The sequence below is a fragment of the Amphibalanus amphitrite genome, unplaced genomic scaffold (genome assembly GCF_019059575.1).
Source record: "Amphibalanus amphitrite isolate SeventyFive unplaced genomic scaffold, NRLGWU_Aamphi_draft 000058F_arrow, whole genome shotgun sequence".
NCBI lineage: Eukaryota > Metazoa > Arthropoda > Thecostraca > Balanomorpha > Balanidae > Amphibalanus > Amphibalanus amphitrite.
In genome coordinates, this window is record NW_024881554.1 from 103,068 (window position 1) to 224,963 (window position 121,896).

General features: G+C 53.2%; 1 protein-coding gene across 3 annotated transcripts; it reads left to right on the plus strand.

The window, feature by feature from the left end:
- Window positions 1-47,292: 47,292 nt before the first annotated feature.
- On the plus strand, window positions 47,293-121,051 carry LOC122378333 (disco-interacting protein 2-like). Of its 3 annotated transcripts, XR_006256005.1 has the most exons (29): window positions 47,304-47,520; window positions 68,221-68,292; window positions 77,204-77,263; window positions 79,369-79,452; window positions 81,804-81,944; window positions 85,429-85,723; window positions 94,960-95,060; window positions 96,819-96,950; window positions 100,762-100,955; window positions 101,836-102,156; window positions 102,548-102,775; window positions 104,027-104,167; window positions 108,202-108,322; window positions 108,596-108,970; window positions 109,306-109,523; window positions 110,699-110,911; window positions 111,218-111,449; window positions 111,715-111,830; window positions 112,232-112,354; window positions 112,612-112,735; window positions 113,055-113,322; window positions 113,676-113,840; window positions 114,085-114,200; window positions 114,463-114,686; window positions 115,321-115,515; window positions 117,286-117,460; window positions 119,475-119,598; window positions 119,944-120,894; window positions 120,991-121,051. XR_006256005.1 is itself a non-coding variant. In XM_043359287.1 (28 exons), the coding sequence occupies exons 1-28, from the start codon at window positions 47,436-47,438 to the stop codon at window positions 120,194-120,196; spliced, it is 4,896 nt and encodes a 1,631-aa protein (XP_043215222.1). In that variant the 5' UTR covers window positions 47,294-47,435; the 3' UTR covers window positions 120,197-121,051. The 3 variants fall into 3 exon arrangements, 2 of the variants coding, with proteins under 2 accessions (XP_043215224.1, XP_043215222.1); XM_043359287.1 differs by having other exon boundaries at window positions 47,294-47,520; window positions 119,944-121,051; XM_043359289.1 differs by lacking the exon at window positions 77,204-77,263 and having other exon boundaries at window positions 47,293-47,520; window positions 119,944-121,051.
- Window positions 121,052-121,896: the final 845 nt, after the last annotated feature.

Consider the following 121,896-nt stretch of genomic DNA (forward strand, 5'->3'; position numbering starts at 1 on the left):
GTTTTCCGGAGCAACAAGGACAACAACGGAAGCAAACATGACAGAATGAATGATGGCATCGCATTACTCGGCATCGCATTACTCTATATTTTTCAATAACTTCTTTGATCATTACGGCTACTATTGAGGATGTCAAGGTGGACGTGTTTTCGTGTCTGGTATGCATAATTACGGTGTTGCGTCGTGCTGAGAGAGGAAAAGTGTTGTTCCAGCTACTGACCTGTACACTGCACCTATGTTTACACAGAATGGGCGGGTCTCAAGACTGCTACAGCTCGGAAATTCTGCCAGTAGCCAGAATATAACGTTCTCACACTGAAACGGATCTATGCCGACACATGATTCTCTTGTACGGCTTGTTCGGCATCGTTTGGCTTCTGAGCTAAACTGGCTAAACCTTGTCAGTTGTTGGTACATGATAGGCTTCCGGATGGTCCTCCTAAACTACATAATGCGTGATTCTCAAGCTGCAGAAAGATCGTAAAAACTAGTTTTATAATGAACGCTTACGTTTCACATGTATCGGGTTTCGGATGTGCGGAAACCTGCGTAACAGGTCGTCTTGTCTGCGTGGATGTGCAGCAGAGAGAGAGAGAGAGAGCGCTCAGTCGACTCAAATTTCTCACTGTTACCGGAAGAAACTCTCACCGCCTTAGGAACCCTGCTTTTCAAACTCCACTCCAGTTTGAATCCACCCGAATATTTCTACTACTTTACATATAGGTATCTTTCATTTCAGCTATTACAATGGCTGGCATGGTCTGGCCCGAAGTGTTGATGAATTATCACTAGCAATGCCATTCCAACTGTACCAAACCCATCCGTATGCGTTGTTTCTAGCTTGATTTGGGGCTCGAATAGAGGGAGCGGAGGATGGCCAGCACGAGGAGGGAGGGAGGGGCAGAGGGGTGGGAGACGGTTGACGACCCGGGTCCAGGGGGAGGGGACCGGGCTTCGGCCGAGGCGAGATAAGACACGCACAGTACACAGGCCGCAAAACAGGTCGGGCAGTCCAAGGCGCGCGCTCAGAGGCGGCGGACAGTGCGGAAGGGTGGAAACGAAGCGACAGGCTGTGGAAAACGATCGTGCGGTCGCAGAGGTGACGGACAAAGCGAGAGAGTGGGAATCGAGCGTCGAGCTAAGCGCTGTAAAACGAGCGAGCAGGAAAAGTAGAAGGCCGGGAGACAGGTTTGTGGAGCGACAGAGTACCTGGTGCTCAGCAGAGGGGGACCAAGGGAGACGGACATGGCCGGTAAGTCAGGCTAGCGTGATAGCGATACTAGTCATATAAGGAGCCTGCTGCCTGCATGGCTGACTCGCCGAAAAGTCAAGCGAATGGATTATGCTGATGCTGTGAACGAATCAATACCAGTGGGATAGACCGTTGTGCAGAGACGCACATCGCAGATGTGTGTGTCCACAGTCATTGATAGTGAACAACTGATACAATACCACCCGCTCCATCTGGGTATGAATGTATATACCGGCTCGTTGTCCATGTCACAGTAACACAGAGCGGAGAACCAACATGTCTGAACCATGTTGACCCAGTTAAATCCGCTGTTCGTCAGGTACGATAGAACCGTACCGACGCTGCTTGTACACATGGCTGAATCGTGTGGGCTCATTAATGCGCCTGGTATGCCTGACCCATACCGGTGCAGAGCAGCAACAATCAACATGCATGAACCATGTAGACCCAGTTAAATTCACTGTTCGTCGGGTACACGGGCTCATTTGGCGACCGGTTGGCCTGACCCATATCGCAGTAAAACTCGCTGTACATACGTCAGATATGCCTGAACCATATCGACGCACCGCCAAGCCACACATGCCTGAACTATGTGGGCTCATTTATGCGCCGGGTACGCTTGCACCGTATCGGTGCGGCAATGCAACATGCCTGATTCATGTTATTGTTGACAGAGTAAAACTCGCTGTTCGTCAGATATGCCTGAACCATATCGACGCAGCTTCAAGCCACACATGCCTGAACCATGTGGGCTCATTTATGCGCCGGGTACGCCTGCACCGTATCGGTGCGGCAATGCAACATGCATGAATCATGTTGACACAGTAAAACTCGCGGTTCGTCAGATATGCCTGAACCATATCGACGCAGCGCCAAGCCACACATGCCTGAACCATGTGGGCTCATCTATGTGCCGGGTACGCCTGCACCGTATCGGTGCGGCAATTCAACATGCATGAATCATGTTGACACAGTAAACTCGCTGTTCGTCAGGTATGCCTGAACCATATCGACGCAGCGCCAAGCCACACATGCCTGAACCATGTGGGCTCATCTATGCGCCCGGTACGCCTGAACCGTACCGATGCGGCGATTCAACATGCATGAATCATGTTGTCAGTTAAATTCGCTGTTCGTCAGGTATGCCTAAACCATATCGACGCGGCGCCCCGCCTGACTAAGATGGAGCCAATGACGCTATTCGTTGGGTGCCGGGTGACGTCACCAGAACAAATGCACACATCAAAGCATTGTCGCTGTGATGGTCGCTGGGGAGTGCCAGCTGTACTTCCGCGGACGGGGCTCCCCCACCCATTCCGCTGCGCGCGACCACCGGTCGGGCGGCCAACACTCGGCCGTCAGCAGTAATAGAGCCGTTACGTCACGTCGTGACACCGCCGCCGGGCGTCGCGGCGTGTAAAACCACCGCCAGTTCACGAGGGGGAGGGGAAGGCGCGGGAGGGACGCAGGGGTCACCTCTGTCGGGCCAAGTGCTTGACCTTTTGTCCGATAACACTGGGGAGGGACCCACGACTCCAGCAGTCGGTCGGGAGATATTTGCACAGGATAACCCCTCACGCAGTCAGGGCGGACAATGGACGCAGCGCCCATTTAAGCGCCCGGAAGGCCTGACCCATATCGGCGTGAGGAAGCGATTGATCATGCATGAACCATGTTGACCCAGTTCAATCACTGTTCGTCGGATATGACTGAACCTTACCGACACGGCTTACAAGCAACACGCGCCCAAATCACGTGAGCTCATTTGTGCGCCCAGTCTGCCTAACCCATATCGGCGTGAGAAATTGATCTACCAAACATGCATGACCCAGTTTGACCCAGTTAAATTTACTGCTCGTCAGGTATGCCTGAACCGTACCCCGGTATGCCTGAACCTTATCGGCGTGAAGAATCGATTGGCCAAATATGCGTGAATCATGTTCACCCAGTTAGAATTCGCTATCCGTCAGGTATGCCTGAACCGTACCGACGCGGCTACAAGATTTGAATTACGTGGGCTCATTCATGCAACCGGTATGCCTGAAACATATCGGCGTGAGGCCACATCGACGCGGCTCCCAGCCACACATGCCTGAATCATGAGGGCTTATCTATGCGCCCGGTATTCTGACACGTATCGGCGCGGCAATGCAACATGCATGAATCATGTTGACACAGCTAAATTCGTTGTTCGTCAAGTATGCCTGAATTATATCTACACGGCTCCCAGCCACACACGCCCGAATCATGTGGGCTTCCCTACACCGGTTCTCTGATCCGTAGCGGTACGGAAATGCATGCATGATCATGTTGACACAGCTAAATTCGTTGTTCGTCAGGCATGCCTGAACCATATCTACGTGGCTCCCAGCCACACACGCTTGAATCATGTGGGCTCACATACGCCGGTTCTTTGACCCGTATCGATGAGGCGATTCAACATGCATGAATCATGTTAACAGTTAAATCCGTCGTGCGTCAGGTTCGTCTAAACCATATCGACGCAGCTCCCAACCAAACATGCCTGAATCATGCGGGCCCATTTATGCGCCCGGTATTCTAACACGCATCGGTGCGGCGATTCAACATGCATGAATCATGTTGACACAGTTAAATCCGTTGTGCGTCAGGTATGCATGAACCATATCGACGCGGCCCCCAGCCACACATGCCTGAATCACGTGGGCTCATTTAGGCGCTCGGTACGCCTGACCAGTAGCGGTGCGGCAATTCAACATGCATGAATCATGTTGACAGTTAAATGCGTTGTTCGTCGTGATGCCTGAATCATATCTACGCGGCCCTCAGCCAAAAATGCCTGAATCATGTGGGCGGCTGGATTACGCGCCCGGTTCTCTGACCCGTATCGGTGAGGCGATTCAACATGCATGAACCATGTTGACAGTTAAATTAGCTGTTCGTAAAGTATGCATGAACCATATCGACGCGGCTCCAAGCCACACATGCCTGAACCATCTGGGCTCATCTACGCGTCCGGTATTCTGACACGTATTGGTGCGGCAATTCAACATGCCTGAATCATGTTGACACAGTAAAACTCGCTGTTCGCCAGGTATGTCTGAACCATATCGACGTATCGACGCAGCACCAAGCCACACATGCGTGCACCATGTGGGCTCATTTATGCGCCAGTTACGCCTGAACCGTATCGGGGAGGCAATTCAACATGCCTGAACCATGTTGATCCATTAAAAACTCGCTGTTCGTCAGGTATGCGTGAACCATATCGACGCAGCACCAAGCCACACATGCATGAACAATGTGGGCTCATTTATGCGCCCGGTACGCCTGAACCCACCTGAACCGTATCGGTGAGACACTTCAACATGCCTGAACCATGTTGACCCATTACAAAACTCGTTGTTCGTCAGGTATGCGTGAACCATATCGAAGCAGCACCAAGCCACAAATGCGTGAACCATGTGGGCTCATTTATGCGCCAGTTACGCCTGAACCGTATCGGAGAGGCAATTTAACATGCCTGAACCATGTTGATCATTACAAACTCGCTGTTCGTCAGGTATGCGTGAACCATGTCGACGCAGCACCAAGCCACACATGCGTGAACCATGTGGGCTCATTTATGCGCCCGGTACGCCTGAACCGGATCGGTGAGGCATTTCCACATGCCTGAACCATGTTGACCTACAAAAACATTTATGGAACAATGGCAATTATAAGCGGTAGCGAATAAGGAGATGGGCAAGCCATTAACCAATGCTGTGTGCATAGACCTGCGGCCGCTCAGCGCGGCCATCGCCGAACAGGCGCACATAGACGTTTGGCTCCGCGTCGACTTTAGACGCTTGGCTCCGCGCCGACTTGGACTTTGCCGTCGCTGGGGAATAACACAAAGGACACCCGGCGACCCTGTTTTGCACCAGGCACCAGGCCACCGGCAGCATGACGTCCACTGGTCCATGCATATCGACAGCAGCACGGCTTCGGATGGTGTCAAGAAAAAGGACGCAATGGCGGTGCCAGTCAAACATGTCAATTTCAAATATCGCCGTCTAGGGCTCGTCAGACGCGAAAGCGGATATGAGGGTGGTCTGTGGCCACGGTGGTGCTATTGATTCTGAACGGCCGTTGCGGTAATAAAGCTACACCCCCAGGAAACCGACAAACAAGAGAGGAACCGTGGGACGGGCCCGTCCGTCCCGTAGTCGGACGTCGGACGGGGAGGAAAGTGAGGGAGAGAGAGAGGAGAGAGAGGGGGAGGGAGAGGAAAGAGAGAGAGAGAGAGAGAGAGAGAGAGAGAGAGAGAGAGAGAGAGAGAGAGAGAGAGAGAGAGAGAGAGAGAGAGAGAGAGAGAGAGAGAGAGAGAGAGGGAGGGGGGTTCGGCGACATGGGGAAGGGAAGTGTTCGTCAGTGTGTGCGGACGCTAGAAAAGGGGGACCTGGCGTAACTCATAATACTAATCGCCGCGTCGGCGGGCCGATGAGAAGTGCAAATAGCAGACAGACGGACACGGCAGGCTATGGAACTGCGAACAAAACACTGTTCATGCCGAACGGCGTGTGCATTGCCAACAATCAGGATACCTATACATATAACCGCGTACATTCTGCTCCGTTGGCGAGTTTGGCGTCTTGTTATCGATCATGATATGAACGATAACGCGATTTGGGTGCAGACGGCCATTAACAGCCAATACTGGACAACAGATCTGGGGAGCGTACGGTATGAGACACCCTAATCAGTAATAGGGCCCACCTATTAGCTTGATTTGGGGCTCGAATAGAGGGAGCGGAGGATGGCCAGCACGAGGAGGGAGGGAGGGGCAGAGGGGTGGGAGACGGTTGACGACCCGGGTCCAGGGGGAGGGGACCGGGCTTCGGCCGAGGCGAGATAAGACACGCACAGTACACAGGCCGCAAAACAGGTCGGGCAGTCCAAGGCGCGCGCTCAGAGGCGGCGGACAGTGCGGAAGGGTGGAAACGAAGCGACAGGCTGTGGAAAACGATCCCCTCCCACCCTCCCCAATAGCAACTTTCAATCCAAAAATACCGTCCTATAGACACACCCGTCGTCGGCCTAAGTCTTGTTATCGATCATGATATGAACGATAACGCGATTTGGGTGCAGACGGCCATTAACAGCCAATACTGGACAACAGATCTGGGGAGCGTACGGTATGAGACACCCTAATCAGTAATAGGGCCCACCTATAATAAATTTCCAACTGTTTTTTTGTTTGCTCTCGAAGCCCTCTCACCAGCCGGGCATTAGCTCTGAGAGAATGTCTGACGGCTTACCCAGAGTCTCGGATTACGGCCGTTCGTGCCCTCGCAGCCAGTAAACGCCTCTCGTAATCTCGGCTGTTTCCCCGACGAGGCCGACCGACACGAGTTTCCCCGTCTCGATGCCGGGGTCGTGCTGGCCTGGTGTGCGTGTGACGTCATAGGTCGTGCTTGCAGCGGGCAGCTCTGTGGCTGTGACGTCACATATAGCACGCACTGTTTGCATTTTCCACGCTAATGAAAAGTATTGCAATTGCAAGTTCAGGCTGATTATATCCGTATTATTATCATAAGTTTTGCACAGGTTCCCAACAATAAAATAAAGCTTAATTCAAAAACATTGTCAGTCATTCTTAACCTGGACTGGGGCAAAACGCGGGCATGGTGGACGTGCTATTTGCCTAAAGCACTTTTCTGACTCCGCTGGTAATGTCACTTGCCATATCCTAACTTTGACCTAGCTCCGATTTTTTACACGGACTTTTAGTCCGCATTTCAGTTTATTTTAACCCAATGCGGTCAGGTATCCACATTTTTAGTACGTGATCTCAGTCAGCCCCATCGACCGTGTCTGCCTGCACAGTGTTGGTGCCGTTTCCTGTCCCCCAATGTTTACTCTGTGGCTGGTCGGCCGTGACCGCGCCCCCGACTCTGCCATTGATGGTGCGTGGATGTATGTGACTGCGTGTGCAGCGGAGCGTCACACTGTCTCTGATAGTCCGCGGACCGTGACTACCGCTACAGAGGCGCACAAAGGCATTCATGGCACTCTGCCGGGGATGAGTTTTTAGTGCGGTCTGGCTACCGGCCCTGGCATATTTACTGGGCATTATATACCAATCACAGTCGTTTCGTGACCTCTTACCGCAGCCTTTAAACTCCTTTACCTTAAGGGAAATTAGTCAATACGCTTAATTTCTGTAAGCGTTCTCCTAAACCATCCCTGCACCTTATGCGGCTGGACCGTCAAGACCCCATGTGTCGATTGATCGTTGGATACGGCACCGGGTCGGGTGTGAGTGGACGTGTCAGGCCGTCCAATGGCCTCGGCGTGAGGAGTCCAGTGTGACACGGCGACAGGGATGGAGTGGTGGACGCTGCATGACCTGGGGATCTGCCACGATCCTCCAATTATCGCCATTGTTGGTGAGATGTGCCTCCATCTGTGGAGATGGACGCAGGTCGTTGTGATAACGGTCACTACGTGACCTCTGAAATTGTGAGAGTGACGCCCAAGGTTTCTATGTGCAAGATCTCGTAACCTAAGGGTCGCGTACGTTCAACATGCTTTCAACACAGTGCAGTGAATAAGACCCACCTGAGACGTTCTTTCGGTCCTGGCATCTGGAGGCCGCTATTAGCTGAGTAGTTTCTATAGCTCGTTTGCTCGGTGTAGTTTTCTCCGACATCAGCCGGCACTGGCGGGCGTGACCCGGATCTGACCTCCACACACCGCTGCCACGACCCCGAGCCACGAGCTTCGCTGTCACAGCTCGCTCTTCGGGCCGTCTCATTTACACAAATATTCATTTAGGTGTGTGAGCTGGTGCCGCCGGACGCAGGCAGAGCTCTAGAAGCACTTCTGGCGTCTTTCAGGCGGCCAACTTGTCTCGGTGGTGGAATATTCTCAAGTTGCCCACGAGATGAAGACTAAGTTGGCATTTAGCGACAGCGTGGATGGGTTTTAGCCATAGGCGCCCCGTGGATTGAGGCGTCGACTCGCGACCGATTCCATGACAGAATAGGCATTGGAAGGACGAGGGTGCGGAAAATCAGGAAGCAGATCGTGACAGGCTTTTTAGAAATAGTGTGCAATTGAAGGACTCACGTCAAGGCTGAGGAGCGGCCATGGCGCGATCGCATTCAATTGGGTCTACTTTTGAAAATGTGGCTGTATTATCGCTCAAAGATTCACATTCATGCAAAGTAAACCCGAAGCTATTATCCTTTGTTGTGTTGCATGTGTGCAGCAAAGGAGCTTTCTAAAGCATGCATTGCACACCGCAGTTGCCAGTTTTTCGGTTTGTTGTATGGTGAAACTGATCAAGGCAAACACGGGTAGTTGGCGGTGCTATGCCGGCCTTCCCGTGCGGGCCCCGTGTGACAATGTTTGGGGAGTCAGTTTGCAGAGCTGTCTGACCAGTGTGTGTGCCGACTAGCAGTGTGCGACCGCTGACAAGTTTGCTGAGATGTCCGCGGTGACTGGAATCCCTTCTCGCATTCGCTAATCTCCTCATCCTAAAGGGTAGTTGATGGTGTGAACAGTTATGTCTTGAGACTGAGGTTAGGGAGTTAGTTTGCAATAGCTTATCTATAGTGATACACTTACTCCAAGTAGGATGGGTCGTGTGCTGATTTCAGTGGCCCTCATACTTTATATTGAAGTGTGAATGTCAGGTCCACTCAAGAGTATCGTCGAGGGCATCACACCCTGTGGGGGCGTAATGGCGTCGACGGCGACCCGTCTCGTTTACATTACCGCCGATAATGGTCGTATTGTTATGCCGCAAACGCCGTGATCCCGACGTAGATGAATGCAGCGTTCGCGGAACAGCCCCGGCACCCGCCGCTCGGGCAAATGTCAGACAGGAGATGTGCCATAAGAGGTGAGCGACCGTGTCGTTATGAGACGAGCAGGCCATTTTGGGAGTCAAATCAGCGGCATATCGGACTGTGGGATGTCCGTACCGGGTAACGTGGCGTGTGCCGGACTCGTGGTGACAGAGACGGAACACGTCAGCGGCTGTAAAACGGCGAGATCAGGCTTTGGGGACGGGATGGGGAGATGACATGGAGCTCACCGTCTTGGGGCTCTGCCGGGCTTGGCGTGCGGTGAGGACGCGGTCGCGCGTGCTGCGGTCAGTCTTCTCTGTGGAACATGGACCACTGGTCACATTGCTATGGATGACATTGTACCATCCGGATAGATGGGATGTTCATGAAAGCGACATCGTCTACCATCCAGTTTTCATTGCATGCTGAGAAGCCATTCGTTTCACGTATGCATTGCAAGTATCACGGTCTTATGTTAAATCACGATGAGTTTACGGTAGACCATCATCAAAATGCTGGCCTCTGATGTGACTTGGCTGGACGTGCTCCAATTTAGTACCGCATGTGGAATAGAAAGTCCGTGCTCCCCGGGCCACTGAACTGAAACATCGTTAAACTGGGGGACCTATCTGCTTGATCACAACTCGACATTTTCGCGCCTGCTACATTGGCCTTGGTTGGTGTTTACCCTTGGCCCGTGTCGCCCAAATCATGCAGCTGTTGGCGGTGGCCCCCGTCCCAGAATGGCAGATGGTGGTTTCGTGAGGTCAGCCCCCTGCCTCTCCATGGGACACTAGCACCGCGCTTCACGCTGCAATTAGTGAGGTGGAGACAGCTGGCGTGACGTAGAGGCCCTTGCCCTCCACTGTAGGGTAAGACGAGAGCTGTGTGCTCCCAGAGCGATATGAATCTGCGTTCTGCTGACAACATTGTCAAAATATCGTGATCGGCCAAGTCCAATCAAGTCGGCCGTCTGATTGTTTTCTGCGGCTCACCGATCATGCTAGACACGTCATCGATCGGCTGATACGCCGTCGGAAAGCTGTGTTTTGGTTCACATCTGTCTGGTTTAATTAGAAAACTGCGCACTCGACTTCTGGGACAGTGGACAAGTTGGTCATTGCTGCCACTGGGTTACGCGATAATGATCTTCTCCCATGGCATGACGATAGTACCAGTCGTAGATGACAGTAGTACTAGTGGTTACATTTTCTACAATTACCTACTTACTAGCGAATCGCGTGTTTCCGGTCCATGCTGTCAACGACGATCCGTATAGCACGATGGTGCGGTGCCCTTTCTGGAGTGGCCAGTTCATTGCCGCGACTAAAACTGGGTGAACGCTGATGAAGAGCTGATTGAAATCGTGATCTGCCACTCGTCTGCACTGTGTGGACCTGGCCCGGAAATGATGGTGCAACCTGGCGCCGGAAGGGAGCTCGTAGGAGGTGATTTTATCGACTAATTATAGAACATGTACGGAGAGAAGTACGGGCATGCACGCTAACCTAGCTTTGGTTCATTCTGAAGCTGTAACCTAGACAGAACGGATAGGAGGCGTGATTATTTTCGCAAAGTTTTTGTTTTCATTGCATGAACCATTCTTTCCACAGCGCTATTGTTATTTTCGTGATTTTTGATTGCCCTTCATCCTTTTTAGATTCAGATTAACACAAAATTTCCGATTCACACAAGATGTGCTTTGCGTCAGGATCGGTTACTTTCTTCATTAACCGAGCAAGGGCTTTTTTGTGTTTGCGAGAATTCACTGTTGTAATTAACACCACCAACATTTTTTCCATTTCTACATGCCTTGCCGTTTTCGCTTCAGCGTGCAATGTTAGGGGCGTTACCCTCCGCAGCAGCATGACTTTCAGCTCCGCAACGGCCGGGCGATATGCTGTCTGTGTGTGAACGTCTTGTCGAGAGAGGAAGTTTTACCTGCTCTTGCAACGTGAAACTCAAGGGGGCGTTTGGAAACGAGGGCTGTGTTAATAGCCGTAACAAGGCTGGTTAGGGTTTATGTTCGACCTCATTGTCGTAAAATGTTGTAAATGTCTGAGTTAGTAAATTATGAGAGGTTGGGAGTTGATTCATTCAGGGCTTTGTCTTGAAAAGAGACGAGAAATCCACTTGCTGTCACCAAAGGTGGGCATTAGTTTGTTGCGAGAAACAGTGGTGTTTAATTTGCACGACTCTTTGTCTGTAATAATACTGCGAACTCCGCACACGTGAGATTTCACCTGCTGTTCGCCGGCTGCACGCTCCGTTTGCGCTCTAATCCATCGCGTTTCTGTGCAGAGCGAATGATTTGAGAATGTTGGCTCTTTGATGATGCCGTAGGGTGGAGGGAGGGCGAGCCTGTCTGTTCGTCCCACACGGTAGGAGAACCCCAGTCCTTCGCATGCCGTGAGTCTGGGATCTGGAGGCTGTCCGAATCGTCAAAATACGGTCTGAGGAGGAGCTGGGATCGGGGAGCGGCCTCGTGGGGCGCCGCGCCAGAGGGACCGTATTAGGGTGGAGCTGCTGCCGTGCTCATCGGTACCAGCCCGACCCAGCCTGGCCAGGAGGAGCCCGCCCTACTTGGCCCGGTCTGGCACGGGCGATGGTGCGCGACCTTCGCCCAGGAGCTGGCGGAGGCACAGGACGCCTCCCCCAGGAGCCGGCGGAGGGCACAGGACGCCTCCCCCAGCAGCCGGCGGAGGGCACAGGACGGCGGCACGGCGTCAGTTGACGAACCCGTCATCCCCCTAGTAACGACCCGGGATCTCGTGAATGACGTGGTGGGCGGCGCTGACGTCAACGGATGACCATAAGCTAAACGCCAATCGACGTCAGCAGATAACATATCCGCATTGCCTCGGGTGCAACTCGTGCCAAAAACGGCTGAAATATGCACCGTGAGGCTATCATATCTGCGTCAGAGAGCGTTATTGCTTGACTGCAGTCTGCGGATTAAGCCATGGCGTTGGGGTTTTACTGCCACTAACCGCACGATTGTCTTTACCTTAGAGCAAACCCACGGCGGCTGCTGAGTCATCACGGTGAGGGCCTCCGATAACCTAATCTCAAACACCTGCAACCTCCCACCTTGACCTGAAGGAAGTGACCGGCAGGGGGTCGGTAATTCGCGGAGATTGGGAACAGGGCGCGGCGACGTTGGTGGGTAATTCCGTCAACTTAAGCCAACTGTAGTGAGAGCCTGTCCTCGATCAACGGTCGCTCGTCTTCGGAGCGAAGTTAGAGTAGTAAAGAGAAGTTACGAAGATTATATGCAGCTCTTCGCTGCCAGCTCGGTAATTTTCGCAGCTCTTATCTCGCTCCACATCTTTGCGCAGCATCGTCTTCGGACAGCTCGGCAGTCTTTCACGGCTCTTCCCCCGGCAGCTCGACAGTTTTTGCAGCTCTCATCTCGCTCGGCAGAATTGCGCAGCTCTCGGCTGTCGGCATCGTGCAGCTCTCTGTTCTCTCCTGACTAGTTGGCCCTCAGCTCTGCAGCCAAGCTCGGAATCCACGCCTGAGCGGCTTTGAAGCCGAGCGATTGGGAGTGGGAGGGTGGTTCGGTTCCGCCTTGCTTACGGCCACACCCAAACAGATTGGCACCACGCTGTGCGACCTTAAGATGTCTCCATGATGACCCGGACCTGGCGAGTGACTGGAATGACAAACGACACTTTTCACATTTTTTAGAGAGTTAAATTTAGCCGGCCCCAGAATATCATCCTATCGACTGTGTGTGTAGCCATCAACCCGGTTGCATATCCCACCCCGTACCTACATAACTGCCCGGTCCTCGGCCTCCAAAAATCCTGTTACGACCCCGGTACCGCCGCGGCAGAGTGGCCGGATGACTCGGCACTCTGCGGCGCTCCTCCGTGTTCGGTCGTGATCACGGAGTGACGCTGTGCCCGTCACGGTGAGTGGCTGGCTGGAACGCGCTGCCGTCGCCGCCGCTACCGGCTCGGTTCCGTGACAGCGCGCCGAGAGAGACGGTCGCCAAAGTTGTACCGCTTGCCGAGGGACGACGGTCATGTGGAGAAGCTCTATGTAGTTGCAGATTCAGTTACACATTACACACTACTCGTACAGTGTCACAGCTGGTTGCTGAGTAACTGTTGTTGGGGTAGCCTCCCTCGTAGTTTCTGGTTACAAAATCCGAAGGAAGCGTCGAGCTTCATTTTGCTCATTGAGAGCAGATTCCAGTGGACGTAGTCAGCTGATGCCTTAGTGCCTGGTGAAATGTGGCTTCCAGTTCACACGAAAGGGTCGAATCCAAAGTGTGCTTAATTTTAGTCGAATCTACCTTCTGACGTGCCGGGTAATGATGTGGTATGCCTAGTGACGCACAGCTGAATTAGGATGAAGCCAGGTGCGCAGCCTAGCTAACGCTAAGTACCTTAGATGTCCTCTTTTTAATGACACAGACAATACCACAACATGAGATCTTTTGGGACTTGTACTCGTTGCAAGGCATTAGAAACGCATCGAATCCATCAGGTTTTGAGTGGAAGTTTGAGGGATTCGTGAGAATGGGAATCTGGCCCTTGATGATACACATTAATTGTGTGTCATTGGCGCGTCACACATGATTTACTGTAGTGTTGTGCGTGTTCCTGGCAACTGCCGGCCTGCTGAGGCTCAGAAGTTTTATTACTCTGCAGTGGTATTTTGACGGGTAAGGGAGCGCGTTAGTAAAGTGTCACCACTGACCGATATGTTTTACGGCGATATGGCACCAGTGAGCCGTGCAGTGCAGGTGATAAACCCGTTTGTCATCACTTTAATCGGTTTGGCTAGCTGGCTTCTTTGTTTTAAATTGAGTCTCATTTTAGGTAAACTATAACGACTTTATTATATGGAAATTTGATTTGTACTTTTGAGGAACCGTGTTTTTTTCGTTTTTTTTCCGTTCCATTGAAAAATTACGGCCATTTTGTCGCCTCGCGCCATCGAAGTATGTTCATTCAGTCACCCTGCGGCCTGCCGGCGTCGGAATGTGTCGATTTCGTCGCCTTTCCGGCGTATGCTCGGTGCCAGCCGGCGCCGTCTCGGCCGGCGTCACGGCCCGTGACGAGGAGCCGTAACGTTCCGTTACCGTCTCGCCGGCGGGCTTCCCAGCACAGGACGATAACCCTCCCTTCCCTCCATCGCCCGGTCCCCGGCCCGTCTTCGGTGACGTTTCGTGGAGTCTTCATCATAATTGGGGTGCCGCGGTGCGTGGCTAAAACGCAAACGGAACCACCCGTGAAATGGCCTGTCGGGAAAAGGGTATGCGGGCGATGTGAAGTTTTTGTTTTTGTACAGTTATCTGTCGTTAAAGGAGATTACATGGCTATGTGGTTGCAAATATTTGTGTACATTGTTACGTCGGTGAGTAATGGAAGCAATGATGATGGAATTGTAATCGTGGTAACATCTAAACGACTGTTCACACCGCGAGTGGGTTGTCATCGCACTTGTAGCTGCGATTTCTTTTGCACCGTACAATGACAGGTGCTGCAGTATGAACATCGATATAGGAGCGCTCTACAGTGCGACAGGTGCTGCGAACACGGTCGAAAAATAGTAACATACCACTGTGACAGCGTTCTTCTGCGGGTCCTTTGGGTCGATGACTAGCTGTTCTGACGGTTTGATGACTCGCCGTTTCCCTCTCTCGGATTCCGCCGGCTCTCCAACACTGTTACCTGTGTTCGGTATCTGAGACGGATATTAGCGGTGCACAGTGTCAGGAAACAGCAGTCACTGCCGGATGAGAATGGTCGTCCGACACCGACCCGCCCCTCTGGGAATACACAGGAAATACTCAATACCTGTCGGCACCTCCGCGACTACGGCGCGGCAGCGGAACGAATCCGGCTTCAGAAGCTCTCTGAGTTTCCAGATATCTCAACGGAAGACAAGGAAGGTCGTTTGTGACCCGGGTGACCCGAGACGCGCTATTGTGAGACGACGACGAGAGAAAGTCGCGCCGCTGCCGACACGCTCTGACGCGCCGCGCCGCAGACGTCGCGACTGCGCCGTGCTCGCCGCAGGCCGGCCTTTGTGTCCTCCGAGAGGACGTTTGTCAACGATGAGAGCGCCCCTGACAGAGGGAATGGAAGCGACGAAGGTTGAGATGGAATGGGAGGTTGTGACTTAGACAACGCTGACAACAGCGATGGCAGTGGCTGCTGCTGTGATGAGAACACGAGTTTCACTGCTTTGCAACTCTGCCGGGTGCGGTGATGATCACAGAGCAGAGGAGTGCCCCACGGGAGTGCCGGCCCTCCCTCCACCGGAAAACGGGCGCACCCCGGTCACCCAGTCTAACCTCCGCCCTGATATACCGCTGCATTGTGACCTCACAGTGATGTAGCTGTACATTTGATGACGTCATTAGATCCGGGTGCAGTATTCAATATTCATACATACAGTAGGGTCTTCTCTCCTTCGTTGCATATCCCCTTGTAGCTCTGATCGTGCAATTCTCCGCCTTTGTTAACCGTGCTAACCAAACAACATCGGACCGCTACTGCGCACAGCAGCACGCATCCAAACGCAGTGAGTGGCTATATGACGTGCAAGGTCGCACTGGACAGCCGCTGCCTCGGGGGATGCACGCGGCACGCGCCAGGCGTGTACCGCCGCGCGCGGGGTCACCCACCGCGAGGCTCCACTCGCTTAGCATTCAGCGCCCGTACCGAGCTACTGTCTTGTGCAGGGTTGAGGTCCCCCGAGATGGATTGCTGCTGGAGTGGCGTAGCGTGAGCTGGAGAAGCCGGACCAATGCATTAGCTGTGGTGGATCTTACATGGGCGGTGTCTGAATTCTTCACTGAGTCTGTTTGGGGTGAGGGAGGAGGTGAATACTGATGCGCATTGATGTTCTTGTGTGTTTCGTGAGTCATGCTGAGTAGCCGGCTTAGGAAAACACCAAGAGCGCTATGGGAAGGCGTGATAGTTACAACGGCTGATACCGAACTCACGATAGTCCAACTGGATCGAGAACGCTCACTCTCAGGTATCTAACGGCGAAAATGCAGCTGTTGCACCAGTCAACATGACTAAACGGCGCACTAAAATAGCGACGAATGAGATTGGTTCGCGGGAGGATGTGCCTCTATAAGGCACACAATGCAAAACAAAGACGTTAATGCACGATGGGCCTCGTGACTACCCCTCTCGTTCCTTGACTACCTTTACGGCCCTTCACCGAACCGGGAAGTGACCGCTATGGAGCTCTGATAGTCGGCTGGATGACAGTCCGTTTTGCGGAATGATATGCGTTTTGGTCACTCGGCTCACTCCTTTGGGCGTAGCCGGTACCGCACTGTGCTCTGTTCGGGAGACACGGACTGTGACCCTGGCAGAGAGGTCGTACCGCACACCGCCTGCATAATACATCAGCAGGGGGCGAGGCATAGCCAGAGTCGGGGGGACGGCGGCAGAGCTGGCTGGAAGGAGAGCCTCTGCGCGAGACTGGAGACGGAAAGTAAAGATAGATTTTGTTTCAGAGTTTCCTTGGGCCATCGCCCTTTCTGCGTAGCTTGTGGTTGCGGTGCAGATGTTTTCGGTGCGACTTTAAAAAAACTGCTCTGTTGTTATTGGGCTGTTTTACCTATCCGAGCTAGACACCAGAACCCAATAGTATACAATCAAAGATGAGGCGTCCTTCAATCCAAACCACCATCATTAGCAGTCAAAACCAGGTCAGCTCCGTGCCTGCCACCGGCCCCCGGCGGGCGGTGGATCGGGGGCCGGCCCTGCCGGAGCTGTGTTTGGGCAGCGGTGGGTGTCGGGAATCAGCCCGGGCCAGGCACCGGCCGGACCCGGCCGTCGAACGTGGGAGCCCCGGCGCAGTTTGAGTCGGATGATTGACGCTCCGATGACTGCTCAGTGACTGGGTCTGTGAATACCGGGAACTGTTCCAGTCACGTCTGGTAATTTTCTTAGCTGCTTTCAGGCTATAAATAGCACTGCACTTACTGTGGACGTCAAACCGCGTGGGACGCGACTTTTTCGCAATAACTTTTGAATGCGTTGCCTCTCAAGAACGAAACTTCGGCAATGGACGTTTCAGACCACGGCCTAATTTTTATTACTAAGGTTTTTCAATGTCCGATCAATATTTAGGGCACTTCCCGTTCACTCGTAATGTTAAATTTTGCTCCTGAAACTCTCTCGGTGAGCAGAGGCTACTCCACAAGGGGCGGAGCCATAGTGTGACGTTGGAGCTAAGCTCCGCCTCGGCTGGCCGTTGCCTGAGGCGCTACCTGACCCGAGACCGGTCAGTCGCGGTCCGTAGGGGTTGGTACGCGGTGCTTCCTGCCAACACACCCAGCCGCATGGCGTACGTTATTCATGCTTGCCCTAAGGGCTGCAAGAATGTATTTGCAATGACGAGTGTTGACTGTTCGCACTTCTATCAATGAAATATTTTCTTCGACTCGCTGAGAATGTCACCCAGATAGGAAGACTATACGCGTACGCCAAATATTACGATGATTTAAGAATAACAGAAAATACGTAAATGATTATTTAATAAGTTTGTCAACGTAATTACGTAAATGAGATACATAGTAATATAATATATTTACACAGTCAGGTTAATTTTTTAATAAACATTTTAATTTCAGGTTCTTGTAGATATCAAACCGCCATGAACGTTAGTACACTTCGTGTTATCCTGCCAAGCCCCAATATGTCCCAACTTAAATGTTTCCGTAATGCACCGGTACGCATAGCCGGAGGGGAGCCGGATCCGCCGGAGCCGTCATATTTTGCCCTGAGTGGGAGCCGGAGCCGGAGCCGTATTGCCATTTTACTCGGAGCCGGAGCCGGAGCTGGAGCTGACTCAAATGTTCAAGGCTCTGCATCCCTGCTGCTAAGTCAATAATTCGTATAGTTAATTTGGTAAAGGGCCATACTGAACAATCTCGTTTTTTTTTTCTCGGATTAAAAACCTGGTAAAAGGTCATACTGAACAATCTCGGTTTCGAGATGTCCGCCCATCTGAGACCCAACGCACACAGCATGCAGAACCGGTTCTGAGTGAGGATCGACCGACAGATGGCAGTCGTGTCTGAACGGTAGATGGCAGGGAATTCGTAGTTAGTAGGCGGGGCTTCGCGAGCAGCCTGACGATAGCCGCCATCCGGGCTGATATTTCACTTAGCATTACGAGTGAACGGGAAGTACCCTAAATATTTATTTGACATTAAAAAACCTTAATAATAAAAATTAGGCCGGGGTCTGAAATGTCCATTGCCGAAGTTTCGTTCTTGAGAGGCAACGTATTCAAAAGTTATTGCGAAAAAGTCGCGTCCCACGCGGTTTGACGTCCACAGTAGGCGTCTCTTCGATAATGTTAGGATGTTCACTGCGGCGTAACCATATCTTGTTCTACAAGTTGAACGATGGAGACAAATAACTAAGGTAATTGCTAAGACTTGAGCTGCTATTTTATGGTTTCTTTTAAATGTCTCTCAAGTTTCAAATGTACTGCTTCTAACCTGAATCTGAAATATTATGGGTCTCCTGTGGGTATTTGGTTTCCTTTGGCTAAACCGTGGTATTTTCTCCCCTTCTATTTTTCGTCTGCCGCTTTGTTTAGGCTGTTTTTCGCTCACCCTTCATTGTTCGGCCTGCCGTCTCTCTCCCTCTATCGCCTCCCTGCCGGCCCCTGCCGCCGTACCAGGCCCGTGCTCGACACCATCCATTGTGTGAGGTCGCTGGCACCGCGCTGGCTCCGCTGGGAACTCCTGGGCCGCGGCGCATTCCGCTGCCGGGGACATTTGTCAGCGCGCACGGACGGCTGCAGTGGCGTGAGGACCAGCCTGACTCGGCTCGGGTAGGCTCTGCTAGACTCCGCTTCCCTCAACGGCTCGCCCCATGGTAGAGGTTGACATGCCGAATGGAAGAGCCACTAGAGGGAGAGACAGACGCAGCGAAGGGGAGGGGAAGAGCTCGGAAGCTGGAGACACCGACGCAGTGGATGAAGAGCACGGAAGGTGGCGCTGAAGCTCGATGTGCTGAGTGGTGGAGCTCAGTGGGTTGGAACCGGCGAAACGGCGCTGTGACGCCCTGTGGGCGAATGTGTGCGTATTAGGCGGTGAGAGCGTTGGACCAGAGTGCGCACAATGCGCTGGGTGATACCTAAAGTGTCACGACAATGCTCGTTTCTGGGTATTCTTGGTCTATTTTTCGAAATTCTGTCTTCTTTTATCGCTAGTTGGAACGATTTTATTTCATCCATTCGTTGGAATAAAACGCTTTTCCATTGATTCGTTTGGTGATTGGCCTATTTTGTCTATCCGATTGATCCGTTCCTCGTGTTCGGTTTATCACTCTGTGTTGTATCTCGCTGATCGCCGGGTGATCGGCCCTGGTTTTCGTTCTTCAGGCTAGCCCCGCTCGGCTGAGTGGCCGGTCCATGTGAGGCCGACCCGGCGACTTAGCGGTGCTTCTGATGGCCCGCCGCCCGGCCGATTACATCGAACGCTGCATTGTGAGGGCGATTGGCGGGTCCCCTCACTGATTGTATCAGCGCTAGGACCGAGTGAATAGCCGGCTGGACCGATCAGACGCTGCCCAGAGACCAGGACCGGACCAGGACCGGACCGGGACCGTTTCCGGCGCTGGTCCGTGGTCTCCCGGCGGTATTTGGGTCTGCGGTCTCGGTGGCTCTGCCGGAGCTCTGCTCTGTTTTTGAATCAGGTCGATGGTGGACCGAGAAGATTGGATCCCAGGCTGAGGCTGTTAGTTGTCAGTGCGTGAGGTAGTTTGGAGGTGCTCCAGATGCGGCTAGTCGGCTGGTCCCATTGGCGCCTTTGGTGGCTGGATTCTGGACCGGACGTCGTTGGCCAGGTTTATGTGTCGAATATTCTCAGAGAGGACAAAGAAAAACAATTTTTGCCAATTTAAGTGTGATGGTCCTGTGATGGTTCACCTGACAGGTGAAATTTAGGGACATGTTTCGATGATATAGTGTCATTGGTGAGACTTGACTCGGCTTCTTCTTTATTGTAAGAATGGATGGCTGGAAAAAAATCTTCGCACGGCAGGGAAGACCAGTTGTTTCGGCTGCCCTTGCGTGCGGCTCCACACTGACCCAGGATCGATAATGGGTCAATCTGAGGCTGGGTTACTGTTACACAGCTGAGTCCGGTCGTGGCGGCTGCGTGCGATCGTGCCTCTTTTGGTTCACAGCGGGGTCAGCAGGCTGGCGGTGGCCCCAGCCAGTCCATCACGCAGGGTTAGATGGGTCACTAGCGCTGTGCCGTGCTGGGCCACTCGGCAGGCACAGCACAACACAACCAGCATCGCGCTGCGTCTCTCACTACACATCTGACCCGACATTAGCTCCACGGTCGTCGCTGCTGTACAAAGACGTCCGGGGTAAATATGCACCCGACTTTCAGCCAGCTCTCGGCTCGGTGCGTATTCAGCACGTCGGCCTGAAGCGCCGCCCTACGTCACGGCACGTGGGAGCTTCCGAAAAAAATGCCCGTCACGCGCCGCTACGCCACGGGAAAGCTCTGTGGGGCCATGTCGAACACGTTCATTGAGAGTTTTAGACGTGTTTTACGGGTGTGGCGTGTGCCTCCGTGACCCGTAGGTCTGTATCGGGTGGCAGCGGGGTGCCGGTATCCCATTGAGTACACCCAGTGGGACCGGAGCGATCTGGATGGACAATGGTGACCCGTGGCAACCTAGGGCGTCTCGTGGTGACCTGTAGCGACCCGTGATGACCCATGGTGACCTAAGATGACCGGACGTGTCGCGGGGGATCGTCGGGGCGGTGTGCGTCGGTCGTGACCTCAGGTCGGTGTTTCGGGTCGCAGTGCGTTGTCGATCGTGAACAATCGACTGTATCGGTCACGCGATGCCCGACGTCAGTCGGTACGGGTCAGCGTGTCGACACCGGTGGACGCAGCAGGGGTTTGTAGGGTCGTGAGCGGAGCACGGAAGTGGTGTGGCGAGGAAGTGGCTCGTTTTGTATTGTGTGTAGACCAATTGGTCTGCAAAAAAAAACTACTGTCACTCTATACTGTACTGTGCAGTGTGCAGATTGGTTACCAACAGCTGAGAATTAGAGCACAGGAATTCTGCTGAGGAATATGCCACTCTTAATCCCGATGCTGGTTTTATTAGGCATTAAAGTAACGGTAACACATGTTAAATAGGTGTAGGAAGTACGACCGTTATGACTGGTGACTTCATACGATGTTCAACCGATTTCCGGACATTACAGATTTCGAGTTCCAGCCTTGAAGAGTAGGTAATTCGATCCTCCGCTCATGCACGGTCTACCTTTGCAGGGTTTGGGGACAATAGTGCCATTACTGACCAAACCGCTGAGGTAGTGCATCTACTCGGCTTTCACCTTTTCGATGGATATCACTTTAAGTAGTCAAAGTAGGAAAACAAAGTCGCGCTACGCGTTTTTCTTTCGCCTACTTTTGATGTCCAAGTGGCATCAAAGGAACCGCAATATGCTTGAGGCTTTCATCAACTGATTGCAGAAAGTACAACAAAAACTGGGAGAAATCTAACCCGGGTCTCTAATATTAGCACCGCCATCCATGCGTTTCTTCTAAAAGATATTAACGTGACCTAAGATCCTTCCGGGTGCGATTTAGGCCACTGATTTTGTTTAGATGTCCCTCGTCATGTCGTTTTGTGTCGTGTCACTCCGGCACTGTGCCGCGCGTAGCTCTGTGGCTCAGTGATGAACCAAAGCATCCAGACGGTGTGGGGTGCTGGTGTGAGGTGAATGGGGGTGCGGTGGAGAGGTGAGGATAGAAACGCCGCGGAACGGGTACGGCTTCGGTGGGGTGAATACTGTGAATACTGAACCGTTGTGGATGGATTCCAAGGAATTTGATTTGTCCGTTGGTTAAGAAGTGACTGGGATTGGCATTGAGACAGAGCCTGTGCGCAATGGTTGACCTAAAAGTGGGAAGTGACAGGCGCCAGCCGTGTGAAGTGAATGGACCCGTGATTGCGCCAGGTGGCTGTAAAGTTCCGTGACGTTTGCGAACTGTCGTTTGCAGTGACTGGACGCCCGTGTGGCACGTCCCACCCTCCGTTACCGCGCCCCGTGCCGTATCGACGGATCCGTCCGTCACGGGTCCGCAGCCACGCACCGTGTCATGAGACCCCTCCGACCCGGCGAGCGTATCTGGGTCTGGGCCGACCATTCAGCCGCCACACCGCTCTGCCGTGGTTAGTGGTAACCGGGCCACCATTGGCCCCTAACCGGCGACCTTTTTACTAGCGCCGGGTTAGTTCCGTCGACCGTGGACTACTGCCGGGTCGGGGTGGCTCCTGGTCGACTCGCCATAGAAGCGGCCCCATTAGATTCACTCGGTTTTAGTGGTTTGGTGATCAGCCTCTCAGTATGAGGTGATAAAAACACCCGCGCACCAGGAAGGAAGCGGTCTTTTTATTGGCGCCGCTGCGCCATGAATCGCCTTTGGCTACGAGTGGGTGGTGAGGGCTTTTACTCTAATTTATTCATTAGTGCAGGAGGGTATATCCGCTCTGATATATAAATCATTTTCTATATTAAACCAGATGAAATCGGCGCCGTGTGTCGATTTGGAAACTCGGCGCGTGCCGATCGAGACTGATTGTTTCTCTGAGCGCCGAGTGGTGAATTGACCAGTTTCGAAACTCATCGAGTGGTGTATGTGTCTGTGATCGACGCCTTGACGTCAGAACTAATCACAGAAACTCGAGAAACCGGATTAAAATGTGTAAAAATCTCACCAGCTCCTACCATCGTCGCCGCAAAGTATCATCTTACTCTACACCAGCTGCTGTTTTAGCACCACGTCTCAAAGCGCGATGAAGTATGATAGCCCTTTGGCCATCCTCCTAACCCACCAGCCCGCTGACAGTATCATAGTCCCGATCGGAGAGGGCCACTTAGCGCGGCCTACACTCACGGAAGGAGCGGCCTGGCGTGGGGCCAGCCGTGACCTCTGGGCTAGTGTAGGTCGAACTGTGGACCGCCGTATAATGAGGCATAGGTGACGAACCTCCGGCAGTCATGATGGCTCGGCCGGAGTGGTAGCCGGGAATTGTTACCAGATTTCCATTAGGTGGTCGTGTTTCCCGTTAGTTCTCTTGTTGGTAGCTCGCTTCGCTGGTTCTTTTATTCGCTTGCTCGTTTGATTAGTTTGTTCGCACATTCCGTGTTTTTTATTCATTTGTTTGATCGTTCGTTTTATCATTCAGTTATTCGTTAGATCCTGGTGGTCAGACGTCTTTCCGTGACGTCTGACTACGTCCAGCTATCCTCACCGTTGGCTGACCTTCACAAGCGACCCTGCTGCTCCGATCTTCACATACTTGGCTTAAAACCTGACCTGGAATTCCGGACACGTTTTTGTGCCGATGACTTCCATTTAAAGATAAAGACAGATAGTATAATGTTTAAATGAGATTCAGAAGATAACCGGCGTCGTCCCTAAATTAGTTTCCTCTCAAACTACGTTGGTAATCAGCATTTTCGATATCTTTGGATGTCAGGGCCGCCGCGTACGGTGGCATGCACCGTCCGTTACCCTCAGCTCTGATGTTCACCGCTCGTTACATGCACTCACAAACTCGTTACCGGACTGAACTCCAACTACCTACCTGACGGCAGGCTACCGGCCTAACTCGCCGTCTTCACAGCTGGAACGTGATCGGAACCGACACGCGATGAAAATTTCATATCGGCGGCGCTCGATCGAAACCTGCCGGCTCCCGGAGCCCGCTGTGAACCGACGAATGGCCCAGCGGGCTACTGTAGCGCGCCGGCTTGGTGTTCTGGGCAGGACTGGTTCCTCGGTGGGGGAAAGCTGGCTGATCACACAGTGGAAGGGTTGGTAGGGATTCGGGAAATGACCTCGATAAATCGTACTTTTTCGTCTGTGATGACATTGTTACGGTATAATTTTCTATAAAAAGAATCTGTCGTTCTCTTTTTTGTCTCTACTTCAGTCACCTTGACGGTCCTTATAGCTTTGCATATCTTCCATTTCATTCTGAATTCGCATATCCTTTATTCAAGCGGTAAAAGCTCTATGCCATTTTGGGATACCACATTGCATTCTCGACAGCTTTTGATAATCCATAAGCCGTCGCCCGATGTGTGACCTCTGAGTGCCGGATTAAGACGCCGCTGTGAGGCGGTGCAGCCGCAGCCGTCCGTCCGGCCCTCCGCGGCGTCCCTGCCGCCCATAGCGTGTAATTAGTCCGCCTCAATCTGCTGCTGCCGGCGCCGTGCTAAATATGCATCGGCGGCGGCTCTCTGTCATCGAGCCGCCGGGACCGGCGCGCTGCACTGGGGTATGGGTGGGGCGGGGCCCACGGGATGAGCGCTGGGGTATAGGTGGGGTCGACCGGGCCTGGTGTTGACTGATGGAATGTGGGTGGGGAGTATGGATGGTTGAAGCTGTGAGGTATGTGATTTGGAGATGAGGTGAAAAGAGGAACCGGGATGTGAACTGTGACAAAATGTAGGAATATTAGGGACTGTGAAATAGGGAAACTGTGAATGGACTGTGATATCGCGCTGGCTGTGGATGGTGGATGAGGGTTGGGGGAGACGGAAATGTGGACAGTGAATGAAGGGACTGACTGGCTAACGCGATAAACGGTTGCACGAGTTGAGCCTTAGCTTGTGGACCTTAGACCGCATGAAGTAGATAGCAAACCTTTAACTGTAAGTGGTCAACGATAAGACGGGCCAACTCATAGTGGTAGATGTGATAACGGTAATACCAAGAATGAGGAAGCATTGATACCACTTCCCTACCTATACACGCTGACTCAACCACTGCCGTCTCCCCGACCCGCCTCCGCCGCCACAGGCATCGGTGCCCCAACCGCGGCGGCCGCAACCCATTTTGTTATTGCCCGCCCTCATTACGGTTCTGGTGCGGTGCCGTGCGGTGTCCGTCTGCCTCCCGTTACTTACCGTGTTTTGTCTGTGTTTCAGGTAAGTTTGGGTAATCATGCCCGAATGGAGCGGGGACCGCGGTGGTCTGGACCCCGCTGATGACGCCGCCGCCGCCACCGCTGCCGGGTCGGTGAGGCGTGATGACGCCGAGCGGTGACGCGTGATGACTCTGACTGGTAACGTGGTGAGTGGACCACCGGCCGGACCGCCGCCCATCTGGGCCGTTCGGCGTAGTGTGCGTGTGATTGACGACGCGCTCAGCCGAGACGCGCCCGAGTTGCGCTCCTAGTCGGGCACCGAGTCGCGCCTCAAATCACACACGCCCCAAACTGCCCCAAATCGCTCCTCGGCGCGGGCGGCGGCGCAAACCGTCGCGACGACCCAGGCAGCCTCGTTTCGCATCAGTGCCGACACCGCTGTAATGACTCGGCAACGGGACGGGGCGACAGGGAGGACGTGATAGCTTGGGGACCGGTACTGGGACAGTCAAAATGACTCCCAATTTAGCCCAGTCTAAATAATTATATTACGTGTTACGATTTGTGTGTATGCTCCGATATGGGGATATGAAAGCCTGGGGACCGATACCAGGGCGGCTAAAATAGCTCGCATATAGCCCATTCTGAATAATTATATTGCGTGTAACGCTTCATACATGCACCGAGCTTCCCCTAGTTTGTCGGCGCCACACTGCCCACGTGTAGTGGGATTAAAGGAAGGGTGCCACCTTTTGGACACAACGCAGTTTTTACAAGATTAGCCTCACATGAACCTAAAAACCGGCTTCACTTACCTATGCTCGAGACGGTCAGCATTGAATCCGCACGTGAAGTTATCATTTGCGAGTTTTGCTGCCAGCATTCGGGCAGGCAAAAATCTTCAGCACTATTTCCTCGTCGTGTTAAAGGAAGGGTGCCACCTTCCGAAATTTTTGTTCTATGAATCTATTTTACTTATTTGAATTTTTAGACGTGGTTAGCGCGTCCACAATATACAAAAAACCGAAACATTGCATTTAATACATTGGCCAAAAAAAAGATCGTTGTTTACATTTATATCTATGGTTGTTTATATCACCACTACAACTCAAGGTCGTTTGATGTGGCAGCTAGGACGGCTGGCATATCCTGTTGTCATGGCAACATATCATTCTGCCATTTGCATTGATGGCGCAACTGAGACAAAAAGATGAACAAATAAAAAGGAAGAAGATAACATGATTTGAACTAAAGGTTTCATCAAAAGAACATCAGAAAGAACATCAGAAAAGAACATCAAATAAGTCGAGTAAAGGTTTTTCCTTTACAATGCTTAAGAGATCTATGGAACCCTTCACCCTTCATGCAACTTACTAGAAAAACTTCCCAATTAAAATTTTAAAACATAAGTGTATACCATAAAGAAAAAATATACCCTTTCAAAATGATAAAACATGCTTCAAAAGTATAACTTTTATACATACCTTTGCTGATTTCATGTTTTATAAAATACCCTTAACACGACGAGGAAATAGTGCTGAAGATTTTTGCCTGCCCGAATGCTGGCAGCAAAACTCGCAAATGATAACTTCACGTGCGGATTCAATGCTGACCGTCTCGAGCATAGGTAAGTGAAGCCGGTTTTTAGGTTCATGTGAGGCTAATCTTTTAAAAACTGCGTTGTGTCCAAAAGGTGGCACCCTTCCTTTAAGGGTATTTTATAAAACATTAAATCAGCAAAGGTATGTATAAAAGTTATACTTTTGAAGCATGCTTTATCATTTTGAAAGGGTATATTTTTTCTTTATGGTATACACTTAAGTTTTAAAATTTTAATTGGGAAGTTTTTCTAGTAAGTTGCATGAAGGGTGAAGGGTTCCATAGATCTCTTAAGCATTGTAAAGGAAAAACCTTTACTCGACTTATTTGATGTTCTTTAAAGGAAGGGTGCCACCTTTTGGACATAACGCAGTTTTTACAAGATTAGCCTCACATGAACCTAAAAACCGGCTTCACTTACCTATGCTCGAGACGGTCAGCATTGAATCCGCACGTGAAGTTATCATTTGCGAGTTTTGCTGCCAGCATTCGGACAGGCAAAAATCTTCAGCACTATTTCCTCGTCGTGTTAAGGGTATTTTATAAAACATGAAATCAGCAAAGGTATGTATAAAAGTTATACTTTTGAAGCATGTTTTATCATTTTGAAAGGGTATATTTTTTCTTTATGGTATACACTTAAGTTTTAAAATTTTAATTGGGAAGTTTTTCTAGTAAGTTGCATGAAGGGTGAAGGGTTCCATAGATCTCTTAAGCATTGTAAAGGAAAAACCTTTACTCGACTTATTTGATGTTCTTTAACTGTTGGCAAATATGGCCAACAGTTACCTACTTGGTTACCTACAACTTAGTTCAAATCATGTTATCTTATTCCTTTTTATTTGTTCATCTTTTTGTCTCAGTTGCGCCATCAATGCAAATGGCAGAATGATATGTTGCCATGACAACAGGATATGCCAGCCGTCCTAGCTGCCACATCAAACGACCTTGAGTTGTAGTGGTGATATAAACAACGATCTTTTTTTTGGCCAATGTATTAAATGCAATGTTTCGGTTTTTTGTATATTGTGGACGCGCTAACCACGTCTAAAAATTCAAATAAGTAAAATAGATTCATAGAACAAAAATTTCGGAAGGTGGCACCCTTCCTTTAACTGTTGGCAAATATGGCCAACAGTTACCTACTTGGTTACCTACAACTTAGTTCAAATCATGTTATCTTCTTCCTTTTTATTTGTTCATCTTTTTGTCTCAGTTGCGCCATCAATGCAAATGGCAGAATGATATGTTGCCATGACAACAGGATATGCCAGCCGTCCTAGCTGCCACATCAAACGACCTTGAGTTGTAGTGGTGATATAAACAACGATCTTTTTTTTGGCCAATGTATTAAATGCAATGTTTCGGTTTTTTGTATATTGTGGACGCGCTAACCACGTCTAAAAATTCAAATAAGTAAAATAGATTCATAGAACAAAAATTTCGGAAGGTGGCACCCTTCCTTTAAAGCATTACCGTATCGGCGTCTGTTATTGGTCAGTGGGAGGGCTGACGGGCCGCGTTACGGTTGTAATGTATTCCGTTCAGCTCATCTAGCATACCTGCCGCGGTCAGCTAATGAAAGGGTAGATTCAAATGCGATCCACCGGTCTGAGACCGTTCAGTTCCCCACAAAACTGTAACAATACCGTGCAGTTTTCAAATTATATAGTGGGAATGCATTAAGTGTACATCTTTATCTCGCGTTGGTTTGAAATGATACGGTAAATTACCGTCCATTGCCCGTTGAACGATTACATTGAAATCATGAGGCTCGACTTAACTGACAGGATTATTTTGGCCGGCTTCTCAAATCAATGAAATCTCGAATGAATATTATTATTCTAAGTCGCCAGTCGGCTTGTTATTGCGTGACTTCGCTGCTCATTGTTGATAGAGCGTTGATGCTATCGTTAAGCTCGTTTTCATTCCCGCTTGGATTAAATAGGAGCTCAGCTCTCGTTTTTGCGGTATTATGGGAAATGAGAATGGTGGTCAAATTAAGCCAACGTCAGTGAATCGCAGAAGATCCCGTTCGCCACCCACACTCGCACGGCATGGACGAGCAGAAAACCCACTCGTCCTAACCCGCGCACCGACGGGGGGGGGCGGATATCCGCCCCCCCCTGAGGTTTTTCGCGAATAGCGGGAAAACCGCGGCGCGAAATTTGGTATGACTATTCCCTTATCAATTTTACACATGGTGTGCAAGTTTGAACCTCCTACCTTTCAAGGTCAGGTCACCAGGTCACTTTGAATGACCCAACCTCAAGTCACTTTTTTGCAACTTTGTCACCGTGCCAGAGCTACAGTAGATGTCGGAGGCCTTTGAAAGTCGCAGGATGTTATTAGGTCATTAGTAGCTACAATTTGTATATCTCGGAATTTTGATATCGGTGACCTAAGGTCAGGTCAATTTCGCGACCTCCCCATTATAAGTCAATGGGGGAAAAATCAACTCCCTGTTTTTACCACTAAAACGGGTCGGAATGGCCCCATATACCATACATGACTTCATATACGATCAACCTTCAATACCTTGAGGTCTGTTTTGCTGTTGGGCAGCTGTGAGGTCATGTGACGTCATCAAAGGTCACCAAAGGTTTTTGGCCAATAACTCCGTACAGGAACAAGATACAGACGCGTGGATGGTCTCATTGTGTTCAGCTCGTCAAGACGCATCGAATGATATACATGATGACCTCGAGGTCACGTGACCTGAGGTCAACCTTTGACCTTGACCTTTCGAGGTCAACATATATATCATTCGATGCGGATTGACGAGAGGATCACGATGATGCCCTTAGTTTGTTCCTATCTTGACTAATTTGAAAGTTATTCGAGAAAAACTCTCTCCATATTTAGCGCCGCCATTTTGACTTTTTCGACCCCTGTGACGTCATCTTTGACCTGACCTGAAAATGACCTTAGTAAAAATTGTAGATCTTGACCGTGCGTATCCGATGCCGTTTACCGCTTGTCGCTATCTTGCTTCGTTCTCGAGATCTCAGGGGGGGGGGGCGGTCATCCGCCCCCCCCCCCCCGTCGGTACTAAGTTGGCGCAGACCCCCGTCGGTGCGCGGGCTAATACCTACCCTCTGGCTGGTGTTTTTCTGGCAATGTGATGTGTTCTGTCCTCTGTGACACAACCGCAGATCAGGGAATAACGGCTCGGTGGTCAGTGAGCAAGAGAGACGTGAGGCCAACGTGGAGAATGATACAGAGAATCTGTCATTATTTCTCCGGAATTGACGCGCCTCGTGTTTTGTTTGTACACTTCCAGATGACGCAATGAATGAGTGCTAGGAATGACATTAGGGTAACGGGACTGTGATGTGATTAACTTGCTATGCACTCACACGTATGTCAATTTTCTGAAACGTCACATGCTATAATTCACGCCTGATAAGTTTCTGATAAAAATCAGCCTGGGTGGGGCTCTGACGTTGCGGGGAGCCCGACCAAAACCCGTAGAGGACAGTGAGAATTCCTGGCACTCGACATTCCCGACACCATTTGGCGGTGTTCCTGCATCGCTGTCTACACGACCAAGGCCCTGAAAACACGTACACGACCATCGCCACTCCGATCTCGTCGTATAGTGGTGTTAAAAGCTGGGAGTGTCACCCCTTTTGTCGTGGAGATATGCGGGAAATGAGACGGGCGGGTGTTGTGTGGTTAAGTTGTGGGGATTTTAACAGGAGAACTGGGATTCCATGTAATTGGTAGCACTGCTATTGTGCTGCAACTTGTCTACACCACTCATGCATGACAGACCGGGTATTTTGAGCATTCAGTGATAAAATGCGACGTAGTTTTCGTCGATCGTGTCTCGGTAATGTGCGCAGTGCTCCTACTTCTCCGCCGCAGACCCTGCAGATTTGAGGCCAAAGACGGTCAGCTTTGATCCTTAGCTTTACTCTGTTCTCGGGTTTAGCCCGTCCTCCGCCACGGCAGGTGTGGGGTAAACACGGTCAGGTTCGCTCCGCACCGCCCGGGGCAGTGCTGACGTCATTGGCCCGGCTGCGGTGTAATTATTACCACCTCGGCTGTAATTGGCCAGTGGCCAGCGGCGGCCCCGCGGCGGAGGGGCGGCGGCTCTGTACCTGCCCGGAGGAGCCCCCGGCAGAGCCTGGAGGAGCCCGGAGCGGCCTCCGGACGGTGTCGGCTGGGCCGGCCCGCTCCGCGCCCAGAGCGGTGGCCAGCCTGGGCCCGGTGGCGCGGTGGAACCGGGAGGTGTTGTCGAGGCCGAGCCTCCGGGCTCCGGCTAAAAGATTGCCGTCAATCACCGCTGTTGTGTTTTGACTTAAAGATCAGTGCGAGGCGCCGCTGGGCGCCGAGTGGAAGATTGACGGTAATGGATGGGATCCATTCCGTTCGGCGCTGGTGGGTTTGACGATGGGCTGTGTGTGTCTCCGGGATCTAGGTCGGTTGGCTCGGAGTAGTGACCGTCAATTCGCCAGGATTGGTTTGTGGCGGCTGGCAAATATAGTCGAGAGAGCGGCAGTGGACCTAAGGCTTTCTCTCGCCCGGTTAGGTCACGGTTCGTGATCACAGCCTCACCAAGTAGCTCAAATATGTGAATAGCATGTAAATATAGCTTGAAAACTGTGACGGTAACCATTTGGTGGCCGAACTAATGTAATAAGTAGCTAAAAAGGTTCTAAAAATACCAATAGACGCAGCCACGACCCGTCTGACCCGACCGCGCTGGCCTGACCCGTCCCGTTCCTCACTGGAGTCCGGCATTGTCACCTCGCAGTGGCACGCTATGACCAGCGCCGTATGTCCCGGTGACCCAGAGAAGCCGCCGTGACCTCCGTGTGACCCGGCGGCGACCTTGGCGTGACCCGGTGACCGGACGCCAGACGGCACCGGCTTCCGCTGGTGTGAGTGTGACGAATGCCGGCAGGGAGCCGTTAACTGACCCATTGGGACGGCGCGCGGCTGCACTAGGTGTGGGAACGGGATCGGACCCCGAGGTCGGGTCGCGACCCGGTCAGCTGTCCCGATGCCGCCACTGACACGGATTTGGCCGCTGTGCGCGCCGGGTGCCGGCGGGGGTTCCGATGTGGAAGAAGATGACACCAATGTGAGGCGTCACTGGGCGTCGGTTTGCCGGTAAAAGCGATGTAAATCACGGTGTTTGCTGTCAATGCTAACCACTATCGCGGTCAATGTGCACTCAGGCGCCGCCGTCCGCCGTTAGCGGCTTTCATCTCAGCCTGCCCGTCTCGGTACTGCCTGTCGTAGATGACATTGATCTTCATGACCAGCCCAACCCACTTAACGATATATACAGCTGATGAAGTCAGCGCCAATCAAATGTGCCATAAATATCCAGCATATCAAGAAAACTGTCTCTGGGTGACATCATGGCGGCTGAGTCCCCCGGAGACAGTGCGATTTGCATGTGGTAATCTGCGCCTGCCTTCAGTTGAGGATTAGATGGCGCGGTTGATGGATGGATGACATACCATTCCAGGTCCTGGCTATCTTGCCCAGTGTATACAAGAGACTGGCGCACCATCTCGCAGAATCTCTAACCGGGTGCCAGTTCCTGGTATATGAAAAGACTGCGGATGTGGTGTCTCCCGGCTGGGTTCCTCTGGGTGGGCTGTGGAGTGGTTTAGGGCTAACACCAGCGCCAAAACCATCACACGGTGCCGGGTCAACATCAGTGGCGGCCCAGGTCCGGGTCGGCGGACTAGAGGCGACTTATAACCGCAGCGTGTTGCCTCCCGGAGTTACACGAAGTAAATACACAAAACATACGGATTCCGTTTTGGGTTTTGTTTTATAATCTATTTGTAATTAGTGTTTGCCTTTCTCGTGTATCTCCGGTCACTGAAGCTCCACTGTATGAGGAAGCTCCTCGTATCGAGGAGCTTTAGTTACCTCGTATATCTGGGTAGTGGGTTCGCCCGGTTGTAGGCGGGGCAGTCGAGGAGAGGCACTGCAGGAACACACCCGTCTGTTTCGGCTGTCCACACTGGTCAGCTCATCTGCACAGTTGATCGAACTTTATACGGCTCCGCCCCGTCCCGTCAGTCTCAACAGTGCCCGCCCGGCCGAGATATAATCGGATGACGTCGCGGCTGTCCACTCTGTCTTTACCCTTCATCCATCCCCTCCCGGCCCTCCACCCCGTCTCAACCCTCCCTCTCCCCTCCCCGGCCCTCCTCTGGGACCGGCTTCCGTCAACACAGCTCTCTGAACCGCGCTGAACTTGACCGCGCGGCCTCGTCTCTGACCCGCTTTCTACGTGTTGCGTATTCACAGACAACCTCTGCCGTTACCTGGACGCTGTGTTACAATGGCACTGCCGGGGCTCGGGTGGCGACGGAGACTAGATTCATTCAGCGGCACATTTTGACGGCGGGATGAGTAATATGGCGTCTAATGCGGATTTCTCACGCTCTGAGTGACGCCTTGTGGCGGGAAGTTTGCGCGGGAATACCGCCGACACTGACACTCGGAACAGACGAGCGGCATTTTGCCGACATGGAGCCCATACATATGAAATATTCATGTCTGTACGGAGGCGAGGCGCGGAGGTCGGTGGCGGGACGCCCAGATCCGGTAAAATTAGCCAGGAAGCCACAGCGCGCTGTCTGCCAACTCCCGGTGTTTGTTTGGGCGACCTAACTCATCCTGGGTGACCGGGGCCGTTTAAAAATCACCCATCGGGCTCCAATATAAGCACGGATCTGCCAAAGGTAGCCCCCCGGCGTGCTTTGTAGGAGGTTGGGGATCCCAGGAGACTCGGTAGGGGATAGCGTGCCTCACTCCTGGAAGAATCACCCACGGAAGTCGTTGCCATGTGTAATTGTCGGCCCCCAGGACTGTTTGAAGGTCACGGGGACCACGGGCGAGCCCCGGGGCGCCGGACGGTCGGTCCGTCGGATGGCGTGTTGGACGGGACTCGACTGCACCCCCGGGCGGCAGTCTGCGGTAGGGATTGCCGTGGTTTGCAGTAGTTTAAAGTCGGCGGTGAGCCCACGTAACTAGCTGCATATGCATGCGAGACTGTTGCTGTGCCCTTTTCGGGTGCTCATCCGAATCTCATTTCTTGCCGTCTTTTTTATCACTGCTCTGAGCTCTCTCAAGCCCCGCCCATTGCTCTCCCGTTGCCCACCTCTTGCTGCCCGCCCGGGGTCCGCTTCCCTTCTGTTCCCCGTCTCGGCCGGCGGTCAAACCGGCTCAGCTGAGCAGAATTCCCGGCCAGGTTCCCGGCTCGAAAAAGGCACGTGATCCGAGTGCCGATGCACGACCCGATTTGGTGGCCGGACGGACTACCAAAGGACTGGGATCGGTGGCGACACCTCTGTGGGAAGGTTATAAACAGTGGTTCGATGCATAGGATATTCTTGGCAGGTGGCGCTGCCTATACCTTGAGGTACCACTAGCGCCATCTGCAGCTATGAGGGATGCGCCACCACCATCTGGCCCAAAACAGAATTCGTAGTGTACCTCCCCACCACTAGATGGTGGTAGTGGTGGCTCGTAAAGCCTGCTAACGCCTCATGAGCTACGACTCCTACGACTCGTGTTATGCACGCGTCAGGTCACTGGTACCGGACATTATCACCGAATAGGACCATATTCCTTTGTTTGGGGGTTGCCGTCTCGCCGCCGCTCCAATTCACCTCTGCGACCCCAGGGTTCGGTATCTCGAGACCAATACCGGAGGGCTTGGGCTGGTCATTACCCAATTGCCGGCGGAGTCGGACCGACCAACGAAAACAATTTCCTCGAGCGCGGCGCGTACAATTGCTGCCGGGTGTTGTTACGCGTCTGTGGCGGCTGACCGGTCGGCCGGCCGGCGCGAGGAGCCGCTAATTGTCGGGCCTCTGTTTTGGTGCGGGTCACTGCTCGGCTCTCTGCCCCGGGGCGCTGCGGCGGCGCGCCGCGGGCGGGCAGGTAACGGAGGAGCGCCGCCAGCTGGCTGTTCAGCTGAGTGGTCACGTGTGTCAGCTGGCGGGGCCAATTAGTGGGGCGTGAGAACGGAGCGCCGCCGGGACCCAGGGCGGGAGGTGGGGAGGTAGACTAGACGGTACCCAGGGCGGGGAGGAGCGCGGATGGTTTCGGGTGTTGGATGATGTGGTGGGTAGGCACTAGGCAGTGGGGTGGTGGGTTGACAGTAGAGTGATGGATCCCGTGGATGATACTGTAAACAGCGCAATGTTTAGTTGCTGGATCGTTGGAAAAGACTTATATAATTAATTAAGCATAGACATCATGTAAATGTATGGATGCAATGGAAGTTTACAAGCAACTGAGCGCCACGGCTAGCGCAAATGTTGGACCTCGGAAGGCCGATGACCACAGTTCTCCAATATATCGTGGCCACTGGGAGACTCGTGCACAAATGCGCCATAACGGTCAACACAAAGTGGGTGTAACAGGCTATTAAAGTCGGCAGTGCTAGAGCTACTGTACATCACTAATTTATAGGGTGAACGCTCTTTGTCCTTGACGGATGCGGTGTGCTGTGCACTCCCGCTGTTCGCTAACATGTGCACTGAGCAGTCGCCACGAACAAACTCACCGCTCGTGTAGTTCGGATGTTCAGGAGCGCCTCACGACCTGCTGAGCTGTGTCGAACCGATGGGAACGTCCCTGCTTACTGCTGAGTGTCTCCTGAACTGCTGAGTCGTGTTTGAGCTTTGTCTCCTCACGGGACCGGTCAGGTGGGTATATTGTTGTACTGGACTCAGCAGAGTTGTCAGCTGGTTGGGCCGACCGGCTGTCTGTGCCGTCAGCGGGCGACCACGATCAGCGGCCTTCGGGAGGATCCGGCCCGGTCGCGAGTTACCTAAGTGTGGAACTACCCAGCGCCGAGCCGGCCGGATGACGTCACACCACGGCCAGTGCCGGCGCAGCGGCAGACTGGCCGAGATTGGCATGGTCTTAACTTGGCGAAGAGGCATCGGACGCCAAACTTCTGCTGCAGCTATAAATCACATTTCATGTGTTTCTTCCATGTGTACGAGTATGAGCTATCAGACTTGTAAGCGATTCAACTCTGATTGAATCGATTCTCATGAATCGCTTGAAAATGCCGACTCGCTGTGATTGAGTCGGTTGAATCACCTCTTGTCACCATATGAATCCTGATTGAATCGGTCACACATGGCAACTGCAAGCGATTGAATCGGCAACTCATCGATTCAAGTTGATTGAATTAACAAAATGATTCGATCACCACGTACTGGAAATTGAAGTTATGACCATATTTAGTACTATATTATGTAGAAATATATGTGGCATTTGCATCATAGTCACACACAATGTACTGCAAATTTTTTATCACATATGATATCACATCACACAAATGATATCATATCACACAAATTGATATCACATATGTATATATTTTATATAACATCTTGATTGAATCGCGTTGAGTTAAATCATGAGTTGAGTCATTCCCTGAATCACTGATAATGGGATGAGTCGTGATTGAGTTGAATCACAAGGTCCATGAGTCGTGATTGAATCGCTTTGAAAATCAGACTGTTTGATTGAGTTATGATTGAATCGGTCATTCCATCAAGTGAGTCGTGATTGAATTGATTGAATTTTTTTGAATCGTTTACAAGTCTGTGAGCTATTAAGCCCTTCGAATACCTAATGTGTAGGTGAGCGTACCTGCATTTAGCAGTGTGTGCTATTCTATGTGGATTGAAAACTGGGGGCACATCCGACACACTGCGCAATGGATTCCGATATTGCTTGGCTGATTCTGGCTTTGTGTCTTCGCACGAACCATTGAAAGGGAGGACGTCATTTTTAAAGGTTGTCAGGTGCACTCAAACGTTTTAATAAGCAACTGCTGATTGAATTTCTGGCGAGGGGTGGTGGAACGTTCTGTTCACAAATGAGTACCTATCTACCTACCTAGTGCCTACCTGCATTGGCAAATAACTTGGTCGCGGTCAATTAGGCATGATTCACGAAGTCCCTTATCTTTTATTAGACTTATTAAGCCCAATGTGCAACATTTGCGTCTTTTCGCGTTGCATCGGGTAGCAAATGAGAAAATCTGCCTCTTCTCCACAGCCGTCAATTCAAGAAACCGTCCTTTTGCTTATCACACCATTCCATAACATAATTTTCAAACATGGGTATCCTCCCCACAAAAAAAAACTGAAGCAGTTTCCTTCGGCTCCAATGCGCCGCTCGCCCAGGGAGACGGAAGTGTTATATTCTCGGCGGTCCAGTCTGCATTCTGCACTCTGCAGCACAATTAAACTTGGCGGACCCCCAGCGCACGACTGAACGATTCGTATTGTGATGAGTGACTGTGACGACAGCAAATGAATTCACTGGTGGTTTCGGAATAATTAACAGGCGGCGCAGCCCAGTGCCTCTTACACATGGATTACAGTGGCGAATGCACTATTGCAGAGAAGAAATGGATTGAGCAGATGCCCAACCTCGCTGTATTATCAACTAAACATTAGATACGCTTTACATTTTAATCAGGCAATCATGGAAACAAACGACTTGCGAGTTGCGACCCTTCCGCCTTACATAACTCGGCAGAATCCCCTGAGTCGGCTAAACTACACTGCATCTCTTCAAACCTTTAGTATTTTACAATTTACCACTCAGCTATGCAACAGGCTTATAATTCACTGCTAAAGTCTCAACTCCTTTTCCCCTATCATCTTTTTAGCAGCGTCAATCGCCATCTGCGCTGCCCACTGTCCAGCAAATAATCCGGCCGTCTCCAGTCCTCTGGCAGGGGCTTCCAAACTCAAGCGAACTCGCCGAAGTTTCGCCATTCAATGCGCAGGATCTGTACAATTGAGTTTGAGAGCCTCTGGGTTGGCTCGGCGCGCCTGCGCTGCGCCAACGGTCTGGCCAAGTACGCGAGTGACGTCATGCTATAAGCGTCATCCCCCGACCAAAGTCACCAATCACAGCCCTAGAATCGACTTGTAGTTCCACACTTAGGTAACTCGCGGCCCGGTCCCGCCGGACAGGAAATACCAGCGGACTGCTGCGCACCGTGCTGCCTGCATCGGACATCGGACCTGCACCAAAACACCGCGCGGTGGGGCGACCGAAGATGGACTCCGTGAGGTCTGAGACCATGGAACGAGTCAGTGTTGGCGTAGAAAGTTGGGGATATATTCTGAAACAGCGATGTAGATCTCCGTGAACGGTCAGCCGCGTCCGGGCGGGTTTCGTTTGACTTCATTCACCCGATTGATAAGGTTATGTCGAGCGACTCACTCGCCGACTATATGGACGTCCAGGCAGGAGACTAGTATCTTACGCGGTCCGAATTAGATATACCCTGCTCTGACACTGGTGCGTAGCTCGTCTCTAACCTTATCCTAGCATCAGTAGACCGCTGACCGGACCAGGGTGTGTCCAATGTGCATGCAGCTCAGCACTGCGCCGCAGTCGGAACATTGCCCACCATCTCAGATCGACGCCACCCCCTGCGGTCCACCCACAGTTGGGTCATCTCCGCCGCCGCAATCGAGGAGGCATTTCCGGACCGTGCTCATGGCGATCCGTAAGCTGTCTGCACGGGCCTCGCGGACTGACCGGCACTGAGAGTTTTCTACACACGACGTGATGCGGTCGTGATTCTGACTTGTATTTACCCTGGTAGGCCTGAGTCGTGAGTGTGGCTTCCTACTTCCAAGTCTGTTCAGGACCCATACCTGGGACCCCCTGGGACCCCCCTCCCCCTCCTCTGCCTCCGCCGCATTCTCTCCCTCTTCGCCTCCCCACCGCCTCCACCTCCCTTCCTCCCCATCTCTTTTGTCTTCCTCTTATTTCCCGCCTACTCTGCCTCCCCGCCTCCTCTCTCTGCCGTCGCTGTCTCCCCGCCTGCTCAGCGCCAGCCGGCCGATGCCGGTCTGATGGCGCCGTGCCGGACTGTGTGCTGTGTGCTCTGTGTGTGGCGCACGGCTCCTGTCCGGCGCCGGTGTGCCGCGTCAGGCTCCGGCTGTGTCAGGGACCAGGAGCGGCTGAGGACACGGTCGGTCAGGGTGGAGAGACAGGTCGGTTCTGTACGAGGAAAGGAGATCTCGCACGAATTGTGGGAACGCGTCTGCTTGGCGTCCATGACGTGACTGGAGGCTACAGCCAGGTTATGTAAGACTGTTGGAAGAATCATTTTACTATGCTGTCTCAACTTTTCAAATTCTCGAATTCAAAAGAAATCTGAAAGCTCTGCTTGCCGGTTAAATCAAGTGTTTCATCCCCGCGTCCCACATTGCCAGATTTTTCTTGGAATTCATAACGATGTGTGCTATGAGCCACCGTCGCCAGAAGCCGAACATCATACGAACTCCTCTCGGTTGTAGCCTACCGCCCGCGGGCTGGCTGAGAGAAGGGGCTGATTGGTCTCACTCAGACGGCCATCCATCTGTGTTGACGGCGGCGGCGCCGAGCTCTCGTCATCGCTGACGTCACATGTGTGACGCGTCATTGGCAGTATCTGACGTCATCGGTCATGGCCGCCTCGAGACCACCTGGAGTGAATTGAGGGTTAAAATTGTCTCAATGGGAAGTCGGGGGTCGCTGAAAATTTGTGGCATTGTTGGGGCTATGAGAAGCTCCAACTTTTCATCTGATTGCAAGTCCAGTGCCTTCGTTATCATGGAAAGCCTCTGAGCCACCGAACCAAGTTAATACTTTATAGTTTATATGCATTGCATCAGACCCACTATTCCGGAGAGAGCTCTCCCGCGATTCAAGTTGTCCGAAAAGTTCATCATCCCGTTAGGAAATGGTTCGTCACTGAAGATGACATCAAACTATGACCATTGTTGTGGCGTTGGACATTGTGTCGAGAGTGTTTAAAGGTGTCCGATAGAGCCAGACGTCTGTCTGGCTTAGGGCCGCTCTCAACACTGGTTGGCAGACGCGTATGCGGTTTTCGTTATTTGCTTTCAGAGTAGCGTTAGATATCACGCTATTATCACGATATTTCTTTGAATAATAAATGCAAAACTCTAACTCGATTATGTGTTAGTCAAAAACCCAAGCCAAGATAACATGTTACTCGTAGTTTGCTAGATCGTGATATGTTTTTGATCGGGTTTTTATCGCGCGATTGTGGGGCGCCGGTGCGGTTTCACGTGGCCCAAAGTGCGGTGGTTATACCTCGGCCGGTGCATGGGCACGGCACTGCGGACGTTTAATGGTAGTGTTCAGCAGGCAGCTGGTCATTAGGCTGTCAGACAGCGTGTCTGGGCCGAGATGCGGTGGTGCGGTGACCGCGGAGGCAGCTGGCTGGAGAGCTGGACTCTGCTCTGCGCGCTGGGCTGGGATAGGTACGCGACGAGTGGTCATTGGTCGCTGGTTAGTCGGTATTACCGTGAGCTGGCGGCGGTATGACCCATTAAGTTCATGTGCTGGCAGAGGAACGGTTTGTGGAACCCTGCCGTCACGATAAAGTCACGATAGTGGGACCCTCGTGACCCGCGGTCCTGTCCAGAACCGGTACTAGCTGACCACTCTTCCAGTACCACTGCCAGACCGCGCACGATTACACCGTGTCGCGGCAGGGACCGCTTCCGCCGCAGTGACCCGGCCAACTGACACTGGCACCGATTTAATGTGGTGGTTGGTTTATAATGGAGTTACTTCAACTAAACCTGAACTAAGACAGGATGTGGTGTTGTGTCGGTGCTGTGAGCCATTTCTGCGAAACGAGTATCGGAGTTGAAACGTCTGAGTGATTCTCCAGGAAGGTCGATAGGTCAAGCGAGTTCAACCGGCCGCACCAAATGCAGTGGGTGTGTTGGAGGGTGGAACCGAATATCAGTGGGTGGGACGGAAAATACAGACGAAATCACCGGTCCAACTTGCAATTTCTTCCACTCGAACCTTGAACTTTGACTCCCCGACTGGCAGAAAACGGGTGGGTTCTTATACTCTACCGCGTGAATCCAAGCGTGGGCGCCGTCTTCCGGCAGTCCCTGGCGGTCTGGTCCCTGGCGGTCTGGTCTGGCGGTCTGCGGTGGGTCCAGGCCGCAACACGGCGCGGGCCGATGACCCTCGACGGCGGCCCGGGTCGGCCCGGAAATGGTAATGATGTTGGCGCAGAGAGCGGCTGGCAAACAGTGTCCTCGCGGCGGGAGACGGGTCGCGCGTCTCCTCTCTCCCTTGACTGTCTGTCCCCGTCTGCCGCTGTCCCAGTGTCCCGTCCACTGCCGTTGCTCCGTGCCACTGTCACATAACACCGGCGCCAGCTGTTAGACGGACAGGCAGCATACGATTGGTGTAGTAGCGTCTCGGCGTCTCTCTGTTCCACCGGCTGTCTCATTGAAGGACAGTCGCCGCCAGCGGTGGTGGACGTCATTCCCAATGTTGGTCAAAGACACACAGTAGGAGGCGTGAGCCCAAGGACTCTGTGAAGCTACCGACTACTTTCGCTACTTGTTGCTGTAACGGTGATAGCATAGCATTCTGTTTTTCACTTGTTGCAAGAAGTTACAACAGCAATGAAGAGAACACGAAACGTTTTCGATTAGACTCCTCGCAGGCTAACTGTTCACTCCCACGCGTCTTCACGTGTAATTGGAATCAGGATTGAAAGCTCATCTGCAAGAGAGCCGTGACCCTCCTACCGTGCAGTTCCGCGTGGGCTAAAAGATCGTCTGAGCCGGGCTCGTGTGACCCTGCCGGCTCACGTGTCGCTGCCGTAACCCCTCGGTTTCAACCGGGCAGCTGCCGCCGACCTCTCGCTGAGCCTGAGGTCTTCTCCCGGCTCCTTCCGCTGCCCACTGTGCCCTCAGACCTGCCTCCCTGCCGATCCAGCGACGGGGAGCGGGGTGTCTGTGCCGACTCCGGCGCCCGGCTCTCGGCGGGGGTCAGGTCTGGCCGGTCTGCGCCGTCCATGGGCGGCGCCACCGGGGGGGACGGGGGGGACAGGTCCCCCGCTATCGAAAGTTAGGGGGGTACAGTACCCCCCTATCGGCGAGGTCCGTTCAATAGTTGATAAGTGCATTGCAGAGTTATCCGTCGCATTTAATGCATCGTTGGTTAATCAAGCCAGGTTCTGAACAAAGATTGCTGTTGGGATGTATCGCAGGGGGTTATCATTTTGTGCTCACTGTGGTGCGTTTACCTTGACTAGTCTTTGAATTCTGGGGTGAAACAGTCAAGAAACCTGTTCCATAAGGAGAGCCACTAATGCTAAAGAGATGAGGGATGATGCTTCCAGAGATCTGCATTATCTCCCAAAGGGGGTGCCCCGCCATTTGCCAATCCCTTCTGTAGTTGTTACGATTGGAGGGTGAATATGAGGACGATGCGGGTCGTGCCAGCTCGATCATGACGAACACAATGGTGCCTTCATCACAGCTCTAACTGCCATTTTTTGACGAAGTTAATCAACAAGGACCGGAATCCTACCCTGGGGCATTTCACCTGACATCAGAGGTCGCCGGACCTGAGACCCTTTCACTCAAATTTTTAACGGTGCATACGCTCTTTGTTCCCGCGAAGCTCTAAGTACCTAAATAAAATCCATCAAAAAGTGTAATCAAAATAAATTCAAATAACGGCTGGTGACCTTCCATGACCTAGCATGACCTTTTGAGTGACCACCGATGACATGACCACTGACGGCTAGCCATTAGCTGCACCCTGCCCGTTACATATGGATCAGGTGGTGATGTCATGATTCTGAAATTATTACTGCAGCTTTGGCGCGCTTGTCAGAGCAGAAGACATTCCCACTTTTCTTCCATGTCTATTTGATGGTGAAGCCATCAATCTGACCAGACATAAGATCGCAAATTTGAAAATACGAAACATAAGAAAAGTTGGCACTGCTACTCATACCTAAGCAATTCGCAGCTTGTTGGAAACCAGCTTTGAGTTGACAAGTCTGCAAATTTTGATTTAGAGGCAAGGATGCTTGAAAAGGTGATCGATCTTAGGTGTCCTAGGATAAGTTTGGAAACAGGATGCACCGTTCGATGTGTTTTGGGCTTTGCCAAATTTCGCGGCGTTACGTGCCTCGTTTTTTTTTTGCATACACGATATCTACGAGTACTTCTGGGGTTTTCGGTCAGTCAAGCCCCCGTCCCCGTCCCCCCCTATCGAAAATCCGTGGCGCCGCCCCTGGCGCCGTCCCCCGCCCCCGCCCTAGACCAGCCGCCGCCGCCGCCCACACCCACTTGCTGTGCGTGTGTGTTGGAAGCGCACAGCGCGCACCTTCTGGAAATGTAGGCCAGGCGTGGATGACACGTGGTCTGCGCACTCACCGGTGGCTACGCTGGATCAAACCCGGGTCACAGCCGAACCGTCCTGCCGGCGTCAGGTCGCACCAAGGCAGGATGCTTAGGTCAACGCACGCCCAAGTTAGATCAGCGTGGTGGAAGTATGCGTCGCACAGCGCGTCGGAGACATGTAGGCGGCACTGGTATCGTGCCGATCCGGGAAAGGTGACAGGCACAGCACGGTCTCCGTATATCGGAGTGATCTGGGAGCGCGCAGCGCCGCGAGTTTGGTCGGGAGGGTGCGGTGGGTGGGTCGTGGCTGACTGGTGGTTGAGCCTGGGCTTGGTGAGGGTGGTGTTCCATTGGTAGGTGTGGGCGACAGTCATACTGGGACCGTAGTGGATGTAGGATAGTTCAGTTCTGGACTGGGAGAGACTGGGACGCCTAAGACGCGCATGGATGAATTAGAATCCGACATGCACGGTACACGATGTTCTGATGTCGGTGGGTCGCGCGTCGGCTGTCTGTCTGTCTGTCTGTCTGTCTGTCTGTCTGTCTGGCCTGTGCTGCTGCGGCAGGTAGCCTTCCAGAGGCCGAGTTTGGTCGGTATGGAATGCAGAGTAGCCCGAACCGGAAGCAAACGAATGCGGGGCTCCCTAAAAAGTAAAAACCCACTGAGGCTGGTTGAGCTTCAAATGATTCATCTGCGAAAGTATTTCAACCTTTCTGCTTCTGTCGGCGTATTTAAGTTCGTTTAAATTTGCCGGCCGAGCCATTTTGTAGCAACCGACCAGGATATAGTTTAACGGCCTACTCCCCGTGGGCAGGGTCTGGTTGGGTGAACTGTTACACGGCGTCCACTCCGGACTGGTCTGACCACCCCTCCCCCTCCCCCTCCTCTCGCCACCGGTCAGCCGTCAGTCTGCCTACGACGGCGATAATTGACCATCGATTAGGAAATGAGCCGTGAATGGGGCCGGTGGGCACGGACGGGGAGCGGGGAGGGGGACGGGGAACTGGGTCATCGGAGCGCTGTATGTTCTGACAACAGTAGCCAGCCAGAGGGGATGTGCAGTCTCAGTCTGTCTCCGGTGACGGAGATGGCCTTGTCCCCGGTCCGGACCCGCTGATGCCTTCACTCATTGGGTTGGTATGTCATCAGCTCGACCCAGCTCAGCTCGTGGAGTGGTGTGATCCAGCACTAAGATCACGACCGTGTTTTTGTACCCTTCCATCTGCGTCTGAGCGCCTTTGGTGAAATATCATCCATCACTATCTGGTGCTTCCCATTGTATTCCAGTCACGTCGCACCATGAATCGGCTAAATCAGCCCTCCATCGCCAGACCGTAGTCTTTTTATCGTCGTATTTCGTATTCTTTATTGACGTATTTCGTATTTTTACTGGCGACACTTCGCTAGGGGCAACCCGTCGATCGGAGCCGATGCTGAGCCTTCATAGACAGCTCTTACAAGTGATCTGTCAGACACCGTTTGACCCGTGCCGTGAAATGTAACAGACAGGCGTGAAGGAGGCCGGTCGCCAGCGCTCGTTAAGAGTTAATTAACACGGCCAGCTAATAAGTGCGGGAGCTCGCAGGCGCCATTGCGGCCTATTCCGAATTATGATTTAATGTTGTACATTTCAGATGCAGATTGTGACGAGATAACTACCTCGTTCAAACCTGCTCGCTGAACAGCTGTTGTACATCTTCTCTGAACGGATTGCCCCACCACGGCCGGTGTTACACGGGCTCTCACACGCCGGTTGTAATGGCCCTTCTCCCAGCGTGCATGTGACAGGTAGTGTCTGCAGCTGCTGCGGTCGAGCCGGTGGACCGACGGCGGCTTCAATTATGTTCCGGTGGTCCCAGCTGGTGGCCGGGCCTTCCGCGGCGCTGCACGGCTGGGTGTGCGGGGACAGGACGCGGTGCCAGGGCCTTCGGCGGCGTCACTCGCTGGTCGTTACCACGCCGGTTGGTGTTCAGCGTCCGGTGGCCGCGCGGGGTGCGGCTGCGACCTCCACGGCGGATCGACTAGTCACCGACTCTGACTCGCAATCACGGACTGTGACTCGCAGTCCCTGGCTGTGGTTCGCAGTTCCCAGTTTTGGCTGGTAGCCGCTGGGCTTGGCGGTGAAGTTGTGGGTTGTGTGGACCGTGACGGCATATCGACACCTTTTTTTTTAAACCCCACATCTGCTCTCCCGTGAATTTCCGGGAGGCACGAAAGATCTCCTTTTAAAAGTGTCCAATCGTCCGATCCTGATCAAATATGTGTGTTCGTAGGCCTGTTCTGGTATTGCTTTATCTGCCAAGACAGACAAACTTGAGAAAAATCGAGTGATTGTACCTTTTTTGAAGGTCTTTAACCAACTTGTCTGAAATTCACCGGAGAACAAATGTGGGGATTTAAAAAAAGGTGTCGATATGCCCCCGACCAGCCCGTCTGACTACACCAACCCAACGCCTACCTATGTATGTAGTCCTATATAACCTCCCCCGTACTGCCTCCAGCTAGAGGAGTAAGCCTGAACCTGTGGGGCGTGGGCTGTGGCCATCACTGTCAGCCGGCGCCATTAGCCGTCTGTAGTAGACCGGTGGCAGCTCGGCCGACCGTGCCCGGGGGCACTTCGTGACGGTCGGTCGGCCGGACCGGCCCTTGTTTGCCCGTCCGTCAGACGTAATGACTCGTAAGGTCCGCGGGGGGCGTCTCGAGAGTCCGGCAATGAATACCTCCCCTCTGTCCGTCGGACGCTTTATCTTCTAGCTACACTGGGCTCTGACATTGCAATCTCTGTCAGCTCTGGCTTTTGCTGCAGCATCCTCCATGTGACGCTTTCAATTGTCATTCTCTTTCCTTCTCTTTTTCTTATCTGTCTGCGCTTTATTCATTCCCTAGGATCTTCGGACATATCACGAGATTTCTTGGCCGTACTGGAAAGACCTAACATTAGATAGACCCTTCTCTAGTGATCTGACTTCATGTCGTTCACCGTTTCTTCGTATGGCGGCTGCCCTCTGTGGCTCGCGTTCCATCTTCCTCTATATGAGCCTCCGCCTCCTTACCTTGGTCCCATGGTTGTATTTACTTTTCCCGTCCGTTCCACTTGTTCTGGTCATCTACTGCAGTCTTTTTCTGTAGACCATCTGTTTCATGCCACTGTCTTTCAGTTCTCATTTGCCGCTTCATCCACCTTTTACGCTACCCATTTCCCTCTCTTTCCATCTGCCCTCTTCTGCCATTTGTCTCGTTAATATTCTCTTCCTCGTTTCTCCTCACTCTCCCCACTCTTCCCGTCTGTGTCGCTCCACCCGTTCATTCATCAGCTGTCACATATCCTTCCCCTGTGACGCCGTCGTGTCCCCACTGTCTCGTTTTTCACCTCTGCTCCGGCTTCTGACTGCGGTCTCAGCTCCCTCAGTGTGAGCTCTGACAGCTTCATCTCCGGTTCTGTGCCGACTGATGCGGCAGAGGTGTTTGTGACGGAGGAGCGGGAAGCCCTTATTGACGACGACCGGCTGTTTTTCTTCTCCTCCACCGCCGCCACCGCCGCGTTGTCGTGGAGCCAGCGCAGGTTCTTTGTTTCTCCGCGGGCTCGTATGTCTGCCTCTGGGCGCATTGTTTCTTCATCAGAGCTTCCCGCTGTCGACGGCAGCCCCGTCTCGCCGTTCCCCGCATTCTCTCGTCGTCGTTTGAGTCTCTCGAGAGCCCGCAGCGTCGCCCTGGGCTGATCCTCCTCCCAGCTCGCGCACCGACGCTCCGCGCCCACCCATTTGATCTCGAGGTACTTCGCGTTGATCCCTCCCAGACAGACAAGTAACACCCTGGTGGAGGAAAAATGCGCACGCTCTGATACCAACGGCTGTTTCATCATCGCCCCCGGCGGTGTGTGCGTGTGAAGTGCGTAACGCATCCGGGATGTGAGCCACGCATAGCCAGCGGCTGAGTTACTGACGCACTCTGCAGCTGCATTGCAGGCGCTAAATTTGTCTTGGATTCAAGGTTAAACATACCAACATCGGTGGTTGGATCTAACAACATTGATCACTGCGAGAGTGGTTACCACGAAGAGCCGTTTGGTACTGCTTAGCGTCGGGTCTTTTTCATTGCAAGTGCAGCGTAGTTGGTAGCTGTGACATACTCCATTTCCTCCACCGAATTGTTTTCGTCTGGGCGATCAGTTTTCCTTTTCCTTTTTACGGTCAGCAGCAATTGGTGCAGTTTGCAGCGTCGCCAGCGCTCCTGGTGGCAGGGGCGGCGCCGGCCCGTGTGAACTCGTGTAGCCCCGTCCAGGAACACGGTGATGATCCGGCCTGAGTGACGGCCCGTCGACGCCATCACCGCGCCGGCCGTGTGCCCCTGTCGGCGCCGACACGGTCCGCCGGCGCGGCGGCCACGTGCCGCCCCCGCCCCCGCCCCCGCCCCCGCCCGTGCGCCGCCGCCGCCGCCGCCGCCGCCGCCGCCCGGCGAGGGTCCGGCGCGGGCGCTGGGCAGACGCCAGTGGCTCTGCGGCAGCCGAGCGCGCCGCTGCCGCCGCGTCGTCCGCTGTCGGGGATAAGCCGAGGGTGTCTCTCCGCAGATGTGTGGTCGCGAAGGAGTGATCTCCGGTGTGTTGTGGGTGCTAGTGTGAAGCAGGAGAGTGCCAGGATGAGTGCCGGACTGCGTACCGCGCAGGTCATTGACCTGGAGGAGCTGAACCAGTGGCTGGCTCAGCTGGAGGACGAAAATCAAGGTAGGTGTGGAACATCCGACATTTCGAAGGGCTCTGGGCGGTAAGGTTTTCAGGGGTCAGAGGGTTCGAGATTTCCCCAGTCAGGCTCGACGTCTAGACACCATTTCACGTCTGGCGAGCGATCCGGCCTTATTTTCACGCCGCCCTGGCTCGGCGGTCTCCGCCGCTCCTCAGTCGGGTGTGGTTGGCTGGGCTCGACCGACTCCAGCATGACAGGCCGTTTGAGTTGAGGGCCGTGGTAGAGGATTTCACTTGATCTCGACCCAGTCTGCTGCATTTCGACTGTTTGAATACGCGTTAAGCGCCTTAAGCTTTTTTCGTTGCGCAGCAGAATTTGGCCTCCTAAGTTCTGGTTCCTCCATTGCAGCTGGATATACCGAGCTGTGAACTTAAGGCCTGTTTTCATGATTTTGACAAGGGTCTTTTGTTCCATGATTCTATGATTTAATGTCCCTCAAAGTTTGCATCACTTTTAGTGACTTATTTTAAACCTAAGAAGATACGAGACATTTGACAACCTCGCACCCCACACCGCTCCCATCCTGGGTTTCACGTCAGTGGTCTGGTGCCAGCTAGTTAGTCGTGTTGTTCCGATGCTACTGACAGGGGTAACTTTTGGCGGTCGCCGGGGAAGGACTTGGCAGTCCTGCTGATCCCTTCCGTCGAATGAGATCTTCGGGAGCCGGGGTGTCTGCAAATGTTCACATTCGAGGTCGTGTGTAAACCTCTGAAATTCCAGGCGTGTTTGTAAAACTGCTCCAGTTTACACTGCGTCTGTGCGCGTTGGTCGACGGATGTCGGCCTGATGTGGAGGCCAGCTCTGCGGCTCGACGAAGGTCGGCGGTGCCCTGCGACCCACTGGTAGCCGCGAGCTGTCGGCCTTGGTCCATCTGTCCGGCTGCGCTGCCAGTGACGGGTCCACCCCTCCCCTCGGTCCCCTCCTCTCCCCGGCCCTCCCCAGTGGGGCGATGTGTGCTGGTATTGGCAGCCATCGACGCCCTCATTAGACCCAGTGGGTCAGCTGATCGCTGACAGGGATGGCTGATCGAAGGTCGTTTTCGCCTTCTCCAGCTTAGACGGACGTCGCTTGTGACATCTCACAGCTCCTAAGAATTGACATTCCACAGCTTCGAGAGCGGCCCGCGACCGTTTCATCTCTGAAAGTCATGATAGTTGCGCTGGTAGTGCGATAGCGACTCTAGTACCGCAAAAGTCGCGCTTGTACCGCGATAGCCAGCTGGCCGGACGTGATAGCGGTGTAAGACATGAAGCTCTGAGAATCCGGACTGTTTGGAGGCAGGAGAACTCAGGGGTACGATGGGCTTCCTTTGACGGTAGAGCGACATATTGAAGCATGCTTGACAAGGATTCGAACAACGATGACAAGGATATGAGCTGAGAATAGTGCGAGAACATGAACTGGTCAGGAATAGCCCATCGAGGTGAAACTGCGGTGGGAAAGGAAGGAAGACACGAATGTGTTACGGTCTTGTGTGTATTGTGCTGAAGCTAGGCGAAATTATTATCATGCTTCCGTGACATCAAACCTGTGTTCACCCTGCATTGATCGGCGTTTCCTCCAACTCTGTGTTCTGAAGGCGGAAGAAGTCGGCACCGTCTCACACCTTCGGGCGGCGCTGAGTGATCAGCCACCACCACCTCTGGTCCGGCGGGTCCGCCAACCGTTCCGCTCCGTTGACTTCACGGACTGATCCGCCGACCCCAAACTGGGAACGGTGGCCCGGCCCGGCGGCGCCGCCAAACGATTTCACGCGAGATCAGCGCATTCGACACGGTGCTAAATCCGGGAGCCGTCTGGTCGCTCTCCGGTAGCTGTCTGAACGGTTCAACGTCGCCTAGGTGGCGAACAGGCCATGGCTGCCGTCTGAAAGCCTTCAGGAGCTGTGGAAATCCTTTGGTGCCGTCCCAGTGCCGAGTTGGCTTGCCGAGCTCCAACAGACCGTCCGCGGCGCGATCTTCGTTATTCCACTGGGAACCCGGCTCTCAGATTTTGCTGTCAGCTACGCTTTCATGGACCAAGTAGCTGCCTCATCGCGTGGTTTTTAGACGGCACTGCTCTTGTTCTCACTCATCTTTTTGATACTCTGACAGGATCTATTCACAGCAGTCTCACACTTTTCTGATGCTCAGAAAGTATCCATTCACGCTTTACCTTGAACCTCAGCTGGTTAAGGACCTCGGCAGATGTGCCGGCTTCGCGGACAAAGGCTCCATCCGCCGAGGTGTCAGTCCGTTCACGAATCTCCCCTGAACTGGAGCCCTTCTCGATAGCATCTGCACCCGGTCCGCCCATTCAGAGACCCCATTTGGGGCAGCGCTGCCGGCCGCGGGCGGAACAGACCTCGAGACACGACACAGTGTCGGGACTACTGGGGCGTGAAGTTTGTCCCTTGTACCACGAGCCGAGCACAGCTGGCGAGCTGGGTTCAGCTAATGACTTCCTTTCTGAGAGCGCACGTTCCGAGTCAGTCGTGACTCGTGAGTGACTCAGTGAGCCGTCCAGCGTGACTCCGCGTCGCACCGGAACAGCCGTGCTCACCAAGTGTCTCGTGACTCAGTGATGTGCAGACCGTGTCGAACCCGTTGACCGTGCGCACCCCTCTGTACCGCCTGGTCGGGTCAGCGGCTGGCCGGCTGGCGTGGCGTGGCTGGCCAGCTGTGACGGGTCGGGGATTGGTGTCTGACGGTGACGCGTCCGCCGCGCGTCGGACGGACCGCCGGACGTGGTGTCCGGTGACGTGCGGCGGGAGGAATGTCCCTCAGAGTGCCGCAGCGCGCCCTCCCGCACCCCTCCCGTCGAGACGGCGTCTGAGGGTAAACAGCTGATTTGGACAGTGAAGGGTCTGACGCAGGCGCCAGAGAGAATTTGTTGATTTTAGCATGCCTCTCACTTTCCACTGAGTGGCCGTCTCAGTTGCTTCTCAGTGATAGCAATGAGTCACACCACTCAGGGAATGTATGCATTCATATGCTCTGCATTGTTCGGAGGACGGACAGCTAAACAGATGGCTGTTTGAGATGCATGACACGCTGCCTGCGGGGCTGTGACCACCGTCTCGGGCCGCCACTGGCGCCACGGCGCTGGTGTGTCTTGTCGGAACCTCAGCACCACCGACGCTGTCGGCGGCGGGTGGCGGACGTCATCCTCGCTCACCCGATCGACCACAGCCACCTTTTTGCGCCGCCCTCGGCAGCTCGTTTTTGCCGCGCTGCCGCCGGCTGCACCTCAGCGGAGCGGCCTGCCGCGAGGGACAGCGGGTGTTCTCACGACGTTGGCCGCCGCGGGGAGCCGCCGGAAGACACCTAACCCGGCGGTGTCTGCACGCACATGGCGGCGTGTGCCTCCTTGGGAGCGCTCCGGGGTGACCAGACGTCGGCGCAGAACGGGCAACAGGTGTGGGTTGGAGGGGAGTCGAGGCAGAGGGGAGCGCACGGAGGGAGCAGCATGTGTCGGTAGAGAGGGGAGACCGGCCGAGGTGGTCGCGTGGTGCGCGGTGAGGTCCGGCGGTGGCTCGCTCGGTCTGCACAGCCGTGTGTAGAGAGGGAGGGAGGGGCCGGTCGGCCGCACTTGCGTCTGTTTGTTGGCGGCGCCCCTGCTGTGGCCCACATGGGTCCGTGCTCGGCTAATGAGCGGGGCGCCCCAGCTGGGAGCGGCGCGCCGAGGCGGGTCCGGCACGCCGGCTGTCCCTGGGGACCCGGGGCTATATGGGGAATGGCGAAACCCAGAGCATATGGAGCGAGGCTGACCACGGCACTTGATACCCAGGGCTGCTGTGTGAAGTGTAGATGTTTTAGTTGCTGCTCAAAGTTCACGAGTAATGGTATGCGATGAATGTGTTGACAAATTTCATCACGTCTGTGTTATATTTTTATCTGGTGTCGACCCTGCTGAACCCTCGTCAATGCATTGATCTCTCCATAGGACTGCCTTTGCCTAAGGTGGAACCGTAACTTTTAACTGCCCGCTGCCGCCGCTCGGAGAGCACGTTAATTGTCCCGAGACCGGTGTATGTGTCATTCCCAGCGACTGATCGGACCGTTTACAGCAGATAATGATGCCCGGGTAGTTGTCCGTATCGGGGACCGATCGATGTCTTACACGCCGGGTCGCGGCTCCGGGACAGTGCTCTCCGCCTCCAGAGTCACGCATCCATGTCCTGCGCCGCACGCATCCGTGTACCCTGATCTCACTATCAGTTCAGTGTGGTCCCGCGTGCATCTACGTCCCCAGGCCGCGGTTCGTACAGTGATCGGTGCCGTGTAGCCACGCGGGTTGGACTTCCACGGGATGGCTGGATGGCTACTGGGAGGAAAGCTGTCTAACTTGCTGAATGCATCCGACGTGAAGCTTTCAAATATGACAAAGTTTTTAGAAGCGCTTATGCCGGAAAACATTCTTTGTTGCTAGAGAGATTAGTGGAACATCATTTTCCATTGTTGATTCCTGAAAGTGATAGAAGAGCGAACACAGGTCTCCAGAAATTTATTGCCGTAATATTTTGGTTGATTTTCTTGTTTTATGATCCCTTGAATGTGACATGGTCTAGCTATTTTACCCATTTAGCCAGTGACTGAGTCAGATTTCCTTTTCTCCCTGACGTAGAACGGCGTCGTTTGAAGTTTCTGGTGCGAGCCGAGTGGGGCGATCCGTTATCCCGTGGAACAGATTAGACCTTCTGTCGCCACGGCTCGTGTAGAGACGAGACTTGGGTGGAAACTTGGTCCAACTTTAATGGACATTGGACAGTGTGGACGAGTGACTCCATCTTCTGGCCAACTCATTGCGCCGCTGTCAGCGGCTCATCGGGAGACTGGCTTCAGGCTGATAGAGCTGAGAGTACGTCCCAAGTTCGACGCGCTAACTTCTGCTAGTTGCGTTGGCCGTCTCCCGAACCAGCTCACGCCACCCACACTGATTCACCATGACGTCATAGGCATGCCGAACTGTTTGTAAATGTTTCAAACCATTCCGGTGATCCGGTAAAGATTTGGTTGAGATAACCTCCTGACGTGGGCGCGTTTCCACCATCCCTGCCAGGGCTGCGGAGGCGGCCATGGCTGGTCGCCGCAAGGGCGCTCGGAGGCGTGGCTCTGGCAGTGTGGCTGAAGGTGACGGACGAGCTCAGTTATGGTGACTCGACAACAGGCGGCGTGACGCTAGTGTAAGGTCACGTGATGCCGACGTGACGCCCAGGGCTTGCGAGCACCTTCCCCGCCGGCCCGTCGCTATCGCCGCCGCTACCGACGAGTGCACTCTTGACTGGCTGCACCGCGAGTGGCGGCTGGTTGACGGGCCGCTGTTAAACGCAGCGCTTGTCCGTCAAGTGGCGTTAGGGTTCTGGCAGCGGGCCCGAAGTCGGTCGTTTCACCGTCAGCAGACCGTAAGTGCCGGCTCGTCAGAAAGGTTTCGACCAGCGTGCTTCACAGAAGCTGCAAAGGTTGGCTAAAGGTCATGACCACAAAAGGTTGTAAAAGTGCGCCAAGTGCTGAACTTTTTAGAAACAAAGAATCAGCGCTTTAACCCTATTAGTGGCAGGCTCCTGGCTACCCCCTATTAGTGGCAGGGGGGGCTGTTTACGACCCCCCCTTGATATCTCGAGATCTAACGGGCCGATTTTCAAAATTCAAACGGCATTCGATTTCGCTCAACGTGATCTACATTTCTAAAAAATAAAAATTAAAAAATGTCAATAGGGGGGGTAGAGGGGGGTAAAAACGGGCAAATTGCAGATACATTTTAGACTGTTTATCACGGCCAGGTTTCTGAACCAATCTTAACGCAACTTTTGCCGATCGATAGAGAATGAACCAGGAATTCACATGGATCCTAAAAATATGCATTTTCAAAAATCATAGGCGGATACAGATCATTGAGATTGGGGGTACACAAAAAGTATAGTAAATAAGGTTTTTGACAGGGATGCGGAGCCGTGGAAATTTCAGACGGCTCCGGCTCCGGCTCCGGCTCCGGAGAAAAAAATCGGCTCCGGCTCCGGCTCCGGCTCCGGGTGAAATGTTATGGCGGCTCCGGCTCCGGCTCCGGCTCCGAGTAAAATGGTCCGGCTCCGGCGGCTCCGGCTCCGGCGGCTCCGGCTCCGTCTCAGTACATCCCCTCCCAGCCAGCAATTTTGCTCCGGGCCCAAGCAGGCTCAAGTTCGGATTGCCCGAGATTTTTAGTCGGGCTAAAGTCGGCTGGGGCTTGGGCTAAAGTCGGCGTATGACACAAAAACGCCGACTAAAGCCCATGCTCTGCCGGAGGTATGCCCGCTCTGCGAGCTCCGGACAGCCGTAGCTTAGCCCTAGTTGAGCGACGATTGGCGTTAGCCCGATTTAAGCCCGAGCAGTGAATCCATTTATATAATGGAGATTACTCTGGGCCCGAGCGGGCTGAACTCCGGCAAGCCCACTCTGTGTGCCCTGTCTATCCCGACTTAAGCCATAGAAGTGAATGGGGTTTATACATTGCAAACTGCTGTGGCTTTGCTCGGGTTCGGCTCGAGTGACGGCTCCTGTTTTCTCAAGTCTCGACTTGACTTCATCTTGCTTTTGCTTCACACTGGATCAAGTAGCAAGGAGCAGCCAATGCACTTTCAGCAGGTTGTGCGGTTTCAATGCATATTTAACATTGTTACGGTCACTCATATGCTCTGTTAACCGGTCATCGAGGCTCGAGCATTGCAAAAGGAAAGTAGTGGTTGACTTTGATTGAATGTATATTTCAAACGACTACAAACACGTCAAATGAAACACAAATACATGAAACAGTGGACTGCAAACTGCAGCAGTAATATGGCATGAGTCATGAAAAAACGCCATCAAAACTATAAAACAATCACAAGGCCCGCTAGCCTCCCTCCCCGTTCATAATACTTGGTTAAGCACTCAACCGAAAGCATAAAGTAAGGACAGCAAGTAATCGCTCATAAGACATAAAGCAATAAGCAAACAATCGTTTATAAGGAACTTCACTCTGGTGAATGGGAGCTTTGGAGGCGTCTGGCTCCTCCACACACACACATCTGCAGTAGGTGGCCGGCCAGTTTTCGGCGCAGTTTCCGTATAACTATGTACATAGGTATACCTACTTAATTATAAGCAGGCAGTTTCCGCTAAACCACTTGGCGAGGGCGACTGCGGCGTCCACCCGGTCCTGGTTTGTATAACTATTTTATTTTTTGAACCATTTGCTCTAATGGTACGTACCTGAAAAAGAGATTCATTGGTTTAATTTACATTGCATGTTTGCTTGAAAAATAACTTATTGATGCATTAATACTGTAAAAGCACTTCTCATTGATCCGTATAAAATGTTCATTTGATTTTAAATGCGGACAGAGAATGAGCGTGCTCGGTGATAAGTAGATAAATATTTGTGTTTCGTATTTCATTTTCCTGGGTCAGAAGTGCTGGTATTTCACAAAGATATAAAGGCACGGAATGCAGCTTTTCTGAGCGAGGGTATGAGTCGCCAGGCTGAACAGCTATTCAGCTTCATGTTTGATGGTGTGAAACTCAGTCAAAATCATGACGTTTACATACGATCAAGCGCACCATTCAATACACTTACCTACCGTAAAACTCCATGCCAGTCCACTTGATAAGAGCAGTGAGCACTATCCCTTTTTCGCGCTCTCACACGCGCCCAAACATCAACCACCAAATGCCCCAACACCGGTGTGTCGTTTCGTCGCACAGCGCGCAGACTGTCACAAACGCTGCACATGATTGGCGCAGAACTGCGCATGCGCGAACAGCCGAACAAGTATGGCTAAGCTCCGGCTTTACTCCAGTTAGCCAAAGGACACAGCCAGCTTGATCAGCCCGCGCTCCGCCCAAGTTAAGCCTGTTTTGGATGCGCGGGCAGATGTCGGGCTGAGCTACTGCTATCCGCACGTGGGCATAGCTGCGGCATGCCCCCGCTCAGCCCTAGTAAAAAATACATTGGTTTTGATCAAAGTGGGCAAACCCAAGCTAAGCCCAAGCTGCCCGACGCTTGCCACAGTTCAGCCCAAGCGAATTGCTGGCTGGGCTATGCAATCAATTAAATACGGGTGGAAGAAAAATTGGATTGGTACACGTTGCTTCTGTATTTGCATAACAACTAGCCACTAAGGCTATTTTTCTCAACAGGACTAGGAACAAAGGACTAGGAAGCGATAGCATTGGAAACGCAGTCGCCGCGAATCGGAGTTCACTGAACCATCGTAAGCTGACACCCGTCTCAGCTGCATTGGGGGGTGGGGGTGGGGGTGGGAAGAGACGGTGCTGGGAGTCGCAGTCCACTGCACTGGCTTAAAAACAATGGCCGTCACCTGATGACCGTCCGGTCCTCATGTTCTGGGGATGCAGTAGACGTTGGGGGGGGGGGGGGGGGAAGAGCAGACAGGAAGTTCATTGCGTACTGTGGGATACTGGGGATATTCGGCTTTTTTCATTCACTTGATGGCCCATGACGTACTATATCTCAAGATAAGGTCCCAGGCGACCTGTAGTTTTGATGCGGTGAATACCATTGCCCTCGCCACAACTCGGGCCGAGTGCACCCCTCCTCCCAGCCAGCGCCACCCCCACTCGAGTTGTGGCGAGGGTGAGGTATTCACCGCATCAAAACTACAGGTCGCCTGGGCTCTTATCTTGAGACCAATAGTACCATATGTTTTACTGCTTTGTACTGTCAAACCGAACTAGGTCAATTATTTTTTTCCTCTTCAAAAAATAAAAAGGAGCCGGAGTCGCCCCTTTTTTGGCGGCTCCGGCTCCGGCTCCGGCTCCGGGCTATATTGTTTCACGGCTCCGGCTCCGGCTCCGGCTCCGGGCAAAATATGCCGGCTCCGGCGGCTCCGGCTCCGACTCCGGCTCCGGCTCCGCATCCCTGGTTTTTGATGGTACTGTTTCTAAAAAGGGTGGTAATGGTCTTGTTATGTTATAATTTTCTTATGAGAGAACGACTAAAATTGTATTGGTAATGCATAGGCGGTGTCAGGGCACCTATGTTGGGAGGTAAAACATAACCCCCCTTTTTGGACGCCTGGATCCGCCTATTATAGCAAAAACGTGTCAAAAGAGGATGCACAATAACTGTATATGTTATCACATGATACCTTTTATTCACTGTTCGTAAAACTGGTGCAGCATCGTGATCTTCGCCCAAATGACTCGCTTCACGAATAGGACCCCCCAATTCCCAGTGTTCTGGAGCCGCCCCTGGAAAAGTTATGAACTTGAAATTTTCAGGGAATGTGCCCAATTTAGTTTTAGGAAAAGTCAGAAAATTTCAGCATCGTAGCTTCAGCGGTTTCGGAGATATTCCCGAAAAACCTGAGGGGTGGATAAAAACAACCCCCCCTGCCACTAATAGGGTTAAGAGTGTGATTACCTCACTGCGAAATTAGTGTTGATTGAATTGGTTGAATGCGCAGTCGGTCCATTGGTGATCCCAAGGGGAATACTGTGGATCTATGAGCTAATCAATTTAAATTCATTCCCGCTGTTCAAATGCCAAGGGAAAATCACTATCCTTTTAGCAAACGTCAGCTTGAAGGGAATTGCAGAACGTTGATAAGTGACGTGCACCCCGTATAGGTACTTGCTTCCGAGTTCGATTTATCTAATCAAACGTTGCTCGGCGCGCAATCCTAATTCAAACTCACTGCTGTTGCGTTTTCACGGAAAGTCGTGATCGATCAGACAGTGGCTGCTCTAGCCAATCGAACAGTGTCCAGTCAGGTTCTCGCTATGTTTTGAACGATTGAACAGCTTGCAACTTTGACATGATCTTGCTGCTGGCTGTCGCTAGTATTCACACTCGGGGATGCCCCGCTGACCTGTGACGGCACAGTGTGCCATATCGTCCCCAGCGGGCCACCTTTGGTCAGTCTACCCGCTCTACCCTGGTGAAAGCCGGGAGGAAGTGGACCGCCCGAATATGGCCGAACTCGCCTGGCTTGCCGTTGGACCGAACCACGGCTCGCTGTCGGACCGGACCACGGCTCGCCGTCGGACCGGACCACGGCACGATCGGTACGGGTGTGTGTAGGAGGAAAACCGCCACCGCGGCACCCGACTGCCCGCACCAGTCTGCTGCGGGGTGGACCGAGCGCTGGGGAAAGAAAGCCGGGGATTGTCGATGGTGTGTGGTTGGACGGTGTATAACTGGTCTTTGGTTTAAAATGATTACCCAGTTGTTGGGTGGATGGTATTTGCGGAAGCTTACAAGCTGTGGTGTCATGGCTTTTGCGCGTCGGTTGTTGACCCGTCTTCCGGTCTTCGGAGACTCGGGGGATTTTATTAGATAAGGCTGAGGTTAGACGACACATCATGTGTTCCTTGCCCGATGTGATTCATTTCTCCACTTGCTTCACTTTTTCACCGAGACAGCAGTGTCTGCTAGGTACTTTTTGATGTCGGTGCCGATGTTGCCTTCAGTGAAACCACCAGTGACCTCACGTAGTCTGCGCTACTTGCTCTGACTACCAGTTCACCGTGTCTAACCCAGATTACCCCGTCGGGCGCCGCGACCCGACCGGGCCGGCGCCGTGTCGGGGCGCACGGACCGGTTCGCGAGGCGCGTGCTACGGGTACCGAGCGAGCCTGCACGTGCCGCCCGATATCGCTCGGTGACCAGTGCCGGGCTCGGTGAGCAGTGGAGTTTGACGGGTGCTTACCGGGTGAGCGGGCTGGTAAGCTGGTGAGTTTGTTGCTGTGGTTTGACCCGTTGATCAACATCCGGTCGTTAGCACAGCAGAGGAGAAGGCTGACTGGCTGGACCATCACCACGTCGGCTTTTTAGGTTTTATTCCAGAGAAGTGTGGCTGGATGCCAGTCTGACTGGTGTTGGCGCAGTGCTGACCAGAAACCACCGACTTACGAGTGCAATGACCACTGACCATCGGTCGACTACGCGAGGCTGATCGAGTTCTTGATGCGACGAAAGATATCCACCGAACATCGCGCGTCGGTCGTACGCTGTGAGACTGGTTCAGCGTCTAGTCCAGTCCCGGCGGCGGCGACGCTTCCTCGAACCTCAGCCGGCTCGGTGCGCTGTTCGCCCCGCCTGCTTCGGTCCGTGGAAAAACGCTGACTCCGACAGCAGGGTCCTGTCACCGGCTCTGGAAGTTGTCCCGTTTCCAGCCCGGCGTCTGCAGACTGTGCGCGGCTATACCATCGTATTTATAATTAAGGAGCTGTGTTATCTGGAATGTTAGATGACTGGTCGCAGCGGGAATGGTTCGCGGTGATATGAGTGCGTTTTTTTTTCTGAGATAAACGAACCGATGTCATAGAGGACTATGTCGTTTAAAAGAAGTTTTATCCTTGTGTTTAGGCGAAAATAATAAAACATGACCATCCGTAGTGCTTTATTTGTAAGATTGCTTTGGTGTATCGGGACCATATTGCCTAAATTAACTTAGCTTTCTATAAATATCGCTTAGTAACGCAGATATGCCAGATGTGCTATCATTGCACCCATCTCATCTTGTCGCACTCGCAACAGCCAGTGGTGTCTAGTGTCTACATGGGCCATGGCTGGTGACTTCTGTTCGTTCCTATACCGTCCATCCTGTCTGAACAGCTCTGCTCCCTTTCTTTGCTGCCCTGGAGACATCCGTGTGACAACTGACAGTCTGTACATTCCTGTCCTCTATCTCCACCTTCATATCCCATATCCCCACACACACACTGGTCCCACACCCCAAGGGACAAGACGTGACGACTGGGCTTGGAGACCGCGACAGTCACGTGTTGCCGCCTGGAATCTGCTTCACCGCAATGGCCCCAGCAACTACACTGTATAAACAAAACGGAACATTCCATTATTATTACGCTCCAGCATGTGACGCAGCAATAAACACGTCGTCTCGGGTCCGTAATTTAGCTGTAAACCAGATGGCCAGACATTACTTCATGCAGACTTGCTCTTGCTATAATGTTGCCAAATGTTCAATGCCGTAATATCGTAACGATGGTCAATAATCCAAATGCGATGTCTTGATAAAGTTGATGGGCGTCTGGCGATGTTTTGATAAGGTCGGGTTTTGTATTGTTATGTGCCGGCCGATCGCCTGAATTGGCATGTGTTCTGGTATCACGCACGGGCTGGAGCGCATCTCAGAAGCGCCTTATGGGGTAGGTTACGGGGCTCGGAGAGAGGTGACCAAAACAGGCGCTGGTGGGCGCGGGCGTACGGCGAGGTCCTTTGTGCGTGTTTACCTGTATTTGGTGGCTTAATGCTTTTCTAAACACAAGAGGAGAGAGTCTTCCGTCCACCCAGGCTCGGTCGCAGCAGGACCCTGATTTCGTAGACCTACGACTGGTGTCGTGATGAGCAGCAGTGTCAATTTGGCGTTGATCTGACTTGGAAGCATGGTGACCTGGTTGATAAACCGGGCAATCTGTTAGCTGGGAAATGCAGCTTTGTTTAAAGGAATTTAGTACGCCTTTATAATTAAGCTTCAGGACAGTCACCTTTTCTCGATTGTGCAAGATTGCAGGACATTGGTGAGGGCAGTGAACACTGAGGTGGATTCCTCGACAGTCGCGGTGGAATCGCCCTGTGCCTTTGGACATCCGCGATCAGAGCTGATCAGGCCAACCGGGTAAAGCTGTGTCGGCGTTTTTATTGATGCAGGATAAGATATTGAGACAGCTGACATTTAGCCGGTTTGCCTAGCTGTACTTTTCGGATAGTTGGTTTGTGATGTTTATCAGCAACTTGATCCTTTGAGCTTCCAAAACATTGCTCGGTTTTGCCTGCGCTCGCGGCTGTAGCTTTGTGCACTGTTGACGGCGACGTAACCGCTTCGCTTGGTGATCGATTTTATGCGGAGATTAGGTCGTACGGTGACTTTCATTGCGATCTTTCCTCTAAGTTCAGCAGCATCGGCGTCTCTTCACGATAAGGTCTGAGATAATGCTAACCGCTATTTGAAGTGTTATTTCGTGCCTTGTTTGCGTCAACTCTCAGCAAGAGGTCAGATAGTATGAAAGGCCGGATAAAAAACCAGACAGGCTTTAAGGCCGGACGTATCTCCTTATTCTTCGTATTCTCAGTCCTGCCAAGAAAGGCCGGCCGTGGTCCATTGTTAAGACGCCGTCCCGGACGCACCTTTCTGCAGTGGCCCCTGCAGCCCTGCGGTCGGCGCTCGGAACAAAGGGCGGAAGGGCACGTGAAACACCTTCATTGGCAGGGCAGCACAGCCCGTGGAAAGGTCAACACACTTCCCCCGCTCCTCTACGGCTGCGCTGCTAGTAAGGACAGTAAGGACTAAGGACTGTTGCTAAGACAGTAGTGAGGACGGAAATCCATTTGAATTTCAGCATGTCCCGGGCCTCCCATTTCGGGGTGTCCTAAACGGATCCTAACTGCCCACGTATCCGCTCCCATTTTGTGAGACTGCGCCGGTCTGGTGCAAACCGGCGTCTGGTAAAAAGGCGGACATGTAAGCGGCCGGCTGGCCGGCGGGCCGGTGCTACTATCTGCCGGATCGCTAACACGCTAATTGTCAGGGCGCTCACCGGTGACGCAATATCCACAGACACTGCCGCCTGGGCCGGCAATTACAGGTAAAACGTGAGTGTACTTGAACAGGCCACGGAACTCGCTTTAGTGTGTCTGTAATCTCTTTGCTAAGGATGGAGCGACAGCGAGGAGGCAATTTACGTGGGTGGTATTTCGTGATAAAAAGTGAAACTGAGTGGTTGGATGGAGAGAGACCGGCGTGGTTGGCTAAGTGACGCCTTGTGTTCTCACCTTTTGCTCAATCTGGGTCAACGAAGGCCGAATGTTGGTGCTGTTTCCGCTTGTACTCAGGAAAAATGTATGACGGCGTCAGCCAGGGCTAGGTGTGGGCCGTGTGTCGGCGTTTGCTTTGTACGGACCTGCCTTTGTCTCTCTCCGCGTGCTTTTGGTCTGCGGCGCGATAGAGCTCACCGAACCCCGTCCGGCCGCTTCCCCATGTCCTAAATCAGCTCAGTGGCTCGCTCTCCCTTTCCCTCGCGCACACCCACACTGTGCTCCCCCTGTTCGCCATATGGCTCGCCCACCCCTCGTAGCGTGCCGACCACCATTTGGTCCCGGCCAATTGAGAGCCACCTCTCGTACGGGCCGCAGAGCCGGCCTGTCATACAGCGATCTAAATTGATGGTGTGCTTGAACCCTGCCAATGCCACCCGAGCGCTGTGTGGTAAATGTGCGGCCATGGCCGGATGAATTGTTCTGTGCTCGTTCTTAGTGTGGAGGTGAGAGACGATGGTGCAGAATTTCATAACCAACATTTATGAAATGCGAAAACGTGTTGCTGCTAGGAGATCTTATGATCAGATTTTTATACGGGATGTTCAACAGTGTTTGTGAGTTTTCATTGATAAGAGTTATCTGCGAAGCTCATGCGAAATGTATGTTGCCTTACTAGGACTGTGATATGAATTTTTAGATGCATCGCAGGACAGTTTGTCTCGTTTGTTTGCTTTGCTCCAAACGGAAACTTCCCCCGGAAATAGCGAGGCTGTTTTTCAACATCACACATGCCCAGAAAAGGAAGTTTGATTGCGATGTTGCATGCTGATGCTGAGAAGGGACTGCGGTGCTCCATTTGTCTTCCGCTCGTTTGATATGATGTAGCGTGCATAAATAAAAGCCTTAGTACGTGCTAAAAATATGTAATCGTTTTTCATGATCCTCTGTCCTAACGAGACTGAGAGATCATATTCTTGCTTAGAAAGGTGTAGTTTGTCTGATAGTCAAGAGATAGCGCAAGCTTATTTAAAATGTTGAATGTTGTCGGCGCGCCAGGGCCCTCCCTGATGTGTCCGATGTAAAAACAACAAACAACCTGCCGTGAGCTTTACGGGAGCTCCGCCCGTGGAGCTTCACGCGTGAGAGCTGAGCTTCCATGTGAGCTTCACGGGAACTCATTTACGTATCGACGACACCTCAGGCTGTGTCACTCGATCACCGGTGACAGGCGTATGCCGCGCTGCCAACCGGACACACTGTCCGTCGCCTGTCATCCTCTAATTGCTCCGGCCACTTGACCCGGTTGGCACCTGCTCCGAACGCCTGTCTCGAGTGTCGAACGGTGACGGGGCCGTGACGTGGTGAGCGGTTACTCTGGAGGCCTAGCCTAGCGAGGTTGGTAGGAGCGATGATCTGTGAAAAGTGTCTGAATGAAACACAACGCTGTTGTATGATTGCCAAATAATCAGCTGGTTATGAGGCAGCTCATCGTCATATAGCTCATCAAAACCAGATTTATGGATAACCATGGATATATACAGTTTTGTAACATCGCCTACAGCATAAGATTCCATCAGTTGTGCGTGTGTGCACTCTGCGATTGTCATCAGTTTGAACCGTTCTCCAGGGATCTCATACAAACTCCCCAAGTCCGTCTTGGCCGGCTGTCCTCTGAGACCACACGCACAGACCCGCGGCGGTGGTCTGGGCGTTACTGGGTCGCGCGCGGCTGATTTGTGCTTCTGGCACCGACCGCTGACACCCGGCCACGTCCTGAGCCACTGTGGCTCTGCAGATGGCCCCTGGGACTGCCGGGACGTCCGTACGGCTGCGTAAGGGAGAAGGTAGAAGGGAGAGCTGAGAGTGGGTGGGTGGGGTTTCTTTGTGCGTTACTGCGTTCCTGAAGAGGTGGTGGCTCAGTGCGTGCGTCTGATTAAACGATATCGATGTGAATGGAAGAGGAATTATGACTGCTTATGGGTGATGGTAAATGCTCGGGCACAATGATGGCCTTTCCCTTCTTTGAAACTGAACTGCCCATTGACGATCGGCCGGTCGGCTCGCTGTTGGAGGCTTGAATGGACAGCAGGACCCGGTAAGGACCGCTGGTGTCTGGTACCGCTGTAAGGATTGTAAATCTGCATCAGGGCGCCGTTTGGCATTAATCGATCGTTCATTCGCAACCTTTGCTTCTGACAGGCCCTGGACATTATTGGCACTAAGCCGCCATAGCCGGCGGATTACGAGGAGCCTGATGGTCGTACCATTGGTGCCCGTGCAGTGGCCGAGTTCGCGCAGCGGGTGTTTCGGCGTTCAACGGTCCGATCGGGGTCAGACAGCTTCGCGGATGGTTGGGAGGAGAACGTTCAGAGAGGTGCTGAGGCGTATCAATGTCTGACATCGAGCTGAAGCTGGCCGGGATCGAGCCCGAAGTGAGACGCACTGCAGAGGGAGTGTTTGCGCTATTTGACGTGGTGATCATTTGTTCGTCAGCGATACCCGACAGACTTCTGGTAATGCTATCGACTGACAAGGCGCTGGCTACTGCATGTGGGATCGTTAAAGAAGAGACAGGTGTAGGGCGTTGGTCAAATGTCTGTCGAGTTGACCGATAGCTAACTGCCTTGACGACATCATGCGCCGTGATTTGAGCATAGCGCCAGCTTTTTTACAGGAAGTGTGAAGATCTTCACCTGTGCACTAGATACTTTGGAGCGTGGGGGTGGGGAGGCATGCTCGCGAAGAACGCTCGGCGTATGTCAGGCGCGCTTTGCGTACGCGCGGCACGCACTTCGCGCACGTGCGGGCGGTGTGCGCAGCTTCTGCGTGGGCTCAGATGTCATTGATAGCAGGCGGGTCGTGTTGGCTGACCGCTTTCACTGCCCGAGATGGGATGCCTGCCGCCTGACGATGAGGTTTGTCCCCGGGCGACGCGGCTCGTCTTGGTGTTGTCTTACGGTGTTGAAGAATGGACGAAAGCTGCTCGCCTGTGGCGAGTGTCTTTTCTTTTCGTGCTATGAAAGCTTTTCACAAAGTCGCCCATCGCTAGCCCTGAAGTGCCTGTTGAGTATGTTGGGTGTCAAGGATTACCGTGTTTGTTCTTTTCGTTGCACGGATTTAAGAGTTTCTGCAGCCGTCTATGTGTTCGGTAACTGGTGATGTCATCCCATGACATGGCTTCGAATAGATAGCCTTGTACTGTTCATTTCCCGAAGCTTTTCTGTCGGAACTGATGTCCGACCAACTGATAGTGGTTTTGCTTGGCTGAACTGAGCCCCTTTCACCATACCCTGTCCTGCGCTGTGACAGATCACCCTCCCTACCGTTGCCGCTCCGCGTTGCCAACCAAGACAGACGCTTACGCGTACACACATACACACAGCTGGCGTGGCTCACCGCGGGCTGACGCGACTCTACGTCTGCGGTGGGGCTCTGACGCGCTGTCGCCCGCGTGGCACACCGCAGTGCGCCGCGACGCGCCACATCAGACTGTGTTTGTGTTGCTGCGCGACGCTCGCGGAGGTCGGGCGTCCGCTGTCGTCCCGGGACGGACGGAACACCCTCGCCACTCGCTGTAAATATTTGGCAGCTGGCCGGCCTGCCTCCGGCGGGGCATCGCTGACTGGCAGGCCACGCACGCACTACCGGGTCTGTGCATCCCCAGGGAGTTGGCCAGCGCGAGACGAACGGTTTAGTGGACCGGGTCGAACGTTCCACCACCCCCGCCCCCGCCCCCGCCCTCGCCGACGGGAGCGCGGAAGGTGAACGGCGAGCGGAGATACGGCGACGGCCGGAGATTGGTAGTGTTTGGTTCGCCGAAGTTGCGCCGCGTCGGGGTTCCTTTGGGATTTCCAATGCGGAAATGGTGTGGAAGATGGTGGGACGATAGAGGAGTGGCGCGCTGCCGCGTAGTCTGTTGCTGTTGCGATGTGTAACGGAATTCAAGATTCTGTGCGTTGCTGAAAAGAATGCTCGGCTCATAGATAAGATGCAATTATATATATAATATATAATTATATATATAAATTCGCAATAAGATGCGAACTAAGCACTTTCGAGTGCTTTTGCACCAGTTCTTACTTATCTTGATTTTGTGTATTCTTTTGTTTCTTAATAAACGTGATGATGATGATGATGCATGAAAAAATCACAAATAAATCGCGAACGCCTGTACGAATGAAATATTTGCTCGTCCTAGATGTGCCAACATAGATATCATAAATTTGTATTCAGGGGTTTCTGAAGTCCTGAATAATTCATTCACCATGACCGGCAAAACTCCTTTGAAGACCATCATTGGCTCCTACTTCACGAGCAAGTTTGCCAAACGTTCCCAGCATTCGCACTGTTAGCTCAATTCGTCGCGTCCTGACTCAGCAATCTACCTTCGGCCCGCCGTTTACTTTTTGCTCACTGCCCCGTCAGCGTGTCTCCAGACACCGAGTCGTAACGGGCGGTGATCTCTGGCGTGTCCATATGTGGCGGTCAGAGGTCAGCAGGTCAGGTCTCGGGTCAGACGGGGTCGGTCGATGTGCCGTACCAGATGGTCGGATGGCCGACCCGCGGAGCGCAGGAGATGTCCTCTGTGATCCGGGAGAGGCGGAATCGACTGGTGCTGCCTCTCTGGATCAATACAAGTCGTTGGTAGAAGCCTGGTGTGAACATGTCTTTCTGGTGCAGGGACTTGTATTGTATCAGTTACCGACGTCTGTGCTTCAAACTTGCTGGCTGCGTATTTACTTCAAATTTTGCATACCATTAATTCCCTTTTCTTCATTCTAGCCAGTCTCTTATTTACAACATGAAGATCTCGACTTCCCATCCCCGCACTCTCAGCTGTCTTGTCGCACGATCTCGCTGTCTCCTGTCTCGTTGCTCGTCCCCGTTCCCGCTGTGTCGTTGCTCTGCCCAGTGCAGCGGCCCTGGGTACAGCCGATGGAGCTGAACGGGCCGGGACGAGGCGCTCTTCCGCCCCGCTGTGGGCGCTAACAGGGCCAGATTGAGCCAGAGTGGGACCCACTGCGATGGCCCGCCGGGCAGGGCGCGGTTAGTGCTGGTGACGACAACCGTACCCGAGGCTGGGAATTGGTTGGGGGAAGCTGTGCGGGTGGTACTCAGCATGACCGGCTAGACGGTTGACGATGGGCGCCTTTTGCTTGTTGATTTCATTGCATTCAAAAGATGTGCTGATGCTCATGAAATGACCGAATAGATCGACATTTGAAAACACGTGTTGCAAAATGCAAAACTGCGTTGTAACGGACGAAAAGCGTTGCGCTTCGCGGGTATCTTGAGCTAGAGCGTAGACGTGTCAGTGTGGGCGGGGACTGGAAAAGCGTATGACTGACGTGCTTCACCGGATGCCTAGAATCGCGACATGTCCGGGGAAGTGCATTCTGACTGAGCGCTTCCTGTTCATACTAGTTGTTGTTGGTAAGTTCTGCTGAAAGCTACGACTGGGAGTGATATGGCACTTAGACTTCCGGACGCTGTCAAAGAGGTCCATTGTCCACTGGCCAGCTCTACAAGCTGGATAATAGCTGGATTGTTAGTTGTTACTGCTTGAACTCTGGGCAGTACGAGCTATCAGCTTACATAACTTTTACTGCTAAGTAAATTAGGAATCTGGAGCCTCAATACCGCTCTTAAATTCACGGTTTATCTCGTCTTCAGCTACATCATTGCTGGCTCGATTTCTCCTCCCTCAGCCTCACCCGTGTTGAGTTCCGTGCCCTGGGGACTCACACAGTCTGATGGTGTTTGCTAGTATCCCATATGGTTCTGCTGTTTCCTATCCCCGTCTCTACTAGAGTCCTCCCAGGTTCCTTGGGAAGAGCTCAAAGAAGCAAGAGCCTCAGAGTCGTCTCATGAAGAGGTGGTTCTCGATGAGCGTCTCCTGACAGTGATGGAGACGACAATAAGCGGCATGTCTGGCCGTAACAGAGAGGTTCCATTGAGGAGGCGTCCGAGGCGAGTATCTGAAAGGCGCCACTGAGCCAGGTCATGAGGGTGATGCGGTACGCGGGATGGTCTCCAGTGGAGGGCCATCTGTCTGCTGTAGCTGACGCGGCGTGACCCGACACAGGCGAGATGGTGCCGAAGGTGGGTGGGTGGAGGGAGCTCAGGTGTCGGGAAGAGGAGCGGAGGTGTCGGCACAGAGGGAAGGGGAGAGAAAGAGAGGGAGAGAGCAGGGGAGCCGGAAGTGCCAGAGTGAATTGTGACGGAACTGGTTGGTGCTACGGGAGGGGAGTTTGGGTAGAGGACAAGGGCATGACATGAGAGGCTACGGAGGAGGTAAGAAGACAGGACGGATAGATAGAGAAGGATAGAGAACGGGAGCGGTGATTTTGAGAGGACAGAGAATGGGATAAACGTTAGAGAAGGGACAAAGAATAGATAATGGCAGATGAAGGGAGCGGCTGAGGTGAAGGACGCTGACTTCGGTAGAGAGAGCGGGCGTCGTCAGGTCAGGACCGAGGGAGGTTTGCTAGGCCGAGTGCCGGGACCCGACGCGACAGGCCGTGACAGACGAGACCATTGGACGCGGACGACACACGCATGGAAAGCAGCTCGGCGGCGCCACAAGGCAAGGCCGACCGGAATTAGCATACACGCTCGGCCCGAATTAGTAACGGCTCAGTCAAAACGTCCTTGTTTGGTGAGCCGAGCGCGTCATGCGCGCCCTGGCGTATCTCATTCTCGCCGATGCTGTTCGGTCGCAGGTACCACTCGTCGCGTGCAAAAACAGCAGCTCCAGTCGGCTGGTGAGCCCCAATTACAGCTCCAAATCCTGCCTATCTCGTTACGAGCGTCGTGTCGCCAAATGGGGTGATTTGTCTCGTTGTGAGCGCCTCGCCGCTGTCGCCAGCACGGTGACAAATTTAGACACGTGTTCCACGATGGATTTAGACGTGTGTTGCTGACGGCTGTGTTCCTCGTTTCAGGTGATATCACACAGAAGGGCTATGAGAAGAAGCGGAGTAAGCTGCTCGCGCCGTACCTGCCTGGTCAGTCAGGTAAGAACATCTGCCCTCTCCTGCCAGTGCCATCTAGTGGCGTTCGTGGGAAAGCACCTCAGGCTGCCTGACGGCCGTCAGTGCCTCGAGCAAAAACTGGTCCGCCTTTAGAGCTGATGGATCGGGATTCGGCTTGTGCGTTTGTCTGCGCGGGTGACTGTCCCGATCCGTTATGGCTGCAGTGTTAATACGGATGTGACCCAGTGGGTGTGAAGTGTGAACTGAGAGGGGGGGCTGTGACGTAGGGGGCGTTCACCGCAGGATGGTGTCAGCCACCGCGCGCGGTTGTGCGGGCTGGTGGGTGAGTCATTTACGATCCTTTGTTGGTGCTAGTGGGTGGGTGGGCTAGAACCGCTGCACCGGGGCTTTACAGAACTCTCCGTTCGCATGGGGGTTCGTGACGATTGATAAGAACTGTGGGGGAAACCTTGCTTCATCAATGAACTCTATGCAAGTACGCATTATGCTGTTAGCGTGGTGGCATAGTCGCCTCTCCAGTCTGCTGTTGGGTCCGTGCGACCATGGCTCGTCCTTTACCGGTAGTTAGCTGGTGACACGGCCTGATGCGTACCCGCTGTCCGGGTCTGCTCCCACCGCCTGTCCAGTGGCGGTGACCGAGTGGGCGACCGTGACCGACCCGCTGGAGAGTGCCGGTCGTCGGCCGACGGCGAGCGAGAGAGTTGCTGATGCCGGTGGCGGGTGCTGATTAACCCGCGCCCGGCTGGGGGTCCTGGATTTCCACGCCCTGCTGGGGGGGGGGGGTGTTTGAACACCCCCCCTTCTAACTCGGCTCCTGGGCCACGTAGCGATACGCGGAAGGCGGCGTTCGAAAGAGCGTCAAAAATAATGAGGAAATCACTTCGGTCAATTTTTTGGTCAGGTCAAAGGTCAGGTCACCAGAGGTCATTGAAGGCAAATTTTCGCCGATTTCCAGGTCGAATGTCGAAAATTTCCAACAAGCCAACGCATAACTCGGGAACCAATAGAGCTACAGCGCCGCGGAAAAGCGCATTCCATAGCCCTATTAACGCCCTTTCTGGGTAATTTTCTCAGATTTGACCTAACGTCAACGGTATTGCCTGCAGGGGGCAAAAACTGCAAAAATAGCCGATTTTTTCGGAAACAGTTTTTCTGCAATAACTTTTGACCCAAGCATTGTACGAGCTTACTTTTACCGGCATCGTGTTCCTCTCGTCAAGACGCATCGAACGAACTATAATTTGACCTTGAAAGGTCAACTTGAAAATTTGACCTCAGGTCAAGGTCATGACCTGACCGGAAAGGGTCATGTTGCATATCAGTCGATCCGTATCGTCGAGCTGAACACATCTAAGGCGTTTTCATCGCTCTAGCATGCCTCTATCAAAAGTTATTTGCGAAAAACTGTTAGATACCATTCGTGACCTAAGATGACCTCAGGGCATAAACAGGGGTCACAGACACCATTTTCATGTTCAGTGTGTCTAAACCACTTGTAATTCAGTGTTTGGGAGTGTTTATAATGTCTTTCGTCCAAAACAGGCGCATTTCAATTTTCTCCCATTGACTTATAATGGTGAGGTCGCAAAATTGACCTGACCTTAGGTCATCGATATCAAAATTCTGAGATATACATTTTGTACATGCTAATGCTCTTAGCAATCGCTGAAAGTTTCAAAGCGATCGGTCACTCGGTGTAGCTATGACAGACATTGAAACTTTTTATGAGGTGAGGTCACTTCGAGTGACCTGGTGACCTGACCTTGAATGACCTTGGTCTGAAATTTTCACAACATGTGTAGAATTGATGTATGATAAGGTGTACCAAAAACGGCGGCGCTCCGCGCCGCCGTTTTTGAGATATTCGCGAAAAACCACAGGGGGGGGGGTGTTCAAACACCCCCCCCAGCAGGGCGCGGGTTAAGCTGTCATCGAGGAGACTGTGAGGATGGTGCTCGTTCACTATCGTGTCTAGAGGGACTGACGGAGATTGGAGCGGATCGCTAGTGACAAGGACAGTTTCAGTCATTAGCGGCCTTAGAACTCGTGCCAGCCACGAATACGAGCTAGTGGAACAGTTGTTTTGATATTGAATGGATTAGCTCTGGACTTCAAGGTCTGTCGCTGTCCCTTTGTGAGAGATTCTCACTAGCTCTGCTCTCAGCTCTGTCTCAGATATACCATGCCGATTGCCGGGCCCCAAGGATTCCGTAACCCTGGAGCGAGCCCCGATCGGTCCGAAGACCGTGGGCGGACGGCAGCCGGCGTAAACAAAGGCGCGCTCCGCCGCCGCCGCCGGGGGTTGAACGGCCCGCTGCTGACGTCATGGACCGGCGCGCCGCCGCGCCGCCTGTCCGTCCTGACGGGGACGTGCGGTGCGCCACGCGTCCATCCGTCCGCCCGCTCGACCGACCGCTCGTCCGCTGTCGGCCGGTCGTTCGCTGGTTCACAGCTCGTCCGAGCGCCTCCCGCCTGGCAGACCGGCGCGCTGCCAGGTCCAGTTTTTGCGGACGGTGCCTGCGCTGCTGCCGGTCGGGCGAGTGCCGGGTTTGTCTGCAGGGTGGCCGTGTGACGGGCGGGTAGTTACAGTGTCGACTGTCGAGCCGTCCTGTATCCACGCGTGCCGACAGGGAGGAGGCGCGTGTGGTCGCTGAGGACGTAATGACTCATGGGTTTAGATGTGAGATTCGTTAATGTGACAGAGGCTGAGATCTGCACGTGTTGATAGAAATATATTCCCTCACAATCAAGGTTCCTTTTGTTCATGTTTTTTTTTTTTGCCGTTTTCTGTGAAGATAAGGGGATCAAAACAAAGGAGGCCGACAAGGTGAATGGTTACATAACGTGCACTGTACGGACCACACTGATATTTTGAGATTTTGTGGCCGAAAGTAAACAACCAAGTGTTCCCTAAATACCCACTGATGGCTCATGAACCGAGCTAGCTGCCACGGCCTGCGAGCGGAGCTGGGAGCGCCGGCAAGCGGCAGTGATCCGTCCCCGCCCCCGGCCCCTCCGTTTGGCTTGGCTCTCGTCCACGGAGCTCCACGCGCTGACTGATTAATGAGCTGCCCAGCCAGCCGGCTACCGGCTCGGCTACTCGAGATTAGGCCGATGGATTGATCGCTCAACTTTTCCGCTCCCGCATAAACCGGCGCCGATTGAGACTCGACCCGAACTCGAGAAATTAGTGGCGTTGGCTTTGGTGAGCTCTAATGACGATGTTCATTGATGCGCAGCGGTGGTCGTGCAGTCAGTCGTGGCTCGTTTGGCCACGCAGCATTCCCGGGTGATTAGTGCCGGGTTTAGTTGTTGGCCGGTTTTGTCCGCAGTGGAGGAAGACATAGCGGGAGCCTAATCGCACGTCGGCCCGGTGATCAGCGCCGCTGGAGAAACGCTTTGTGAGGCGAATAGGAACCCGTTCTGATGGTGATGCGGTGCGGGAGACCTGGGGAGGGGAGCGGGACCCTCGCAGTGTGAAATGGAAGCCTCCGAAAGTGGTCAGTGTGAGAACCTCAGGCCGGACCCTGTCTGGGTTGAGCTATGTGCCGGTGGTAAAAGGGTGGGTCGCTCTCAAGGTCGGGACGGGCTGAAGCACCTAACCTGCCGACGGGAGGGACCCTGCGCCCCCTGCTGTGAAGGTGCGCGGGCTGCCGAACCACTGCTCCCCAAATCGCCGTTCGGTCAGGGTTTGGGCTTCGTCGGTAATATTTTGTGCTGATACAGTATTTTTTAGTGTAAAAAAATTGGTACAGGACTTGCGGATGTTGGCATTTGCAGCACAGAAGCACAATGTATTGCTTGCATTGCATTTGCAATTCAGGAGAACAATGTATTGCTTCACCGACCGTGTTTTGTCTGGCAACATCAGAGGGCCGGAGATTCCACTTGTCTGCAATAGTCTGGATAGGTCACACTCGATCAACTCAGAACGGCTCTATCGCTCCACAGCTCCTACCCTGTCTTCACCCTCCCATTGACGGATGTATTTCGGGCTCCCTGTTGACAGACCGACTGTATTTTTATCTCCACCTCCCCGACGTTAGCTGGCGTCGCGCCCGACTCACCCCTTTGGGTGCATCGAGCGTGCCTTCTGCCCCAGCCCGGTGATCTCCGGTTCGCTACTAGGGTATCGATGGGGGCGCTGGCAGGGGGCGGACAGGAGACAACTCGTGACATGTCGATGAGCTGCTCCGTGGAGCAAAGGGGAGGATCGGGACGCCTTCATGTCATCGAGGATTTCCCGTTTGGTCCAAGAATAGACGACATGTCATTTCTCCGCAGATATGGTATGGGATGTAGAAAATGTGATTGTGAAGGGTAGGTATGCTAGTTAATGCTAGAATAAGAAAGGTGATACAATTAGAAGCAGAGGTGTAAATGTTGGCAATTTCTAGGATCAAGCCTAGTTACAGCGCTGTCTAGGAGCCCGATTGCCGGCTCCTTAGCTTACGCCCAGCGTTCAGCGCTGGTCCTGACGAGATCTGCTTGCCGACTGTCAGTCCGACTGCCGACATCTCGGCAGGAGTGGGCGGCGACGGTCCGTCCAACCGCTACCAGTCGCTCGCTGCCTCAGATTGTCTGTCGAGATTCGACGCCGAGTGTTTTTATCAGCACTGTTGTTGCACGCGCTCCGTCCGGCCCTGAAGACACGCCCAGGTGGGCCCCGCTCAGACGCCGGCGGCCGGCCAGCGCGTGCGCCCCCGATTGAAAGTGCACGCGCGCACGCAAGACGCCGTCCAGCGGCGGCACAAACAGTCACACGCCTACTCTCCCGCTGTTCCTCTCATGCACGCGACCTGTGGAACTGGCCTAACGCTGCTGATCGACTCAGTCTAACGAGCGTTATGGATTCATGTTATGGAAATTAATTAAACCGACTTTCAAATATGCGGGAGGTGGGGTGTTTTTACGCCAGAACTGTGTTTTGGTGAGCGTCATTTGTATTTTAATGATTTCTGAGTTAATTTGAACGACCTTTCTAAGTGAAACGAACCCTGAATGCATGAGGGGTGGGATAGGGCATATGGGCTGCTGCTAGTGTCGTTACCTGCATTATTTAAAGGGTTTCAGTCACAGCAAGTTATAACTTCCAAGGCAATACTATGTGAGTTTTATGTGGGTGCTGATATCACAAGCTGCAGTTATTGACTGTACTGCCGGCAGCCACAGAAGGCGGTCGTCGTTAGTCTTCTGAAGTCCCCTTAGGTCACAGTTGTGTCATGTGCAGTCGTCACCGGCTTTTCGCGTCCCACTTGCCCGCGGCTTCCTTCGTTCAGCCGGGTGTCGTCAGCTGAGGTCGGATCAGTGCTGACTGCTGGGTCTCACTACTAGGCGATTCGGCGGGCTGGGAACGATCCCACGTCTCTGCCAGAGGCGCCGCCCCCGGCCCGACACTTCTGCAAGCGGGTGGACCACCGATCTACCAAGGAGGGACCGCGGCCGATCCGGGGGCTACGGGAGCCGTGACTGCCTCAGGCGCTGACCCGAGTACCGTGGGTTCGCTGGGGCGAGCCGTGAGAACGCTCTGGGGAAGGTCTGAGGTCTGAGCGTGAGGTGGTATATATCGCTCAAGGCTCTAATATCGCTAATGCTGGCTGTGTACTGTATAGTGTGGCGAGGGTGACGGAAGATAACCGCATCACTGCCATGTATAAGTATGGCAGAGATGTGTGGTGTCACTCTGTCGTTGCGCATTATATGGGTGACAAGCAGTTGGCACGGATGGCGGTGACGGAAGATAAACGTGTGGGCGGTGTCAGAACAGATTTTTGCTGACGTAGGTGGAAGCAGATGCGTCGACGCCTACTTTTCTATGCTGGGTCGAACCGTCTTCAGCTATAAATAACCTCTGTTGGTCCGTATTCGGCTGCTTCCGCCGCCTGGGCCCGCTGGGACGCAGCATCTCGCAGTTAGTTTGTATTGACCGTGGGTGGCTCAGACCCGGCGGCACTGGTCCCGATTGGAGCGTCCCACCCCCGCGGCCCGTATTCTGCCGGCCTCAGCTGATTTGGCCGAGTAGCGTCAGCTGATTGGGCGAGAGTGGCACTAGCCGGCCGACCGTAAACCGAACGCCAACTTTGGCGGCTCTCCCGGGCGCACGGGCGTGGACTGAAGCCAGGATTGAGCGGATGCCCTATTTGGAACTCTGGATTGGGCTCACGCACTAACTGAAGATCGAATGTTCTGACACTGGCATGCTACTCATCAGCTTTTGCATTGAGTTTGGTTAGCTTTGCTAGGATTCTATTGCTACCTGCTGCGAATCGTCCATCACTGGGTACGTTTATTCATTCATTTATCCATTCATTCATTCGCATGGCCATGCATCGCTGATTGTCTTCCCTCATCGGAAGTTGTTATGCTCATTGGCATCCGGAGATCCATGCACAGACCACCTCCGTTTGCCATCGATCCCTGTCCATTTGAGGCAGATCCCCCGTCTGGATCGCAGCGGGATCTCGCGAGATGGATCTCAGCAGGACGTGCGGCCATCGGCCGGATCTGGCTCGTCCCCTGAACGGTCGATTTGTACCGGTGAATGGACGGTCATCACAGACGCACCTGACCTGAAGTCGGCGTGCGGGTGCTCGGACAAATATGGTGCCGCGCCGCCGTGCGGTGAATCGTGGAGCGGTCCTTGGCGTCATGACATGGCCGTCGGTGGGACGTCTGAACGGGACGACTCGGCGGGGAGTCTGTCCGAGATACACGGCTGCTGACTACCCGGCTGTCAGGGAGGAGCCAGTCGAATGGATCTCCCGTCGAACCAATGTCGTTCACTGGAGACTGCCAATCTGGGCTGATATAGGCTCAAAGGACTGAAACCGTGACCCCTTCAATTTCATGAGCAAAATATGAGGAACAGGAACTGTAAAAGCACTCCGTCAACATATGATCACTTTTACTCCGAATTACGATGCGTCTGGTATGCATGCCAGTAGGCATCTGACCTCCTACCATCCATGCCATCACGTCACCGTGACGTGTCATGTCGGAAGTGACCCCGACCGGCGGCACACACCACTGTCTGGCGCTCCCCGACCCACTCCCAGTGGCCAGTCGTGTCGGTCGGGGCATTGTCGTGCACCGACCGCCTGCCATTGTGATGTCAGCCGCCACACCGCTGTGTCAGGGACTGCCAGGAATGCACGGACGGCTGTCCGGACCGATTTGGGTGACGGCCGTGGACGCAGGTTATGTGCATGGTGGAGTGCCGCTGGGAGTCGGTGGTCTCTGCACGGTAACGGTCGCTGTATGACGCCTACAGTATGTAATGTCGGTTGTGTTTCTTCTTTCATATTATCTCGTCAATTTTGTCTCAAGGGCTGTTGGGCAGGCAAGCAAGTTTTACTTGGAGACATGTTATGTAAGATGAGCTTATCCATAACTCATCCTGTGCACCTGCACGGATGAAATGGTTCCAAAGGTCGTCCTGTCGTCGCCGTGCCTAGTTTGGAATGTGCGCTGAGCTGGGTGCTGAGCTGGACTTTGAGCTGCGCACTGGGATGAGTGCTGAGCTGGTTGTTGCCTTTAGCCGCAGCTGCTGAGGTGCTGACGTGACGACCGAGGAATCCGACGACCGGTCATGTCACGTCACGCAGCCCAAACCGTTAGAGAGTGTATGTGCACGTCATTTGCGTATGGACACGACACCATTTGTGCTGATGGATGGATGTAGGGCGGTAGTGCCAGGAGGGGCAGACTGTTTACCTGTCGAACGTCACCAATATGAGGGGAGAAGCTGGCGGGGAATGGGCGTGGTGATAAAGGTGGTCAGTGCGCGAGTTCAAAATGAAGGGAAAGGAGTGGCCGCATTTTCTTACTTTGGAGCAGTTGCCCTGTATCCACGTCAGTTTTTCTGCTGCCTCCCAGGTGTGCAAGCATACGCTGCAGGCTATGACAAATTGTCTAGCCGTCACGTCTCCCGTCACGGTGTATCCATTTGTCACCGCATCTATCGTTATTCTGTCCACTCCCGGGTGACTGATGGAGGCAACATGGACGGTCAATTAGAGGGCGGTGTTTTGAGCTGCCTGCTCCAGCTTGGATCAAGTGGAGGCATGGCACGGAGCCGCGGGCCTGCTACCGACCCTGTGGCCCGAATACTAATCCGACGACTGACGAGGTTGGACGGGGAGATTTGGAGAGGTGGGTCTTGTCCACGCAATGGGTCTGCTTTACAGAAGATACACCGGCAATGTCACCGAAGTAAGACACCTCTGAAGGCACGCAACTCGCCTGAATTGTTGCTAAGCAATAGCCTTATTCACTGAGTGACTGTCTGCGTCACAACCGTAGGGCGTTGACCTCTTGGGCTGGTGACGGCTGCGGATTTGCAGTGGCTTACCTGTCGTACGTCGTGTCAGTGTCACTCGCACTGATACGGGCCATGGTTGTGACGAGGTTTTTGTGGCCGGCCAAAAACCGGCCGTGTCGGCATCGTTATAACTCGCGCTCGATCCGTCTCTATCATACTGGAGAAACATAATTGGTGGGTGAGTTATTGTGGGTTTTTCGGCGGTAGTTTCACCTACCTGTCTGGCTGGTGAGCTGACCTGAACAAGAGACAGGTGATGGGCAGTCCGGGAAGTTGATTGGGGAGGGGCAGAGGCATCAGACATGCTTCACGCTTTGAAAGCGTGATGGCGATGAGCACTGAACACTGGACAGTTTGAGGGCTTTGTGGGGACATAGACATTAGGTATTTTCCATCATTGGAAGTGTGTGGTGATGAGCACTATTCCTTGGGGAGGACTGGCTGCCTCAGGGAATGAGGCACCGGATATATTGAATAATGTAAAAATGTGTCTGTAGTGGGCAGTGGTCACTATACGTGTGGGAACTGTGTACGTTCGTTGGCTAACACAATGCTGCGCTAGGTCCGCCCACTAACCTCTCCCGTGTGTGTTGTGCGTGCCGGCTCCGACAGAGAGCAGTAGTCCTCCGGTGCCGCTGCCGCGTCAGAGCCGCCAACAGAAGACCCCGACAGGTGGGAGGTGTTTGTGTGTCCGTCTGTCGGTCCTAGTGCCGTGCCGCCTCCCCTGCCCGGCTGACGGGACGGCATGCCCCCTCCCCGCTAGCTGGATTGTCCCGCCGGCAGCTGCAGCTGGGCCTGAACTGCAGCCAAAGTCGCTGCGATGAGCTGTGGTTCTGAGCTGGTATGCTGCACCCGTAGTTATGGGTGCACATAACTACGTGGCTGGGAGAGCATCCCTTCCCGCTGCCTGCTACGCTGCCAGAGTTTTATGTGCAGTTTTGTTTTTGTCGACGTTTTTTGCGTTTGTTTTGGATTGAGATCTTGGTTTGTCGTTCTTTATCTTATATTTTGATGGTTGATCGTCTATTCGGTTGTTTTACCTAACATATTTTGCCAGCACAGCAGCTGGTGAATTTGTCCTTATGTCTAGTGAGTTCCCGCATTGTGTCGTCCCATGGACGCGTTTCGTGTCTTCGTTGTGTGCGTTCAACCTTTTGTTTCTGTCTTTGGTTCGGTTTGGTTTTGTTGCCGTTAGCTCGATCTGACAATGTGGCCGCGTTCGCTCCCGTCTGGCCAACGCCCGTCCCCGCTAGCGCTAGCCCGGCTGCCCGGCCCGCGCGCACGCTGCAGTGGCTGCATGCTCTGTTTTGGCTGTCGTCTGAGTGTCATTGTGAGTGTCGTCTCTAATATCAGCCCGAGTGTCACCCCGAGTTTCCCGGCGTCGAGCGCTATCTGCAGACTGCCAGCGCGGTGCGGTGTCCAGCGAACGGGGCGGCGGCGGATGCGTCACAGCGTGGTCAGGACGGACGGGCCAGGCGGCTCTCACGGCTCGGTGGCGGCGTTCCCAGAGCTGCTTCCGCCGCCGTCCGGCGTCCGCGCCGTTCCACTCCCAGCGCCGTACCCCGCCCCCAGCGCCGTACCCCACGCTGTACCTCGTGCTGCAGCGCCCCATATCATCGCCGTACCCTGCATCTTACTTCGCGGCGTACCGCGCTATCTCTCACGCGCCGTGTTACCAACTCCACGCCGTAACCTTGCCGTGCGGAAGCATAATTTCTAACGGAAACTCAATGCCAATTGAAAAGTGCCTTTCAAATATGTGGGTAAATCAAAATGGTTTCTCTTCGACGATGAAGAAGTCGGGGAACAAAGACTAATGAGAGTTAGCCTTTGGATGTCAGTACAGACAGACATGCACACATGTGCAATTTGACGTGCTCACGTGAGCCGTCATTGTCTGGGCACACGTAGCGGCGGCCCGTTCTCGTGTCGGCACCGACGCGTCGATGGTGAGGAACGGCCGCCGGTCACACGGGCCTCATCAGGGTGATGGCGCCGCGCCTGTCCGTCCGGAGCCGGCGCGTCCGTCACACCGGCTGGTCACGACGCCGGCCCCGCCTACCGTCTCTGGGTAGTGAAAAGTGAGGGGCGTGGTCGGGTACTGGGGACCGTAGTGCGCCGGCGTTCGATAGTTGGTGGGCCACCGGTGACTGGCCTGTCTGACTGCCCGCGTGACCGACATGTCTGTCCTCCCGTCTGTCCCTCCGTCCGTCCTGTCTGTACCAGTCTGTCCGTGTTTCCTTCTGATCGTCTTTATGTCTGTCTGTTTGACCGTCCGTCCGTCCATCCGTCCGTCTGTCTGTTAGCCTGTCCTCCCGTCTGTCCGTCTGCCTGTCCATCCGACCGTATTTTCTTTCCGATCTCTCTATCCGCCTGTCCGTTCGCCCGTCTGTCCGTCTGCCCATGTGCCCTACCGTTCGTCCGTCGCCAGACCACCGGCGGCCGGCCTGTCTCGCCCGCCGCCCTCTGACGACAGACAGGCGCTGTCTGATGATGTCATGTGACGCCGCGCTCCGCCGCTGCACAGTGCACAGTGCACGCACGGCCCTGTGCACGCCGTGGCCGGCTCACGTCCGCCGGCGTCGCGCCCGCCCGCCCGCGTGGCCTTGTACCCCAACTGGAAACATTCCGACGGTCGGTGCACGGCTGTGGTCCCCCTCCCGCTCCCTGCCCCCGCCCTGACGCTCCGCCCCGCGCCGTTTTGTGTATGGTGCACTGTCTGACGTTAGCGGCGTGTCTTAGTATGCTAAAGCTGACTGTATTCTGTCGGTCCACAGGCGAGGGAGCCGCCAGTCCCAGCAGCCGAGCACGACGGCGGGCACAGCGACGAGTCACTAGGAATGAATCTCGGTACCACTCAGGTGAGTGAAGTGCATAAAAGGTGCTTCGGACATGGTGTTTGATTGAAGACCGTGTTTGAACATCTTGGGTATGTTTTATTGCAAGGACGTTGCGGTGGGCTCACGCAACTTATCAGGCATCATTTTTAGGTGGAATATTAGCCAGTCAATGAGGAAAATGCCAACCTCTATGTGACCATCATGATATGAGCTTTTTTGGATGATGGGAGGATTCCTGGGTTGCGTGGAACCTTTTCATGGATTTGCAGGACGTGGCACCTGTTAGTCATTAGGATGCCGCACTCAACTCTCCCTCCCCCTAGTTGTCTGTTCGCTTTGTCGCTGTGTCGGCTGGTGCAGACAGAAATATGACAGTGTATATTTTGTCGTTGCTATGTTTGGCCCGTGTTCTGTACGTGCTTTGTCTGTATTTGGTCGCTGTTTGGGTGCGATCCGCCCGTGCTGCACGCGCCCTGTGTCTGCCGGCGGTACGTGTGGTCGGTAGGGTAGGGTGTCTGCAGGGTCCGACACTGTCGCCTTGTCTCTTTGTGTGTGTTGGGTGGGATGTTGTTTTGGCGCTCGGTGTAGCGGCTTGGCTGATGTGTGTTTAACGCCATGTATCGTAGCGCTACAGGCTAGGTATGATGGTGGTTAGTGTTCCCGGTGCCGCATATCGATGTGATGTCAGGTAGAATAGTGTGGGAGGCTATTATCTGAATTATTTTGGATACAAACCAAGCTGCGTGACGTGACAGAAGCCCTATGAGAGTGCGACTTCACGACTGGTGATGCGTGACTCCTGTTTGAGAGCGTGACCCGAGAGTTGATATTGCAGATCACGAACAGAGATAGACATAGATGACTATTCATTCTCCGATCCCGGAACACTTCGAACTAGGCTCCTGAATGGCCATGGTCGTGTTGGCTTGGCTTCACCGTGTTGGCTTCATTGCAACGCACATAGTGCGATTTGCTCTCACGTGTCTGACAAGTGTTCACTGTTCGTTCCATTCTGTCACCGTATTGCTGTAAATAATGTGGTGGCGAGCTGCGTAACACCGTCAGCCGATGCCTGTGGTGTCATTTTCCGGGGTGTAAGCTCCGTCAGCACCGTAATGCTGCCTGATTGATGGCCTATTCTAATGAGGCTTGTGTTCAGTTGTCGCTGACTCATGTTGTGCATACGAGACATCCGGCAGCTCGACGAAAAATGCCACGACTGCCGCGTGAAAAAGTCTCGTTTCGGATTCAGATTCGATGCTGGCACATGTTGCATGTCATCTTGTGTGGTATGACGTTAGCAAGTGGGCCTTATTTGGACTGAGGTAGCCTTATCTAAAGGATGACTGCCGACTCTGAGCCGAGCAAGCTCGATGGCAAGGGCTATGGGCACGACAGGGCGTTGTGTTGTGCTAGTGTTGATGATTTAGCTTGGTCGGGTCCAATTGCTGGCGCTGTCTGTGGTCCCTTTTTGGTGCTCTGGGCCGCGGAAAAGAGCGGACTTAGCCGACATTTGTTTCTACATGTGACATGAAAGCGATAACATTCAGAAAACGGATGTTGATCCATGTAGCGATAGTGCCGGCATTCAGCGGTCAGAGTGTCGCCTGTCATATTGCCAGAAAACGCCTGGGACGGCGGCGCCTTGGATTGATGAATTGTGTTTTTGTTGCCATTTTTGTACGGCGGGGCGTTGTTGGTTCATAGGACGGGATTACACTGGGTTGGCACAAGCGGTGGCAGCTGTTCCCTTGTCTGCTTTTTTCGTTGAAAAGAACCGACGTGATTCTCATGTTCTTTACTCGAGCGTGCAAAAGGAAGGAAGGAACATGTGTAGAGGAGAAAAGACAGCGCGAGACAGTCGAAAGAAGAGAAGGATGGAGAATCAGCGACCATCCATGGCACCTGTTAGTGAAATAATCACGTTTTTTTTTACCTGTCAACTAGCACGCTGTGCACATTCCTGAAGATGTGCTAATCGCCTTCAGTTCGTGTGTGCCACCTTACCTATTTAGGCGTCCGCTGTTTTTTTTTTTTTTTTTGACGCTTTTGTTACCACATGCTATTATTCGTCCAATGAGGCCTATTTGTTGTTTTTGTGTTTCCATGTTGTAAACTGGTGATCTTTTCTCGTTACTGAGCCCCGTTCCGTCGTCGCCTGTCGTGAACATTACCGTTCTACTGAGTCCTGTCCTGTTCTGCTCTGAATAATGTCTACCTCAAGTACCTTGATTGAGTCTTGATTGAGTTATGTATCCTGACATCAGACATGTGCCCCAGTGACGTGTCCTGGCCCTGCGCCCCACTATCCTACCCTGGCGTGCGTCTCTGATGCTGACGGTGATGCTGATGATGTTGTTTCTCCCCCGCAGAGGTGCGTCAGGAAGCCGTGCAGCAGGCCATCGCGGCCATGCAGAGCCGGCCCAAGCAGCTACCGATGCCCTCCAAACGACAGTCGGTGATGGCTCGCAGTCCAGAGGCCGAGCGGCGGCGTCGGAGGGACTCGGACAACGGTGAGCTAGCCTGCCTTTATAACCTACATGAGCTGAAGGGCTCGCCCACAAACCTCAGCAATGCATTGGTTGGTCATTTTGAAGCATTGCTAAGCGTACGATGGCGTTGGATTAACTTTATGACTTGAGCTGGTGAAGACTTTTGGTCCCAGTCAAGGTTGTTTCGTACTTTTGTCCTCAGTGAGGCGTTTTATGCTGCGTGTCGTGCATTCGTTGTTGCGTGCTCGCATTTAATCCTTGTCGGGAAATCTGGGCTGGTGATTGTGAGAGTTGTCTTTGTGGCTCCATTCGGACGTTTTATACGCTTTTTGTGGGTTGTAAGGAGTTTTCTGTCGCGTGTAGTGCAATTACTGCGCGCGCGCATTTAATCTGCTAGAAGTCCGTTCCCACTGGTTGCCTAATTCAGCTGTCGTGACCACGGTCCTCCGTACCGTCACACCAATAATTATGGACAAATCTGGGACCGACTGGACAGAGGCGACGGCCTTGTACTGGAGCGAGTCCTTGACACAATGGACAGGGGACATCGCGTCGCAACGAAGACGAATGGCTATGATGGATGGCCTGCATTTTATGAACTCGGTCCGCGCTCAGCTGTGCGCTGCGCTCGGTCCCAGAACCCAGCACAGTAGGATGTCCCGGAGGCATGGGGTGCTTTGAATTTCAAATGACACACTCAAGTGGTCTGATGGCCTTTTGCTGCGTTCCAGCTGTTTCTTTGTCATTGCTGATGTGTTCGGAGATCCTGCCCCTGACAGTGTGTTGTGAAATCGCTTCCCGCGCTGGCTCCTGGTAATATTTCGTTTATACGACGGTGTTCAGTTTATACGCCACGGTAGCGTTCCATGTAGGCTTATCAGCGACTGTACGCAGCACGCAGCGACCGACGCCTCACGTCCTCCCTGGTGTGTCATGGCTCGCGTAAGTGCGCGACGCCCCGCTGAATGCTGGCATCCGGCGAGGGGAGGGCTGCAGCGCAGAGGGTGACCACTTCCCACGACCCACAGCAGATGTTACACTCCGTGTGACGTTGAATCGAGCTACCTCAGTACCGCTGGTGAGCCGTCGTGTAACCAGTGTGCGATGACGTGACGACAAAACTGATGTGTGAGTCATCCGATGGCAAATCAGCGTCATCGCTCAGACAGCATCATCGGCGCTCCTCCCAACCGGAACGGCCGGCCGGGTGTGCCAGCTGGAGGTCGGCGACCCACGCCACAGCCCTCAGACGAGTCAGACATGATCGCCGTGCCGTCCTTGGAGCCCCCAGTCTGCACTGGACGCGTCTGGCGAGGCGGAGAGAGCGTCTGACGCCAATCCTCCATTTAAAGTTGCTGCGCCAAGTTTGTTAGCGCCGAGTGATCTCTCAGAGTTTCGAGACGAGCCGCGTGGGTGTGCTGGCGTGGTGTTCTTCGCTGAAGGCATGCCGCCGTTTTTCTGTCAGTCCGGATAAATACACAGGGTCTGAGTCAGACGCCGCTCGAGAGACACGAAACCCAAATAAATGCTCCGGTCGCGTCCTGTCTCGTCAGGGACACCAGACGCCCGAGCGTTCTTCGAGAAACGCCACCGGACATGGATGCTTGGGGATTTCCAGGCTTGTATCAGTGAGATGGCAGGCTGGTGCTGGTTTCATTTTATTCGTTGGTAGCTAAAGTCTTGCAGTGCAGTGTTTGAATTGATATTCGTATTGTGGCGTGGACGTGATGTTTCATTCGTAGGCAAGCCTTGGGCACAGTCCAGCCGTCCTATCAATTTATCATTTGGTTTGAAAGTGGTCCACGTTTAGTGATCCTGGCCCTACTCTTTTAGAAAGAAGTTGTCAGCCGTAACTTTTGAAGCAGTGTTTGTGAGATACGAATCCAAGCGGTTGCATAAGCCATTTGGGCCCGAACTTCAAATTAGCATCAAGTTTACGTTGGTCCAAGGCTACTCCTCAGACGGCGCCACGGTTCAGGCCATGACTCACGCGCGCAGCCGACGGAAACCGTGTCGTCAAGGCGCTGTTTTTGTCTCTTCCAACCTCACCCGTCCACCGTCCGCCGTCCAGTGGCCTTTTACAGCCCGATGGACGGCCAGTAAATTAGAGTCCACTGTCCACTACATGAAGTTAGCCATCTATCGACAACTGCCTGTCGTTCATAGTTGTCCGTCCACATTCCAATTATAAATCCGTCCACACAGCCCTCGCGCCCACGCTCAATGATTCACCATATGGAGTCTGTTGCACATTCCACTGTCAATTATCAGCTATGAGCTGCCCCGTCCGCCGCCCACGTTCAATCCACCCCGATTCAAACCTTATTGAGCAGGACATGACCCTGACTGCCTGATCATCCCAATGCAGAAGTCGCTGAAGTGATCTCACACCATCTCCTTGTAGTCCTCTGCAGCCACAGTGGTCCTGATTGGCTGCGTGGATATGCCGTGTCTGGCGCCACGACAGTGGTTCTTATGGCTGGTGACCGGGCTCGGTGCGGACGGCCCAGTGAGGGGACAGTGCCGGACGTTGGTGGGGTCAAGTGCGGAGCCGGTGGGTATGATGGGATCGAGAACGTTCGTCGTACGGTGCCTAGTGTCTTGGAGAGCTGTGAGGGCTTCGGGTGACGTGACTTCAGCATTTCTCCATTGTCTGAGTGGCAGACCTGGTTTAGAGAACCGCCATCTGTGAGTGCGTTCAGATGATTATTTTATTTGTACCGATGAGTACGTTTGTTTTTCGTATCGGTGTGACAAAGCCTTTGTGTATTTGTTTGGCCTATGATATATGATCGGTAGTCTGTAATGTTTTTTTTTTTCTGCGTCATTGTTCTGACGATATGACAGTGATTGTATGCATATGTATGCGTGTTTTTGTGCATTGTGCTGGTTTATTTGTGCGGCTGATGCCCTGTGAAAAATGATCCCATTATCCAAAACGGTCGCGTGGTATGACCGTGACGTTCAGCACGTATTGAATCCAATGCGATCCCATCCAATCTCTCATCTGATCCATCCTGTGTGCTCCATTCTGCAGTGTTTGCGGTGTTTTGTGCCGTGGTTGATCCAGTGTTCCGCGTCCGCCGGCCGGTGCGACCTTGTGAACCGTTTCACGTGCGGTGTTTTGTCGATCAGTTGTTCTCCGTGCTGTGTGCGGTGCGGAGAGGGGGACAGGTGGGCTGGTGGCCAGGATTTACTGTTGAAATCGGCGTATGGTTGTGGTTTCTCTGTAGTGCCTGAGAAATCTAGCATCCCATCGATTGTGTGGAAAGTGAGTCGCAACCGAAAGCATCACCGTTTATATTATACGTATGCTGGCCAATCTGATTACCGGGGTGGGTTCCAGTTCAATCACACTGTATGTATTTCGCTGTTGCTCAGCCCAGCCTCTCCCTGGTGTATTGTGTGTCTGACACCGTCTTCTCCAATGAACTCAAGGTGGGACGGTCGATAAACTTCCGTGTTATACTCGGTATCTAACCCCCCTCTCTCTCCCCTCTGGCAGACTCGAGTTCTGACGAGGACGACAGCTCCGTTCCGGGCGAGCCGGCCACCCCCGAGGTGGACCGATCCCGTCACCACGGCCCGCCCCCGTCCGACACCAGCAGTCTGGGCTCGGCGCGAGACACACCGCCACAGAGCAGGGCACGCACCGGGCCGCTGCCTCCCCTGCCTGGTCAGCAACCGGCCGTACCGCAGCAGCCGCCGCCGCCGCCGATACAGCAGATACAGCAGCAGCAGATACAGCAGATACAACAGATACAGCAGCAGTCGCAGCAGCCCAACACCGTCCAGAACAGGTGGGAGGACAACGCCGCGCACCTAGGGGTTAGCAGGGACTAGAGAGGGATCAAGGAAGGAGTAGTAGGGGATCAGACAGGATATGAGGCAATGCAGGCTGTAGACTGCAGTAGGACTAAGTAATGTCCCAGGATGGATAGGACAGGATTTGCTGACATTAGCATATCCACTGCGTAGCATATGACCAAGGATGTCCTGGGTGTATTAGCCCGCGTGATCTGACCGTATGCGATATGACATCACCTCTCATCGTTATGCGCTGTCAGTCGGCTACCAGCCACCTGACCAGCCGTCCCGTCACCCGTCCGAGGCACCCAATCTGTCCCTCGGGGTCTGCCCCTCGGGCCAGGTGCCGACACCCTGCTGATACATCAATTAATATTCCACACGCCATAGAGCGGCTGAATCGCACCGGCAAACTATTGAGGCGGCCCGGCACTCCACACCCATTGACAGCCACGGAGAGTCATTACGGATCGCTATGTGGTGCCGGCGCTCCACAATCCATTCAGGACGGGTTCCGACTCGAACAGCATACAGCAGCGGCAGGTGATGGAAACGGCGGGAGAGAGGGAGAGAGAGAGAGAGAGAGAGAGAGAGAGAGAGAGAGAGAGAGAGAGAGAGAGAGAGAGAGAGAGAGAGAGAGAGAGAGAGAGAGAGAGAGAGAGAGAGAGAGAGAGAGAGAGAGAGAGAGACCCGCCAGGTGCGGTTGTTTGTCTCCGGCACCCCCGGTGTCTCCGGGCCGATAGAGACGCCTTGCACGCGTCGCGCGGACCGTCGGCGGACCGCTGTGTGATGTAAACAATGCCGCAGGTGGGGTCCCGGCGCCGCTCCGGCGGAAATTCCAGCGCACCGCGGGGTGGAACAAGCCTTTCACTGCGGGGAGCCGACGGGGTAAGGGGTAGTGGTGGCTCGTTATTGGTCAGTGGCGGCGATTGTGGACCGGTATCGGTGGTCTATCGGTTTGTTTTTGGGTGGTCGGTCAGTCGGCGAGTGATGCGTGACGCGCAACATCCGGTCAATGTTGGGTTCCGGCACTGTCGCCCGTGGCTGGCTGTCTATTGTTCTGGGCTGTGACAGGGGCGATAAAAGCCACGCAATGCCAGCGAGACAACGCCGGGACATGACAGCCCAATATATACCATCTTTTTTTGTATTAACCTATTAAGCATCCAAATTCCACCACCGTCTTCTATCCATCGTCGTCGACCGTCCACCTTCATCACCCATCTCTGTCTTTCCGCCCGTCTCTTCTCTGTCTTTCCAACCACCTCCGCCTCGACCTTCCCTCTGCGGAAGAGCGCAGAGTCCGTTATCCACCGGTCAACACTGGTATCTGCGGAGTTAGCTTGGACATCAGAGAAGGAATGCCGGCAATGCCTCTGCTGCGCAGGCAGCATCCCTCGGTGGAGTGCATATGAGTTACAGCCAAGGGGCCTTGGGCAGAGCGGGGCTCAGCATAGCGAGATGCGGCCACTATATTGCCGAGAATTAGTGTTAAAGGGTTAGCAAGGGGTGCTCAGTTTAGCTTGTTACTAGTCTCATGAGTCTTTGTTTGTTGTAAGCTGGAGCTGGACTTCGAGCGGCGAAGTTATGTTTATTAAAATGCATGCATTGACACCGGGTTTGTCTTCAAGCCAGGTTCTGAACCATTCATCCGCAATGACCAAAACAACATTTTGATCGAAGCGTAGTGTCAAAGCTGCCTGTCCGAGACCCCCACTATTTATCGTCCACCACCATGGCGTCAGAAGATCTCGGGTGTTGCTTGGAGAGGAATGCGGACACGGTGGTGGGGTGGGGTGCTGCTCCCTATGGGGGTGCGCCGACCACTAACACACCCTGGCTGACCGCCGGTGCGGCTACAAGCCTCTGCGGTGCGGTGTATGGCGTCCGAGGTGCCGTCGATGTCGGCTTACTTTTCTAGTAGCTGTAGGCTCAACACTTACTCTGCGTTCTCTGGAGTCCCCATTATTATGGTGCCTTTGTGGGCTCTAGGGTTGTCGCAAGCTAATTTAGGAGTTTGAACCTGACGTTACTGTGAATTCTCTAGCGCATGTGGCCATGGTATTGCTGTATTGCCTTATTTATTCATCTACCAGCTGTGCCATGATTCCCTGTCTGTCAATAGCTTGATTTGGGGCTCGAATAGAGGGAGCGGAGGATGGCCAGCACGTGGAGGGAGGGAGGGGCAGAGGGGTGGGAGGAGACCCGAGTCGTGGCGCGGTTGACGACCCGGGTCCAGGGGGAGGGGACCGGGCTTCGGCCGAGGCGAGATAAGACACGCACAGTACACAGGCCGCAAAACAGGTCGGGCAGTCCAAGGCGCGCGCTCAGAGGCGGCGGACAGTGCGGAAGGGTGGAAACGAAGCGACAGGCTGTGGAAAACGATTGTGCGGTCGCAGAGGTGACGGACAAAGCGAGAGAGTGGGAATCGAGCGTCGAGAGCGCTGTAAAACGAGCGAGCAGGAAAAGTAGACAAGGCCGGGAGACAGGTTTGTGGAGCGACAGAGTACCTGGTGCTCAGCAGAGGGGGACCAAGGGAGACGGACATGGCCGGTAAGTCAGGCTAGCGTGCTAGCGATACTAGTCATATAAGGAGCCTGCTGCCTGCATGGCTGACTCGCCGAAGAGTCAAGCGAATGGATTATGCTGATGTTGTGAACGAATCAATGCCAGTGGGATAGACCGTTGTGCAGAGACGCACATGGCAGATGTGTGTGTCCAGAGTCAATGACAGTGAATAACTGATACAATACCACCCGCTCCATCTGGGTATGAATACCGGCTCGTCGTCCATGTCACAGTAACACAGAGCGGAGAACCAACATGTCTGAACCATGTTGACCCAGTTAAATCCGCTGTTCGTCAGGTACACGGGTTCATTTGGCGACCGGTTTGCCTGACCCATATCGCAGTAAAACTCGCTGTACGTCAGATATGTCTGAACCATATCGACGTAGCGCCAAGCCACACACGCCTGAACTATGTGGGCTCAGTTATGCGCCGGGTACGCTTGCACCGTATCGGTGCGGCAATGCAACATGCCTGATTCATGTTGACACAGTAAAACTCGCTGTTCGTCAGATATGCCTGAACCATATCGACGTAGCGCCAAGCCACACACGCCTGAACCATGTGGGCTCATTTATGCGCCGGGTACGACTGCACCGTATCGGTGCGGCAATTCAACATGCATGAATCATGTTGACACAGTAAAACTCGCTGTTCGTCAGATATGCCTCAACGCAGCGCCAAGCCACACATGCCTGAACCATGTGGGCTCATTTATGCGCCGGGTACGCCTGCACCGTATCGGTGCGGCAATGCAACATGCATGAATCATGTTGACACATTAAAACTCGCTGTTCGTCAGATATGCCTGAACCATATCGACGCAGCGCCAATTCACACATGCCTGAACCATGTGGGCTCATTTATGCGTCGGGTACGACTGCACCGTATCGGTGCGGCAATTCAACATGCATGAATCATGTTGACACAGTAAAACTCGCTGTTCGTCAGATATGCCTGAACCATATCGACGCAGCGCCAAGCCACACATGCCTGAACCATGTGGGCTCATTTATGCGCAGGGTACGCCTGCACCGTATCGGTGCGGCAATTCAACATGCATGAATCATATTGACACTGAAAAACTCGTTTTTCGTCAGATATGCCTGAACCATATCGATGCAGCGCCAAGCCACACATGCCTGAACCATGTGGGCTCATTATACACGCCGGGTACGCCTGCACCGTATCGGTGCGGCAATGCAACATGCATGACTCATGTTGACACATTAAAACTCGCTGTTCGTCAGATATGCCTGAACCATATCGACGCAGCGCCAAGCCACACATGCCTGAACCATGTGGGCTCATTCATGCGCCGGGTACGACTGCACCGTATCGGTGCGGCAATGCAACATGCATGAATCATGTTGACACAGTAAAACTCGCTGTTCGTCAGATATGCCTGTACCATATCGACGCAGCGCCAAGCCACACATGCCTGAACCATGTGGGCTCATTTATGCGCCGGGTACGCCTGCACCGTATCGGTGCGGCAATTCAACATGCATGAATCATGTTGACACTGTAAAGCTCGCTGTTCGTCAGATATGCCTGAACCATATCGATGCAGCGCCAAGCCACACATGCCTGAACCATGTGGGCTCATTTATGCGCCGGGTACGCCTGCACCGTATCGGTGCGGCAATGCAACATGCATGAATCATGTTGACACAGTAAAACTCGCTGTTCGTCAGATATGCCTGAACCATATCGACGCAGCGCCAAGCCACACATGCCTAAACCATGTGGGCTCATCTATGCGCCGGGTACGCCTGCACCGTATCGGTGCGGTAATTCAACATGCATGAATCATGTTGACACAGTAAAACTCGCTGTTCGTCAGGTATGCCTGAACCATATCGACGCAGCGCCAAGCCACACATGCCTGAACCATGTGGGCTCATTTATGCGCCGGGTACGCCTGCACCGTATCGGTGCGGCAATGCAACATGCCTGATTCATGTTGACAGAGTAAAAGCCGCTGTTCGTCAGATATGCCTGAACCATATCGACGCAGCGCCAAGTCACAAACGCCTGAACCATGTGGGCTCATCTATGCGCCCGGTACGCCTGAACCGTACCGATGCGGCGATTCAACATGCATGAATCATGTTGTCAGTTAAATTCGCTGTTCGTCAGGTATGTCTAAACCATATCGACGCGGCGCCCCGCCTGACTAAGATGGAGCCAATGACGCTATTCGTTGGGTGCCGGGTGACGTCATCAGAACAAATGCACACATCAAAGCATTGTCGCTGTGATGGCCGCCGGGGAGTGCCAGCTGTACTTCCGCGGACGGGGCTCCCCCACCCATTCCGCTGCGCGCGCCCACCGGTCGGGCGGCCAACACTCGGCCGTCAGCAGTAATAGAGCCGTTACGTCACGTCGTGACACCGCCGCCGGGCGTCGCGGCGTGTAAAACCACCGCCAGTTCACGAGGGGGAGGGGAAGGCGCGGGAGGGACGCAGGGGTCACCTCTGTGGGGACGAGTGGTTGACCGTTTGTCCGATAACACTGGTAAGGGACCCACGACGCAAGCAGTCGGTCGGGAGCTATTTGCACAGGATAACCCCTCACGCAGTCAGGGAGGACAATGGACGCAGCGCCCATTTAAGCGCCCGGAATGCCCGACCCATATCGGCGCGAGGAAGCGATTGATCATGCATGAACCATGTTGACCCAGTTCAATCACTGTTCGTCGGATATGACTGAACCGTACTGACACGGCTTACAAGCCACACGCGCCCGAATCACGTGAGCTCATTTGTGCGCCCAGTCCGCCTGACCCATATCGGCGTGAGAAATTGATCTATCAAACACGCATGACCCAGTTTGACCCAGTTAAATTTGCTGCTCGTCAGGTATGCCTGAACCGTACCCCGTTATGCCTGAACCTTATCGGCGTGAAGAATCGATTGGCCAAATATGCATGAATCATGTTCACCCAGTTAGAATTCGCTATTAGTCAGGTATGCCTGAACCGTACCGACGCGGCTACCAGACACACGCGCTTGAATTACGTGGGATCATTCATGCAACCGGTATGCCGAAACATATCGGCGTGAGGCCACATCGACGCGGCTCCCAGCCACACATGCCTGAATCATGTGGGCTCATCTATGTGCACGGTATTCTGACACGTATCGGCGCGGCAATACAACATGCATGAATCATGTTGACACAGCTAAATTCGTTGTTTGTCAAGTATGCCTGAACTATATCTACGCGGCTCCCAGCCACACACGCCCGAATCATGTGGGCTTCCCCACACCGGTTCTCTGATCCGTATCGGTACGGAAATTCAGCATGCATGATCATGTTGACACAGCTAAATTCGTTGCCCGTCAGGCATGCCTGAACCATATCTACGTGGCTCCCAGCCACACACGCTTGAATCATGTGGGCTCACATACGCCGGTTCTTTGACCCGTATCGATGAGGCGATTCAACATGCATGAATCATGTTGACAGTTAAATCCGTCGTGCGTCAGGTACGTCTAAACCATATCGACGCAGCTTCCAAACAAACATGCCTGAATCATGCGGGCCCATTTATGCGCCCGGTGTTCTAACACGCATCGGTGCGGCGATTCAACATGCATAACTCATGTTGACACAGTTAAATCCGTTGTGCGTCAGGTATGCATGAACCATATCGACGCCGCCCCCAGCCACATGACATGCCTGAATCATGTGGGCTCATTTAGGCGCTCGGACGCCTGACCAGTAGCGGTGCGGCAATTCAACATGCATGAATCATGTTGACAGTTAACTGCGTTGTTCGTCGTGATGTATGAATCATATCTACGCGGCCCTCAGCCAAAAATGCCTGAATCATGTGGGCGGCTGGATTCCGCGCCCGGTTCTCTGACCCGTATCGGTGAGGCGATTCAACATGCATGAACCATGTTGACAGTTAAATTAGCTGTTCGTAAAGTATGCATGAACCATATCGACGCGGCTCCAAGCCACACATGCCTGAACCATCTCGGCTCATCTACGCGTCCGGTATTCTGACACGTATTGGTGCGGCAATTCAACATGCCTGAATCATGTTGACACAGTAAAACTCGCTGTTCGCCAGGTATGTCTGAACCATATCGACGTATCGACGCAGCACCAAGCCACACATGCGTGCACCATGTGGGCTCATTTATGCGCCAGTTACGCCTGAACCGTATCGGGGAGACAATTCAATATGCCTGAACCATGTTGATCCATTAAAAACTCGCTGTTCGTCAGGTATGCGTGAACCATATCGACGCAGCACCAAGCCACACATGCGTGAACCCATGTGGGCTCATTTATGCGCCCGGTACGCCTGAACCCACCTGAACCGTTTCGGTGAGACACTTCAACATGCCTGAACCATGTTGACCCATTACAAAACTCGCTGTTCGTCAGGTATGCGTGAACCATATCGAAGCAGCACCAAGCCACAAATGCGTGAACCATGTGGGCTCATTTATGCGCCAGTTACGCCTGAACCGTATCGGAGAGGCAATTCAACATGCCTGAACCATGTTGCTCATTACAAACTCGCTGTTCGTCAGGTACGCGTGAACCATATCGACGCAGCACCAAGCCACGCATGCGTGAACCATGTGGGCTCATTTATACGCCCGGTACGCCTGAACCGTATCGGTGAGGCACATCCACATGCCTGAACCATGTTGACCCATTAAAAATTTATGGAACAATGGCAATTATAAGCGGTAGTGAATAAGGAGATGGGCAAACCATTAACCAATGCTGTGTGCATAGAACTGCGGCCGCTCAGCGCGGCCATCGCCGAACAGGCGCACATAGACGCTTGGCTCCGCGTCGACTTTAGACGCTTGGCTCCGCGCCGACTTGGACTTTGCCGTCGCTGGGGAATAACACACCCTAAGGACACCTGGCGACCCTGTTTTGCACCAGGCACCAGGCCACCAGCAGCATGACGTCCACTGGTCCATGCATATCGACAGCAGCACGGCTTCGGATGGTGTCAATAAAAAGGACGCAATGGCGGTGCCAGTCAAACACGTCAATTTCAACTATCGCCGTCTTACGCTCGTCAAACGCGAAAGTGGATGTGAGGGTGGTCTGTGGCCACGGTGGTGCTATTGGTTCTGGACGGCCGTTGCGGTAATAAAGCTACAGCCCCAGAAAACCGACAAACAAGAGAGGGACCGTGGGACGGGCCCGTCCGTCCCGTAGTCGGACGTCGGACGGGGAGGAAAGTGAGGGAGAGAGAGAGGAGAGAGAGAGGGAGGGAGAGGAAAGAGAAAGAGAGAGAGAGAGAGAGAGTGGGGAGAGAGAGAGGGGGGGTTAGGCGACATGGGGAAGGGAAGTGTTCGTCAGTGTGTGCGGACGCTAGGAAGGGGGACCTGGCGTAACTCATAACACTAATCGCCGCGTCGGCGGGCCGATGGGAAGTGCAAACAGCAGACAGACGGACACGGCAGGCTATGGAACTGCGAACAAAACACTGTTCATGCCGAACGTCGTGTGCGTTGCTAACACTCAGGATACCTATATAACCGCGTACATTCTGCTCCGTTGGCGATTTTGGCGTCTTGTTATCGATCAGGATATGAACGATAACGCGATTTGGGTGCAGACGGCCATTAACAGCCAATACTGGACAACAGATCTGGGGAGCGTACGGTATGAGACACCCTAATCAGTAATAGGGCCCACCTATTAGCTTGATTTGGGGCTCGAATAGAGGGAGCGGAGGATGGCCAGCACGTGGAGGGAGGGAGGGGCAGAGGGGTGGGAGGAGACCCGAGTCGTGGCGCGGTTGACGACCCGGGTCCAGGGGGAGGGGACCGGGCTTCGGCCGAGGCGAGATAAGACACGCACAGTACACAGGCCGCAAAACAGGTCGGGCAGTCCAAGGCGCGCGCTCAGAGGCGGCGGACAGTGCGGAAGGGTGGAAACGAAGCGACAGGCTGTGGAAAACGATTGTTATAGTTACTGAACCTCTACGCTGCATCGAGTTACCCAGCTGGCGTTATGTTACCCCGCCGTGGGTAACCCGAGGTGCACTATCTACGTCGATATCGAGAGAACCGGGATAATACACTGTGCGGCTCGCTCCCTCCAATGCACGGTTGGTTTGCAGAATAGCGCAGAAGTCGCCCCGACGCCGGCGGATAGGCCGTGCGTCAGGAGACACTAGGAATGTGTGACGTCAGAGCGCTGTGCAGCGCGGCCACCGCATCTGGCGTGTTTTGTGCCGCCGAGAATGGGCGAGTTATGATGTCAGCCTGCTGTTGCTAGCTGTGGTGTGGTGATTTATTGGTCGGTCGCCGTGGACCTCTCCGTTTTCTAAGCGGACTGTAGGCAAAACAAACAAACACAGTCAAACGTATGATATGATCCTGTTCCTGATGTGACCCCAAAATGGCTTATTTTATTTCCACCTCAACCACTTCTTTCAATCCTGTATCATTGCGACTGATGATTCGTGGCTCCCTACCGTGTCAAGTGGTGCTCTGAATATTGATGACTCCTTATTGGCTTTGGTGACCCATACATATCACATACCTTACCAGTGACCAATGACGGTGTCAGTGACCCACCGGTCCCCTCTGATGACCTCTCACTGACCCACCACGTCCCCTTTGATAACCCCTCACTGACCCACCACGTCCCCTCTTTGCCACAGGCTCAGTAGCAGCTCCCAGTCGTCCAACCACGACCGGCAGCGGGCACGGCTCCGGGACGAGATGACACAGCTCTCAGAGGTCATGGACAACCTCGCACCCTGTGAGTAGATCGGCTGGGGTGGGCAGAGGAGCGGCGGAGTGCAAGTGTCCACAAAGGGGATCTCAGATCCTTTAGAGTGGAGGTCATGCTGGCTAAGAGGGCTTGGGGCTGGTCTTAGTAAGCATGTTTGCAACCAGTTGCTTTGTTTTTGATGATGGTACACCTCATCTTTTCGTGAGTATTTTTAGATATGGAGTTGCAGCTAAAAACTAGTTCACAGTTCCGCTGAATCTCATTACGCCTCAGGTGCTGCGTCTGAGTCAGTTTTCTGTAGCACGTGGCGCCACCTGGCTATCATGTGTCCGCCTGTGATCTATAACTGTTAGCGCAAATGGGGTCAGTCGGTGGCCCGTCCACGGCCCACATTCAGAAACTTCCTGCCATGATTGATGCGGCATGTCGACGAGCCTTGACAGTTATCATATATGACGTAGAACTGCTCTGCTTTGTGGTTGTGATCGCCAGTGTGGTGTATTGCGATTCCTTCGCTAGTCACATGGCACCACAAGCCCACATGGTATCTTCATTTAAGGATCGATGGATTTGGCCGAACCTGCTTTGTTTGTCTTTTGCCATCGTTCCTGTCCGTATCTCTCCGTCAACCGTTCACTGTCTCTTATATTTGTTGTCTTCTCTTTCCAGTCTCTACCATCTCCCAACAGTCCCTATCCGTCTCTCGCTCCCTCCACCTTTCCACACCAATCCGTCTCTCTCTCCGTCCTTCTCTCACCGCTCTCCGCCTCTAACCGTGAGCTCCCGTGCCAGCCGACCTGCTGTTGACTACCGCTGTGTGCTAGTTGCCGGAGCAGTTTACTTGGCAGTCGAGAGCAGTAGAGATCTCATTAGATTCCGTCGATTGAAGCCGGCGCCGGGCTCCGTGCTAAACAGGTGCCGCCTGCGAAACTAGCCCGCTGCAACCGATAGCTCTGATAGCTGATACTGTTAGTGAACACAGGCAGGGTGTTTCCGAGCTACAAATCAGGTTAATTGAAGCTTACGGCCGGCGACGTACGCCGGCGGTTGTTAGGTCTTATGAAATCGGGTGGCGAAATGGGGCTGAATTGTGTACGATGGTCATATGCCAGTCTGTTTTCGAGGCTGGAAGGGATGTGGTGCTAGCTAGGGTCGTGGGACAGAGCTGCTTTATGACGGCCCTGAGGCGATGTCGTTTGCTGATGGGCTGGGACATTCCCATGACACGTGGATTGCTCGAATGACTGTCAAGAGTTGAAGAGTGGTGACAGGCGTGGTTAGCGTTACGGGGGGGGCACATGAATGGCAGGGCGGTGTTGTGTTGAACAGAGCAACGTTCATGTGCTTATGGTTGGAACGGGCCGGGTCCTAAAGCTTAGTGTGGCGGTGTGGTGTGGTGTGCGGCTGTTATCAGGCGCCATGAGTTTGTGTACCTATATGAATAGACCTGCTATCCAAGCTCTCGCCGTGTCCGCCGGTAGTCCAGTGGGCTGGGTGATGCTGTTGTACTGAATGATCGCGTGATTCGCTTGGCACCACCACCGTTGTTCAGCTAATGGGTCGTATTGTTTTATCTATCGCTTCACTTAGCCTTTTTTAAGTATTGTCAGACATTTGGTGTCCCGTAATGACACTTTTCATACATCATAATACGTCCGTCTAACCCGTGCTTTGGCCAGTTGCTTTGGTGACAGCAAAAGATTTCAACTCTAGCTCAGTTCCCCTGCTCAAACCGCGCCTTTCCCATATCATACAGCTCGTGACTCATCCCCCTCTCTTCCACAGACTGCGAGCCGCCGGACGTGACCCACAACACGGGCAGCAGTCGCAGCTCGCGTTACCAGCCGCCGCACATGGCCTCTGTGCGCGTCAACAGTAGTACCAGCATCACGGCCGCACTGGACGAGGCGCACGGAGGTATGTGGGATTGTCAGCGGGAAGTCGGGGGTAGATCAGCGTTTGGGTGGTGATGTGGGGCGAGGGAGTCCTCATGTAGTGTAGGTAGGCATTATCGTGGAAGGACCCTTTTTAGCGCCTTATCAGAACTGTATGTGTCTGCGAACCCCCACGCAACCTGTCCTGTAAACCGTCGTCTAAGTGGTACATAGTTAGTGACGTGACAGTCTTAGTCAACTTCCTTGTAATCAAGAAGCTAACCTCGCAAAGGGGGCGCTGCCCCGCCGGTCGCTAAGGCTCCCCGGGTCCCCCGACGATCACACGACAGGCCCTGTGCTGCCAACCTTCTGAACTGGCCTGCCATTTCTGGATACCACCACCGTACCATGTGTCTTGTTCGTCTGTGTGTCTACAGCCGGCCTAGGCCCCGGCTGGTTCGTTTGTTCGCTCGCTTAGTTTGGTTGCTCTCTCAGTTCGTCCGTCTGTCTTGTCTGTCTGTGCGAAAGTCTGTGTGCTCTGTCTTGTGCTGTGACTGATCCAACCACCACCCGCGTTGTGCGTGCTAATGTGTCAGTTCGTACGTCATTTTACGTCACCGCCCGCCACAAAACGTCGCCGTTAGTTTGTCATTAATGGCTCCAAGACGTCGAGTGCAGCTCCGCAAACCAGTTACGTCCGTCCCGCTCTGTGTGTGGTCCGTCTCGGGCCACGCGTTTGCTGCAACCATTAGCGTTGCGGTTGTTCTTGGAGGGGACAGGGTCCGGCTGTCCGTCTATAAGTTGACAGTTTGTGTGACGGGCGATGACACGCTGTCGGGCTGGCTGTCACGCAGTGAAGGGTTCACATTTTCTGGGTCAGAGACTGCGTGTGGTGGCTGAGAAGTTGGGGCGGGGTTAGTTTGACAGACAGGCGTTCGATACTACAAAAAAAAAGATGGAAATTAACTGCACCGCAGAGTCCAAAGTTGAGGGAGAAGCACGGTGTGCTTTTTGTGCTACCGTTAAAGGCTGTGTCTGATAGGTTCAAACTCTAATAGCGGCATGCCAACAGAGAACCGAGAATTGGTGGTAAATAGAAAACTGGTCTACGAATGAAAATAAGAACTTTGCAGCTATCATCCTTGGCGTTTTTACGCCTTTCTGTCTGCGCAACGATGGGCCAGAGCACAAGGTCACAGGCCGGGGAAGGGTGCGTGCTGAGTCCCGCCGTGCGCGCCTCGGAACCTTCACATTGCGTGGGCGCCGTAAGTGGATGGGAGGCGGGCTGTGCGTGCCGCAGGCTAGCAACGCCTTGGTGGCGCACCCAGCTGTGGTATCCGTCGGGCGAACTGAGCCGCATCGTCCGCCGTATTGCGCTTCTAACATGCGCCGCATTAAACCGCACTCGACTGTAGAATACACCGAATCGTACTCGACAGTATACGCAGGACCAACTCGGCCGTGGCTTTCGCCGTAGCGCGCGCTTCCTCCGTGCGCTGTGCGCCGCTCCGAGCGGTCGGGTACGAGTGTCAGCAGTCGCTCGGAGGCGTGAGTCACGCGGACGGCTCCGGGCCGGGCTGGCCGGGCTGCCTGCGCTGGAGGAATTCCACCGACCGACCGCTCACTCAGTATTGCAGGCGAGCCGCGCGACGGAGCAGGTCGTGTGCGAGCGGCTGGACCGGCGGCGGTGTGAGCAGTGCGTGCGCTAAGTGAGAGACACTGTAGCCGTGGTGAGAGGAGTGGTGAGAGTTGGTGAGGTGTGTGAGACGAGCGCCCACAGTGGCTAGAAGAAGGGAGTTTGGTGTCGTGGGCGGAGGAAATCCAGAGTGGTGGCTAGTGAGGGGACAGACCGAAGGACGGACTGGAGAAAGTGGCGGTAAGTTCGGATTGTCACATATGTGACGAGCCTGATCATAGAGCCTGTACTGTCGGCGGCACACCTACGCTCGTTTGATTTTGGTTTTGGAGTTACAAGGCTCGAGTCTCGATTACGGTAATTATCGTCATGATTGGCGAGCATGACCATTTTCACTCTTTCTTCTTGTCTTTCTTTTTATCCATCGGGCCAGTTTTCTTCCGCCATTGCGGCCTAGCCAGTACCTAATCCATGTTGGACGACCTCGAGACCGCACTGGGTACATGTCCAGACAGGTCCATGGACAGGTTTGGCACAGGCTGGCCCGGGCCGGACGTGCACAGGTGTGTGCCGGGGGAGGGGGCGGCGGTGGTCGGGTGAGCGCGAGCTGCGTCGAGACGTTTATAGGAGTGTCAGGTGATCGTTATGGTTTTGAATGGTCCAAACTGCGGTGATGCTCTTTAGATACTGGTCTGACTAAATGCATAACAGGATGTGGCGATCCTTAACAGGTCTTAGCGCTGCCAATTTAGCGAGAAGTCTGACTTTTGACGGCGATAGAACCGGTTTTGTGGACCTTTTGTTCCTTCATAGCAAGTCCGACGGAGTTTTGTGTCGGTTTTTCACAAGAACGCAGCGTGCGTCACTCAGTTGATCGAGCTTCACTGGGTGTTTACCTAGTCGCAACTTGAAATCGGGTAGGTGCTAGTATCAATAAAAGGGTCAGCTATCTTATATCAATAATCGGGGTCAGCGTTTTCCGCGAGAGGGTGCTACGTCCTAAATGCGTCACCGCTTTGAGTAAGCTACTCTTTACCGTGTCTCAGGGCAACGTTTACGCTGACTGGACCCGTCGCCTTAGTTTATCAGTGGCGGAGTTGTCAGTCATTTTCTGGCAACCAGTCAACGTCAGCGAGAGAGGCGCTGAGTCTGGTCCTGACTCACGCGCATGCAGTGACGTATACAGTACGCACGTACCCCCTCCCCGGAACCGGAAGTTCCTACTGATCTGAGGCGGAAGCGTGTTGTCTAGACTCTCGCGTCTTTATACAAACAGTCACAGTCGCTGTGTCCGCCGACTGACGGGCGTTGGAGGCTGGGTCCGACGTGAGAGGGTCGGTGGGCGGGTTAAACGAGCGGTGATGACATGGTCCATTGCCGAGCAGACGAACTTCCTGCTCCGTCTGAGAGTGTTCTGGCTCAGAAGAACGGGCTGGTACACTCTGAAGGCTTGTTCAGATGTGTGAGGATATGACAGAGAACTGGCACTACAACTTGACTTAACGGTGGTTAGATGGCTGTATATTGTAAGCTCGTCACGCTTAGCGACAAAGATGCGGATGGAACTTTGATATAGGACATTCAGGATGTACTAAATGTGACGTGGGATGAGTGGCTCGATCGTTGTGTCTTTGTCTGTGACAGACAGCGGAAGTGGTTGTGTGCAGTGTGCCGACGAGTCTGCACGTGTCTGGTGAGACGGGCGAGCGCCCTCGTGAGTCTGAGAGAGGGAGATGTGCCCCTGACGTGGTCAGTCAGTTCAGACGTCATTCATCGCCCTTGAAACGCCCTGATGTTTTGTGTGGGTGGTAATAGCGTGCTGTTTTAAGGCCGTATCGTGTGTGCTGTGCAGTGTATCCAATGCACGTGCTGTAACATGGGTGGACACCCCTTCCGCTTAATGAATTTACACAAATATCGCGCCATCTGCCGGTTTTAGTATCGCCTGGTACCGCCACAGACACCAGTACAGACTCGGCCACCTCAGAACGCCCCAGCCGACAACCTAGCTGTGTTTCAAACTACAACCGGTTCCTGGACCGTAAATCCCGCAGTCCCGCACATTCCTCTGCGGGATCTGGTGTCTGTTGACCCGTGGCGTGCCCCAAAACACCACCACTGCCACAAAAACCATATCTGCATTCTGAGTACCGGCCACGCGCGCCGGTCACTGCCTAACAATTCGTGTCTGACCTCCCGTGTTTTCCCCGCCCGGCAGCCACCGCCCGCTGGAAGGTCTCCACCAAGATTCAGCAGCTTCTCAACACGCTGAAGCGGCCCAAGCGGCGACCTCTGCCAGAGTTCTATATGGATGATGAGGAGGAGCTAGAGATGGCTGCCAGAGTCCGAGACCCGGCCGCGCCCAAACCCGAGGGAGGACCCATGACGCCCGCCGTCGGCGAGCATTTAGAGGTTGGTGACGCCGCGTGACTTGGTGACCTGTTGCTTGCGATGGGCGATAAGTTTAGACGATGATTAACATACGAGGGTAATGTTTTTCGTAAGTTGGACTGTTGGTTCGCGCACTTCGTGCTAAAGATTCCTAAAACTGTCTTCCGTTCTCCTGCTGACCGTCAATACCAATTCAGCCTAATCTCTCGTTTCCCAGTCACTGTTTGGTCGCTGTTTCACTGTTTTCGCAAGCCGCCCTCGTTCCTCTCCCACCTTATCCATTATTCACTTCCTTCTTCCATTTCGCATACTCGTGCGTGTCTCATTCCGTCCCCCAGTGACCACCGTCACACACTGCTGTCGAAGCTGACCTACTCACATCCGGAGTTTGTCGGGTCGGTTCCCGGAATTTCGCCGGTTTCTCCGGGCTCGTACCAGCTCGTGTCAGTGCAGACTGCGGTGCTGTGTCCGCTAATGCTAACGCTAATGCTGCAGCTGCTAGCGTTGCTGCTGACGAAGCGATGCTTACAGCAGCTACCGCAGTGTAGTGGTGGTGTACCGGTTTACAGCTGACGTACAAGTGTGAAAATCGTGAGCGTTCGCTGCAAAGCTGTTGCAAAGAATGCTGGGGCGTGAGAACTTGTGATGTATTATATGAGGTTTTCTCTTATTTATCAGTCAGCACATTTTGCTCGGCGAAGTGTACAGCTACCGGGCATTTATTCGTTATGCGTTAGTATTATTCCATTCCATATCATATCATGCCTTATCATTACACGTTTTCTGTTTTTCGCCGTGCAGCTCCCTGTTGACTTGCCGCGGGATCGTCCTCTCTTTCGTACCCTACAGATTCCTGCCAGAGTCCACTCTCTGAATCTCCCCTCACTTTGTGCCCCCACAGATCCCCGCTGGCCTGCCTCGGAACCTGGAGGCTGCCGTCCAGCGGTACGGCTCCGCCACCTTCAAGGCGTCGTGCGCCTCCGTGCTAGACGCCACCAACAAACCCTCCGTGCCGCTCACCTACGGCAAACTGCTCAGTCGGGCGCACAAGATCGCCTTCGCACTCCTCAACAAGGCGCGCGGCGAGACCAGCCTGAAGCCGGGTGATAGGGTGGCGCTGGTGTACCCCAACAGTGACCCCGTGAGCTTCATGTGCGCCTTCTACGGGTGTCTGTATGCCGGCATGGTGCCGGTACCCATCGAGGTGCCCATCACAAGGAGGGTGAGTTTGAGTGCCCTTCCTGGGGACAAATGAATGGGAGGGATTGTATTGTATGACACATCGATGTGCCCATCACGGAGTACCTGTCCCGGGACACTGGTGGATGGGAAGGAATGGTGTCTCGGTGGTGGTGTCAAATAGAGGGCCCGGGTTGGTGTTTCCCATTCCTGGTGAATTCCGCTCGCTGACCGTTGGACGTCCGTCCACCGTATAGAGAACGGAACACTGGCTCTTGCGTCTTCCTCGCTAATCATGTGTCTGCCGTGTGCAGATTATTTACTCCGCCCGTGCCCCTTCCCGCTAAATGCTAACTTTCTTCCCACCGTGCACAGGACGCCGGCCCGTGTCCCCCTCCCCGCTGACCGTCTGCCCGTCCGCCCGCCGTGCGCAGGACGCCGGTTCGCTGCAGATTGGGTTCCTGCTGGGCAGCTGCGGCGTCCAGGTGGCCCTCACCACCGAACCCTGTCACAAGGGCCTGCCCAAGACGGCCAGCGGCGAGGTGGCTGTGTTTAAAGGCTGGCCCAAACTGCACTGGTTCATCACAGAACACCTAGCGCGGCCGCCCAAAGAGTGGCAGCCGCCGCCGCGACTCAACGACGACACGCCCGCCTATGTCGAGGTGAGGAGATGACCTGTCTCCGGGGGGAGAGGAAGATTAGATAGGGAGGAAGTAATAAGGAGGATGGGAATTCGAGATGAAATGGGAATAAAAGAGGGATAAGCAGGAAGGAGTTGAGGCACTGCATGGTGCCCAAGAGACAAGAGAAGACCAGTGCAGTTTCGTTCATCGAACTACGCAGCCTGCTTTCACTTTTTTAGATTTCTGGGCGCTGGCTACTCGCTTCTGCGCGGCTAAATTTCGCACGTTTATTAAGACACTGTCCGCTGACATTCCATTTTTCCTTGTACCTAATTCATCATTCCTGTCATGCCGAGTTGAAGCCACAGAAAGACAGCTTATCGCTACGCACATCTACAGGCTTCTATAATGGCTTAGAGCTGTCAAGCATAACGTGCGTAGCTTCCTTCTAATGAGACGCTGATGCGACGTGCACTTATTTCGTGTGTCACGCACTCGATGAAAAGCCTCTTTGCTAAATTTGGGGCGAATGCCAGCTGGCCGATAGGGTTAAACTGAGTGCGGCTGTCTTCGTATGACCTAACGTGTTTACGTGGTGGCACCGAGTAGTTTGTTTGTCTGTCTGGGTCTGATGGGTTAATGCGATCATTGTTAGTTTTGTCGCTGGGTCGTGGCTCGTGCCACTGAGTGTTTGTTATGGGGTTTACATAGACGGTCACCGGGACGTATAACGTCTGGGTCATTCATCGTCTGGGTTCCGTCATTCAGCGCGAAATAAAGTGTTGAGATAGTCATATCGTACGTAAAAGGCGAACCAAACCATAACGCTTGTACATTGTCACAAGATTACGATTTTTGGGTTTGGGTGTGTCCTTAGGCTTCAAACTGTCTATACTCGTATAAGATCCTGGTGGGTCGGTTTTTCAGTGCAAAACACATTGGCTTAATGAGCTTTCGCGGAAACGGCTCGGTGATTGGTGTCGCATTGCACCTATTCTGTGTGTTTCAGTACACCTCCGGCGGTGACGGCTCGGTGATGTGTATGAGTTTGACATTACACCGGTTCTGTGCTTAGCATTACATCTATTCTGTGTGTTTCAGTACACCTCTGGCGGTGACGGCTCGGTGATGGGAGTCACATTACACCTATTCTGTGTGTTTCAGTACACCTCTGGCGGTAACGGCTCGGTGATGGGCGTGATAATACTACTATTATGTGTGTTTCAGTACACCTCTGGCGGTGACGGCTCGGTGATGGGAGTCACATTACACCTATTATGTGTGTTTCAGTACACCTCTGGCGGCGACGGCTCGGTGATGGGTGTCACGGTGAGCCGGGCCGCCATGCTGGCCCAGTGCCGCACCCTCACGTCCGCCTGCGGCTACACGGAGGGAGAAATCTGCGTCTGCGTGGTCGACTTCAAACGCGAGGTGAGCCTCAACGCTGAAAAGACGCTGTTTTAGAGAACAATGTGTTACCGTGTGGATATACGACGGTTTTAGTTGTGTGTGATTGAATGTACAGGAAAAATGTACTTGATGTACTTGATGTTCAGGTAAAGAGGACTAATAAGCCCTGTTGGTCCTGCTCTTGACTTTATAAGTGAACCCAACTGGTCCACTCTCGTGCCATAACTTTACTGGCTACTAGTTGAGTACAGTGAGCTGTTTGTTTGAATTTCGTCAAACCTATTCTTAAATTGGTTTACATTTTGAGAGTCTACCAAGGATTGTGACAGGGCATTCCAACTGTTGACCGTCCTGCTTGAGAAAAAGTGCTGTCTGGTTGCTAGTCTTGCCCTTGGTTTCTTCACTTTATGACTATGGCCGCGGGTTCGTGTATCTGTAGTCATCTGGAAGAAGTGTTCGACTCTCACCCGTTCCATTCCTTTCATAATTTTGAACACCTGTATCATATCCCCCCGGTACCGCCGATGACTCAATGACGGAATATTTAGCGCACGCAGTCTTTCTTCATACGACAGATGTTTCACCTCAGTAACCAGGCGGGTTGCCCTTCTTTGCACTTTCTCTATTTTTGCTTTGTCGGTTTCATATATAGGGCCCCAGATCACATTTCCGTATTCTAGGAGCGGCCGCACCAATGTTTTATATAGTGGCAAAATCATTGTTTTATTTCTGGCTGAAAATGCCTTTTTTATCAACCCCAGAACTTGATTGGCCTTCTTCGCCACTTTTGCAGTGTGAGAGTGAAATTTCAATTCTTTGTCCATTATAACACCCAGATCCTTTTCTTCTTCCGTAACAGCCATGGCTGATTGTCCTAGCGTATAAGGTTGCAACTCCTTTTGCTTACCAAGATGCATGATTTTACATTTTTTCTCATTGAAATGAAGTTGCCACTTCTCGGACCATTCTTTGACCTTGTTTAAGTCAGCCTGCATTGCATCATGATCGGTCTCAGAGTTAACACGTCGGTATATCTTTGTGTCATCTGCGTAGATCTTCACATTTGAATCTAGTTCTTCTGGTAAGTCATTTATAAACAACACAAAAAGTACCGGACCCAGTACCGAGCCTTGGGGAATCCCACTTAAGATAGTACACCAAGATGATTTCTTATCATTCACCACAACTCGTTGCCTGCTATCAGTCAAAAATTCTCAATCCACTTCAGTAAATCTCCCTTGATGCCATAAGCTTTGAGTTTGTTGAGCAGTCTCTTATGAGGGACACAATCAAATGCTTTACGAAAATCCATGTAGGCTACGTCGACTGCTCCTCCTTCATCCAACAATAGTGTCCATTCTTCCAAAGTTTCCATAAGCTGTGTTGTACATGACCTCCCTGGGACAAAGCCATGTTGGTTGTCACAAAACAAATTATTAATCATCATGTGGTCTATGATATTACTTTTCACGAATCCCTCTAGGATCTTGCAGGGGACCGATGTCAGACTAATCGGTCGATAATTACTTGGAGCACTTTTGTCTCCACCTTTATGAATGGCTGTAACATGTCCAATTTTCCAGGCCTTTGGCACTCTACCCGATGCTAGCGACTTGTTATAGATAATGGTAAGGGGTACAGCGATTTCATCAGCAGTTTCTTTTAAGAACCTTGGGTGAAGTCCGTCAGGTCCCGAGGACTTTGTTATATCAAGTTGCTGAAGTTTTATTTTTACTTGTTCCTGAGTCACAGTGAAAGAGCATAGCTCCTCTTGGGTTCTTGTTTCCAGTTCTGGAACAAAAGTACAGTCTTCTGCTGTAAACACAGTACCAAAATAGTTATTGAGTACTTCTGCCTTGTCCTCATCTTCTACTGCTCTTTTGCCATCTGGGGTGAGTATATCTCCAATGGGTATTCTCGCCTTTACCCTCGACTTCACGTATTTCCAGAAAGTTTTCACATCACTCTTTATATTCTTGGCTATACCCTCTTCAAAGCGCCTGCGTAGTTTCCTGGTTTCCTTTCTTAATTTGTTACTGATTCTAGAATATCTAGCACCATCAATGTCATTATTACTTGCCTTCCACTTCAGCCACAAACGAAACTTTTGAGACCTGAGCCTTAGTACTTCATTATTCATGTACAGTTGATTGGGCTTTTCTTTTGTCCTCTGCCTTGGAATGGTGTCTTGGATGATAGCAGTCATCGTGTTGTTGAAGAAGTCACAAGCATGATCTGCTGACATTTCTTCCATTTGCTCTTCCCAAGCAATATTCATGATTTTTTCCCTAGCCATGTCATAACGTCCTTTGTGGAAATTGAGTCTGCATTCTTTGGTTCTCTTTGTAAACAAGTGATTCACTTTAAACTTGATGCAACAATGATCACTTTTCCCCAAACCAGGACAATAATCCAAGCAGCTTACTGTGTCCTCCTCTGTTGTTATTATCAGATCTAATATGCTTGGGTCATTTCCGACTCTATATCGTGTTGGTTCCTTCACATGTTGTATCATGAAATTGTCTTCCATGCAATCAAGAAGCTCTTGTGAAAGACTTGTAGCACCAGGTAAAACTGCAAATGCTTCCCAATCTATTTTTCCGATATTTATATCGCCCATGATCACAACCTGACTGAACGTCGTTGCTGATGCAGCCTCCTTCAGCAACTCAAACAATGCCTGTGAATTTTGGTAGGATGAGTTGGGGCTACGATATACACAGCCCAATAACACATTGCGTTGCTTAGCAGTGCTAATACTGATCCAAAGCTGCTCATCAAAAGCTGTCTTCATTTTCACCTCTGTTATGTGAAGACTTTTAGCAATATACATTAGAATTCCTCTCTTCCCGCTGCTGCCAAGATTATCTGCTTCAAATTCGAAGTTAGAAATCATGAAGTATCCGCTGATATTCAACAAACTTTCAAACATTGGTTGAAATTGAGCCTTCGGGATGGCTTCAGTAATAACAACTATATCAACACTTTCCTGATTGAGCAGTGAACATAACTCGTCTTTTTTGTTAGGGAATTGATCAGCATTTGTATACAATACTTGCAATGCCCTACTCAGCCTCTTAGAACTGCTAGCATCTTGACAGTCAGCCCCATTGTACTCTCTGGTTGCTAGTCAATTTCTGTTTGTTCGCTGTCTGGGGACAACCTTCCCTCTGTGAATCACCACATCATCACCCTTCTGCCTTCTCTCCTTGAGCTCTTCCCTCAGCTTTTTGTTTTGCTCCCGTTCACTTTTGGTCAGATCGGGATTGACATATACATTTTCATACTCTTCCAGGTCACGCAACCCTTTAGCGACACGCAAAGCCTCCCACTTGTGATCCTCTGAACCTAGAATGACCAAAAGAAGACGTCTCTTACCTTCCTGTTTTCGGCCAATCCTCGACACCTTTTTTACCTCCACATGGATGTGTAGTCTTTGGAACAGCCTGTTCACTTTATGCCAGTCCTCCTGCTTAGCTTCTTCACCATTTGGGTTGTCACTTTCCGGTATGTTGTTGATGATGACATTTGTTTTCCTACTCTGCCTTTCAATGTATTCATCCACCAATGTGGTGTCATTTGAAGTTTGTCCAGAAATGCTTGGTTTCGCAAATTGTGCATCTAGTTTCTCTTCGACTGTCCTCTTCAGCATATCTGCGTAGCTTTTCTTGTTGAAAAGTGAAAATGGCGTTCACTTTGTCTTACCTGTATTGATTGCGATGATATTTGCAATATAATGTTCAAAACAGATGCAAATCGGGACTTTACTTTTATTGATTACAGACAATCCGTCTGATATTAGATGAGAGCGGATATTTGAGCCAACGTTTGTTGAAGTTTGTCGTTTTAATTGATTGTTGATATGACAGCTGACCATCACGCGGTCATTATCCTCTGTCGGTTTTCCATTGAGTGTCATCCGTTTTCCGTCCCTTTGTGTGAACGCCGCGCCTGCCGCGGCTCCAGTGCCGGTCCCGTCGCTCCCCGTATTGTCCATCGCTGGGCTGCGTGACACAGGGACTGGCTCACTTAACTGTATGTCTGTGTGTTTTCAGGTGGGCCTGTGGCACGCCACGCTGTGTTCCGTGTTCAATGGCATGCACGTCATCTTCATCCCCTACTCACTGATGAAGGTGAACCCGGCCAGCTGGATGCAGATGATCACAAAGTTCAAAGGTGAGGTGGTGTGACTGAATCTGGTTGGTCTATGATGGGTTTACCACAAGAATCCAGTACAATCGCCATCTTAAGATAACGTTCTTATGGGACTAGCCTTACCTTGATTCATTTTGGTGCGATTGAATTCCTCTTATTGGAGAAGTCTCGACGTGTTGGCATTTTATCGCGAGCATTTCAGCTACCGCAATTGTCCGCCGAAGTGAATAATAGCTCTTGAATCAATCTAGCGTCTCCCCAGACCCCACCAACCACCCGTTTTCCTTCCGGCAGCGAGCATCGCGATCGTCAAGTCTCGCGACCTGCACTGGGGTCTGCTGGCCACCAAGGACCACAAGGACATCAACCTGTCCTCTCTGCGGCTGCTGCTGGTGGCGGATGGTGCCAACCCGTGGTCGCTCAGCTCCTGCGACCAGTTCCTAAGCGTGTTCCAGTCCAAAGGTCTGCGCCCGGACGCCATCTGCCCATGTGCCAGCAGTTGTGAAACGATGACAGTGGCGGTGCGCCGGCCCGGGCAGGGAGGTGCCAACACGACAGGCCGGGGGGTGCTCAGCATGGCCGGCCTGAGTCACGGCGTGGTGCGCGTGGACCAGGAGAACAGCCTGACCTCGCTGACACTGCAGGACTGCGGACAGGTGCTGCCCGGAGGTCAGTGATAGCGAAACGGCGGCCGGGCGCGGTAGACATAGGCTACATACGCGAGATATGCTAACACTAGCACTCTGCGTCGTATACGCATACGCATAAAATGATTTTGTTTTCAATGTGATAGAGATGTGTGACTGCTTAAGCTCCATGATGGTGTGACAACAGCAAACTACTTTTGAGGTGTAAAGTGACCTGCTAAGAGGTGTGAAAGAGTCCACTCCTCTTTGTCATTCTTTGCAAGCACCTCGCAAACAGCTCATGTGCCCTTGTGTGTTCTACATGTTCTTGTGTGCTCTAACTCACCAACAGCGCTAACTGCCCCTGCCACTTTGCAGCGACCACTGTTGTGGTGCGGCCGGACGGCGAGCCGCGGCTCTGCAGTACGGACGAGGTGGGTGAGATCTGCGTCAGCTCGGCCGCAGCCGGCACCAGCTACTGGGGGCTGCAGGGCGTCACCAACCAGACCTTCCGCGTGCGACCGCTGCGCGCCGACGGCTCCGGTCTCGGAGACCAGGACTACGTGCGCAGCGGACTGCTCGGATTCCTCGGACCGGTGAGGCGCGGGGAAAAGGGCGGGGATGGGCAAAGGATGGGGTAGAGGGTCAGTACGCAGCGGACTGCTCGGCTTCCTCGGACCGGTGAGTCCAGAGGGAGGGATGCTTGGGGTAGAGAATGGGATGGAGGGTCACTATCCAGTCAGCTCTCTGGGACTGATTGCTGAATGCTGGTAATGGGGGGGGGGGGGCGCGATCTGTTCGAGAATTTGTTCGCTAAAGGAAAACTAAAATTGTCGGAAGTTTACAGGCATTGTATCTAACGCAATCGCATTCGCGGAATATAACGTGGAATATAATTTATAGGCATCACTTGATAATCTATATGCACTGAAGCGCCCGCCCAAAAGCCCAACACCTCAGGCCGCACGGTAAGATGCAGTAGGCTGAATGACAATGGGATTAGCTAGCATAACTAGCTTCCTCGTTCTTTAGCGTTACTGAGCTTATCCAGTAGCAGGTGGCCGCTTTCCAAAAGGAAGTGCGTCACGTTGAGACGTGCAATGGGTTTACAGGACAGTGACACGGTCTTGCAGCCGCCTTTTGATCGATCACTCGCCCGGATGTGGTTACTTGGCCTCACAGATCGAAATGGTCTCGGTTTGGGCTGTAATTGTTCGGTATAGCCATGGGTGATATCATTTTACGGAGAAGCTTATCTTGTGGCTTTTCTCGGTTTGAAGCGCGATGTGTCATTTAATTGTCCATTATTTTTCACATGATCGATGCGGTTTTCTGCAGATGCCTTTTTATGTTATCCGGGCATTTATCGTCCCATCGGGGCGTTGGGCTGCAAAAAGTGGCTGCTGGGAGGGCTGTCTTAGCTGAGCCTGTGGTTGGCCGCACCTATCGCCTCTACATCCCAACGAGAACCGCGGCCAGCGCCACAGCTATTGTGTTACGCTAATGAGATGGGCCATGACTATCTCGGTATCACCATTTTAAGTAATATTTTTACAGCCGTCTTCTGGTCGTTTCATTTTCTTATTAATCAGCAGAACTTGTTTCTGGTATTCTCGCCCTATGCTCCCATGACTGTCATGCTGCGCTCAGGTGCGGCGGTATCCCTTTTTTCACTTGCAAGTGTGCAGGCGACGGACTTTATCGAGGTGTTCCCCATTCGATCTGTTATAACCTCAAGTGTAACCACCGTCGCGCTCCTCTCCTCCGGCAGGGCGGTCTGGTGTTCGTGTGCGGCTCTCGCCAGGGCCTGATGACCGTCTCCGGCCGGAAACACAACACGGACGACATCATCGCCACCATCCTGGCCGTCGAGCCGATGAAGTTCATCTACCGGGGACGGATCGGCGTGTTCAGCATCCGCGTGCTGCGCGACGAGCGCATCTGCGTGGTGGCAGAGCAGAGGCCAGAGTGCACAGAGGAACAGGTCAGCACAACAGGAGAATGGGTCAGGGATACAGGGGTACAGATAAGAAGGACAGGGAAGTAGGAACAAGATAGCGGTGGAATGAAACGGCTCCGAGTGGACAGAACTCGGAAATGAAGCTCTCTTAATATTTGTTTTGGCAGATCAGCTACTTGCGCTTGGATGTGTGATTTGTTTGACGCTCGGCTTCCAATGCATTTGTGTCACCCAGCAAAAGTAATGCTTATGTCAACCTGTGTACTGTGGCGATGTCGCCGACTTCCCATCCTTCCGACTCTGACGCCGATTATGCTCTCCCTCCGGCAGAGTTTCCAGTGGATGTCACGGGTGCTGCAGGCGGTCGACTCGATCCACCAGGTCGGCATCTACTGTCTGTGTCTGGTGCCGCACAACTACCTGCCCAAGACGCCCCTGGGAGGCATCCACCTGTCGGAGACGAAGCGGCGCTTCCTGGACGGGTGCCTGCACCCGGCCAACGTGCTCATGTGTCCGCACACGTGTGTCACCAACCTGCCGAAGCCGCGCGAGGTGCACAAAGGTGAGAGGAGTGAGGAGACGGGATGTGGTGAGTAGATTCAGGGTAGGTTCAGGTGTCGCGTCTGACTAAATTACCTACCTACTTATAGTGTGGGATTATGTGGACATTGTTGAGCCAGTGAATAATTGTGGATTAGGTAGGTATCTTGTAGATATTTAACTGAGTGTTTTCTCATAACCCGCACTCTTAGTCAACACACCGTACTGTGTTCACACATCACACGTCCGCCAGCCTTCGCTGACACCTCCCTCCCTCTCTCTTCCAGCCGACGTGGGTCCTGCCAGCGTGATGCTGGGTAACATCGTGCAGGGGAACCGGCTGGCGACGGCGCAGGGACGGGACCTGGGCACCGCCGACGACGAGAACGATACCACCAAAAAGGTCAGTACCTATGTGACGGTGTCCGGTCAGAGTCACTCTGCTCTGCACTCTGCGGGACTAGGTGGCCGTCCGGTCAGCCGGAGTCACGGTTGCCGACGAGGGTGGGAAAGTTGTAACTGGGCGGTACTTTTTCAGTAAAGAGTTGGGCTGTTTTTATTAAGTGGCAGCTACATGAAAAGTGTTCCGTGGCTATTCAGACGTTGAGCCACGGAACACTTGACGTTGAGGAATCTTAAATCGGTTGTTTGGATTGTTTCGAAGAAAGCACATCTTTCATTCGACTGCTTTTTGTCACCGGATGTAGGGTGGATTGGTGACTATTGTGCAGTTTTACGTCCTGCTTAACAGTGGTACGTTACCCACGTACATTTATCTGACCGCCTGTTTGGCTGTGATTGCAGCACCAGTTCATCTCGGAGATTCTGCGCTGGCGGGCACAGACCACCTCCGACCACGCGCTGTTCACACTGCTCAACGCCAAGGGCGGGCCGAGCTCCACACTCACCTGCGCGCAGCTGCACAAGGTGAGAAACGGGGGCATAGCTGTCACCATATGATAAAGCGAAAATGACTAGCTGATAGTAGACATGGCTGCCTATCACCAGTGAATTTTCGAAATACTTAATCCGCTTATCAGCAGACTGTCTGCATCGGGGATCAATCAGTGGCCTATTTAGGTGATGAGTTTCGGTCGCACGGTATTTGTTTTCTCTAGTCACATCGCCAGACTACTGTGTCCCCATTACTTCCCTAACCGCCCTCTTTCCCTGTTCTGACACAGAGGGCGGAGCGGGTTGGCTGCCTTCTCCTGGAGAAGGGTCACGTCAACACGGGCGACCACGTGGCGCTCGTCTATCCGCCCGGCCTCGACCTCATCGCCGCCTTCTACGGCTGCCTCTACGTCGGTAAGTGACTAGGGTATCCCCCATGTTCGAGCGATCAGTCGCTCGTCGGAGTCTTTCTTAAATGTGTTATTATTGCCTAATTGGAACTTATTTACCTCAGTTAGTTAATTTGTTCTGTCATTGAAGTGATCTGTCTGCGTTCACGAACACTTACCTTGCTACCAAATTGCTTCCTTTGCTGTCGATAGTCCAAAGGCTGCTCAACTGTCAACTTAATACGTGCCCTATCCCTACTGACGGACTGACATGTGACCCTCTGACCAGTTAACTGCTGATCCCTGTGACCGTTCTGACCGCGTACTCGTGTCTGTGCCCTCAGGCGCGGTACCGGTCACCATCCGGCCGCCGCACCCTCAGAACCTGCAGACCACGCTGCCCACCGTCCGCATGACGGTCGACGTCAGCAAGTCGGTGCTCATCCTCTCCAACCAGACGGTCATCAAGCTGCTGCGCTCCAAGGAGGCGTCCAACGTGGTCGATGTCAAGTCGTGGCCGCCCACACTGGACACAGACGACATGCCAAAGAGGAAACTGGTGGCCGTGTACCGGGCGCCCACGGCAGAGATGCTCGCCTACCTCGACTTCAGGTGGGTGATCGGATTCGGAACAGGGGAGAGGAGAGGGAAAGGGAAGGGTTAGAAGAGGAAGGGAATATACGGAGAGGATCAGGTAGCGAGTGATGCTTCGTAGAATTCCTCTGTGTCTTTGAGTTTTATAGTAGAATGTTTATTCACTATTTTATAGTGATCTACAGGCAAGGCGTGGTGTCTCCGCATGGCTCTCAGAGACGAGTCTGGTCTAGTCCAACAGCAGCGCCCTCTGTCTGGCTCCACTGACTCCACTGGCGGCGTCCCATGAAGCTTGTATGTAGTAACACTGTCCCTGACTGTGCCCGCTGCCTTCTTTGCGAGACTAACAGCGCCCTCCCCCTTCCCTACAGCGTCTCCACGACGGGCATGCTGGCCGGCATCAAGATGTCACACGCTGCCACCACGTCGTTGTGCCGATCCATGAAGTTGGCCTGCGAGCTGTACCCGTCGCGGCACGTGGCGCTCTGCCTGGACCCCTACTGCGGGCTCGGCTTCGCGCTCTGGTGCCTCAGCAGGTACGGAAGAGGCGGAAAGAATGGGAGACTATTGTTGGACGGGGCTAGTGGTCACTGATCGATTATATTGAGTTTGAGTTGGAGTGGAGAATGAATGATTGAGAGGATGATGATGTGATGGTAACACTAAATGTAGGATATTAAATTCAGGAATGCTTGTTGATTGAACTTTGAGACATTGACTGAAGTGTCGCAGTGGTTCACGTGTGTCTGACGGTGTGTATATGTTCCGTGTGTTTTTCAGCATCTACTCGGGCCACCACTCGATCCTGATACCGCCTTCGGAGGTGGAGACCAACCCGGCCCTGTGGCTGACCGCCGTCAGCCAGCACAAAGTCAGGGATACCTTCTGCTCATACGGTGAGTTCAGCGCAATGTCGGGGGCACCTGCTTATATGGTGAGAAAGAAATGGCACTTTTCTCAGTTAATCTCCTTAACTTTTTAATAGAGCTTCCTTTTGCCCATACGTTGAGGCTCTGGCACATAATAATCTCAGCAGTTTGCCTGCCGTCAAGCCTCAGTAAACCAACAACCAATAGAGTCCGTCTTTGCATCAAGAGCCTGTCGTGTCGCCGATCCCTCCCTCCGACCCTCTAACCTCCCCTACTATCTCCCCGCCAGGTGTGATGGAGCTCTGCACCAAGGGCCTCTCGTCATCCATCCCCCTGCTGCGCCAGCGCGGTGTGAACCTCTCCTGCGTGCGTACCTGCGTGGTGGTGGCGGAGGAGCGGCCTCGGATCGCGCTCTGTACCTCCTTCAGTCGACTGTTCTCCGGGCTGGCTCTGAGTCCGCGGGCAGTCAGCACCAGCTTCGGGTGCCGCGTCAATGTGGCCATCTGTCTGCAGGTGCGGGGAGCGGGAGACGGAGTGGAGAGAGATGGGAAAAGTAGAGGGAAGGGAGGAATCACTTGGTGGGAAGAAGATGCGAGGGGTGGAGAAAGTGTTGGGGATATTTATAGCTGGTGTAGTTTGTATTGAGCTGTGGATTGGAATTTTTCAAGTGGAGTGGGCTGTGGTAGGAAGTTCAAAATTACCTGGCTTTTGATTTTATTTCGCTGAATGCTCTTCATTACGTAATGTAAAGCAGGGAACATTCTATTATGTAACACGCTGGGCGCTAAATGCTCGTTGCATTATGTAATTTTGGTAACAATAGCTAGCTCAGCTTAAACATTTATACACTAGAATGAAAATTATGTGTACGCATTCATTTGGTCTCTTATGGGTGTAGTTTGACCACATGGTAGAGAGTACCGACTACCGACATCCCCAGACCGTGTACTTGGACCTACGGATGTATCGTCAGGGTGCCTCGTCTCCGTGTCACACCCACGAACCGAGATCCATGTTTCTTGCCCGGAGCGCCTTTCCCCGCCACACATTGACTGCACTCCCTTGTGTGTATAGTGTAGTCAGCTGGACACTTCCCTTCCCCATCCCAACACACACGATGACCGAACCCTCGTGTTTCTCTACCCAGGGCGCCTCGTCTCCGGACCCGAGCACGGTGTTTGTGGATCTGCGTGCGCTGAGGAACGACCGCGTCACGCTGGTAGAGCGCGGAGCACCTCACAGCCTCTGTCTGATGGAGTCGGGCAAACTGCTGCCCGGAGTGAAGGTCATCATCGCCAACCCGGAGACCAAGGGTCACTGCGGCGACTCCAACCTCGGGGAGGTCAGTAGGAGGGCGGGGTGGTGGAGGGACGGGGTTGGGATGGTGCAAAGGTGGAGTTGGGCTGGTGGAGGGGAGGAGTGCGGCTTAGCTGGTGGAGGGGTGCGGCTTAGCTGGTGGAGGAGTGAGGTTGGGATGCTGCTGGAGGGATGGGGATAGGCTGGTGGATGAACTGAGCTCAGGTGTGGCGATGGGACAGGGTTGGGATGCAGGAGAGGCGGGTGTTTTGGCTGCTGAAGGGTGGAGGTGGCGGCTGTTGTTGTTGTTGTTGTTGTTCCTCCCGGTCACCGCCGAGGCGGTGACGGAGCCACGCGGCTCTTGTGGGCCGCGTAGCCGGCGGCCAAGGCCGCCACCACGTCGTCGCGCTGTACGTCTCGGGCCGTGCCTGTGATGTTACCCAGCGCTTGGAGGCGGGGGCCGAACAGGCACGGGCACTCCAGTAGTACGTGCGCCGGGGTGTCCGCGGCCTCGCCACAGACGAGACATCGGCCCGCCGGGCATGTGGTGTCGTTGCACTGAGCGCACTCGGGTGTCGGTCTGCGCCCAATGCGGTGGAGATATTGTTCCGACCGTCCCGGAGGTGGCGGCTCGAGGAGGTGTATGGAAGGTAATGCTAGGGAGACTCAGGAAGCGGGCAATCATAAACAATGGGTAACCATACTAACCAACCAAGCGGGTAGGGACGCTGGAGGGTTGAAATGACCTTGCTCGTTACTTGAGTGACAGATTGTTTTTACTGGGTTTCCTGTGTTAGCAAAAGTGTTAAATATTTATAAAATGATTCTCACAAGCGCTCCAGGCTCCTAACACCGCCCACTGTTTGACCCATTACATAATTGGCCGTGTGGGGTGTGCCGTATTGGAAAGTTTGGAGCTGTGTTGATCCTTTTTTGTCGAGGCCAAGCAGTTACATAACCACATGCTGACCTCGCGTATCGCCCCGTTAATCCTCTGGGCACATTTACCGCCCGTCCCCTTCCTTTTCCGCGAACTCGGGGCGTAGACTTTTTCGTAGAAACTGCGTAGAAAGTGGCGTCATGTATTTTTACATAGTGCAGCTACGTAGTATCGTGGACTAGGAGTGTCTGCCTTAAAAACCCAGATGTTTTTTTTTGTGAAACCCTAAAAATGTGGTTATAGTTAGATTGCAATGTTATCTGTTTGCGTGTGCCTGCCACCCCGCATCGTACTCCAAATCGACAGAAGACGCTGTTTTTGTGCTCTTAAACTTTTGAAGCAAGGCTTTCTCTGTACTTAATCGTAGTATGTTTTGTACAAAAGAAAACTGAAAACAAAATCGAGGGAAATAATTGACTTCGACAGCATCATATATCGATAATGTTCGCATGGGCAAGAACGGTGCCAATACAAGTGCATTATGCAATATGCGTATCATCCAATGGGCATAATATGGTGTATGATGTCGACCATGTGTTAGTAGTTTGATTTCTCCCTTACACGTTCCTCAACAACTGTCATTCAGGAAGAATAGCAAGTTGCGTGTCCTCAACTACCTCTAAACCCCCCACATCTTACGACCCCAACCGTCCCCTATCTCAGGCACAGCCATACAGACTGTTAACCATCTCTCGCTCTCTCCGTAGGTCCGGGTAGAGTCGCCACACAGACTGTTTACCAACCTCCCTTCTAGACCTCAGATCAGGGTCCAGTCTCCACACATACACTATTTAATTTGCCAACCCCGTTCTCCCCGACAGATCTTGGTGTAGTCACAACAAGCAATTTATTTATCAACCCTCGCTCTCCTCACAGATCTGGGTGCAGTCGCCACACACCTCGACGGGCTACTTCACCATCTACGGAGACGACTCGGGCACCTCGGATCACTTCACTGCCCAGCTGGTCACCGGCTCGACGGGCGAGGTGTACGCACGGACCGGCTACCTGGGCTTCCTGCGACGCACCGACAGTGTGGCTGCGGATGGCGGTGAGTGGAGGGAGGGAGGGGAGAGAGATGGAGGGAGGGAGGGAGGGAGGGAGGGATGGATGGATGGAATGAGGAGAACGTGTCTTGCGACGACGGATGTCAAGAAATGGTCGAGTGCTTTCAAAAATACACGAAAATTGACTAAATAAAATTGACTTGTTATTTCCACAAAACAATGCAAAATGTCAACTGAGCGGATTCGTTCCGTAGGTGAAGCTTGGCTAGATGACGAAAGGGGATGGATAAATCAGTTCCTTTTCTACAATAATACATTTTTCATGGATTTTCAACTGTTCACAACTTTAAAAGCTATATTTTTGGTCGAGTTCTGGGAAGTTTGTGAATCTTTTGATTAGTAAACCAAAAGGTATATGCAGAAATTATGACGTCAGCCGAGGTCATCTTTTACATGATGTCATGTCAGTGGCATCTGGCACACACTGGTAGCGCGCTGACGAGCCGCCCCTGTCCCGTCGCGTGTCAGTGGGTGTCCGTTTTCTGTTGTCACGGGGAAACTAACCCGTGCAGACCTGACGGATTGTTTACCGGGTACTTTCCTGTGGCTGCCCGGCTTCCGTGATCGCGTTTTGTTTGCGTCTTCCGCCGGGCGTGCCTGTGGCCTGAGTGGGGCGGCTTTCCCGGGTGGGGGCCACTTTACCTGGGTTCTGCAGTGTTGGGGTCGGACCGACCACCCAAAATCTACAGTTGATAAGTGGATGTATGAGCTGGGTGTTTACTATTTAGCGCTTTTCGCCACCTGTGTGGGATAAGCCATGTTTTGTTTTTCAATTGCATAACAACACCGTATTTTGCATATCATCCAGGCTCATTGTGTACATATTTATGAGTCTCTTGTCGTTAACCCGCGAGTTGCTGGGGGGGGGGGGGGGGGCGTTAAACGCCCCCACTTTTTTCGCCGGGCCATAGCATAAAAAATTTTGGGAACCTGTAGGGAATTGAATGAAGTTTATTGTGACAAAGTTTCAAAAAAATCGGTCGGAAATTTTTTGAAATATCGAGGTTTTAGTGACGTCATGATTTCTGAGTTTTCGACCAAAAACGGCATATGTTCAAAAAATCATATAAAATCACAGAATAGACATACAGACATGCCGTAAACGCCATTAGACTGCCAATACCATGATCAATCAAATGGCTATCTTCGATTATTGATTATCGTTCCGCATTTTCCATAATCTTGAACTGAATCTTGGCAATTTTTCGTGACTACTTCACGACCATGATACATGCATTTCTTAAATTGAACTTTTTGAGCCAAACACGTACACATATGACAAAATGAATGTCACCATCGTGTTCTACGCCCCAAATTACCTGTAAAACATGTGTCACAGGCTGCGAATATCAGTTTTGATTTTCGGGGATATGTGCCTACCCGGTTGACCTGACCTTGACCCTGACCTATGCTTGACTGACCCCGACATGGAGCTGACACTCTTGTAGGCCTTATATGATGGATTGTGCACCGTTTGGACAGAGTTTATGACGAGAGGCACCCATTGCGAAGTCCTGAAGTCCATGCTACTGAAAGCCCGATTTCAGGTGTTTGACCTGACCTTGACCCGACCTGTGACCTCAAAATTCAACTTTAAAGTACTCATCTGAATCGTCTCGTCGCGCTCTTTCGTTTGCCGCCTCGTGCGTTTCGCTGCGCCTATTGGTTCTCGAGTTATCGGCTGGGGGCGTTTAACGCACCCCCCCCCCCCCCCAGCAAACGGTGGGTGGCGAAATACCCCAGCAACTGCCGGGTTAAGATCCTGGGAAATCTTAATCCGCGTGTGAGGTGTGTATAGTATCGCGTGACTTAGCCCAGTCTCGTTATTTATGTGTTCTTTGTGCATTGTTTTTACTCTATGGGCTTTTCGTAGGCTCATGGGATTCACATGCACCATGACGCAGCAATGTTCAGTATCTGCCCACCGCCATGACTGGGCTCTTTGCCCGTGTGGCAGCGTTTGACATTACTGACCGCGTTTGACCTCTCCGTCCACAGAGAAGCACGACGCCGTATTCGTGGTGGGCTCGCTGGACGAGACGGTGATGCTGCGGGGGATGCGCTACCACCCGATCGACATCGAGACCTCGGTGCTCAAGTGCCACAAGAAGGTGGTCGAATGGTGAGTGGCCCGCGCAGGGCAGACGTCGCGAGAAAGGCGGCGCGGAGTTGTTTGTCTAGCCTTCTGTATTGTGGGCTAGTTTTAGTAGGCAGTGGCATATTGTTTCATAGTTATTAACCCTTTTTTGTGAAAGTAATAATATAAGCTGATGCCTTCTGTGTTTCATCTTCCTATCTTATTTTCCCTCACGGAATTCGTAAAGTTCTTAGCGCCATTGCATTCTCAATCTTGTCTTGTCTTGAACCACATATCACCACACATTGGCTATGGCTCCCACAAACCCGCCAAGCCGCTCAGCTCCCCCGTCCGCCCGTTCTGACCGCCCTGTCCCTCCGTTCCCCTCAGCGCGGTGTTCGTGTGGACCAACCTGCTGGTGGTGGTGGCCGAGCTGGAGGGAAACGAGGACGACGCCCTCGACCTGGTGCCACTCATCACCAACGCTGTCCTCGAGGATCACCACCTCATCGTCGGCGTCGTGGTGGTCGTCGACCCCGGCGTCGTGCCCATCAACTCGCGCGGAGAGAAGCAGCGCATGCACCTGCGCGACGGCTTCCTGCAGGATCAGCTCGACCCCATCTATGTCGCCTACAACATGTGAACGAACTACTCGTGTGTGTGTGTGACGGAGGAGTCTGAGCCGGCAGCTCGCCGCCGGCCGGCGGACGCCCGGTCCAGTGTCGGAGCGGACAGAGCGCTCCGGTAGCGGTGCTAGGGACGTGTGAGGACGCCGGGGACGCTCACAGACTCGCGGCCGGCACCGCCGAGACGCTCGCACTGCCAGAGGGCGGCCGGCGCGCGCGCGCCGCACCCTCACTCACCGCTCTCGCTCTCTGTCTCTGTGGGCCGGCCGCCGCGGTCGGCCGTGTTATCGTCCCGGGCGCCGGGCGTGTGTTGCTAGCGATAGCCTCGGTAGAGAGATATTACACGAGGTAGTGTGCGCCCCGCCGCGACCGGACAGTCGGCGCGGCGCTGCCGTGCGCGGCGGCTTCGTTATTTACATTGCTAGTCGTTTTCCCGGTGTTTTACTTTTCGTTGGTTTTGTCTTTCATGTGTACAGCGGACGCGAGCGCGCGCCATTGCAGCACGGACTGGCCGTGGCCGGCGTGCACGTGCTCTGTGATGGCATTTTCCATAGTGCGCGCGCCGCGGCCGGGCGGCGCTATCGTTCTGGGCAGCAGTGGCGGGCGGGTGGCTAGCCGCCCGTCTCCGTGGTTATTTTATTGGTAGCGGGCGGCACTGACCGACCGAACAGTCCTGGCCGGTAGAGGTGGAGCCCGGCGCAGTCTGGTGTGAGGTCGGCCGGCCGGCCGCGGCCCGAGGCGCCGTGCAGAGCTGCCGGAGTCGGGCCGCCGGCCCGGCGCCCCGGACAGAGCTGCGGAAATTGGGCCCGGCCGGCCGGCGCCGGCCAGCTGTTTATAAAGGTATGGATATCACAATAAAGAAACAAAACAAACGCCTCTGAGTGTGAGAAACGTCGGGATCAGATATTGATCACTGGTGGAATCGATGACTGACTAAAGATTACACTGACTTGCAGTGCACACTAATACGCATGCTTACTGCACTGGTCATTACTCATGTCTACAGAACTGCGAACGGCATTAGTGCAATGTAACGGCACAAGGAACTAGGCCTTGAGTAGACGTGGTACGGCTGATGCAAGATTGACGTACCCAACTCTGAACCCGTCTTCGGTCAGTTGTGGAAGATAACCACTAAGCATAACGGCCCCGTGAGACAATATACGTGGTCACGTAAAAACTGACGTCTAATTAGTCTTATTGACGTCACGACCAGCACGGTTGGGCACCACATCGCTATTGATCGGAGCTGTTCTGAGGGTTACCGCCAAACCGCAGGGGTCGTCCCCGAGTTGGTGTATATCGTGTGATCTGCCGAGGCTACCCTTCCTCATAGCTTGCACCGATGACAAAGCCGGCCGATCAGGGGCCCCTTACAGTGAGTGAAGCTATGGTGTAGAGAGCTTCTTTGAACGAGATGACACTGACGCAGTTCGTTCGAGCGCTTCTCACGAGGGGTTTTCCATGGCGAGCTACCGGCCGGTCGCGAATGACACCGCCTGCTCAATCAATTCACGGGTATGTGTGACTGGAGTTCATGCATAGTGCAAACCCGTGTAGTCAGAGATTGGCACACGTGGGGATATCGGTCAATGTGCTGACGTGCTGATCGTCCGCTATAAGCACTGATTGTGTTCACTAACTAAACCGAATTTATTGTAACTCGATGTCACCCTTTCTGTAACAGGTCACGTCAAAGAGAGAGTAATGGGTGTAT

Excerpts from the sequence above, each read along its gene's own strand:
- LOC122378333 (XM_043359287.1), top strand. The coding sequence starts at position 47,436 with ATGAGTGCCGGACTGCGTACCGCGCAGGTCATTGACCTGGAGGAGCTG. Across the intron at positions 68,293-77,203 it reads GTACCTGCCTGGTCAGTCAG|AGAGCAGTAGTCCTCCGGTG; the intron begins GTAAGAACATCT and ends CGGCTCCGACAG. Across the intron at positions 85,724-94,959 it reads CCCAACACCGTCCAGAACAG|GCTCAGTAGCAGCTCCCAGT; the intron begins GTGGGAGGACAA and ends TCTTTGCCACAG.